Source organism: Phragmites australis, chromosome 11, assembly GCF_958298935.1.
Source record: "Phragmites australis chromosome 11, lpPhrAust1.1, whole genome shotgun sequence".
Classification (NCBI taxonomy): Eukaryota; Viridiplantae; Streptophyta; class Magnoliopsida; order Poales; family Poaceae; genus Phragmites; species Phragmites australis.
The window spans coordinates 28,319,292-28,456,933 of record NC_084931.1 but is presented as its reverse complement, the minus strand read 5'-3'; the positions used below and the strand labels follow the sequence as shown (position 1 = coordinate 28,456,933).

Genomic DNA, 137,642 nt, shown 5'->3' with positions numbered 1-137,642 from the left:
AAAATTGAGAAGATAGTTAAGATAAATTTTTCTACTTTTTATATGTTAAAAAAGTAAAAATTTATTATAAAAACTAATAATAAAAAGACATAAATCAAAAACCAAAACACAGAAAAACCAAAAATCTCAATCTAACCAAAAGACACTTAGTCTGCTTGACGACCGTGGCGTACGGCAGCGGCAGGAGGAGGAGAGAGCGCTACAAACTAGGGTAGACTGTAAAATAGCAGGGGGTAAAGTGCTAAAAACCGAATTGATTATTAATCGCCATCCAAATCAGAGGACAAAGTGTAAAATATTGGATCCAAACCGGACGCAAAGTGCAAAATATCGGATCCCGATCATTCATCGCAATCCACCGGGGGGGTGAAGTGCAAAATATTGGATCATAATTCGCGATCCAAAATAGGGGCCTATATGAAAGATATTGATCCAATTATGGGCCACATCGAAAACAATTCTGATCGCGTAGCGCTATTATCCGTTGGATGAAGCCGAGCGGACCCGATGGACGGGTGGCGAGGCAGGCAGTAGATGGATATTTGCAGATACACCCTTTCATTTATTGAGTTCTGTACTAGACTGGCATTTGGCATTTTCACCTTCCTTCTCCCCTGCCCTCGACGCGGCGGCGGAGCTCCGGCGAGCTTTCGCCTCTGTGGACATTGGGTTGGAGGTTTTCCTGAACGAGGTATGGCGAGTAAGAGTCCCATCTTTCCAGATCTAAACGGCCTGCCGTGACGAGCACGCCAGGCGCCGCGCCGCCCGCACATCGCGCCGTCGCGAGCATCAGCCGGGGCAGCGACCGAGCGCGCGTGCAGTCTAGGTGGCGCGGCGATGGAGATGGTGGTGCTGCCCATCGCCGAGGTGTTCACGTCTGCTTCATTGGATTCCACACGAGTACACGACCACACGGCTTCCAGGGGCGCCAACCTGCTTTGCATAGCAGCAGTGAGACCGTGCCATATTCCCGAAGAGAATGAGCATCCAGCACGGGGTGAAAGCACCCGGGAAATTGACGATCCATACACAAGGTGATCGAAGAACTCAGATAAATTGGATTTAATCAACTCACATCAGTACAATATACTTTTCGATTGCAAGGGAAACAGAAATGGAAAAGGAAAAGGAATCTAGTCTCGATTCACGCCTAATGATTCACAAAAATAGACTAAAAGGAACTCCTGACCCAGGATTCAACTCTCTTCCTGCTGAAAAGAAATGGCAAAAGCTGCAATTTTACATGCAGAAGCGCAGAGCAACACAACACTAGTTCCAACGGAGTCCAACAAAACAGATGTGTTTCGCATGATAGTCGTGGTTGGTCAGCTATCTGTTGACTCGAGTGCGTGCACATATTACACACAGATCAATGAATCAGAGTCTCAGAGATACAGCTTTCCTGGTCTTCTCAGCCCAAGGTGAATCTCGAAAATCTTTTCATGCACTGCTAAAAGAGAAACCGGAGAAGTGTATTCCGCTCTCTGAATGCGTATCAGCAACCTGCAGCAATGATGTTCCATTCGCGTCTATAGATTCTCTCTACCTGAGATCATTGCATTGTCTTCCTAGTAATCATGTTTTCAGAGATACGTTCTCTGAAACATTTCAACTTATCCTGGAATCTCTGGCAGTATAGGACTATGGATCTGCACATGGCGCTCGTAGACGAATCAATCAGGTATCAAATATCACTCAGGGGCTTCTTACCTTTTGTTCTCGGTTCTTCTCCCCTTGAACTTTTGCTTAAAATCTTCAGGGCTTAATAAATCCGAAGCACTTGAATTCATCTCTTCAGAGAGCTTTTGTGCTAGTTCAAACTGTCCAGCCTTTTTCAAGTCACTGATTAGTGCACGATAGACATAAATTGAAGGTTTATGTGATTTCTTCATCTGGTCAAACATTTTCAAGGCATCGGCAATATGGCCAGCCCGTCCAAAACTATCAATTAGTGCAGTATAAGTTCTCAAATCTGGAGTGATGCCTCTCCCAGACATTTCTCCTGCGAATATTTTGCACTGATCTAACCTGCCGAGCCTTCGCAGGCAGTTTATTACCGTATTGTATGTCACAATGTCAGGAGGATGGCCATGTTCTTCCATTACCCTCACCTCAAGAAGTATTTGGTCCACACGACCAGCTTTCCCTAGCACATCCAAGATAGTGTTGAATGTGACAACACCCAAGCTACTCCGATCTTTCTTCAACTCTTCAAATATGATCAAACTTTTATCGATCTCTCCGTATTTAGCTGCAGCAAAAATAATGCGATTCATCACTGTAGGATCTCTACCTTGTGTGATTTCCAAAATTTCTCTTACAAACTTGAATACCTGAATATATGAAGTCAGTTCAGGAGGAAGTTTTGAAAGCATCAAGTACCTGAATACCTTTGAAAAAAGAACGAAATCGTTTGCTTCAGCTGTGTGTTGCAGTAACATGTTAAATGTGTGCAGGCTGACATGAATCTGCTCATCACGCAGATGCCGCAGAACCCGAACAGCATCAGGGAGGTTGCCAGATCTGCAGAGCTTCTCAACATGAGCAGTACACGCTGAATCATCTGAGTCAATGCTAGCTGTGGCGGTCGAGCAATCTTGACTAAAAGGCTCAATAGCCTCATCTTCATCACTGTCAGCTGAACCACAGTTATGGAGGTATCGCACAGTCATGGAACTCGCGTGTGTAGTGGGCCGCTCCTCGATGAGCAGGGCACGCATCAAGCACCTCTGGAGATAAAATGAAAAGAAACTTACATGATCGATTCACCCATCTGTAGACAAGACACGCCACACAACAACAAAGGTCAAGAAAGAACAGGTTCAAAGGTTCATCTGCTCCTACAATTAGGTCCTGAATTGAGCAAAACTTTCTAATGAACCAAGACTAGGTAATAAAATCTACTAATTCTCCGCCAAAAGGATCTCAGTTCGTGCCGAACCCAAATCGCATACAATCAACCAAACCCTCTATCGCAGTTGGCGGTCTGGACGTCACCAACTCTAAAGAAAACAAGGCGGATTCCTGAAAATACGCAACTGTAACTTGCCCGCAAAGTTGATGAAGACGACACTGCTCAGTTGACGTGTGCATGCGAGAGTTGGAGTCATGTTTGGGTTGTATACCGGGAGTATGGGCCATGTTGGCCAGTGAGGGGTGAAGACAGGGCCGGTCCTGATATTCTAGTGGTCCGGGGCGAGATTAAAAATGGGGCCTATTAAATATAAATTTTAAAATATTTACATACCACAGTGACTCAAAGTAATAGTTGTATTTTTTTATATCAAGCAAATAGCAGTTGTATGTATCATATGGAAAAACTAGCATGTTCCAGTACATAATAACATAAACATAGAAAACAAGATATAGACGAGACATATGACTATATAATAGGGTAAAATAAAGACATACTTCTCAGTCAAGTCTCTGTATTTATCAGCACCAAAATTAGCAATCACGACTCCATCACCCAACTTGAAAACAGAAGCCAGCTTATCATAAATCTAAAACAAATATAAGAATATGATTATACATGTTAGACACAATGAATGTAGCTAAGCTTACAAAGTAAAATTGCATATAAATATAATTTTACCTGTGGAGATCATCTGAAACAATTTCTTCTAACATTTACAGAAGCGAAGTCACTAATGATGGTATCAACATCAATCTCATCTAGTAAATTTTTCTCAATGCATAAGGTCGCCAAACCAGTTAGCCTTTCTTGAGACATTACTGACCTCAAATAGTTCTTCAATAACTTCAACTTTGAAAAGCTTCTTTCAGCCGATGCCACAGTCACAGGTACAGTAAATAAGATTCGATAAGCAATAGAAATATTAGGATAGCAGTCCACTTCTCTAACAAATTCAAAAATCTCCATAGCAGACATTCTTCTATCTGGCAAAGTCAATTGCATAACCCTTAATTCAGATATTAGATCATTTAACTCCACATCAGATGAACCATGCAGATTGAAAGTTTTTGCAAATTTAGTACAGCAATCTATTAGTTCAATATTATTCAGTGACTTCAAGGCGTTTGAACTCAGTAAAAACCCGAATATACCTTGAAACATTGAAATATATGCTCATGATCACTCACATTGTTATCATCCTCATTGGTATCTATATTTTCTTCTGTAGGACATTGGTCTTCTGAATTATCATTAGGTTGTTCCTCCATAACAGCTATCGCCAACTCATCCGGGTTCTTTGAACTGCTCGTATTACTCTTAAAAAATTTGTCAATGGCTCCCTTTTGTGATTCCACCAACTCATCTACTCGTTTCCTTTTTTTCCTTTTTTCGCTGCCAGATGCATACTTTCTAGAAGACATAATTCAAGAACATGCTGAAATTAAAAAGAAAATACATTAGTGGTTGAAATACTACAAGGATCACCAACTAGATGATTAAGACAAGTTATTATCTCAATGATTAGGCCAAATTGCCGTCTCACCGTTGTCCTCAATCACCAATCCGTCGACTAAAACTACTAGACGAGCGCGAGCCACCGTCTCGACGTCTTCCCGCTGAAAATTAAAACAAATTAACAATTAATATGCATATTTTGAGAATTGATCACCAAAACAAAACCATGTAATTAACTGATTGAGTGATTGTACAGTACAATGGCCTCAATCTAGATACAATCCAGTATATCTCTTGCATGAAGTTAGAAGGTCAAGTTAATTAGAATAATAGAAGGTCAACTGATTATTGGCCTTCATGCAGGGATATTTAGTACCGTGCCTTCCCAGAGAGGATCACTGCAAGCGCGTCCGGCGTCGTACGCAGCAGATCGTCTGGCTCATGAACAAAAGGCACCACCTACTGCATGTCTGCATCTGCCGGTACATGTACATAGCAAGCAAAATTGTCTCCTTTATATAAGGAAAAGAAAATAAGTATCACTGGTGCGAGCGATCGATTTCAATTGACGTACGGGTGTCCGGCGTCGGCGGTCGGCCGTCTGCGTCGCGATTCGGTGTGGGCGACTGGACGGGCGACTCGGCGTGGGCGACTGGGCGGCTGCCGGCTGGGCGCGTCCGCGCGTGCCGCACGGCGCGTCCGCGCGTCGCAGGCCGCCAGGCGGCAGGCAGCACTGCAGGTCTGCTGCGTCTGCAGCAGGCAGGGCGCAGCCGCGCAGGCGCAGGCAGGGCAGTCCGCACTCGGGGTCTCGCGCTCGTCGACTCGCCGTAGGCCGTAGCGTCGGCGCGTGCGCGTCATGGCGTCAGAACGACAGAATACCTAATGGAGTAATGGGCCGTGGGATTTGGGGGCCCGGGGCGGCTGCCCCGCTCGCCCCCCCCCCCCCAAGGGCCGGGCCTGGGTGAAGAGTATAAATACTGGGAGTATTGTTCGAATTGATTTTATGCAATGAACATATATCTGATCCACGCCAACCACTTCTATGTTCTTCCTGTTCTTCTTCTTCTTCCTATGCAAATCTCTCTCTCTCTCTCTCTCTCTCTCTCTCTCTCTCTCCAGTGAAATTCATCTGCTTCCCGCAGTGGCTACACTGGTATCAGAGGTTCCAGGTCATGCCGCATCTTCCTCTATATTCTCTCGGTTTGGAGCGGTAAAATCCCAGAGGGAAGGTTGTTAATTGCTGCAGTGATCACTATAAATCCGATACCTCGGTTTGGTCAACTTGGAGTAGGAAACAATGGCGCCACCAAAGAAAGGAGTTCAAGTACGTCAAGTGGTCAACGCCATGGATGAGTTTGAGAAGCGTCTCATGGACTGGCTTCAGCAGAAGCTTGATTGTATCGAGTTGAAGGCCGATGGTGTCAATGTGCTGAAGGAACGCCTTGAGAATCTCGATTCCAAGGTCTCTGCACAAGTTGATCGTTTGGATCAGCTTCAGGCAAAAGTTGATCTATCCATGGTATCCATCGGATGGATTCCACAGGATCAAGCGGTATCTATCAATGTGCTCAGGCCTCAAGCACCAACTCACCTGACGATTCCGGTCAAAGATGGTGTCCTCGGTGAGTTTTCATTTGTCCCACCTGCACCACCACCTCCACCTTCCACCACACAGGTATATCATACCATACCAGTCCCTTCCACCCTTCCTGCTCAACAATGCACCACATCTCCACAGCAACATCACTTTGGTCGTATTGGATGCCCAAAATGGACTTCCCTAAGTTTGATGGTTTCGATGTGTGAATTTGGATCGATAAATGTGAATCATTATTTGGATTGTACCAGATTCTTGTACATTTTCAGGTTCCTGCTGCTACATTGTATATGACTGACAGTGCCGCACATTGGTACCAATCCTTCAAATCGAGCACCCCAATTGCCACATGGGATCATTTCAAACATGCAATGTTGGCTGAATTTGAAGTGAATACACATCGAAACAAGGTTACCAAATTGTTGTTGCTCAAACAAATTAGCTTAGTGGAGGATTATAAAAGGAAGTTTGAGGCATTAGTTTATCACATCAAATTATTTGGCAAGACAATTAGTGAAACTGTCTTAGTCTCACAATCTGTATTGGGCCTCAAGGATGAATTGAGACTAGTGATGGAAGTTCAATTACCAGATTCAATAGCTAGAGTAGCACTATTGGCACAAATTCAGGAGTCTATATTGGCTAGATCCAAACATGTGTTTGTCTAAACATATACACCAAAACACACTTATGTTATTCAATCAACAAAGTCTGAACCCAAGCAGTCATGGGGTGCTGGAGACGTTTGAAAGGCAAAACAACTCAAGGAGTATCGTAGAACTCATGGGCTTTGCTACAAATGTGGTGAATAATACTATCCTACACACAAATGTAGTACTACTTCAGAAAGCCATCATATTGCCTTAAATTCTGACACTGGTGATGGAGGCATAATTCTGCCTGAAGCATTGTTAGATGCTTTGGAACTTCAGGAGATACCTGGTACAGATTCTGAAGCCTTCCTTTGACTCAATGCTTTGGCTGGTACTGATCATCCTAGATCCATTCTGTTGCGAGCACTGGTTGCAAATCAGGTACTCCTCATTCTCGTTGATTCGGGTAGCAGCCATTACTTTCTAAATGCCTCAATTTTGCCTAGAACACGATATACACCTACACATATATCATCTCTGTCGGTTAAGGTTGCCAATGGTCAGTCTATATCTTGTGACACTGAGATCAAAGGTTTTAGTTGGTGGTTACAAAGGCACACATTCACTCAAGATGTCAAGATACTACCTTTGGCTGGGTATGATTTAGTATTGGGGATGGATTGGCATGAAAAATATAGTCCCATGACTTGTGATTGGTCTTCTAAATGGATTGAGATCCAGCATCTAGGCACCATTATTAGGTTACAAGGTGTTCTTTCTAATGCATCATCTCAATTCCTAGAAGTATCTATTGAAAAATTATCCAAGTGGTACAGTGGCAATGAGATATGGGCTACTGTCATTCTAAAACCTGAAGATTCAGCTTCCTCTTCAGATTATGGCAACAATTCTATACTTCCATCTATACAGGATGTCCTGCAGAAATACCAGACTGTGTTTCAAGAACCTACAGGTCTTCCACCCAAACGTGCTTATGATCATGCTATCTCACGAATACCTGGTTCTACTCTAATGAACTGCAGGCCTTATAGATACACACCACTTCAAAAAGATGAAACTGAGAGACAAGTTCATGACATGTTGAAATCTGGCCTCAATACTACAAGTGTAAGTCCATTTGCCTCACCAATTCTCTTAGTGAAGAAAAAGGATGGCTCTTGGAGATTTTGTGTGATTTCAGGTAACTCAATGCCTTTACTATTAAAAATAAGTTTCCTATGCATGTGGCTGATGAGCTATTTGATGAAATTGCTAATGCATAATTTTTCACTAAGTTGGATTTGTATTCAGGATTTCATCAAATTAGAATGGTGGAGGAGGATGAACATAAGACAGCTTTCAAAACCCACCATAGCCATTTTCAATTTAATGTCATGCCTTTTGGTCTCACTAATGTTCCTGCCACATTTCAGTGTCTCATGAACAATTTTTTTGTTGTATATTTAAGGAAATTTGTTCTTGTCTTCATGGATGATATTCTAGTATACAACAGATCCTTAGAGGAGCGTGTCCAACACTTGGATAAGGTCTTTCAAGTTCTTATGCAACACAAACTTTTTGTGAAAATCAGTAAATGCTCGTTTGCTCAGAGGCAGTTGGAATATTTGGACCACATTGTTTCAGATAAGGGTGTATCAACTGACCCTGAGAAAACAACTGCAATTACCAAGTGGCCCACCCCAACCACCTTTAATAAACTCAAAGGATTTCTAGACCTTATAGGTTATTACAGAAAGTTTGTGAAACATTATGCTCTTATTACAAAACCCCTCACAGATATACTCAAGAAAAAGTCATTTGAATGGTCTGCTCAAGCTCAAGAGGCATTTCTGCAACTCAAAGCAGCAATGTGTTCCACTCCAGTGTTGATTGTTCCTAATTTTCACAAGCAATTTACCCTTGAAACCGATGCTTGTGACTCTAGAATTGGAGCAGTATTAACCCAAGAAGGACAACCAGTGGCTTATTTCAGCAAAGCACTAGGTGCAGCTAACAAGCAATTACCTACTTATGAGAAAGAATTTCTTACTATTATGATGACTGTTGATAAGTGGAAATCATATCTTATAAGAGAACATTTTATCATTAAGACTAACCATAAGAGTTTGTGTCACTTCAATGATCAACACCTCTCTACTGATCTGCAAAAGAAGGCTATGAAAAAACTCATGTGTTTTCAGTTCAGCTTCCAATACAAAAAGGGATTGAGAACAAAGTGGTTGATGCTTTATCTAGGATATGCCATTTCTTCAACATTCAAGCTATATCTATTTGCCAATCTAAGTGGATACAAGAAGTCCTTCATTCATATCACAATGATCCTCAAGCTATGCAGCTGTTAGCTGAACTGTCTGTTTCAGACAATGATAAGGGGTTCACGCTAGAAGGGGGTCATATTAAAAGAAATGGTAAAGTCTAGATAGGAGCCAATTCAACATTTCAAACCAAAATTATTGATGCATTTCATTCCACAGCAGTGGGCGGCCATTCGGGGATTCAAGCTATATATCAAAGACTTAAGAAGCTTTTTACTTGGATTGGCCTCAAATCTGCTGTAGATATTTTTGTCAAACAATGTGCCATATGTCAGCAAGCAAAACATGAGAATTGCAAGTCTCCATGTCTTCTTCAACCCTTGCTCATCCCTGTTGGTGCTTGGCAAGACTTGTCAATGGACTTCATTGAGGGATTACCTAAATCAGATGTGTTTCACGGATTCAAAACACGACGTTCAAATTGGTGTATTGTATTAACTCTGAATATATCAACTGCGGGTGTGCCAATATACACAAAATATACAAAGTAAAGAGACAATAACTAAATTGAAACATTGTTACTTTATTAATCCATTTTAATCCATAAAGTACAAGTTTCCGATTACATCTCACTATCACATATGCTGTACACATGCACACGTGTATCTGACTAAACATTTGGTGACTGTGTCCTCCTGGTTCCTGTGGCCTCGTGAAGCCTCCGGTTAATTACGTCCGTCTCTTGGGCTACCTCCGATTAAGCTGCGCTGGCGGTCGTCATATAGATATCGTCTCCAAATCTGCAAGACTGTAGTCACATACAACAAAGACCAAGCAAAGTGACTGCATTAAAAAAATAGAGAGGCGGGATGACTGTCTAGCATAAGCTTTTTGGACTGCTTATATATCGCGTGTCATCATTGGCTAAATAGCCTCAGCATGTATGTATGATCGAGGTGAGCTAGGAGCACGGCACCCAGTGTGGCAATTGGGACGCAACTAGGAGCCTGGTGTCGTTCCTAGCTCACTAAACCTCCTCAGGCCTCGGACTTATCCTCATCGGCCAACTCTGAAGGCAACAGGCAACCCAGCCACACAGGCGACAAGCCATGGAGGTGGTAAAGTGCCACAAAGGCAAAAGGCCACAAATGCATCATAATCATGAGCCCCAATACTCATCATACATATATGATACGACCAGCATCACCAAGCCACCAGGCATCAAATAGCTAGGCAATGGAAACAATAGGCAATAAGTACCCTTATTTGGCAACAAAGCTCACTGTCAGTAGAGCCACTTCATCTAACAACAAGGCCAACCATAACTAACATCATTAGGTGAAAAATAGCAAAGGGCAGTCAAGCACCAGCAACCAGGAATACTCCATCTGGCAACAACATCATCACACGGCCAGGAATACCATCATCCGGCAACACAAGCACTCAAAAGGCAAATATCATCACCCTGCCACGGTGAGGCTACCCAGAAACCAGGGAGCTCAACAGAACCTCATAGCAATAGCCTGACCATCCATGGCACAAAGCTCCCTATTTGACACCCACAATTGGGAGCACCAAGAGAAGATAGCAAGTACGACGATAAACCAGCAGCTCCTAAATAGAAAGGGGGCTATGCCAACACAGCCGACGCAACGGCTACATACGACCAGCTCTGGCGCATGGGCGATGTGGCGCGGGGAGAGCAGGTGGGATAGACAGCACAGGGAGAGCAGAAGAAGCACAGGGCGCGCTCCCAGGGAGAGAGGCGAAGAAGAAGCACAGGGGCGGCCCCTCTCTTGAGCTGGCTCGGTGAAGGAGAGGATAAGGAGAGAGGAGCGCTCGGGCTGGGTCGGCCTGGCCGGGAAAAGGAGAAAAAGCTGGGCCAGCTTGGGCCAGGAGAAAAGGGTTGGGCCGGCCAAACTTCCCCTCTTTTTTTATGCGAATGTATATGCTATGCAAATATACGACAAAATAACATCGTACAAGATGGTTATTCAGTTATTCTAGTTATTGTGGACAGATTCACTAAATATGCCCATTTTCTACCTCTGCAACACCCATTTACAGCTCAACATGTGGCCAAGGTATTCCTCAATAACATCTTCAAGCTTCATGGAGTCCCATTGTCTATTGTTTTAGACAGAGATAAAGTCTTTACCAGCAGTTTCTGACAAGAGTTATTTAGACTTATGGATACTAAATTGCAGTTAAGCACGGTTTACCATCCACAAACCGATGGTCAAATTGAGCGTGTCAATCAATCGCTAGAAATGTTCTTAAGGTGTGTTGTTCATAATTCACCAACTAAATGGTCCAAATGGCTAGCACTTGTAGAATTTTGATACAACACTAGCCACCACTCCTCTCTCAGTTGTTCTACTTTCAAAGCTCTATATGGTGTTAAGCCAAATTTTGGCACCATACCCAATCTTCAAACTTCAGCTAATTCTGATGTGTCAGTCATGTTGCAGTAAAGACACTTATATTCTGAATTTTTGAAGAATCAATTGGCTCGGGCACAAAAAAAAGATCAAATTGTAAGCAGACAAACATTGCACACCGAGGTAGTTCCCAATTGGTGATAAGGTGTTACTTAAGTTGCAACCTTATGCTCAATCCTCTCTGGTCAATAGACCTTGTTTGAAACTTTCTTTCAAGTATTTTGGTTCATTTCTCATCACATATTGCATTAGCTCAGCTACATACCGTCTTGCATTGCTCGATACTTGTAAGATACACATGGTCTTTCATGTTTCACAATTGAAGCCATTTGTAGATAATCATACACCGGTGTTTGCTGAGATACCTGACTACCAGGAATGGGATTTAGCAAACCTTCAGCCCGAGCTCATATTGGATCGCCGATTGGTAAAGAAAGGGAATACGGCAATGACACAAATTCTAGTCAAATGGTCTTCTCTTCCGGAATCAATGGCAACTTGGGAAGACTACTATGTTGTATGTTAGTGCTATCCCACTGCACCAACTTAGGGACAAGCTGTTTCTCAAGGGGGGAGTATTGTTGCAGCTGATGGTCTGGACATCTCCGGCTCTACAGAATAGATGACGGATTCCTAAAAATACGCAACGGTAGCTTGCCCGACAAGTTGATGAAGACGACGCTGCCTAGCTGGTATGTGCATGCGAGAGTTGGAGTCGTGTCCAGGTTGTATACTAGGAGTGTGGGCCATGTTGGCCAGTGAGAGGTGAAGAGTGTGTGTGTGTGTGTGTGTGTGTGTGTGTGTGTGTGTGTGTGTGTGTGTGTGTGTGTGTGTGTGTACATGTGAAATCCGTCCCTTCCCGCAGCGGCTACACCCTCACAGTAATGGCCACCAAAGAAAGTGCCAAAGCGCAGCCACGACTCAAGTATGATTGTGCTCAGATTCCCAAATTTGTTACGAGCTGACACCAACCAAGCACCGCAATAGAATTTCTTTCGGGTAAAACCAAAAAAAAGGGGGAGCTGGGAAGTTTGATACCGGAGCGAGGAGCACAAACGAGGCGAGCGAGCGTTGGAGGAGGAGGAGCACCACGGCCGGAGGGAATTGCCACATCTGAATAGAAGAAGACTAGAAGAGTCGCACATGCCCTCTCTACCTCGCGCCGCTAAGGCCATCCGACGAGCAGCGGGAGGGCATACGTGCCGTTATGGTGTTTTGGGGGTTTAGGCGAGGGGGAGGTGGGTTTTGGGGCGCACGGGCATGACAGGTGTTTTTGGAAATGCTTTAGACGGTTGCTGAGCGCGAGCGGTGTGAGACAACAGGGCCGCAACGTGAGGGGAACCGTGGCTAAAGATGGCAACGGGTAGAGATTACTCATGTACCTGTGGGTAAGAAATCTGACGGGTGTGAGTTTTGAGTTTCAATGTTTATTTATAGGTACGGGTGCAGATTTGATCCTAAATTTAATGAGCAAAATGTCATGGGCAAGATAAAGATATACCCGTGCCTATAAACCCGTAACCCGCTCCAATCATCTTACATGTGGACTCAAATCATTATTAGATATATAAAATTAGAGCTTAGGTATATAAATCTGCTCTAATTACCTGTAAACTCGTGTTGTGGACTGGCATACGGACGCACCCGTGGATATAAGATATCCGCGGGTATGGGTAGCATTTCTTACTCGTGATGGATAACGGGTATGAGTACATGTTTAGCTATAAGCTCACGAATACAGGTCTGGGTAACCTCTACTTGTGGGTATTTTATCCGTTGACTTCTTTAACCGTGGCCAGGGGTTTTAATTTTATTTTATAATTTTTTTGTGCACCGGCGACGAAGAGACTAAAATTTACAAAATTTTGGTCATTTTTCTTCTACTTTGTAAGTCCTATAAATCGGTGAAAGAAAATTTAATAATTAGATATTTAGTTTCATCAAAATTTTAACGAGATTTTTTATCCTAACTGTGACTAGGTCACTAAAGGCACAGGTGCGCGTCCTATGGAGTGTTCGAGTGACACGAACACATGATGGGTGTGTGTCGGAGGATTAATTTCAGTCGCAGGGATCCCGAGAGACTCCTTTTTAGAGATTCGGCCGGGGGATGATCCTGAGTCTGTTCGTCGGAGAAATAAATGGGAATGAATGCAACAGCCAGTGGCGGTGGTGTGGCCTAGTGCAAAAAGAAGTAAATGCACCGGAATTTAGACAGGTTCGGGCCATACGGGGGCGTAACACCCTACTCTTGTATGGATACTATAAATGCCCTGAGAAAGTCCCTCAAGGATGTCGCTGGTTACAAGAATCTTGATCTATCTAAGAGTCTGGGGCTCCTTGTTCTTCAGTCTGTCTCGTGCTGCTCGCCTCTCAGCCGTGTTTCTCTTGCGCTGTGTTCTTCTGAGCTTAAGGATCTATTCCAAATGCATTCAGCTATATGTTCCGCTCTCTTTTTTTCTCTCTCTTTTGTGCGGCCGGCTGCTTTAAGTACCCGCCGGCCGCAACGTGCCCCGAACGGGAGGGGGGCACGAGTTCCGAGACACCATAAATGGAAAAGGCGTCATCATTTCCTCTAAGCGAAGTGACCGGGGGTGGAAAATACGTCGCACGTCCGGTCATCCGTCACAATAAATGCCTTGGCAACGGACGCCGTGGAGAGGGCCCACCGGGCAGCCGCAGAGCGACCCGGCTTGCCCGCCCTGTCTTGTTCCCTGCCACAGCAGCGCGGCAGACGGAACGCCTTGGTCCTTATGACGCTATCCTGAGACGGGCCGGATGGCACGGGACGGGACCCGTACAATTAATAACCCCACGCCTCTCTGCTAGAACGTGGCAGGAACTGACGCTGAGCGCGGCGGGAGCAGTTGGAGGTGACAGGCCACGCACGCTCTTTAAATGCGGTCTTGAGCCTTTGACTGGCTGACACCTCATCGGTGGGCCCCTCGGGGGCCTCCAACAGAGGGCTTTCTGGGTCGTCGGGGTACCGAGTGCTCGGGGGTACTGTTCACCTCCCCGAGCACTCTTTCCCGAGAACGCCCTTTATTGTCCTCGGGGGACCGAGTGCTCGGGGGTACTGTTCACCCCCCCAGCACTCTCTCCCGGGCACACTTGTACGGATCCTGGGGAACCGAGTGCTCGGGGACCGCTGCCCGCAGCCCCGAGCACTCTCTCCCGGAACTTCCTTTGGTGGGCCCTTGGGATACTTGGGTGCCCAGGAGCTACCGCCGGCGGCCCCGGGCACTTTTCTCCCGGTACTTAGCTCTTCTGGTCGCCGGGGGACTAGGGTGCTCGGGGGTCGCCGTACACCTCCCCGAGCACTTTCTTCCCGGTACTTGGATTCTGTGGATCATCGGGGAACTGGGGTACTCGGGGGCCACCGACCGTGGCCCCAAGCGCCTTCTCTTGGGACTCGCTCTTTCTCACCTCGCGGGAGAGACTCCGCGAGATGGCGCCATGTGGCGGATGGCTGGCCTGGCCTCGGGATTCGGGGACCCCCGGTTCCTAATACACCGACAGTGTGTTGCGCGGTTTCCACTTAAATTGCACCGTGAGCTCGACTAGTATTGACGATTTGACTTCAAAATTCGATATTTAGATTGTCACTTAAAAAAAAAAGACGGAGAGGGGTCGACCGGGGGGTCGAGACAAGTCAAGGCTTCGCATAACTTGTAGTAGGGATTTAATTTTGATGACTATGTAGGTTTCGTAGTGTTCCACTGATTGAAGTAGAGTCTAAGGTTTTGGTATCATGATGGCTCTGAATGTCACAATTTTGAGATACGACGATAAAATGTTACTCTAATCGGCAATGGTGGATTCATGGGGTTAGGGGCTCGAGCTCCTATCCCTGAGCGTACTTGTGAGTCTAAACTTTTTTTAATTTTTAGTATGAAAGATAAAGAGGAAGCGAAAGAAGAATAAGGAAGAAATATAAGAAGAGAAAAAGAAAAGAAAGATAGGAAAAAGGAATGGAGATCCTCTGATTTTACGTAGAGTAGAGCCAATTTATTTTACTCCATTGTAGTATCATTACAATAATATTGGTACAATAAAATTGATATAGTATCCTTATAAATAGTACATTTGCTATGGTCTAGCATCATGTCACGGTACTCGCTCACAAACTACTGTTCCTCTGACTTAGAGGAATTGGATCTGGGAAAAGAGTAAGGGCCTCTAGTTTATTTTCTGGATCACCGCTGCAAATTGGTGAGATTTTCGTAACGGACTAGATTCCGCAGCACTATCAACAACAAGCTATGTTTAAATCATTTAGGATATCGGGCCGTCATCAGCGGCCGTAGGAAACGGGAATAGAACCGTAGCCAAAATGAGAAAAAGCTCGAGCTGGGGGGATGGAATAGATGGCTCCGTCCGATGCGATCCAACGGGAAGCCCACGCCGCGCGCGGCCCCCGTCTCCGCTGCCTCAAGAGGCGGGCAAATAACGGCCATGGCACGCCCACCGCTCCACGCCCGCGGAACGGGAGGAGACACGGGAGAGCTCGTCGCCTAGCTCGGTTCCATCAAAGAACGGCAACGGCCTCGCGATCGCGCCTCCTCCCCCGCCGCTCCGCTCGCGAGCGCGTTCCCCCCGCCGAAGATGGCGTACCGGAGGAAGCAGGGCATCCAGCGGTCGGCCACCTTCGTGGAGGACCACCGCCAGGCGTCGTCGGGCGGCTCCGCGTCTCCGGCCATCGCGTCACCGCGCGCCACGCGGTTCGCCGATGACAGCCGCCGCCCCGAACGGTCGTCCCTGGCCGCGCAGGCCGTGGTGGCGTCGTCCACCGCTCTTGGCGGCCAGCTGCCAGCCTTCGCCGCCGAGCTGTCGTCCCAAGGTGACGGCCGGCCGAGTGATCTTGCGCAGGTGTGCTCCTTCCGCCCTCCTCCTCAGTGAATCTCTGTTATACAATCTCCGGTTTCTTCCGAACTGATCAATAATGGCCAATGTCAGCGTGTTGATCCGATCAAAAGCTTTAAAAGATACGCGCTTATCGATTGCGAAAGTCATGCCATTTACATTGATCATATTCGTATTGAACGAAAATAACAAAAAACAATTTTTTTGTGAAATTTATGCTGCATCGTATGGTATGAAGATGAATATAGGAACATGCTGCAATTGTTCTTGAGAGAAACTGTGGAAACAAAGATTCTGAACGATCTGTTTCGAACATCGCAGGACCCCGTCACCCAGCTGTACACATCGACGACAAGCTTAAACGACGATGGGCCAACGTACGACCTCGAGCTATCCAGAAAAGACGACGCCAAGCATGGATTATGGGGAGTTGTGGCACAGAAAGCCAAAGTAATGCTCGACGAAAATGGCACACCACGAGACAGCCAGGTAAGAATTCTGAAACTTCCCGAAGAGAGAGTAACCTGCGCCTCTTACACAATGTTCAATGTACGAAAACGTTCATCCGTATTGAGCTGTATGCAATGACCAACTTACCCAAAAACTTAAACTGACGAGAAAAGATGAGTAATTCACTTGTACTTTTAACAATCCGTTTGAACGAATGTTTCACGATGACATCTTCAGATTTCGTTTGCCAATTGCCATCCATTTCTCCTCATGTGATCTATATGTAAGTATGCATGCTGCGCGTTCACTTCAGCTTAACCTCTGTTTTTCTGCGCTTCCCACGCGCGATTTCAGCCTTCTCAATCTCGCTGGTCCTACGACCGAGTCCGAAGCTCGGAGAGCCCTGCGTCGCAGAAAGTATCAGAAGGGAGGCTGGACATCGGAGGGAAGATCAAGAATGTGCTGGAAGTAAGTCCTCCGCTCCTCCGGTTTCATAGTTTCAGGCTCCCCCCTCCGCCCTCCCCCCCCCCCCCCCCCCCGCCGCCGCTTTTAGCCCGTTTCAGCATGACAGCATTCAGAGGCTGATGAACCTCGAGTCTTGACGCCGTGGTTTGCTTGCAGAAGGAGGGCCTGGCGGTGGCCGAGAGCCCAACGGGAAGCGGCAGCGGCAACATGGTCGTTGCCCGGAAGCTGCAGATCAGGCGGAAGGCCTGCAGCATGGACCTGCGGGGCACGAGCCTGAGCCTGGCCAGCCCCGACATGTCGCCGATGCTGTCTGACTCGGAGTCGCCTCAGATCAAGGCTTCTCGCGACGTAAGGTGCCTCCTTTTTTTTGTGCGTTGGGACCTGTGGCCGCTAGCTCTCAGCTGCTACACCGTTAGGACGCGAAATTGCGAGTGCAAGTAACCCAGACTCTTTTTTCTCGTTACAAATGAAAAAACTTGATAGTAGTGGGCACTCCTTTGTAGGAAAATGCAACTTCGCATACCTATCCTTGTGTATGCACAGCTTATCTTGATCATCCATTCCTCTCACTTAATACCTATCTACCTGTTGATTTTCTCACCTACTTGGAGTAGCACTTACTTAGCACTGGCTTATGAACGAGAGAAGCCTTTTTCATTGTATTTGTTTTTGGTTCATTCTGGGCGATGAAAGAACAGCTTCCGGTCTGTGCCCCTCAGGTAGCGAACGCCATGGCCGCCAAGGTGAAGCTGCTCCAGCGGGAGCTGAAGACGGTGAAGGCCGACCTGGCCTTCTCCAAGGAGCGGTGCGCGCAGCTGGAGGAGGAGAACCGGCTGCTCCGGGACGGCAACCACGACGCCGACGAGGACCTGGTACAGTACGCGATCACCCACTAGCCCGCATCCATCATATCCCTGCATGCATGCTGCCCGCCAATAATGGTAGCACGAAATCACTCTTGCTGCCCGCGTGTTTCACCTTCAGATACGGCAGCAGCTGGAGACACTGCTCGCGGAGAAGGCGCGGCTGGCGCACGAGAACACGGTGTACGCCCGCGAGAACCGGTTCCTGCGGGAGATCGTCGAGTACCACCAGCTCAACATGCAGGACGTCGTCAACCTCGACGACCACATTGAGGAAGAAGACGAGGAAGACGCCGACGCCGACGATGTCGCGGAACCAGAGGCTGAGCAGTACGCTGATCTCCGCTTGTCCTCACCGTCCCGCCGTGTGCAGGAGGAAGCGGAGCACTTGCAATGGCCGGCCGGCACGGACACCGCTCCGCAGTCGCCCTCTCGGCACACTGACGAGGCGCGGATGCTGAACACGAACAGCGGTGCCACCATTGACAGCGAGTCGCCACGGATGCTGAGTACGAACAGTGGCGGCACCATTGACAACGTGTCGCCCGAGCTTCAAGGATGATGGCTCGTCACCAGAGGCGACCAGCGACGGTTGACGAGAGGCATTTTGTGTTGTGGAAACTGTAGTGCAAGGATGTAGATGATACATTTTGTGTCACTGATTTGTTATTGTGGTTTTGTTGCATGTAATTCTCAGTTCATCTGATCAGGGTGAAAATAAAGAAACTCTTGCTTTGAGCATCACATCAACACGATCTGTGACTCTTCGTTCTGACGGGTGAATTGTGGTGATTCTGCCCCAGTAAAATGTTCTCATTCTTTGGGTTCTCATGCAACCACGATATTGGTTCAGCATTCCCAGAAAACACATACCAAAAGGCACACCTGATGACTCAACAATAGAACACCACAATTTTATAGTCAGGCGGCTCCACTCAGAGATCAGAACAAAACGTCCTTGACCCGCCACACTTATTTTCTTGTCATTACAGCTGCACAAGCTTGAAAATCCGTCTGAACCCACCATTGATACATTAGAACGTACTTGTGAAAGGCCATTGCGACCTAAGACAGTATCTTCTTCTCCATGAGTCAACTCCTTGGAAGGAGATAAATGGGTACAACAATTTACAACGGATACCAACTTTGTTCAGCTAAGCAGATTCAAGATACACATTATTCTCCCAATTGTTTGAGATTTCAAGCAAAAACATAAGCCTTGGTTCCCATTATACAAGGAAACTGAAGAGCAGCAGTTCTAGGCTTCTGAAAGAGCTTCGTGTCAACATCTGGAAAAGTTCAAGGCAGAGCCATACCCTGCACTCAGAAACATGCATTACCATTTCAGTGGACTTGTATCACATTATTGGCAGAGCTAACAAGCAGCTGCAGTGAGCATCATTCCAATAATCCGGCGCGGGCTGTGCGTGCAGGCGGCAGGGCAGGCAGCACGCTGGAGGGCAGCGCGGGCGGCACAGGCTTCCTCTCTGATTTGCTTCGCCCGAGCTCCCTCCTCGCGCGAACCGGGCACGCTGCTACTGCCTTTCTAATCCAGTGCTCGAGCTCAACCCCACCGCCTCGCCACCGCTGCCCTCTCTCTCTCTCTCTCCCTCGTTCCCGCGCTGCCCTTGGCCTCCTTCTGCACCCGATAGCAAGTGGGAGTGGCTCGCTGCATGTAGCGAGTGAGGGAGGAGGAATAGCGAGCGAAAAAATTTAGCGAGGAGGGTAGCAAGCGGGTTGGAGACTGGTTTCGTGTGCTTTTCCCAAAATAATAGGGTAGCGAGCCAGATGTGGGCTGGGTTGGAGTTGCTCTTACTGGTAGTTTGGCAACAACAATTGTGGTTTATGATGTGGTACAGGATCCGTATAGGATCAGTAGGGCTATTGGAATGCAAAGCGATCAAGGAAAAACCATTTCGAACAGAGATCGGTAAAAAGCAGAAAATAATATGACATTGAACAATGCCAAGGCAAATGAACGTTAAAAACAAAGAACTATTATCAGTAGCTCAGAAAGAAGATAAAGTTTGAACTTGGAGGCAGTCGCAAGATGACGAAAGGGAAGCGTGGAACGCTATAACATGATGACCATGTGATGAGTTTGCTGCTTGTTATGAAAAATTGTAGTTTTGAAAATGCATCGGAGTGTGTTGGGTATAAGGGTTCTCTCTAATCTGAAAAAAAGTTAGCAAAAGGTAGACTCCTGGAACAGAGATAGCTTGAGGCTTTTCAATTTTCATCATAGTGATTATAATGAATGACGATTAAATCAGAGCAAGCCTACCATATTGCAATCCAATTTAGTCAAGCAAAACAGCAGTTCAACAGCACCACAGAGTCTCAAACGAACACACAAACGCAACTTGCTAACAACGATCAACCATGACAGGCCACTATGGATCGACAATCCCCACGGGAAATGCCCAAATTTCATCCAGAAGGACCAAATCCGCCTATTCGGGGGCACAAACAGGAACAGCCTAGCCCCAGCCGCAAATCAGGGCCAAGCCCTAGAACCAGAATCCCAAACCGCACCACGAATTCCACCAGAGACACGCATCCCCGGAGGTGACAAGAGGGACCCCGTACGGGCCACGGAGAGAGCAGGGGCATGGGATCTGATCCGCACCTAGTTGCCGGAGGACTGCTCCACGAGCTTCTTGTCGCGGCGCTCCATGGCGACGTCCCACATGTCGTTCCCGATGTGCTTCGGCTGCATACACACACACAACGAGAGAGGCGAGGAGCTCGCGCGTCAGCACGGGAGGGATCCGGGGGGCGGAGCAGACGGATCGGGAGAGGGAGGAGAACGCGTACCCTGCGTGCGCGGCCTTGTGGATGAAGTACTGGGCGTTGCCCATGATGCAGAGCATGCCGCCGATGATGCCCAGCGGCAGGATGGCCTCCAGCCAGTGCAGCCGCGCCATCGGGAGAGCCGGGCGGGGAGGCGATGACGATGGGTCGAGGCGGATCGACGACGAGATCTCCGAGCGGTTGGGGACTTCGGGATGGCTCAGGACCTTTCCGGTGGAGGAAGAGATGCTGGGCCAGTGGGCCGCAGCTTTCCGGGTTCTCGGAGTAAGTGGGCCCCCCTTCGTGGCTTGCTATTTGGGCCACGGTTTTCGTCTTTGCCGGATGAGTTGGGCCGTTTCCCTGATGCAACATTTGGGGGCCCACTGTAACCGAATTTCCTATCTGGTCGCTCGGCTACCGGAGCCTGTTAAGGTCTGCCTCGGCGATTTTTTATATATTTAGAAAATAATTTTTTTATAAAAATAGACGTTCATTTGAAAAAAGTACAAAAATATGCAAAACACTATCAAAGCAGAGTGACAGGTTAAAAAACATAAAAATACAATATTTTAATACTCTAAAAAAATTAAAATACTATCGAAATAGTCATGAAAAATCTGAAAAATCTATAATGTAGATAATACTATAATATATATTAAAAAATAACTCAAACAATTACTTTTATAATCAGAAAAAGATAAGTTTGATTGTACATAGTAGTTTTTTTGGAGAATTAGATCATAGTATCCTTAAAAAAATTCAGAAATTTCATGATTATATCGATAGTGTTTTGAATTATGAAAGCAACATAACACACTTTTTATACTTTTAACCTCTTGTCGGATGCAAAGGTGACAAATTATTTTTTAAAATCTATTGCCCGTTGGATAGGTGACAGGTGTTTGTAGCCCTTTCAACCAGCGATAGTAACCATGTTATATTTTTTTTTCACAAAAACGTCTATTTTGTAATTTTTATTTTCGAAATATAAAAATAAAAAAGCTCCTGCCTAGGCTACACCTACGCGAAGCCGCCTGCCGCCCATCCCCTCCAACTCGCCAATTCGGCCCGCGTTGGCCGCCAGGTCAAACACTCTTGTTCACGGCCCAAGGTCCTCAACGTGATGGCCCACGGTTGCCAGCGAAGTGGCCTGTAGCCCCTCTCCTAAACAGGTCGGCCCACGAGGACATCTAACTCTATTGGGCCTTTAAGATGCCGACAAGTACCGAAGATGTATTTTTTTTCCCATGCTATTTTAGTTGCTTCAAAAGTATACCACATATATCTGAACTAATATCACATGAACAATCCAAAAGTATACTATAGGAGAATTTCAAATTATACATGAAAACATTTTAAAAATATAACATGGAACATTTCAAAAGAGCTGGAGGAACAATCGAATTGTACTATCGGAACAATAAAAGTTCACTGCCGGAACAATTCCTTCAAAATACCACAATATCTGAATTAATATCATCAATTTAAAAGTTATACTATAGGAGAATTTTAAATTATATATGGAAACAATTTAAAAATATAACATGGAATATTAAAAAAATCTGGAGGAACAATCGAATTGTACTATCGGAACAACATTTTCAAAGTGCACCACTGAACATCCCTCGGATTCTGTGATTCTGTGGGAACAATTAGTTATGTTATAGAACGATAAACAGTATGGGCGCGTGGGTAGGCCGCGGGCTACTACCATGCGAGTAGGTGGGCCGTCAAGTGTGAAAAACCGGCGGCGGCAGTTGGCTCGGTTCCGACTGAGAAGACCGTAATTAGAAATTGCGTTTGCAAAAGAAGAAATAGGGTGTGTTTGGACGTCGGATGAGGTTTTATAGAAGAAATAGGGTATGTTTGTTTATTAGATGAGTTTCTATAGGATTATATTATATAAGTAGATTGAGTTTATTTATATTTATTAAAAAAATATTTGATTTGTTATATTTGTATAAATAGATTGAGCTAAGTTTCAGTTTAGTTAATTTAATTTGAGATATATGAACAGATATAAAGGTTAAGATTATGATTAGTTACTCGTACAAAGATGATTATATCTCTGATAAATAGATTTAAATGTATAAACGGATACGTATCATATATCTACGGAGCCAAACTACAGAATTTCACTCCTAAACTAAAATTATGTTGTATATTTATACATATTAAACTAGACTACAATAATAAATACACGTAACCAAACAAGATTTTTTACAAATTCTTGGCATCCGCTAGCCAAGACGGAGAAGATGCGGAAACAAAACACACCCATCGGATCCAAAAGAAACTTGGCTCGTGTCGCAGCGAGACAAACGTGGCTGCGTCGGTCGTGGAATGGAATCTTGTGGGCCCGGGGCTCCAGTATGCTAAGGACAGGGGAGGGGACTCCGGTGGCGGTGGGTGACAAGGGCGCCTGCCGCCTGGATTTGTGCCAAAAGCCTCAAAATATTGCGGCTTTCCACGGGACGGGGGCATGGAAAGCGAGCGCGAATGCGCGATCACAGACGGGCATGGCGCTTTTGTCTCGGGTCAGGCGCCCTTTTCCCCCGGCCGTGACAACAAGGCTCGTGGCCGTCGCAGGCACCGTATGGCGCCAGTGCTGGCTCCTACGCTTTTCCTTTTCTTCTGCTCAATATTTTTTCCTAGATTGTAGGATAGTACGTACGCCAGTATAACAGTTTAAAATAAGCAAGGAGTTGTGCGTGTAATACTTCCCTGGAAAGAGAAAGTGTTTACAGGCATAGAATTCTTCAGGAGCGCTGAGCCCTTGCTGTGTTTTTCTAGAATATACAGTTTTTTTTTCGTTCCGGATTTACAAGTGCCTTTATTATTATTTCTAAAAATAGGTTTTTGATGGCATACGCATATCTATCTTCTTCGTTGCAGGACAGCAGTCATAAATTAGCTCTGATCCATGTTGCGATGACACTTGAGGAAATGATATGCCCGGGCTTGCGGTCAACTCTTTACCAGAGGTTACTTGGACGAAGTCACTCTCCAGACTCCACAGATGCATCATTTCTGATCTTTTTTCTTGCACGGCTGCCGGCATGTGCCTCCACAGTAAGCTCAGCATCGAGCACTCTCTTCCCTACCATCCATCACCGCTCATGCCCTGCACGGCCGCACCTGCCACCCAACATGCACTCGCTCGTGATGCTCACCCATCTCAACGAACCCGCGCGGGCGCGAGCGGCGGCACGCACGCACGCACGACGCACCTGCGGAAAGGTGAGCACGTGGGACGACACGATCACCGCGCGAGCGTGCACGAACGTGTCGCCGGGAAAGAAATCCCAGCAGCAGCGCATGTGCGTGCCCCCCGTTTCCGATGTACGGCCGCCGTTTTAGAAATCGCGGGGTGGCAGGCGCTTGTCACGGCGCGATCGATATTGATCGCCGCCGCACGTGTGCGCCCGGTGCCGCGGTTCCCCCCCCCCCCCCCCCCCCCGGCGACCGTGGATTCGTGACGAATTGTGGAAAAGGGAGAGGGTCAACCGACAAACTCGATGAACAAAACTCTGGGTTTCGGAAGGGGAGCGAACCAAATTTACACGGTTAAAAGGGCGGAAAAACTAGTTATCAGTCGACTGGATTTTTCAAGTGGACCAAACGATGGCAATCTCTAGCAGCCATATGACAAGGTGGGGGGGGGGGGGGGGGTTGGTGTTACCGCTCGCAATTCACTGATGACCCCACATGGTTAGAGGCAAGTCAGAGCTGAGGTGGGTGATGGTGCGAGCAAGGCGGCGGAGGTGCCATCGGATCCGCGGGCGAGATAGCCTAGTGTTGGGTAGGGTTAGTGGTGAGGATGACGATATCTAGTGCTTAGTGGAAGCAACCGTCCGACGTGTGAGTCGATAGAGATAACGTAGGTGAGGCAAGAAGAGAAGGAAAGGTAAGTTAGCTTGCTAGAAACAGTAGAGAAGAAGACACATGTGTAACATATGAATGAGGAAGATTTCTCGATCATTGGGTCATTGTCTAATGACCGAAAGAGAGTCGACTAAGAATTTAAAGTATTTTAGTCACTTGACATAAAGTCAGTCCTTTAGAAATATATAGTGCTCGAAAATCATTGAACTAGTCACTCAAATAGCGTTTTCACTTTAACCTTCTGCGCTTCGATCCCCATAATCAATGCAACATGATGACATGCTAGTATTCATGGCTTTAAGTTGTGGTGTCGAATTGTAAAACAACACATCATATATGTAACCAGATTATGTACAATGAAAAGTTATGTAGAAAATAAGCTAATTAGTATGGCGCTAAGATATCTCGAGTTATGATCAATTTAACAACACTAGTCATAAGATATTGGATAATAAAGTGTGACACACATCTGGCTGGATTTATTATCAATTTTGGTAGCACTAAACCCATTAGATATCGACTAGCCAGTGTGACATGGGCATATCTATAGCCATCTCAATCATAGCAACATGACATGGTATGTTACCTAGCTAGCATGGTGTGGACATGTCACTAGCTATCGTGGACTTTAGTAACATAGCACCACCAAATATCAATAAGATGTTGTGACATATATATCTTTAGTTATCATCACTGTAGCAGCATCAGGCCATTAGTTTTTATTTTATAGTGTGCCACAAACACAATATTTAACTTGACTCTTATGGTGTCAAAGCATTAGTGATGTACAGGACAACGACACTTATTACTAGCAAAATAATCATAGGCTAGGATAAAAAAATAAACTATATCTGTTATAATCTTATTGATGTAAAAGATTGTTGTATTGTCTATTTAGACATAACTTCATGCTACAGAAATAAAAATTACCCATTTTATAATTTAATCCTTACGTAAACTATAACTATAGTATTTTATAAACTTCTAACATAACACCTGAATATGGTTTCTACCCATGTTAACCCATCCAATCCAGCAAGAAGCATGCTAACTTTCTAAGAAGATATGTATATCTTAAAAAAAAGAGAGGGATAGAAATACCAATGCATATGGTATAGGTAATGCAGAATATGGTAAGTAGGTCGATGCGTATCCTACGGTTACCCCTGTGGGGCGCAGGGGGTTCATAAACCCTGCGGGGCAAAGCGCGCAGGAGGCCGGATTTGGTGCGACGCAACACGGCGTGCGCAGCGCAGGGTTTTGCCGAGATTTTCCCAAAAAAGGGTATTGCCACAATGCCACCGCACCGAGAAAAGAAAACGATACACGGCGATAAAAACACACATCCTCCTCCTCCTCCCGTCCGGCTCTCCCGATTGGCACCCGGGCGGCCACATCCGACCCGGCCGCCGTGCGCCGCCATGGACGGCCTGGACGGTACGGACGCCTGCTTCTCCCCTGGGAGGGCCATGTCGCCGCAGGTGAGGCTCCCCGGGCCACCGGATATATGCAGGTAAGTACTGGAGCTGAGATTGGGTTTGTTGCGATTTTTTTTTGGTTCTTTGACATCCTCCGGCGGCCCTCTGAATCGGGCCTTGATTTCTTTTCTTTTTGTGTCTGGGTCGGATGGTGGCGGGATTGGATTTCGGTGGCGCAGTCAGTACCTGGCGGAGTTGTTGCAGGAGCACCAGAAGCTGGGGCCGTTCATGCAGGTGCTCCCAATCTGCAGCAGGCTGCTATATCAAGGTGAGAGTTTTGATCCATCTTTTATCTCTAGATGCTCTCGTTGCTCTGTTTCTTGAGTAGATAGCATTGTTGCGTTGAATATCTCGTGCTGTTCGTCGTGGGTTACTCGCTGTGACTTTCCTTTAGACAATGTTTTGGTTTCAGGCGCAACCCTTTAGTGTCGTAGGATTTGACAGGATGATGAAAAAACTTAACCGTTCTTAAGAAAGACAGTGTCTTTTCTTCAGTGGCAGGATTCTTTTTATGTTAATTTTATGTGCTAATGTTTGCTTATGGACGCATGCTACCAGAGATAATTCGGGTGTCAAATATGCGTCGTCAACATGGTGTTGGGGACTTTGAGAGGTTGCCGGTCGCAAGCCCGAACCAGATGCATGCGTCGCCCCCCATGCCAAATTTTTGCGGAAATGGTTTTAGTCCATGGAGTGGGATGAATCCAGAGGTAATTGCACTGGTTATCTACCACTACATTTCAGTCATCTAGGATATTTAATCGTTCTGCGTCATTGGCTGTAAATTTTTTTCTAGAAAACTAGGTTCTATATAAGAGATATAAAGGTAATGAGATAAGTTGCTAGATAATCTCTAAAGTGCAATCCAAGCAGGGAAGTAAACAAAGTAATATGATAATGATGGCATTTTGTTAAGATCCATGCCATTTAATATGTCTGCGATCATCAAATTTATCCATCAAGGTTCTCTCGAAATAAAATTGACTTTTAAAGAGTACATGTATGTAGGCTCCTATACAGATATAAACCGACAGGTGGTAAATGGCCTCCATGAAGCTTTTCTGTTTTGATATCCTTTCAAGGGATATAAGCAATAGTTCAATCTTTTTAAGTTGGAAGCGGCATTAACATCAAATTCTCTTTAGTTTTATGCTTCTAATTCACTTCTTCCCCTCCCTTTTTAACATTTATGCTTTGAATAAACAATCACCACACGAACTTGTATCATAATATCAATGTAATACACATATTCAATGTTCCTACCCCTCTTCACTATCAATTTTCATACCGTTATTCCTAAAAGAGGCATACTCTATCACAACTCACATCTGTTCCATTGATCACGTGAGAGAAAAGGGATGTTACCTTTCAAGAAAGGGTGCAAAACTGCAAATGTAATTGACACTCTAATTATCAAAGACACACTACTAGAACTTAAAACTATAGAACTTAAAGTCCGGTGCTTAAGCCACAATACTCCTTGAAAGTGAAAACAGTTTGACGTAAACCAACAATTAAAATTTATGGTATCTTCTCTTTCCATTTTCTTCCTTTTCCCTATTACATTGTTTCCATTCTCTCCAAATTTCCCAAACCGCCAAGGCAGTATTCTTGTCGATTCCTATCTTAATAGTTTCAATTCTCTCAATCATGTTAGAGACCACCATAATTCATAACCTGATCTGAACCTGTCATCCCACAACACTTACATCTGCACCCAAATTATCTAAATCATCTGAGTATTCGTTGAACTATACACTTGCCATTAAGAGAGCCTAGAGCTATTAGATGACTTGGTTGAGAGTTTTCTCTCTCTCAGTCGAACCGGCAGGAGAGCTGCCCGTCATTATATGAACAAGGAATAAAAAAACAAGATGCGAACTGCACCTCGTAGCCAAAGCAAAAAGAAGAAAACCAATGCTATAGACAAAACAGAAGAAAAAAAAGGAAAAAACGAGAAAGGAAGGTTGGGGGTGCGAACACAAAAACAACCAGACCAACACCACTCTGGAGGTTACAACAACAAAGAAGATAACCCTCTTGCTCCCGCAGCACATGACCTCATCCCAAAGAGCGTGCTCCAGCCTAGGAAGGCTTAGGGCAAGACCATCGAAGACACAAGAGTTTCTATGCTTCCAGAGCAACCATGAAACCAGCATAACTAGGGAATTGAAACCCGGATGGCTGGCAGCAGGCACTCGAGCAAAGGCACATCTCCACCAGTCCGCAAAGGAAATTTCATGCAACTGAGGAGTTACATGCGACAACCCCACTCAGTTTAACATGGAAAACCAAGCCTGACGAGAGAAGATACACTCCATAAGAAGATGGTGCATCGTCTGCTCCACCTGATCATAAAGAAGACACTGCTGCGGGTGTGGAAGGTTATGTCGAGCCAATCTATCGGTCGTCCAACATCGGTTGAGCATCGCAAGCCATAGAAAGAATTTGCATCGGGGAGGGGTCTATGATTTCCAAATATGCTTCCAAGGCTCAAAGCCCATGCATCCCGTAAAGAACCTTCTGTAGGCCGAAGAAGCCGAGTAAGAACCCGAAGATGAGGGAGTCCAAAGATGCAAGTCTTGTACACTCGACTGAAGGGAAACTCCTTGCAGTAGGTTCCAAAGCTTGAGGTACTTGGTAACCACCAGAATGTTAAGAGATCCCTTGATATCTCTTAGCCACCGCTGCTCATTGAGAGCAGCAGCTACAGTCCGCCGAGAAAAGAGGCGTTTTACCAACCAGCTTTACAAGATTGGGCATCAATTCTAACAATGATTGACCATGTAGCCAACGATCACACCAGAAAAGGGTTTGCTGCTCGTCTTCGACCACAGAAACAATTGAAATGGAGAACATAGCCTTAACATTGTGATGTACCTGTAGATCAAAGTATGCCCAAGGACTCATCGAATCCGTCTTCTTGAGCCACAACCATCTCATGCGGAGTGCCATCCAAAAATTTCGAGATCATGAATACCAAGGCCTCCACTATCAATAGATCGACACACTTTTGCCCATGCTGCAACACAATGTCCGCCCTGAACAACAGCCCTTCCTTTCAAGAGAAAAGCCCTTCGAATCTTGTCAATTGCTTTGACTACCCATTTTGGGATATCGAGAGCCATAAGCTGATAAATAGGGATGGCAGTCAACACAGTGTTGACTAAAACCATTCTCCTTGCCGGGTGTAAGAGGCCAGCCAGCCAACCTGGCAAGCTGCCCGCCACTTTATCAATCAGAGGTTGCAACTGTGCTTTAGTGAGTTTTTTGACTGAAATGGGCATTCCTAAATAAGTGCACGGCAATTCCTTAACAACACAGGGAAGGGCAGCAATCACCATATCGATATCCCCTTGCTGACATTGAATGGGAGAGACCGAACTTTTTGTAATATTTGTCCTCAATCCCGACGCATCCCCAAAAAGCTCCAAAATGGATTTAATCATGTGCAGATCTGATTCAATAGACCGAATGAAAAGAGCAACATCGTCCTCATATAGAGAAGCTCTATGGCCAAAACGCCGCCGAGAGAGAGGGTGCAAAAGGCCATCTTCGAAAGCCCGGTTGACCAGAACATTAAAATAGTCCATAACCAGAATGAAAAGCATATGAGAGAGAGGATCACCGTGAAGCCCTCGTTGATGTTTAATGGAGGCACCTGGTTCACCATTAACCAACACCCGAGTAGAAGCTGAAGCGAGCAATCCACATATCATGTTCTTCCACTTTGGCTTGAAACCCTATGAGAAAGAATATCCAAGAGAAATGGCTAGGCAACTGAATCAAAAGCCTTGGATATATCTAGTTTGAGCAACAGTCTCGGCTCCTTTTGTTGGTGCCTTGGTGGAAGTGACACACCATTTGTTGCACAAGGAGAAAATTATCCTGAATACATGTACCCCGGACAAAAGCACTTTGATTATGAGAGACCAAAGAAGAGAGTCTCGGGGCCAACCGATTAGCCAAAAGTTTTGCTAGCAATTTAGCGAAGCTATGGATAAGGCTAATAGGCGATAATCACGGAGCTGAACCGCATCAACCTTCTTAGGAAGAAAGGTAATAAAGGCCGAGTTGAGCAACCCAAATTTTCTGAAATCACCTCTATGGACAGCCGAAAGTGCAGCGAGCAAATCATCTTTAATTATGGACTAGCAAACCTTATAAAACCTCCCTGTGAACCCATCTGGTCTGGGAGCTTTGTCGGACGGTAGATTTCTCACCGTCTCCCAAACTTCCTCCTCCAAGAATGGAGCATCGGGGGCAACGAGATCATGGGACAGTAGCTGCAACTCATGAAGATCAAGGGTTCGTATACGGTCCTCCGATGAGCCAATCAGCTGGTCATAGAAACAAACACCACCTGTTGCTTGTCGGCTTGGCTTGTAACCATCCTATCCTCCACTTGAAGCTTACCAATGAAATTTTTTTGCTTGCGGTGTTGGGCATGCAGGTGAAAGAAAGAGGTGTTAGCATCACCCTCTTTCATCCAAACAATCCTAGAGCGAAGCCTGACGATGGTGCGCTCAAGAGAGGCTAACCCAAGACATCTTTGCTTAAGACTTCTTCGCAGCCAAGCCTCAACATCCGAGAGAGGCCGGGATTCTCAGGCGATCTCCAAACGATGGATGATTTCCTTTGCCATAATGAGTTGCTGTTTTATGTTCCCAATTCTCTGGTGGCCCCACCTTTGCGAATTTCTGCTCAGTCGACTGAGTTTGATGGCCAAAACTTCGAGTGGATAAAGGGACACCACAGGCTCTGACCAAGACTGCTGTACTGTATTAAGAAACTTGCATGTCTGTGTCATATTGAATTCCGTTTGCAACAAAATGTTCGGAAAGAAGTTGCAGTACATCCAAATAAATGCTTGAAAAGAAGTAGGCATATATATTTTTATACTGAAAGAAGGTTTGTGCTTAATGTTATATATACTTGCTATTCAAGGCTGAAATATAAAAGCTGATCTCTTGCTTCTGTACTTGAAGTGTATAATTCATATTACGTGCTTGCACAAAAGGAGCAATATCGTTCTTCGTATTTGCTTTTGCTGAGAGCTAGCAGCTAAATAATCCATCCTGAATGGGGGTTGAAATGTTTAAACAATGAGGTTTGTAGTTTTTAGAAGAGAATTTTGATGCTTGCAACTATAGTAGAACACATGTAAGTTGTAGCTGAATCTTGAACATACTAAGAAAGCATTTGGAAGCCCGAGGTTGTTTATAAAATTGATCTATTCGTTTATGTTTGGCCTTCTTGTTCATTGCTATAATGTCGCCCATTTCTTTTGACGGAACAAAGAACAATGGTACCCACTTCTTACATTCTCCATATTAAATCCAAACAAGTACATCACCTTAACACTATTATCATTGATCAGAGAGTAGGTGTTCCGCAAGGAGCTATGGGTTGGCAAGGACCCCCGCAAAGCCCCTCTTCTTACATTGTCAAGAAGATTTTGCGACTGGAAGTACCAACAGATACGTACCCTAATGTATGTTTTTATCTTTAATATTTGCAAGGGTTACTGGTAGAGCAGTATGGCACCATTAATTATACTGCTTGCCGTTTTTGTTCAGTTCAATTTCATTGGCCGTCTTCTTGGGCCAAGGGGAAACTCTTTGAAGAGGATTGAAGCCTCTACAGGTTGTCGCGTTTTCATAAGAGGGAAGGGTTCAATTAAAGATTCCGGAAAGGTAAGCATTATTCTGGAATTAGCACACGTAGCTTAAAAAGACAGTTTGATCGTTTTAAGGTTTTGTTTTTGGTAGGCACTGATATCTGATTACATCCAGCAAGCCTACAGTGATAACATGCTGCTCATTTCATTTCATAAAGGAGGAACAACTCAAGGGAAAACCTGGCTATGAACACTTGAGTGATCCCCTCCATATCTTGATTGAAGCTGAGTTACCTGCTAATGTCATCGATGCAAGGCTTGCAAAAGCACAAGAGATCCTTGAAGAGTTGTTGAAGCCGGTGGTATGCATACGTTCTCAACTTATCTTCCTTTACGCTTTTGGTCCACAGGTATTGAACGTGGAACAAGCCAAAGCATCCAAACATGGCAAATAAAGAGCTTTGTATAGCTGAGGCAAGAGTCACCGAGAGTTTAGGATTGGCGATAATGAACTGATTTTTATCTCAATTACTCTTTTCTCCCACGGTTGTTATAAGCAGACTACTAAGTGCTGACTCACTAGACTAGTGCAATGGTTTTTGCCAGCACAGAGTATCTTCTTCAGAGAAGGATTCACAACCAACTTCTGTGCCTTCTGTTCCTAAATCCTAATCCTTCCATACTTGCTGTACAGGACGAATCACAAGACTACTACAAGAGACAGCAACTCCGAGAACTCGCCATGTTGAATTCGCCGATCCGAGAGGAGAGCCCACATCCAGGTGGCGCTCCTCCTAGTCCCTTCAGTAACGGCGGCATGAAACGAGTGAAACAATGACCACAGAGGCTCGGTCCTCCCTCTTCTTGACTCTCTTCAGAAACCCCGATCAGTCCATGCCTTCACAACCTAATTTTTCATGAGCAAGCTTTCATGACGGTGTTGGCAGCGTGTGACATCATCCTTTACTGTAATAGCAGGAGAATTTTGATCTCCCATGTGACACGAATGACAGATGAATGTGAGTAGTGTATCCTCTGTGGCTGTATAATTAGAACATTTTATTTATTTGTTACTGGTAACGCTGAGATATAGTACTGTGCAGAATTCTGAGTTAACAGTGAGCTAGTGTACCGGGATTTATCTCGCTTTGGTGCCTTATCTGTGCAACATATTTGTGAGCTCTTCTCAGATAGTACTTGGTAAGCAGAAATATATACCTTATCTCGACAACCGTGGCTATCAGCAGCCATGGATTTGAGTTCAGTAGTCCAGATTTCACTTGATACTGTAGTGGGTTATGTAGCGCGTGCACTGTGCGGGCTAATATTAGCCATCCAGAATTTGACCATTTTGATAGGGTGTATCGAATATCATGCATCTATTTTACTGGAACTTAGTACATGTTTGGTTCACGTCTAAATTTGTTACGTTTAATATTAGTCAAGTATGATTTACTTAAAAAATATAGATAATAAATCTTTAGCCACAAGTAAGACTATAAAAAAGCATGAGGTTGACGAGCTAGCTCGGGCTTATGGAGGCTCGGCTCGTTGTCTAAGCGAGTCCAACCTCAGCCTCCTCGTTGGCTTGTTTCTGAATGAGCCGAGCTCAAGCTAGCTTACGAGCGGCTTGCGAGCCAAACCAAGCCTATGGTGTCTTCTGCGGAGAAAGCAAGGGAGGGAGTGCTTCGCGCGGTTCCACTAACGCCATCACCAGCGAGGGACGTGGTGGCAATGGTCGTGCTGCGGTGGGCGATGTGGGAGGGCGAGATGAGCCAACACGCTCTCTGCGGGCGTCGTAGCTCGCGACGCTCAAGTGTGTGCTGCTGTCCTCGTGCTACACCGCCTCTATGCAACCGCACCGCCATCGGAAGGCGGCCTCAACGGCGAGAGCCAGCGTGCGACGGACAAGGGAGTAGCGTTGGTGGAGGGTGGGCTAGCGTCAGGCTTTGGCATGGCGTGGTGCGTGCATGCGTTGGCACGATGACTGGCGGACGACAGCAACACGGTAGATGGTGGGGTCTGTCGTCAGGGGTTGGTGACGCGGTGGATGGCAGGGTCTGACATCGAGCGTCGGTGACATAACAAAAGGCAGGGTTTGGTGGCACGGTGGACGGCAGGGGCCGGCATTGGGTGGTGGAGTGGTGAATAGCGGATGCCGGTGTCGAGCGGTGGAGAGATGGACGGTGGGGGCCGGCGGTGGTGGCAGCTTTTGTCGCGAGAAAACCCTAGCCGCCGATTAAATAGGTTGGGTGAGTGGGCTGGGTCGGCCATGGGCTGATGGCCTGGTAAGCTATGGCTCGCGAGTTTTGCTGAGCCAACTTGAGCCTGAACCGAGCCCCTTTCTAGCTCGTTTAATTTACCGAACCGAGCTAGGCTCGGCTCGTCATTCCGCGAGCTCGAGCTAGGCTTGACTTGGCTCGTTTCCACCCCTAGCCACAAGTGTGACAAAGTTAGAAAAAACTGAGTGTATGACATGTGAACCAGAAACTAACAAAGTTGTGACAGTCAATTAAATGGTTGTCTAAAAATCTATGATGTAACTAACCATAAGCGTAATAAACTTAGGTGCGAATCAAACAGGTCCTTAAGCTACCGAGAAGAAGGTCAACAATACCTGTTTACCTCATGCTGCGATTCCACTAGAACTGCAACATGGCCTCAAGATGGTCAAAGTGGCCAAGTTTCAGTAAAATTTGGCTTCCGCGGTTTGAACCAAATAGCTCGAAAGTTCCAAACTTCCAAAGCCCATGTGCATTGGCAATGTGCCATGTGCATCTGGAGTTGGGAATATCTATATGAGCAACTGAGCTAAAACAACATGTATATGAGCAATTTGGATGACCTATTTGGTGGCGCCAAGTCATTTTGTTGCTTCTTTGCATTTATTTAAATTTAAATATGGTTGGTTTTAGTGACTCGCGGCCTAAGGATGCGACACATTCTACAATATAGTCATGCCTAGATGTTAGTACGAAACTGCTAAGAAACTATACTTTGTGCAAACCATGTCTCTAGGTTATTTCTTTTGTTTTTCATAACTTGTCGTTTCTTATACGCCCCTCAATACACATCTTTGACCATTGTTTTCCTAATCATTTGTTGTTAAACACTATTGAAACTATAATCATTTGAAAATAGTTTTATTGCAAATTTACTAGTATCATAATTATGCGATTGGTGGTCAAAGTTCTTAATTTGACTGTATGTATTTTTAAACAACATCTATTAAAAAAATGAAAGAGTACTATCCAATGCAAAAGCTTAAAGTTCAAGTACCACTTTTCAAGAATTATGTGCTAAGCCTTACATTCAAACGGCACCCGTTTCCGAAGGGAAGCACGAAACATACATGAAGGGACACATATCTACTCCTTTTTTTAATAATGGAAAATAGTTTCCAGCATCTGTACTACTTGGTGCATACAGTCTGGTTCCTTATTATAAAAGTGTTGCAAACTTCGAGCATTCTGAATGGGACCAAAATATAGTTCACAAACTCCATAAAAACCAATCAACTACCAGCAAGTCTATTACTAAAGCGCCCCATATTCTTGACGAAGATATCCATTATCACGATCTCTAAAGCTCAGCACGCCTTGTAGATGACACCCTTGTCATATTCTGCAACAGACTCCAATGCCTTAGCTAGTATGTGCCCTGAAAAGTGTCTGCATAAAAGTTGTGATTAGTTTTTTCTCAAAAGTAATCTCATTATGACATAGCCAAATAGCTCAACATAAGGCTGCTACACCGATAAAGATCTTATTCTTATTAATTTGCCCAACACTCTAACTCATCCACCTAGCATATGATCGATGTTTCTTGGTGTGTCAACCTCAAGGGCAATTTTAGTAACACGTTAATTTGATTTAGCAAAATGACAACCAAAGAACAAGTGATGTATACTTTCATTTTGATTACAAAAGCTACACTTAAGATCCCCATTCTAGTTGTATTTTGCTAAATTATTTTTAGTCAATATGACCCCTCGTCCTGCATACCACATAAAGATCTTTATCTTCAAAGGGAGTTTTAAACGCCACAAAAAAATTACTGGAGAAGGAAAGATCTCTGTTTGTCATATGCCTATACATGGACTGGACAATAAATTGTCTGCTTTTATCAAGGTTCAATCTAAAAGTATCTCTTTCCTGTGTCAGTTGTATGTTAACTAGCTTGAGCTGTAAGTTATGCCAAACTGTTAATCTGTCTCTAATAATTGATCCACTGAATGGTATATTGAGCGGTATATTACTCATCACCTCTGCCACCGTAGTATTTCTATGCCTCAGAATACCAAAGAGTGACAAATATTGTTCGCTAAAAGATGTATTACCTAGCCACCTATCTTCCCAAAATCTTATCTAGATGACATCCTGTATATTGAATGCGCCCCCTTTGAGAAATTTCTGTTTGACTTTCATCAGTCCATTCCAGAAATGTGAATCTCCAGGTTTTCCTTCGACTTGTGTGAGGGCTTTACTCCCAAGGTAGTTGTTTTTGAGCAACTGTTGCCATACTCCACCCTCACTCAGAAGCTTAAATAACAATTTACAAAGGAGACATTTATTTTGGATTGAAAGGTCCAGAATCCTTAAACTTCCTTGATCTCTAGGTTGACATAAGATTTTCCACTTAGTAAGTCTATTTTTTTTGTTACTATCATATTTCCAAAAGAACTTGGATCGTAAATAATCCAGTCTTTTGAGTACGCATCGTAGAATTTCAAAGAAAACCATTATGAACATTGGTAGACTAGAAAGAACCGAATTAATCAATACTAATCGGCCTCCTGCTGATAAGTGTTTGCCCTTCCAACTACTCAGTCGTCGCTCAAATCTGTCATCAACCTTTCTCCAATCACTATTGCGAAGCTTTTGATGATGCATGGGAATGCCAAGATATCTGAAACGACATGATCCAATATCACATCCAAATAGCTGTGTATACTAATCTTCCATCTCCATTGCTCTCCCATAACAAAATATTTCATTTTTATGAAAATTGATACCATAAAAGAAGCTTGATATTGTAGGCTTGCTTCAATTGTATGTTAACCCACGTTAGCTCTACGGTGTACATATCTACTCCTATCAGTAGGATAACTGAAAACTCAAAGAATTGACCATGATCCAAGCAACTTTTATTTCTCTTCCCCCTACCCCTACAACGCCTATGTGAAACCGGTTGAAATATGTATTTTTTTAAATTCTTCTCAGAAATGAACTATTTCCGGAGAATATTCAACATTCCAAACATCGTGTAGATTCTTTGAGCTAGATGATTCTTGCAAAAAGACAATGTTCAAAGTGCTGGCAATGGTCATTGTATTGAGGACTTGCCATTTGTAATGGTTCAAAGTGTTACCACCTAGAGTTGATTGCAAGTGATTTGCCTATCTCCTCATTGCTCCTTACCATGGAAAGTGCAGCAGTTTCTCCCAATTCATGCAAAAGCTGAACTGTTTACTGTGGAAATCCCTAGTTCCAAATGTTGCCCTAAGGTATAAGAAGTAGATGGGCACAAGAACGAGGAGATAAGCTTCAGGAGAAAGAAAAAAAGCATGAGGCTGACTTGAATCCTCTCCTTTGGTTGGCTTCGAACAGTGCAGACTCAAGACTGCATGTACCGTAGAGGTTGCAATTATATGTGAAGTTATCGTGCAACCATGTAAGAAATTAAGTTGAAATGTATCTTGGTTTATAGGTGATGAGTGATTAACAAGTTTGCCAATTTGGTTTGTCGAGTTTTGGATTGCTTGAGCTTGGTTTGAGCATTTTAATTATAGACTAACTGGAGTTGGAGAAATGTGTTTGCTATCTTATGGTGTGCAGGTAATAGATGCAACTTGGCGGTCACCGGTGGGTGATCGGGGCTAAGCGGGTGCTTGAAATCGGACGATCAAGGAGGCTGGACGGAGTTAAGAGTGATCCTAGCTGTATATGTGGAGGTCAAGCAAACCATTAAACGGAGGATAAATACAACGTTTTAGAGGAGAGCCTAGTGCTAGAGTTTTAGAGGAGATGAAGATGATTGCTTAGCCTATGTAATAGGTGAGAATTTTTGAGAGAATATTCTTGTAATCCGCCTAAAATAGGGCTGACCTTTTGAGTAATGAAATTTATATTTTTGCATATGCTTGAATTCCACTCTTTCTAATCTCTCTATTGGTTCCCTTATAAGTTTACAAGTTTTCCTTTTTAGGTTATGATTTTCTTGTTGATTTTCATTTTTGTCTTTGAGTTGTGATTTTTCAACCTTGGGAAGTTATTCTTCTTATTGCTAGAGGCATAAATGTTCATATACTCATGTATTTGAGAGGGTCTTGAATTCATTTGTCTCTAGATCATCAACTTAGAGAATTGCTTCTTTCAGTGACTGTCTTTTTGCTTTGTTCTTCGTTCAAGTTTCAAGTTTTTATACTCAAAGACATATAGAATGGTCTTAAATAGAGCAAATAGTTCATATTCCATCTGTGGAGTCATGTTGCCTTAGAAACTTTCTCACTTAGTCTCTCTAGAGTTTATGCTTTCGTTTGTGCGTTGTTGAGGAGCGTTGGGTGAATAAGGAGTAGACCATCTATTTTGTAAGAAATTTCTAAGGCACCTATTCACCCTCCTCTAGTCGTCGTTCTCGATCCTACAATTGGTATCAGAGCTAGTTTGATCACTTGTTGATCTTAACTGGCTTTGTGATCCTTAGACGATAATGGAGAAAAGTGAGAAAAATCTGTTACTCGATGGTCAAGATTTTTCGTATTGGAATGTGCGCATGGAGGCTTATCTGCTAAGCCAAAGAAGTGCAATATGGGAGATTATGGACTCCAACTATGTGATTCCTGTTGCTCATCCTTCTCTAGCTCAGATTGAACAATATGAGGCCAACAACAAGGCTCGCAATACATTATTCATTAGCATGAGTTGTAATGAGTTTGACAGAGTTTAACACCTACATACTGCTCATGAGATCTGATCCACTCTTAATATCTTTCATGAGGGCACTAATTAGATCAAGGTTAGACGCCAGAGCACGTACAACCCGGAATACCAGATGTAACAAAACCCTAGAGTCTTTGGATACTATGGTTGATCATTTTGATGTAATTATTAGCAACCTTAGATCCACTGGTGTTTTGTCCTATTCTGACCATGAGAGTGATCAAGTTTCTCTATGCTCTTGACCGTAGCATATGAGAAGTTAAGATATCGAGCATTGAAGAGTCACCAAGTTACGACACATTAACTTATGATGAACTCTTCAGCATATTCAAGTCCACCGAGATAGCCAATGTGGCTCAGATCGATCTCAGAAACCCCCTGTCTCAGAACATAGCATTGATTTCTGGATTTAGTGGTGGCAATCAGGTTGTAACTAGTTTTTCTTGTGCTAACACTTTATAAAGTGGATTTGCTTTATCTTACTTGGTTTCTATCACAGAGGAGCAGTTAGACACACTAGATGATGAGGACCTTACGCTCATTGTGAAGAAGTTCACCCGTTTCTACAACAATAGAAGAGACCAGAGGAGAGGGGGTTCTCACACTTGTTTTGAGTGTAGTGAAATTGCTCACTTTAAGACGGATTGCCCCAAGCTCAAGAATAAAGAGGACAATGACCACGATTATAACAAGCACAAGAAGAAGAATAAGAATCCCTTCTTCAAAAAGAACCGCGATAAGATGACCAAGAAGGCGACCAAGGCCGCTTCTAGTGCATTCATGGTGGCTCTCAGCGACATCGACACCTCTTCAAGTGAGGAGGAGAGTTCGAAGGAGGAGGAACCGCAAGTGAAGAGCAAGAAGAAGGACACTGACTTCACCAGCCTTTGCTTCATGGCGGATGACAACGACAGTGACCTCGAGCTTGAATCTTCTAAGGTATTGCCTTCTTACGTCCAGCTTTTCATCCAAGTCGATACCTTGAATGATGCTCTTGTTAGCCAGGATAGGTTACTTAAGAAAAGTATGCGTGAGTTGAAAGATCTTAGGCCTAAGTATGAGTCTGTGTCTATTGAACTTGCATTGCTTAGGTCTAGGTCTAATGTTGAGGAGTGTGAGAGTTGTTTGATTGTCATGGTTGAACTTGTCGAGCTTCAGAATATGCATGCTCAAGTCGTCAGTTGGCTTGAGAGTGCTGAGAAAAAGCTCCTTAAGAAGGAGTCTAGGTCTACTCTTTTAGCTGCTTGCAAGAATTGATCTTTGCTTGTAAAGTATATTGAACTGAAAGACAAGCGTATTAAGTAGCTAGAATCTAGATTAAAGAGTGCTAGGTGCTCAAATGATGTGCAACCGAACTGTTCCACTTGCATAGTCTTTCAGGACAAGCTCAGTTAGATTAAATGGCAAGTTTAAAAGCTTTTAACAGAGAATAAGTACATCCTTTCTCTAGTAGAGAAGTGCTCATAGGGCAAGTGAAAAATAAATTTGATCTTGGCCAAGACCAAGATATGTGCTGACAAAGTGGATTTTGCTCTTAGGTTGGATTTTAAGAGGATGGCTTACAATGGGGAGAGTAAGACTGTGTTCATCACACATACTACCTAGAAGCCAAAAAAAAAAAAATCAAAGATTGATGGTACTCCATCACCCATCAAGAAGAAACTCACTTCACAATCCATCAAGAAAAAACCCGCATCACAACCCAAGAAAGCTCCACAACCTAATGTTAGAGCTCATGTGAGAGAGCCCAGAGTGACTGACGGTCGAGCTCTCGAGAGACTTTACCATTGCACCTACTGTCAGAGGAAGGGTCACTTAGTTGGATTTTGCTTTCGCTGTAGGAGAGATGAGCGACGTGAGTGGGAGTGGAGTACTCGTGACATGTACCACCCTTCTGTTGGTGTGCATGAGTCTTTTTCCCGCTCATATTCATGAGTCTCTAGCATTTTTTAGTCTCTTCCTAAGGTGTTACCCGGTGTGAATTTTTACCATGACTCGTAGTTTTGATCCATGTGTAAGAGGCTCCCATGCTTAGGTGAACCACGCTTTCCTCATCCTGGTACTCGCCCTCAGCTTGTTGATGTTAAGTTGTATGCACCTACTGTTTCTGCTTTAGGGTGGATGACCCGGTACTAGATTCTCAAGAGGTTTTTGACTAACCATAGCACCGAGCCATCCACCTTCTATTCTTCTCATATGTAGGTGGCAGGTGGAGGCTGGGAGAACAAGTGGTTCATCGACTCTGGTTGTTCACATCACATGACCGGAGATTATCATGGTTTTCTAGCCTCACCCTAACGAAGTATCATGAGTATATCACATTCAGGAATGATCGGAAAGGTAGAGTGAAGGTTAAAGGAATGGTAAAGGTAAATGAAACTTTCACTCTTAAAGATGTTGCTTTAGTTGAGCATCTGGGATATAACTTGCTTTATGTAGCTCAGTTGCTTGATGAGGACATGGAAGTGCGCTTCAAGCGCAATACCTCTCGAATTCTTGATTGTTTGGAAGCTTTGATTTGCAAGATTTTTTGAGTTGAGAGAGTTTTTGGAGCCGATTTTTCTGAGTCTTCTGGTTCTTCTCGGTATTTAATTGCCCAACCTTCTTCTGAGCTTTGGATGTGGCATAGGAGATTAGGGCACATTAGCTTTGATTTTCTTACTCATTTGAGTGCCCTAGGTTTGATCCGAGGATTGCCCAAGTACAAGTTTGAGAAGAATCTTATTTGTGCACCTTGTCGATATGGCAAGATGGTTGTCGTTCCTCACCCACCAGTCAATTTGGTGATAACCGAACGACCGGGAGAACTTCTCTATATGGACACTGTTAGTCCTTTCCGGGTTCGTTCAGCAAGTGAGAAGTGATATGTACTTGTTATTGTTGACGATTACTCTTGCTATTCTTGAGTCTTCTTTCTTATAAGTACGGATGAAGTGTTCTCACACTTTCGCAGTTTAGCTTTGAGATTGTTCAAAAAAACTCCTAGGTGCATTGAAAGCAATTCATAGTGATAATGGCACCGAATTCAAGAACTATCTTTTTGATACTTTCTGCCTTGAACATGATATTGAACATCAATTTTTTGCTCCACGTGTTCCTAAACAGAATGACATGGTTAAAAGAAAGAACACGACTTTGGTGAAGATGGCTAGGACGATGCTCGATGAGTGTAGACACCTAGGAAGTTTTGGGTTGAGACCATTAGCGCAACGTTCTACATCTCACATCGGATTTTCTTGCGCTCGATCTTGAATTTGACTTCTTATGAGTTGCACTTTGTGAGGAAGCCAAAGGCTTCACATTTGAGATTTAGTTGTCGGTGCTTTATCCTAAAGCATGGCAATCTTGAAAAGTTCGAATCGTGTTCTTTCGATGGTATTTTCTTGGGTATTCTCTTCATAGCCATGCTTATAGAGTTTATAATCTTGATACTAACACCATCATAGAATCCTGCGATGTGACTTTTGATGAAACAACCCCCTGTGCTAGTTCTACCCTTGAGTGTGCAGGAGATCAGGAGATGAGCAAAAGCATCTTTGTAGATGGTGACTTTCCAGCTCTTGGTGATGACGAGAATGATCTACTACTTACCTCAATCACACCGTTCCAGAGCTGGCTCCTGCTTCTATTTCAGCAGAGGATCATGCAGCCTCTCCATCCGCTTCAGCTACTCTCGAGCCTGCACTACCTGTGTTTGAGGGAGAGGTTCTCTCACGGCGTGAGACCCCTCAACACATTCAGTGGCAACATCCCCCATACATGATGATCGGAGATCTTGATGAGAGGGTAACTATGTCTAAGTCCGCTTTGCATGCTTATTTTACTAATTCTGCATTCGTTGTCTTTTTTTGAACCCCATGATGTTGGACGTGCTTTATCTGATTTAAATTGGGTCAATGTCGTACATGAAGAGTTAGAAAACTTTAAGAGAAATAAAGTTTGAGTCCTTATAGAGTCATCTCATAATGTTTATACTATAGGAACAAAATGAATTTTCAAAAACAAACAGAGAAGGATGGGTCTATGGTGAGAAATAAGCCTATACTAGCGGCTCATGGTGTGTAGATGATAGATGAAGTTTGACAATTGCAGTCAGGTGATCGCAGCTAAGCGGGTGCTTGGTGTCGGACGATCAAAGAGGTCAAACAGAGTCAAAGGTGATCCTAACTATACAGATAGAGGTTAAGCAAAGCATGAAACAGATGATGAAGATGACGTGTTGACAAAGTCAAGTGAAAGAGATAACGGTGCAAGTGACAAGGTGGTTCGAGGGATCGAGAGCGGGAAAGACTTGCTGACGGTTAGGATCGTAAGACGGAGTACACGTGTTGACATCAAAGTGCTTGTTTAAGGTGCAAGCAAGTGGTGAGTCACACTTTGAGAAGTGTGCAGATGGTTTAACGGTTGTGCCTCAAAACTATAGGAGGTTTGAAGGAGTATGTGATACCATCATGAAGCTTTTTCGAGGCGAAGCTAAGTTGTGAAGGTGTTGTGATCGTTTGATGGACGAAGCAAGAAATAGACTAAAATATGCTCAGTGGTAGGTAGGAGTGTACTACAAGAAAGATGTATTTTGGTAACAAGTTAGGAAACTTAGAGGTCAAATTTTCTATGCCTATAAATAGAGGAGTATGACTATGGGAGAGTGGGAACCAACCACATGAGCCTCTTGTGCCACCCATTTGAGAATCTAGTGCTATGATTTTAGAGGAGAGAAAGATGAATACTTAGCCTATGTAATATGTGAGAGTTTTTTAGAGAAAAATTCTTGTAATCCGCTTAAAATAGGATTATCCTCTTTGAGTAATAAAATTTATATTTTTGCCTATGTTTGAATTCCCCTCATTCTAGTCTCTCTATTGATTCCCTTGCAAGGTTACATATTTTCCTTTTTCGGTTGTGGTTTTCCTGTTGATTTTCGTTTTTTCCTTTGAGCTACGATTTTTTAACCTTGAAAAGTTATTTTTCTTTTGTTAGAGGCATAAACATTCATATAATTATGTATTTAAGAGGATTTTAAATTCTCTTGTCTTTAGACCATCAACTTAGAGAATTGTTTCTTTTAGTGATTATCTTTTTACTTTGTATTTTGTTCAAGTTTCAAGTTTTTGTGCTCAAAGATATATAGAATGGTCTTAAATAGAACCTATAATTCATATTCCATCCGTAAAGTTATATTGGCTTAGAACTTTTCCCCGCTTTATCTGTATAAAGTTTATGCTTTTATTTATACGTTTTTTATGAGCATTAGATAATAAAAAATTAGACCATCTATTTAAAAAAAATTATGAGACACCTATTAACCTACTCTAGTTTCTATTCTCAGTCCTATACTGTGATACTTTGTCTAACGTGTGTTTATAAATTGCTACATTGTACGACAACACTTCTCCAAGCTAGGCAAGAAATTCCTATAAGGCTATAACCAGGTGAAATTGAAAAGTTCTAAAATTCATATTAAAAGGATCGAGCTGGACAAATCAAACCACTGTTTATGAGACGTTGTGCACGTGTCTCGCTCACAGGGATAATATAGTAGCCAATACTGCAAACAAACCTAACTCAATACATTATTTATCTAGCGTGCGGCTCGTAGTTTACGTTACCGATCGGAGTTCGGTTTTCGAGTTCCGACGGTAACCAAAAAATCATGATTATTATTATAATCGTTTAAATTTTCAAAAAAATTAGATAAAATTTATTTGAATAAATTTAAAATTTAGGGAAAAAATCGCGATTTTACCCGCTCGGTAACCGGTCGAATTGGATTGGTTACCGAACGGTTTTTGCGATTTATCGAGCGGTTTTCTTGAATTTTCCGTATTATCGGTAACTGCTTGGTTTTCTCGGTAATCACTTGATTTTTTCGATTTATCGAGCGGTTTTCTCGATTTTCAGTGAAGTTTAACAAAAAACCCAAAATTATCTCAATTTTGTAAAATCAATAACTAATTTATCTGAGCTTCAAATCCAGTGAAACAAATTTTGTTGGTTTCCTTGTAACATGATCTACAAGATAAAAGTATTTATACTCATAAAAAAGTTCAAAATTTTCTATAAGAAAATGTATTTTTTAAACCAAGTTAAATGCATAGTTTACTCTTTGCTAATCCAAAAATCATGAAACTAATTTTTTTAGTCTTCTTACATGATCCTATGTCTTTTAAAAATACATGAACTCATGAATTAGTTATTGTAACATACAGGATTGTGTAAATGTGTTGTGACTAGATTAATTCATAACTAACCCATCACACCTCAAAAATTAGTGAAACCACTTTTATTAGTTTATTTATACTATTATTTACGTAGAAAAAATAATAGTAGATATGAAAAAGTTAATTACAGTGCTGTTTCTTAACATATTCACTTTATACTTGTGAACTTTGTAAAAATCATAGAGAAATTAATAAAACTCTAAATAAAGTGAAATCAATTTTAAAGATCCTCTTAAGATACTTCTACACAATAAAAATATGTGTTTAAATGTTAAATTTTTTCCTTAACATGAGTTAATAACTGAGCCGCACGCTTCAACTTTTTTCTTTTTTTTAAAAAAACTTCCTCCCTATAGAATATAATGCAAACGATATTATTTTTGAAAAAAAAATTCACAGAAGGTCTTAGAATTGTGTCTAGTTTTTTAAAAGATTTTTTTGATTTTTTTGATTTTTTTGAATATTTTGAATTTAAATTCGGTTACTGTTCGGTTTCTGAAACCGATCCGGACCGATATGGTCGGTTATCACGATTTTTTTTTTGGTAACCATCGAATTTTGGAACCCTGCTTGTAGCCTGGGTGGCGGGAGCATCCGTTCTCAAAGTTGATGTCCCGGACTCGAGCTTTAGGGAATCCGGGGTGTGCAAGTGTTTAGTGGTAGGGTGTGCGTGTGCGCGCGTGTGTATGTACTTAAAAAAAATACATTACTTATCCACAGATGAAAGGATGGCATTGCAATAAAACGGGAAATACTCCTTATGTTTGAACTATATAGAAGACAGCTAATTGGAACTAGCTGATTTTATATAACTTTAACCTATTGATTTTTTTAAAAAATTCAAGTACAATACACAAACTCACGCATATACTCACACCGCTACATATATACCATCAGTATAAAACTTTAACCTACTGATATCTTATTTAATAATATTCTTTAGTCAAAAACAGTGCCACATATATAGAGCTAGATTTATATATCTATATTTATACTTCTATATTATTATAAAATAGACGAGTTGTTGCAGATTCGAACAATCTTCACCGTATATCTTACACGATCAAATAGTCCAAAATCAAAACTGGCTATCCATCTTCTCTCCTTTTAATTGTTTGGAAACTTCCAATCAATTTGAAAAAAAAAACATGTAATTAAAAGTCACTATGAGCATTAAAAAACATTAATACACAATTATTTTCTTCCATGCATCCTCAATTTTTTATTTTTCAATTATTTTCTCATGATTTTTTAGTCCCTGTCATAATATTATAGATTTCACGTATATAGAACACATGCATGATTCCTAATTTTGTAAAACAAATAAAAAAATTAAAATTGTCCCAAATCATCCAATCAAACACAGCCGTCAGCGGGCCAAGTCAGAGTTAACTGGAGGCTGCTATTTAGCGCGCGCGAGTCGGCAACTTGCGCTTCCTCCCCGATAGCTCAATTTTTTTTCTTTTTTGGAAAGTTTTTTTCCCTCCGCAACTTTCTGTTTTCAAAAAAATTAAAAAAAACTTTTTTGTCAAAACTGAGACAAAAGTTTAGCCAAAAACTTTAAGAAAACAGTTTTGAGAAAAGTTTAGCAAGAAAAATTTAGCTCAAAAACTTTTTTTTAAAAAATTACTACGATTTGGGCTATTGTGGGCCGTCACGCTCTCTCATATGGGCTGTTGTTGGTGGGCTGCGGCCCACCACTCATTTCTTTTCTTTTTGGAATTTTTTCCCCTCCGTAACTTTTTTTAAAACTTTTTTTAAAAACTTTTCTCGCTTAAAATTTTTGAGATAAAATTTACCAAAAAAATATTTAGAAAAATTACCAAGCTAAAAGTTTTAGGAGAAAATCTACCGAAATATTAATAACTGTCTCGAGTGGGCCGCAATAAGTGAACCGCGACTTGGAAGTCACTCACGCTTGTGGATCAGAAATTCGGATTTAACTACGCCAACCACGCAGAAGCGAAGGGGCCCTCATAGCATGAGTCAGCAGCTTTCTGGCAGGATCCACGTGCCCGGGCAATTGGCCCGCGCGTCAGCCACCCTGAACCCAGCTTGTCGAACCGCCACGTGTCCGTCGGTGGCTACGCCGTACGACCCGTCGGATTCTCCCGGCCCACGAGGAATCTCTCGGCTCATTTCAAATTCGAAATTTCAAAACCCGTGGGTGCTCCCAACTAGGAAAGTGGCCCTTCTCTCTCTATCTCCACCTGGCTTTCTCTCTCTAGAAAAAGAACTCGAAAACTCGAGAGAGAGAGAGAGAGAGAGAGAGAGAAGAGGGGGAAGGGGAGGAGAGCGTCTACCGCGGCGGGGACATGGCGACGAAGGCGAGCAGCGCCGCTTCCGGCGCGGCCTACGAGGAGGAGCGCAGGAAGCGGGTGCTTGAGAACCTCAAGCACCTCGAGGTAACTTGCGCTTCTTCCTCCCTTCTCGAGACGGATGACGGATCATTCCGTGGATCCCCTTCTCTCTTCTTTCTTCCCTTCCCTCCCCTTCATCCGTTGCGACGAGTGGGTTCGTGTGGGTTCTTTGATCGATCTGTTGGTCTCGCTGAGCCTCGCGCCTTCCCCTTTGCGCAGGATTTGGGCATATCGGAGGCGTCGAAGAGCTTGCTCCAGGCCGCGAGGCTGCAGAAGAACAAGGTGCTCGGGGCAAGCACGTGGCGTGCTGCGCCTGCGCGCTGGGTGCGCGCGCAACGGGCGGAGTCGATTCGTGGCCACGTGGGTTGACTTGTTGGGACGCTTTTTTTGCAGGGCGGCGCTCGCGCAAGCCCGAAGGCGATGAAGAAGTTCGAGGTCACCGAGGTGCGGCGTTCCTCGAGGGCGAGAACCACGGTTTCCTACAAGGATGATGTGAGTTTTGTCCTGTGTGCTAGTTTGGTTGCTTATGGTCAGATAAGCCGTGTTTTTTTTTTTTTTGGAAGGGAAAGATAAGCCGTGTTCGTCGACTTGGTATTTGTTGGTGTCCTCTGTCTCGAAACCCCTGTCGAATGCTGTTCCTGCCATTCTTGTGATATGGTGTATTGATTGTGTGGGCGTGGACGTCTCATGTCCTGAATGTGACCATTCATAGTCTCGTTTTGCGCTGCAATATGCTGTGCTGACACAATTACTGAAGGTTTTTGAGATGAGATAGATATTTGTGTTGCGTTTCAAAACAGGTATTTAGTTATTGTATATTTCTCAAAGATGGTTCAGCGTTTGCTAATCCAGACTTTTTGAAGAGCACTGCAGCCCCAGATAGACCCTTAAGACCATGATCTATGGGGTATTTGATTTGAGGTGAGGAATGAACTCGTTCTAGAAGGGGTTGGTTCACTGTGGATCATTCCTTGATTTTTGTGGGATTACATTATGATCTCATCATTTTATTGGTAATGGAGTAACCATTTCTTTTCTTGGAGGAATAAGTGAACTATGTCCGTAGCTAGGATTCCATTACATCTGGGTTAGATTTGGGATGTGGCGCATGAGCCCCCTTATGGTCTTTGTACTTTCCCCCTGAGGCTGTGATGTGGCATGAAATCTAGTGCTTGCTGAAATTTGGAGTGCAAGGAAGTGTTTTTGTTCTTGAAATGCTGAAATATTTTGTGCTTTGCAATGCTAATGTTGATACTGAGATGCATTTTGTATGTTGCCAGTTTGGTGAGCTGGATACTTTTCTGCGTCGCAAAAGGTAATGTTTTCGTTTAGTTTGTTAATGTATATTAGATGGTGTTGTGTCCGGGCTCAACTAATTGGCTACCTTCTTGTGCTGAACAGGCGCAGTAGTAAGGGTACAGAGCAGGGAAGGGAATACACTGGAAGAGTTGCTTCTTATGAACAGCAACAGCGTGCTTTTAGAAGAGCCGAGAAACTTCAAGATAGTCTAGACCCTGAGAACCCGTCGTTTGTTAAGACCATGGTTCGATCACATGTGTCCAGCTGCTTTTGGCTTGTAAGGTCTAAGATGCTATACAATCTGTTTGACTAATTTTGGCGCAAAAATATAGAATCAACTAATAATCAAGGATATATATATTTTTTTTACATCATGCAAGGGTCTTCCTACCAGCTTCTGCAAAAAGAATCTGCCTGCCAGAGAGTTTAGGATGGTGTTGGAGGATGAGGAGGGTGTTGAATTTGACGCTGTCTACATTGGAAACCGAACTGGTCTAAGTGGTGGATGGAGGGGCTTTGCGATGCACCACAACTTGGAGGATGGGGATTCCTTGGTATTTGAATTGGCCGAGCCTGACAGATTTAAGGTATATTGCGTTTAAGTTTAGTACCATATTCCACACTAATATAGACCTGATAGATTTTCTTATCATGACTGTTTAAACTTGCAAACGTTTTTTATCCTCTACCAATTCCACATCTGACATAGAAGTGAAATCCAAATCCAAAGTTTCTGACATGAATACACTGGAAGAGAACACGTAAGCAAAAGAGCCCCCTCAAGTAAGTATGGCAAGTAAGGAATTAGCTCTGCCATGTTCTTATGCTGTTGCGCTTGTTACAATTGTATTATTAAACTGAGGCCCTAATACTGATCTGTCTCCTGTGTGTTCGTGCACACATTGTGCTGTACTTACTCTATATTCATAGATATGGAGCTCCATGAATATCTTATCAATAATTCTGTCATTTTACTTTTTTGGCGCTCTGGGCTAAATATTTGTTCTTATGTATATTCAGTTGCCTTTTTTTGGGTGTACTTATGTAGCCTTCACATGCAATTCTTTATCTGTTGCAGATTTATATCATCAAAGCCATAGATGATGATGTAGAAGAGGCTGAGACTTATGACAAGAATGCTGCTGGGGATACAAAAGACAAGAATCCAACAAAGGAAGAACCTGACGAGGAAGATTCACCTGTGGCTGAGCAGTCTTCCCCTGAACCTCCAAAAGGTGCCAAAAGAAGAAAACTCCGTGGAAGGCGGTAGTTTGCATATTAGTTTACATCAAACTTGAAATGTAGGTACTCTTCAGTGAAAGAATGTTGCCGTAATAGCGATGCGCTATTCGTCAGGTCATCCATTTTGCTTCTTTTTGTTGGCCTGTTCTTTTCTTAAATTATGGGTGTCCAATTACCACCCATGTATTGCGGCAACAGCTACTTTTACCAACATAGGCAGTCCTAGATTGAATGTAAAGAAATAGTTTGACAGTCAAGCACTTATGTTCTGAAATCGCCGCTGCTAATCTAGAGTCTGTTTACCAATGCTTCTGTGTACGTGAAGTGAGAATCATTTCTTGGAAGACTATAAAGTGACAATCATTTCTTGGAAGACTATGAAGTGAGAATCATTGCTAATGCCATTATGTGTGTAGCGAAACCTTGTTAACTTCCTCAATACCTAAGATGCCCCGAACATGTTTAAAGAAAAGCTGAATGGAAATGTCAGCAATGTTCCTGTGTCGCACATCATTTTCTACTCTACATCCGGCTGAATAATTTACAAACCAGGGGACCTAGAGTGGTAAGTCTACAATGTTACAGAACATTGCATATTCACAAGAATTACACAATGAAAATACCAAGATCACTTCACCGAGGAATCAGCTTTCCAGAAAGCATGCCACTGCTTGCATCAAGACTACCAGAGGTTTGCGAAGAGACGAAGAGAGTCCCGGATGCTGAAGCTGACAATGATTTACTCCCTTCAGTTGAGTCTGTCTCGGAAGTTTCCAGCAGAACAAGGTCCTCTTCAGGAGTCATCCTCAAGATGACCTCAAGTTCTCTGACGATCTCCCACATGGAAGGCCTAGCATCAGTCTCATCCTGACAGCACTTGGTTGCTAGGGAGAGGAACCTCCCGATGCATTCTGGAGGGCACCAGCCCATCCGACTGTCGATGATTTCAGAAATATTGCCTGATTGGCAAGCTGAGTTTACCTACGGCAATAGTAAAATGCACTTCTTTCAGTACATAACTACATACTCCTATGTGCTTAGCCATGTGTGGTTTTTTATTCAAAGCTATTAGAGAATATTGTATAGCCATGCATATTTGTAACCTGCCTAGATTAGCCCCTCTAATTGAGGATCCTGTAAACTTCCTAATCTGGGCTCTTGGCTGACTATATATGAAAAGCCATCCCAGCCTATTGGTGGTGTGGTGATTGTGCCATATACTTTCCATTCTACAAAAGCAAGCACAAAACAAATTTCATGATAATACTAGACGGTCTAGGCGTATGGATTTTCAACCTGTTTTGGTCTGTCATTTTTTTATGAGAATAGGACTGTCATTTAAAAGCAGTATGTATCCAAAGTTTAAGATTGTGTACCTCTCTCACTATGTTTTTACCATGCTCAATTGGTTTCATCCCAGTCAACATTTCAAGAAACACAACCCCAAGGCTATAGACATCACTCTTGTCCGTCAATTTATGAGTTAGGAAGTACTCTGGATCAAGATAGCCCTGCCAAAATTGTAATGATATATAGTACAGCTGCATAAGAAAGCATGATAACAGTAATATTGCCGATGTGACTAACACTTACCGGAGTGCCCTTAACAACAGTGGACACATGAGCAGGTAATGTCCCTTCAACATCTGGCACTGGAGCAAGCCTTGAGAGACCAAAATCAGCTACCTTCGCAACGAATTTGGAGTCCAACAAAATATTGCTGGCCTTCACATCGCGGTGAAATATAGGGGGATCTGCTTCAGTATGTAGATACAAAATTCCCTTTGCGGCACCCAATGCAATTTGCAATCTCAAACCAAAACTGAGAGATCTTTTGGACTTGGCTGTGATTGACAAATGTTGTAAAATAAGGAGAGGTGCTTAATGTAGATTAACAATATTGATAACAGGTCCAAGCATTACACAATACACTTTCAACAGTTCCAACCATAAGTCACTAATGAAAACGTATCAAATTATAGTATTGAGAAAACTGCTTGCGGAATAGCTGATCTTGATTTCAAAGTCCATAACACCCAGTTTGGGTAGGCCAGGATTGTGGTATACTGGCGCACAGACCTAATATAATAGCTAGATATATATTTTGAAATGGGATGCACCAAGTACTTACCAGAAAGATGATTACGTAAAGTACCATTTGGCATGAATTCATAAACCAGCATCTGTAAAACACAATTTCGAATGAGCAGTAAAATACCATTATGGATATTCTAGATTATAGAATCATGCACATCTGCTTATCAGGATGATACTGACAAAATATCATTTCTAAATAAATAATTCAAATCAAAATTTTGCACCTGTTCGTCGTCTTCATCACAATAGCCAACCAATGAAACCAAATTGCGATGGTGCAATCTTGATAATAACTCTATTTCTGTGCAGAACTCCCTTGAACCTTGAAGAGAATCCTCATGTGCCCGTTTGATCGCTACAATTGCTCCATCGGCTATAAGACCTTTGTAGACTTTCCCATAACCTCCTTGGCCAACTTGGGCTGATAGGTCAAAATTATTTGTGGCTGTAGCCATTTCTTCAAATGTGAAGCATCTTACACCATCAATTTTGACAGAAAACCTCGACACTGCAAAAGGTGTGATATGTATCTTCAGGTGCTATCTCTTGAGCGAGCTGTCTGCTAGCGAGGCTAAAAGTTCACTCACACAACCGGATGTGCAATGATCTTAAAGCGAAGCAACAATCATGTGCACGGCTAGAGCATGTATCTTATTTCTAATAAAAGTGCCAAGAACGGTAGAGCCAATTAAATATGCCTAAAACTGTATATGGTGTGGAAGTTTTTTCTCACAAAAGTATGATAGCTTACATGATCGCTTTGAGACTGTTTTATATCTTGAACGCCGTCGCAATATAAGGGTGGTAACTACCACAGAAAGTGCAATAGCGCCAGCCATTGTGCCTGCCAAGATACTGCCCAGTGCCACCTTGCTTAAACCTACTGAAGCTGTATTTGGAAGTTCTGCAATAGTACAACACATAAAATATTTGTTAGCACTAATAGACTAAAGTAATTGGGAAAAGCTAGTGTGGTGGAAATAAAATTCAATGAAACACAAGTCAAGGAAAAAATGAATTGCTACTCAATTTTTGCCTCTAAAAATGAAACATTATAACCTTTCCTTTTTCTTCTAACCTTTCTCTCTGTTCTTTTTGTTTTTGTTTTTCTGCTTGTAAATACTCTTTTTTTTTAAATCTATAAAATGGCTTGCACTATGGGGAACTCACAGTTTTTCGGTCAAAAGAAAACAACCTTTTCTTTTACCTTCTACAACAATCTTCAGCAGTATTTATGAAAGTGGGCAATATATTTTTTGCGAGGAAATATTATAGGCTATTTTGTTTCATGCAGTCGTTAACCACAACATGCTGCTAATCAAGCTAACAGAAAGGCTGTAAAAACTTGACATCGTGTACTCTGAAGAACAAATAAGTCTCACGCCAATATAATATCACAAGAAAAATACACAGAAGCTCCCCTCAAGTCCTGCTATCCTATTTTTTTGTTCTGGCTGGAAAACTAAACAAAAGCTAAAAGCAACTCATATCAACTGAAAGTTTTGAATACTAGAATTAATAGCTTTAAAGTGAGCATACCATCTGCATAGGAACCTAGTGTGAAGTTGAGAAGCTCATATGGACCGAACACATCTGAAAGGGTAATTTCCCAACCAGCAAGTACGTGTCTGAGTCGCATAACCTCTGACATATTGAATAAACTTGTATTACTTGGAAATAACTTCATATGCATATTGAGCCTTGGACCAACCTCCCATATGTAGTACTCAATATTTAGCTGGTAAGGAAACAGTTGCAACAAATAGGTTAAGTTGATCTCAAAGGCGTCTTCATAGGGACGGAAGTCTGTGATTCCTGGACTCTTCAGCCGAAGTCCAACTCCAAGCGGAACGGCACAAAAGCAAGGTATAGGAGATGATGGATTGTACTCGTAATTTTTATCTGTTGGGCAAGGTGCACAATTTAAGTTGGAGCCTTGTTCATGTTTCGATGTTTGCTGGTTTACTGACAGGGGTTGGCAAAGGTTGGTTATCAGAGCTGCATTAGTATTCCCACACAGAGGATTTCCATATAGCCTGCACAAAATGAAAACAGTGGTGATTACTATCCATTAAATGAGAAATTCAGTCAAAAGAGAAACGAAGTATTTCCTTTGTCCCTGAGGAAAGTGCAATCTTCAGTTCTGATTCTGATTTTCACACATGCAACATAATACAAGTGCCGTTTCCCTCAACAAAATAGTACAAGTGTAGGATGTGAAAAATATTGTCAAGTTCTAACAATGCAGTCTCAACTGTTACATAGATCAGTAAAAGCTAGGTCTCAAAAGGAGAAAGGAGTTAAGTACCAGCTCGAACTTGACAGATGAGACAGTGTTAACCATCAAATGCCCAATTCAGCTATTAATATTGCACGCATTCTTGAAAAAATGGCTATTAAACTTGCATAATCGCAATTAAGCATGCAACTGAACATAGGCTATGGATATGCTTATGTAGAATACAAATTTGCAATCAATTGCATGTATGCATGAGAACATACATGACTGTAACATTTTGGGGAGGATCAAATGCAGCTGGAATTGTCTTGAGAGAGTTATTTTGGAAGTCCCTGCATTATTAAAAATATATATTACATATCTATAGTTAGAAGCAGCTGAAAATAAATACTTCTGAAAAAAAGGGTCGTACAGAACAAGGCTTCTATTTCCAGTAAGAATGATATCATTCCAGATTGTCGAGGGAACAGAGCCATTGAGATGATTGTCTTCAAGTGACCTGTAAAATGAAGTTCTCTCGTGATACAAGAAGAATAAAACATAACAAATTATATGATGGCTTGAAAACTTTAGCATATGTACTCCTATTTGCAAATGCAATTTTTTAATGCAAGTCGTACCTATTGTGATTTTGAATTGATCAAGATAAAATGAGCACAGACTTTAAACTAATTATGAGCAGATTAAAAGGTGCACCGTCAGATATCAATGTAACGTCTTCACTAAATGAGATGCATTGAAAATTCCACATTTAAATTTCAAATAAACAGAATCATATACAAAATCATATTCATATTCAACACAAAGCTATTTGGAGCTATATTTAGCAAGCTACACTTACAATATCTGAAGATTAGGAAGCCTTGAGAAGTTCAAAGGGATAGTTCCATTAAGCATGTTGTGCGACAAATCACTGCAATGTAACTCAAAATTAGCCCGATAATGGAAGGAAAATAGAGAAAATTATCGTAGCTACATACATTGTAGTGATATTTGAAGCAAGCTTATTAGTTGGTATCGATCCTGTCAGTTGGTTCCAGCTGAGGTCCCTGAAAAATGCACGTGAGAATTAGTTAAGACATGTGCAGTTATTTCCTGAACTGCACGAACTGAAAATTTGGTCGCCCATTGACCATCGTAAAGGCAAAACTACTCTAATCTTATTCTCTGACCTTAACATTCCCAAGAGCCACGTTCAAAGTAGCAGTCAGTAGTCACAATGCTAAAGACATTTATTGGAGAACTAATACAAGGATGTAGTTCAGTAGGTCCAATGTACTCACAAATAGCCAAGCTGAAGTATGCCACTCAGATCAGGAACAGTTCCTTGCAAGCTGCAGTTCCTAAGACTCCTGATAACACAAGAAATACTCTCCTCAGCTTTGACTAATTTATTATGTGTAAGCATTATGGACATTGGATGTTGGCATGACGGATACTTGTAGTTACCTTCTGAACCGAAACTAACTTACAATATGATGTATGAAAGGTATTTGCAGTTTTTTACTATTATATAGTAAGTGGGAAAGGCAGAAAAATAACAAGAATAACAGAATAGGTCATTCTTACAGTTTTAGTAGTGTGGATATGTTGTCATATGTCATAGGGATGGAACTTCCGCTGAAGTTATTGTTGTCAGCCTGACTAGAAACCAAAAGATATGAATGTAAGAAACAAGTATATGTTGCTATTATAAGCAACTTTCCTCTGAGTATCACAGTTAGATAAATATGAATCTCTTGCAAGAAAATTGGAGTTCATACAATATTTTCAAAGCAGGTGCCTCGGCTAATTCTGGAGGAAGAGGTCCAGACAGATTGTTATTGTCAACAAGACTGCAAAGTTTAGATACAGTATCAGAACGAAAATAATTCCATATTTCATACTATAGTTTGCATAAGAAGAAAAATTCAGAAATAAGTGGACCTCCACATACAGGTGAAGAAGTGCAGGCAATCTGGACAGTTCGGATGGGAGGTGCCCACTTAATGAATTATTGTTCATGTGACTAAAATGAACAAGACAATTAAGGTTAGAAATACGTTCAAATTAAATGGAAAAGCGCAGAAAATAGAAATAACAATTCTTACATATGTTTTACACTTCTTAAGTTGACAAATGATTTAGGTATTGGGCCACATATTTGGTTTTGGTCAACCTGTAATCTGTTTAAGTTTTGAAGGTTGCCGATCTCATCTGGTAAAGTACCAGAGAGCTGATTGCCATTCAATAGTCTGCAAAAGGCATGAAAAATTAACCAAATTAATGTTGTTAAATAGATTTGCATTCAGATGTTGGTGTGAATGTTTATAAATAAGGAACAAAACTGTCGTACTGATGTTCTTTTATGTACACAGTAAGATTAAGACATGCTGAACGATTAAATGAAAGGCAAGAAAAATAATAGAAAAAAAACTTACATAAGTTTCAGTTTAGTAATGTTGCCTATCTCCTTTGGTATGCTACCAGTCAAGTTGTTCCACATAAAATCCCTTCAAGAAAAACAACAGTGAGTTAATATATGATACAATAGCTTGAAAATCGAGAATAAACATTAGTATGGCACCATGCACTTATGCACGCATTGAAATTTGAAGAGATAGTGAAGTGAAGCTAGTACAAATTAATATTTATGAAATGCAGAACTTAAGAAAATGAGCAAGTTTGAAAATCGGAACTTACAATGTTTTCAGCTGAGATAAAAGACTGACCTCTGGTGCCAAAGAACCTGTGAGATTCCTCTTAAACAACTGTCTGCATGGAGTAAAATATAATGCCATTAGGAACAACTTGAATATTACAGGAATGAAAATGACTTTCTGAGATACTGGATTATTATTTTCCATATTATATTGAGATAAAAAGGTAAATAAATATTACAAAATACCTTTTATGTCAAAATAAACAAAAGCCTTAGGAAAGAAGCCTAAGCAATGACTAGGAGTTGTGAACTTAGGCCGAAAGGAGTAACATGTTGGATTCGATCCTGCGAGAGGTGGGTTGGAATCACACAAACGTGAGCACACACTAGACACAGGAGTTTTTTTGCTACCAGCAGCTTCTGATGTTTATTCAAACATCCAAAAGCCTATAGATGCTAACGGTTTCTAACGGGTGAAGCTCATCCAAAGCTTCCGAAGCTCTACTAGGCCCGGGGGGGGGGTGCAGCCCATTATATAGGGTCCAAACCGACCTACTGTAGCTGCAGTAACCGACTTACTGCTACAAACCGGCATACTATTGCTACAGTACCAACACACCGTTGCAAATTGGCATACTGTTGCTACAGTAACAAAAGCAAAAAAAAAGATTAAACTACACAAGGATTATACTAACAATATTCTCCCTAAGCATTGTGTCGTTGTTGCTGTAGCCAGGCAGCCGTTCCTCCTCTGCTTTTTCGTAGTGACAGTCGCAGGATGTAGAGCGTCTTCCACAGCCGTAAGACCTTGTACTCTTCTCTGGGGACAACAAACCCTGGTGACTGTGCAACATACACTTCCTCCTCTGATTCGTCGTTGAGAAATGTCGATTTCACATCCATGTGATGGAGTGGCCATTCCTCTTTGGCAGCTAGCGCACGAACTCCATACGGGCAACAGGTGCGAATACCTCATCGAAGTCCACGTCCGACTGCTGCACATAGCCCTTAGCGATGAGGCTGGTTTGTGCTTGATCACAGCCCTAGCTTCATCTTTCTTGAGCTTGAACACCCATTTGAACCCGATCGAGCAATATCCACGCGGTAGCTCCACCAACGTCCATGTCCCATTCTCCTCAACGTCGTCGACGCCGTGTTCGACTGCGTCCCACAGACCTCGCGCCTGCAACATGACCTTCATCATGAGGGACCAGTCAGCATAATTGGTCCGCGTCAGCGTCGAGTACGCAGTCGATCAGTCAATCTCCTTCACCACTCGCCGTACCACCAGGTCGCCGCCATCGCCAACACCACTTCCGCTAGCGCCGCTATCACGGGCCCTAGGACGCGGTGGCGATTCCTATTACGAACCGACGGATGTTCGTCCTCCGACTGAGGTGGGCCCGTCAGTCGCCGGGAGATGGACTTAACTCACCATGAACTACATGGTAAAGTCGCTTGACGAAGCCACGCTCACAGCTGCATTCGCCTCCCAGCTCCATCCGGTGTCCTCGTTGAAGATCACATCTCATGACACGCGGACGCACTTAGTGCTCGGGTCATAAAGGTGGTACGCCTTCGCGCCACGCTCGTACCTGATGAAGACACAGGGCATGCTCGTATCATCAAGCTTCTGCAGATGCAGTCACACCTCTTTGACATATGCCAGACAGCCGAAGGTGCGCAAAAAGTTCACCGCCAGCTTCCGTCGTGCCACACCTCGAATGGCGTCATGCCATCCAGGCTCTTCGTCGATGTACGATTGAGCAGGAAGACAGCGGTGTTTACCGCCTCTCCCCAAAACTCCGCTGGCATGGCCCTCTGTTTCAGGAGCGCGCGCACCGTGGTGACGATCGACTGATTGCGCCTCTCCACCACACCGTTCTGTTGTGGGCTATACGGCGTGGAGAAGTGTCGTTGGATGCTACAATCCGCGCGGTGGCGCGTGAATTCAATGGACATGAATTCGCCGCCATTGTCTATGCATAGGACATGAAGCTTCTAACCGCTCTCCACCTCCGCCTGGATCGCCACCGCCGTCTCGCTCTTCGTAGCCAGGAGCGCCTAGCGTCGTCCACCATCAGCAGGAAGAATCGATGTCCACCTGGTGTCGTCGGCGTGATGGGACCGCAAAGATCTCCATGGACGAGGTCGAGGTGTTCTTTCCCCCGATACTTGACCTGTGACGAGAACGAAGCTCGGCAGTGCTTAGTGGTGACGCATGTGTCGCACAGCTGCTCGACATGCTCTAGCTGCGGCAGGCCTCACACTATCTCATGGCGCGCCAGTCGCCGAAGTGCATCGAAGCTTATGTGGCCATAGCGCGTGTGCCATCGCCAGGCATTCTCGTCGTGGCGTGTCACGAGACAGATGGGACGAGCACCGTCGAGGCGCTAGATATACAGCCGATTGCGCTCGCGACGAACTTAGGCAAGCAGGCAGCGCTGGTGGTTCTAAATCCGCAAGATGCCGTCCTCGATCAGCACCTTAGAGCTCCCCTCGTCCAGTTGGCCCACGTTGATGATATTGTTCTTCAGCCGTGGGATAAAGTAGACTCCAGCGAATGCCTTGTGCTCTCCGTTCTTTCCAGCGAACATGATGGTGCCACGGCCGTGGATGTCGACCATCGAGCCATCTTCGAAACGGACGGAGCCCACCACACCTCAATCAAGCTTCACGAAGCCATCATGGCGACCCATCATGTGGTTGGTGCCCTGGTGTCGAAGTACCATCCCTCCAGGTGTTCGCCGTCATCGCTGGTACCAAGGTGCACTTGCGCGTGAGGCTTGTCGAGGTGGACGTGGCTTGGCGGTGGCTCCTGCGCATCACTGAGAGCGCACACCTGCGCCATCAGGAACGCAGGCTCGTCTTCTTTCTCGTCCTGGGCCAAATAAGCCTACACCTTCTTGAGCGATCGGCGGTCCTTAGCCTAATGGTCATAGCGCTCGCAATTGCAGCACTTGTCGTGAGAGAGATTACGCGCGACCTCCTTACCATCGGAGCCGCTGCCTCCCCCTTTCATCTGCGATGCGCGCATATGGCGACGGGCATTGCCGTTGCCTGAGAACCCTTCGCTCTACTTCCGCTCCTTCATGCGCGTGAGCCATTGCTCCTTGGAGGAGGAGCTTTCCGCCGATAGCAAGGGATTCTTTCGGATCGAGACGACCCTTCACCGCCTTTAGCCTCTGAGTCACTTCCTCCAGCGTGAGTGTCGAGAGATCGAGAAGAGTCTCAATGGACAGAGCAGTCTGTGAAAATCTCTTAGGGACAACTCGTAGATATTTTTCTATCACTTTTTGTTCTTCCATCGTTTCTCCGTGCGTGGCGAGGTTGGTGACGAGGCCGGAGAGACACATCATGAAATCGTCAATCGTCTCCCCGTCACAGAAGAAAATTGCCTCGAATTGTTGCCGCAGTTGTTGCCCCGAGGCCTTGCAGACACGATTGTCGCTGATGCGCATCAATGTGATGGCGTTCGAGGCCTGCTTGGCGCTTGTTTTGACAGCGAGTGTGCAAATCAACTCTTGGGGCACGGCATGGAGGATGGCTTCCAGCTAGGCCTGCTCATGGGCAGCTCCGCCCGGTAAGCCCGACCCAACCCGGCCAGAAAAAGTCTGACCCGACCTAGCCCAACCAGTGCATAGGGCCAGATTTAACTTCCTAGCCTACAGATTTTTCTGGCCAGGGCTTAGGATTAAACATAGGCCCAAAACCCAAAAAACCCAGAAAAACCGGAGAAAACTCGAAAAAGTCCGAGCCCTGTCCAAAAAAAACCCCAAAAAACCTGAAAAAGTCCGAGACCGGCCCAAAAAAACCCAAGAAACCCCAAAAAGTCGAAGTCCGACCCGGCCTTTGAACAGGTGTACCTCTAACACCATGCGATCTTCCTGGAAATTCGCATCGCCAAACTCCACTGCGTCCTAGAGACCACGAGCCTACAGCATGACCTTCATAAGCAGGCTCTATTCAGCCTAGTTGCTCCGTGTGAGGATTGGGTACGATGCGCCAACAATCTCCTTAACCACACGCTGGATGACCACATCGCGTCCACCGACGCCCTGGCATCGCAATCATCATGGCGATGGCGATGGCGATGGGGAGCTACGGCAATTGAATAGCCTCCGGGGACTCAAAGTCGCACCACTCGTAGGAGCCGACATCGTCGGGATCGATCAACCCTGGCTCTGATACCAATTGTTGGATTCAATCTTGCGATAAGTGGGTTGGAATCACATACACACGAGTACATACTGGACACAGGAGTTTTCTCGTTGCCAGCAACTTTTGATGTTTATTCAAATATCCAAAAACCTATAGCTGCTAACAGCTTTTAATAGGTGGAACTCATCCAGAACTTCCGAAGCTCTTCCCTAAGCTCTATTACGGGGGGAGGGGGTGCAGCCCATTATATAGGCTCCAAACCGACATACTGTTGCAAACCGACATATTGTTGCTACAGTAACCGACTTACTGTTGCAAGACAGAAAAAAAGATTAAAACACAAGGATTATACTAAACACAACAGAATAGAGGTTCTATGTTATATTAGTATGTCAACTAAAAAAATCTTGACCAACCTAGAGGAACTAGATGATACTATAAATAAGAAAAAATAGGCACCTAAATTCACATCAAAGAGGACTAAAACCTGGATGGTCTAGATGTACATCCACACTATTAACCAACTGAGCTAGCCTCAGTTCCTTAGTATGTCAACTATAACAATGAAAACTAGAGTTACATGATTGGACACATTATTCACACCAAGGGAGATAGGCAGTTAGTTACCAGTAAAGGTAGCTCTTATTTAAGTTGAATATGGATACATGAACAAAATATGATTTTTCTCAATAAGCCACATAAAAATAGACCTTAGCATTTAAATGTAAAAATTGTTTTTTCTTCAATAGAGATCTCATTACAGAAATATGACAACCAAGACTGACAGAGAGAAAAAATGGAAGTGTAGATATGATGAATAAATAAGATAGAAGTACTGATCATACAATTCGGTTACATGAAGATATGCATCATCATTCACTTTGTGGCAGAAGACTCCTGTCCAATTTGATCTGCAAGGATCTCCCCTATTCCAATTTTTAAGGTTATTCATAGGATCAATTAAGCTTCCCTTGATAGCCTTGAGCGCATTGACTGCATCATGAAAAGAAACCATTTAATTGCAGCAAGGTTTTAAAAATTCGCGCAAAAGAACCTAATATAACAGTGAGAAAATACTGTTTGAACTTTGAACTAAACATCTCATATTTTCTGCAGACAAACTGCTAGCTAGCATAAGAGATACAATTGCTTGTTATGTGCTTTCAAGAGAACTTTTTTGCTTCACTGCGATATGGTATGGGATCACAAATTATTGTCCTCTTTATTGTGATTGTTTAGAAAGATCCATCTGTAATTACCCTCTCGCGTAGATAGACGGACCTACAAACTGGCAAGGTGTTATCCACAATATCTAAAAATCTTGTTTACCGTGAATACTGGCATGGCTCACTATTGCTGTGACAATGGCTTACTTCAGTTGTATGAAAGATCGTGATCAGTTACGATTCATTCACAAATATATCCAATCATACAGAAAAACCAAAACTGATTGTTCAGTTATTTCTAATAGTACAACAAATCAGGCACTTCACGGAGCTTTTTCAGACAACCCTTCAAATCTGCCCACATATATAGAAGACCGAGTAACTAATTATCACTGACTAAACTTGCACATGTAACGAAACAATACTAAGGAAGCATAGTTTTATTTACATCCACCAGAGATTTCAGAACTAAGAATAAAGACCCAAAAATTAAAGCTCATACTATGAATATTCTAGCTCCAAAATAATCATCAGTAGGAGGCCAAGACATATCAGATAATATGGAACGACAAAATTTTTCGTTGGTGCTTGGTACAGAAATCCTCAATGGAGCAGTGGTCGCTGCCTCACGGCTTTGCTAGGCAGAGCTAACTCAGAACTGCCTAGCTTAAAATCCAAAGAAATGAATGGCAAATGGAGTATCAAATTAATATGAGAGCCAGAAATTACCCTCTGAAGGGTCAGTACTTTGCCCCAATGTAACATCCAAGCAGGGGAGCAGCACAACCAGGATAACTGCACAGAGGACACCTCCAAACCTGGCCATCCCTCCGAGACAATCAGCAGCGACTCGTCATATCCCCAACAGCACACTTTCTTCCGAAACTTCGGTTCCTATCCAAGAAAAGAGAACACTGCTTAAATCCATGTAATATGTAATGATTTGTACAACCTTACTTCTTCATGATGCGGATGGTACGAATGTACGATCAGGAAAAAAAAATACTTATCCTTGCATGATTTTTTTAATGGAAGGGACAAATATGATACTAGCCACATGCATCACAGCATCAGTGCACCTATCCAGTTCTAACAGACTGTCTGGACCAACTGTCCTCTACACGAAAATCGAAATTAAATAACCGGGGAGCAAGTATGGCTCGGATCGATCAAATCAAAACTTTTTCTTTTTGGAACTGAAGAAAGGCCGATGAGCTTGCATATGTTACTCAGCTTCACTAACAATTAATTCAACTACACTGATGATAACACCTTCCTACTTTTGCAATCACGACATGCCAACTAACTACTGTACAAGATGCAACAGATGCTTGCATATGACGATGATTTTAGTAGTACTGACAAAGCCACAGGCGTTTCCCCTTAGGATAGAACCGTGTCTATCCTAAAAGGGAACTTGGAAAAATAGAATCTTTTTACAATTATCGAAACGAACGAACAGAAACGTCTAGACTTCAAACCAAACCAAACTTAAACAAGATTATACCAAGGGAAACAGCCAAAGAGACGCTGAGAAAGAACACCAGAAAACCCAATGATTGCCCGAGACAATGAGGCGGAGAAGAATCCAATGATTGAGTCAAGAACAAGAACCGCAAAAACTTACATCGACGACGCGAGCAGACCGTAACCGAAGGGAGGAATTATGGGAAGAACGCACGCACCTCGAGCCCAAAAGATCTCCCTTCCAAGAAACCAAGAAAGTGGCGGCGGAGAAGACGGTTCAGGGTGAGAAGGAGAGGGGGAGCGAGTGAGAACGCGGCGTTGCTCCTCCGGCCTCCTCTCGCTCTCGATGCCCGATCCTGTCCGCTTGCTTACTTCCCGCCTGCTCTGCGGTTCTTGCGGAGTTGGGCGACCTGCGCCGTGCTGCGCTGCTACTACTGAACTCTGAAGAGAGCGGAGTCCCCGCCGTCGCGACGCGCGTTTTATAGGGTAGTGGAACCTGCCTAGCGGATGCAGTGGTGGGGCTTTCCGTGTTGCAGACTTTTCCTCCCGAGTGACAACGTGTGAACAATTGAACTATTCCTCATTAGATAATTGCATTTGAACAAAACAAATGAAAAACAAAATCAACCAGAGCGAACCTCTTCGGCGAAAACAGATGGAGCTTCGCGAAATCTATACTATTCCTCTAAATCTAAAATCCACTGGAGAATACTCATTCCTGGGACCCATATACCCAAATTTTAGTACTGTACCCAATTCACAACTTTTTGTCGTTGACAATTTTCCACACATAGGCATTCAGACAACTACAGCTTGAGGAACACAGTGGCTGTGCTTGCACCCCACATCGTATTTGCATCGACATCACTCTTGCGGAACTTAAACGCATTAAAAGTCAGCTCCATATAGAGTATGATATATATCGTAATCGTTCATTCTTTATATTGATACTTATCTATCATATAATTTTTTTATTTATCTTTTTAACATAATCTCAACACAAATAAATAATAAATCATTCAACCTACGACCTAATAGAATTTTTCTTTCGCTTGTAGTGATACTGCACCGAAACCGACAGTGCAGGTAGCCAGAAAAAAGAGGGCTGAAGTCAACAAGTCGAGCGCCAAGCTCCATTTCAGCTACAGCCGACAAGCTAGAGCTCATACCTCATAGACGTCGTTGCATGTTCCTCTCCGTTGGCAAATTTGGGAATTTAGACAACATACGTAATCGTATTTGCGAAATTAGACAACATATCGACGTATTTGTAAATTTAGCACTCGTATTCGGTAACTCAAATTCTAAAATTTGGATTTCGGAAACTCAAATTCCGAAAACACCCCGGGCCCACTGAATTCGGCAACTGAGGTGCCGAATACGGCACTGTGGGCCGTATTCGGCAACTCTGTATTCGGCTGTATTCGGCAACTGAGGTGCCGAATACGGCCCACAGTGCCGTATTCGGTACCTCAGTTGCCGAATTCAGTGCATCATGTCGCTTTCACGTCGTGTCGATGCTTTCGGTGTGTGCGTGCCAGCGGGATGCTGCTTTTGCGCTTAATAAAAAGCCCTGGCTCGCAGAAGAGAGAAGGGAGAAGGGAGAAGAGAGCAGCAAAGGAGAGAAGTGAGAAGAGAAGAGAGCAGCAGTGGAGAGAAGAGAGCAGCAGCGGAGCAACGCTAGGAGAAGCAGCTCGAGCAGAGGGGGCAGCCGGAGAGGATCAACGCGAGCAGCAGCCGCGCTCAATTTCCTTAAGGTAAGTTCTTAGATTACGTAGTTAATTAGTAATTGCAATTAGATTTTTCTTAGTTCGTTCAGAAGTATATTAGTCCTTTCGTCAGTATATTGTTAAATTCATTCAAGTACATTTGATTAATTATATTATTTTGATAAATTAGAGTATTTAAATTATTGATTTAGTTGGGTTATATAATTTTTATTAGTAAGTGTGATTAGATTCTTTACTTAATATAGTAACATGAATTTACGTGATTTAATCTAGGTAATTAGTTTTATTAAAGTAATATAATTAATCAATTTAATTGATTAGTTTAATCACTTAGGTTTGGTAGAACCGTAGAAGATAGTGTCCAGTAGCAACAAAGATGCATATTAGTTGTATATTGCACTATTTAATTAGTATTATTTTTGTACTTATTATTTATTACATGTACATTTATTTAGGAGATACGGTATGATTTTCCATATTTATTATGGAGAACTTTCCACAGTTTTGCACGGGAGACTTGTAACAATTCAGAACTGCCAACATATAGAGAGTTCGGTTGAGGTACCTATTGATCTAGATGGCCTGAAATCACATATTATGCGCCTTTTGCGTGTGAACCAGCAGTTCCATACTGTTGTCCTAGAGGGTGTACGGCCGCGGCTTGTTCCAAATAGCTCGGTCGTTGTCCATACGTTGTTCGAGATGAGTAGGAACAACGCATGGGCTTTGTACTCACGCAAGGCATTGGAGGAGAACTTTGATATGGCAGTGTACGTAAACATAGTGTCACGACTGGTGCAAGGTGATGCAGTGACCACTGTGGAAGGCTCAGGCCAGCAGGTGATGCATGAAGAGGATGGAGGGCATGTCGGGGAGGGCAGTTCCAGTAGAGAGGGAGGTAGAGTGGACCCTTGTGAGGTCGATGCAGGATGCATGGATAATGAAGACGGTGGTAGCGGGGATGAAGAAGCTGCTGACAATGATGACCCGGTCCCGGCGATCCAGTACTTTCGTGGTACTGGGCTCCTGGAGTGTGTCGTCGTTGAGTATAACACCTTATCTAACTGGGGATACCAGAATAGCGACATTCAGGTCGGGCAATAATTTCGTAACAGAGGGGAGGTCGTCTACTTTATTAGCAACTATGCTGTAATAACAAGAAGGGACCACAAGTGCGCCCGGTCTAACCCTACGGAGTATGAGGTTAGGTGTACCAAGCACCTGAATTACCCTTACTTCGTACGAGCACATCAGCTGAAATATGAGAACTATTTTGTGATCAGTAGACACACCCCACATACATGCAGCGAAGAGGCTATTAGGAATGTGAGCCATGGCGTTGATGCGAGGTTCGTAGCCCAACTCCTCATCACGCTTATTGGCACGGAAATTTGTTTATCGCCAAAATCGATTATGGGGGAGGTGCACACTAAGACTGGCATGCTTATCAATTACCACACCACGTGGCGAGCGAAGCAGAAGGCGTTGAAGATGCTATTTGGAAGCTTCGAAGAGTCATACAACAATGCTCCGAGACTGCTGCAGAAGATTGCCATGACGAATCCAGGGACTCAGTGGGCCATGGCGGATGAGCCGATCAGGCTAGATGATGGGTCATATAGCACCACTGACCGATACCTCATTAGGTTATTCTGGTCCTTTGGACAATGCATCGAAGCATTTAGGCATTGCAGGCCGGTTGTATGCGTGGATGCCACATTTCTGAGCGGCAAGTTCCATAGTACCCTTATGACAGCAATGGCGGCGGATGCAAATAATCAGATCATTCCTCTCGCCTTTGCAATGGTTGAGAGTGAAAACAATGATAGTTGGCTGTGGTTCCTCACCTTGGTGAGGACACGTGTCGTGGGAAATAGGGAACGAGTTTGTGTCATCTCAGACCGCAACAAGGGTCTTCTGCATGCGTTAGACGTGCTGCATGATAGCACAAACTGCTCCATTGCATGGCCTGATGTGGAGAGAAGATGGTGCATGCGACACTTGGGCGCGAACATGTACACAAGGTACCGCAGCAAGTCGCTTGTAAAGAGATTCAAAGGGCTATGTCTTCAGAACCAGCAGGCGAAGTTCAACGAGATATGGAGAGAGTTAAATGAGACCACTTGCAAGATGATGGCAGACCAGCAAGCAGGGGAGGATCAACTGCGGGCGCAAATGGTTGGGGCCAAACTATCGTTAGTCGTTCATGTGGTACATTTAGCCAGTGGATAGCGGGGAAGCCGGCGGAGCGTTGGACCCTTATCCATGACACTCATAGTGCCAGGTTAGCGCATAGAATTGTAATGATCATATTGTACCGATTCTTATGCAAATAGCCATTCTAAAATTATTGTATCCCATGTTAGATACTCCATCATGACAACGAACATAGCGGAGGCGTTCAACAATGTCCTAAAGGGAGTACGGGGCCTCCCGTTGTGTGCCATTATTGAGCTCACATTCTACAGAACGGCGGACTACTTTCGAGACCGTGGTAATGCTGATATGAAGTGCAGCACACGGTTTGCACCTAAGGTGGAGCAAATCATATCAAGAAGGAGGAGCAAGGCACACTTTCATCGGTCGAGGATCTACGACTTGGCCAACAATGACTTTGAGGTCATGTGCCACCGTAGGTATGCTTCAGGGTATAGTGCCGGGGACACCGTGCAGCAATGTCAACTTGGACCTAACGAGGTGAAGTGCACATGCAATAAGCCAAAACTGCACCATATCCCGTGCTCGCATGTCTTAGCCGCTTGCAGGGACATAGGTGGCAATGACGGATCACAGTACGTATCACCGTACTTCACGATCGATGCATTGAGGAGCACATAGCTTCCAAAGATGCGGTCCTTTAACATCGGAACCAACTACAAATCGATCGAGGGCCCTAAGTGGGTACCTTATCCACGAGCACGACGCACAGATCCTGGAAGTCCTAGATCTACAAGGCTGCAAGGTGACATGGATGAAGCAGATGCTGTTGATGGCCTACGCAGGTGCAAACTTTGCAAATAACCTGGCCATGACAGGAGGACTTGCCCGACCCGTCAGTAAACTATCAGCCCACTGTCGAACTGAACTGTCTTAGAGACTTTGTATTGTAAAATGTTATTCACCTGTTAGTTGTACTACTTGTTGTGCATTATGTGGTTTGCACTGTACCCCTTTAGACAAGAAGTGACCATTGTATTGTAAATGTAATATTATTTATTTATTTCGTGTTTCTTAAATATTCATGGATCCGTGTTTTGATGCAGAGACAGAGCGTAGGTAGTCAGTGAGCAAGAAATCTATGGCGGGATCCTCTAGTACAGGCTTTCCATGGACACCTTCAACGATCACTATAGCACTTAATGCCTCCTTACAGGTTGTGCGTGAAGGAAACGATGATCCCTTAAAGGAGAACAACATAATCCAAGCCGTGGCGAAATTGCATGCAAGACCCATATGTTCTAGGTTAACCGCGCCGCTCCAATGTGTAACCACCGAGGACCTTAGGGCCCTCTTGTATCACCGGCGTCAAATGTATCTGAGGGTCCGCGAACTGGCCGACCATCCTTCTGTGATAGGTTTCTCTAGGAGGCAAAGAACGATAGTAATGTCGCCGGACCAGTATGCATCCCATATTCAGGTATGTCATATAAACATTTGGTCACCCTACTTATCTTATTTCCATTGATTCGAACGGTCCTCTTCTGCGTCAGGCTTTCCCGGAAGACGAACAGTTGATCAACAAAGAAATCTCACACTTCTTGGCGATGTATATGCTCTTCGGCGGGGGTGTGATGCCTGGTTCGCGTAGAAGACGATGACAGTCAGCGAACCAAAGGGGTACAGAGGCGACCTCTATGAATCATCTAGATAATGACGAGGACGAAGACGATGACGATTTCATGCCCCCCATGCCTAGACGTTCGAACAATATACTTCCACCTGTCGTCGTGGTGGTACTGGTGCGCCCATCCGGCGTCTCGTGGTGGTGGTACTGGCACCACCTGTCGATACCCGAACTGCCTCTGTACACGTTCTGGAGAATATACTTCCACGCAGTTCATGTACAACAAGAAGCATGTGGTCAACCATAAGTCTGCGTCACGGCTACAAGAGGATGCGATGAGTCCACCATCTGCAATTTCGTCTACTCGTGCCATACGCCATGGATCCCACTCCACTAGATCAGCGCTGAGGACGTCCAGGTCACTGATCACCCTGGAGTAGTTACCATGGTCTTGCTGCTGACTCCATCTTAGCCTGGCATGAATCCACCGATACCACATCGTTGGCCTTATGTCATCGGCAATGCCATCGGAGATGTGGACTGGGTAGTAGCACTTGAGCACCTAAGGTCTGGAAACCGGGAGGTATTCCCAACTCCATAGCTGTAAGAGGTGTAGGCACCCTATAATAGTTGCCTTCCTCTTTATTCGCTGGGTTGCATCACACAAACCTCTGTAGGTTGCAGCCAACACTGCAGATCCCCAACTGTAAGATGTAGGCTCATAAGGATGTGACGCGATGTGGGCTGCTAACCATACAATATGGGGGACGACATAATCGCCTGTCGTATTGCAGAACATGATGCCTCCGAGCAGGACGTACAAGTACACCTCATAGTGCTGCATAAGTGTAGCCTCGTTCGCATCCAGTGGGCATGGACCGAACTGTGGGAGCCCATGAACCCAGGACATGAAGAGGCCAGCATCCTTCCCGTCGTATTGCACACCAAACCTATAAGATGCAGATGGTCAGATGAAGCTTTAATAGCACTATAATATTTGAAGTGCATTACATAACAAATAATTACCTATCCGCAACATAACCCTTCCACTCCTCCCTTGCGGGTCGCGAAACTATTAACGGGGCACCCCTGATTGGTAGCCCGGTCAGCATGGCCATGTCCCTCAATGTTACAACCATCTCGCCAAAAGGAAAGTGGAACGTGTGCGTCTCAGGACGCCACCGGTCGACGAGACCTGTGAGCAGTGCCTCATCAATCGCCGGCAGAGGTGTCCTACCACCGACCTCCATGGGAGCTCCGGCCATCATGAGAGCGAAAGGTAGTAGTCCCGCCCGTGCGAGTGGCTCGTGGAATCGAGAGTCCAACTCCTTAATCTTGTGCACACTCCGGGCTCGTAACGGACCCAACTGCATGAGTTATCCAATACATGTACAGAGTTAGTTCGAAATTATCGTGGCAATAAAATAGCACATATAAACGTGGTACCTGCTGTCCTGTGAATATCATCCTTCCCCTATGGTTCTCGTCGTACCGCTGCTGAAGAAGCTCGGGAAGACCACCATGAGCCATGATAATGATTTAAGGCTTCATGGTTCAACAAATAGGTGAACAACAGATTAGATAAATAAACTAAGTACTCTAATTAAATAATCTAAGTAATATAATAACGTAATTAAATAATCTAATTTGTATAATCTAAGTACTCTAATTAAATAAACTAATATAATTAAATAAATGTAATTGAACGGATTAAACAATCTACTTCCGAAAGAACTAATCTATTTCGAAACTGACTAACCAAATAAGCTAATTACTCTAAATATTATTACTAACCTAAGTATTAAATAGGTAATCTAATAACTAACCGGTACGAAAGTGAGTGATTTCGAAGTATTAAACTGCCGCGGCTGCTGCTCGCGTTGCTCCTCTTCTGCTGCTTTCTCTACTCGAGATGCTGCTCCTCTGCCGCTCCTCGCATTCCTTGCTCCCTTCTCTGCTCTGTTGCTGCTCTCTTCTTCGCGACCTCAATTTATTTAGCTCTTCGCAGGCCAACATGCATGCATCCTGCATCAATAATTCACCGGCCGGCCGAACTCACGGGATGGAAAAAACGAATGACGTGACGTGACAATGATTGATGTGACGCGGCAAAAAGAAAGATGGGATGCCGGCCGGCTGTATTCGGTAACTGAGGTGCCAAATACGGCACTGTGGGCCGTATTCGGCACCTCAGTTGCCGAATACAGCCGAATACTGGGTGTATTCGGCAACTGAGGTGCCGAACAGTGCCGTATTCGGCACCTCAATTGCCGAATTCAGTGGGCCCGGGGTGTTTTCGGAATTTGAGTTACCGAAATCCAAATTTCGGATTTTGAGATACCGAATACGAGTGCTAGATTTGCAAATACGTCAACATGTTGTCTAATTTCGCAAATACGGTCGCGTATATTGTCTAAATTTCCAAATTCGCCCTCTCCGTTGGCACTGTGCCAGGTTTTTTTTTTTTTTTTGAAAAGGAAACGCACTGTGCCAGATGACTTGAAGTCTCTTCTCGGTTCTCACACCACCGCGGAGTCTGCACAGTGATCTGCCTTGGAAGCACAGACACCATGCACGCCAGAAAATCAGGCACCTCCAACAACTTTTGCAGCGGCCGACGACGGCGACCGGCAGAAACTTTGTGGGACTGGTGAGGTCGGCAGGTATGCATGCGAGCGAGGCATCGAAAGTCAAGAGCACAACTTAGTGGAGCATATCAGAACAGCCACTGGTAGGTTAACGGCTCAGTTAAGAAATTCGATTAATTTTTTTACCTTTTGCTTTTCGATCATGTTGCTAATTGCACATGCGTACGATTAATTAGCGTATGTGTTCGCAAACTGACGGTGCTGCTGTTGCATCAAGTAAAAAATGGCGAACTCATGCACCCTAGTGCCCCTGCATTCATGGCAGTATTCTTCTCGAGGAGAGGTCTGTATATCCTGTTTACTACTATCTCCGATCCTAAATATATAAGTCTATTTAAGTTTGTATTAAGTCAAGCATCTTCACTTTTGACCATCAATAACTACAAGATCTATAAATTAACAATATAAGATTGATGTTATTGGATTTATTATGAAAAAACTTTCATAATATATAACTCTCTCTACCTAAAATAATATATTTTTATAGATACTATTAGTCAAATATGTAGGAAGGCGATATTTTCCACCTAGAGCGCAGCATGCATGCGTGGCTAAGTTTGGAACGACAAGAAGCAACACCGGAAAAGCTGGAAAACCTTGCTCTTTTTCTCTTGTCCCTTGGTCAAACCTGTGAGGCTTGAAAGCTACTGATCTTGGCCACTAAGAACGCTGCTCGCTGCTCGCTGCCGCTAACGTTCATGCACGTACATGAGCCATGCTAACAAGTAGCTTTAAGATAGTGGTAGTGCCGAACGAGCCTACCTGTCCAAGATCGATGTCGACACTCATGGACTAGTTTTGATGTGGGGTTTGACTACGGTGGCAGCATGTTGATTAGTACTCACTGTCTTTTTTTTAACTGTAGCAAATTTAATCGTATGTTTTTTAAAAAAATTATAGATATTTAAAACTTTTATATTATTAGATGATTTATTATGAAATAAATTTCACTAGTATTATATATTTTCAAATATTTATAAATCTTTTTAGGTAAAATACATTGTTAAATTTGCTATAGTAAAAAAATATGTGATAAGTATTTATAAACTGAGGGAGTATATTGCAGCCAGTGTTGCAGGAACAGGGTGACAGTACTATCAACTATGACATAGCTGTGACTGTGCACAAGCCCGGCAGGAGGCACATATATGCGTGACAGGTTGATTTGTATGGTTCGGTGTGTATAAACCTTCTAGCCCGTTCGAAACACAGGAATTTCATATTAATCGGTTCAATCATATTCCTGAAGTATTGAAGGGAAATCCGACGTTCCAAAATGGGTCTCAGATTTGTTCATTTACAAATTAAAGCTCCTCTGGAGTCTCGTACTCTCGTCTGGTGCTCTCAGTCAAATCTATTACTCCCTTTATTTAAGAGTGTAAGACATATTTTGTTTTTAAAAATTCATCAAAAGTAAACTGTAACTGCTAAGTTCTATTATAATATGTTATCAATTACTATAAAATCAATATTATATTAAAAAATATATTGACATATATATCTATTAAAATAAATTTTATATACTAAACATGTATATAATCTGACTAATTGTCGATCAAAACTTATAAATTTGATTTTTTTTTTTTTTGAAACAAAATATGTCTTATTCTTCAATTGAGAGAGTACTAATCATCAATGGTCACTGGTCAGTACTACTTCATCTGGATGGTCTAGGTCTAGCTTAACCGCTTGCAGCTGCATCACTATCTTGGGTTGGGTAGGATTCTCCAGCAAGCTAGGCAACAAAGCTAACGACTTGACCATGGAAAACACAAGGAGTCAAGGAGGAATTATAACCTCTAGTTTCTTTTTTTTTTATTAGAGATCCAAAGCAAAAGCGAAACGGGGATGGAACTCCGCCGGGCTCGTTCCAATCAAGGGAGATAAACATAATCGTGTTCGTTCCAATCGTTAACTACTCGCAGACGAGTCCATCCCGTCCGTGACACGCTACGCTAACATCTCCGATCGCAACGCATAGCCAACCATTGCTGTTACTGCTACAAAGAAGTACTGAACACATTTCTACTGTTACGAAAAACACAAGAAAACACTAGAAAAAGGTTTCACTGAGCCCTATAAATCCTTGCAGAATAAAAAACGGCATCGTGCCTCGTGCTTAATACCATTTCGTACTGAAATGGATTTTTTGCAGTGGACGGCACACATGCGTATGCGTCATGCTATTCTAGTCTTCAAATCATAGCAATGCATCCGAATGGACGGAAAGGAAATTTTCACCGCGCACACATGGATTAGTAAAACCATTTATTTATATTAAGATTCATATTAAAAAATAGGTGAAAAATCGTAAAATAGATGAAAAGAATCCAGACATGAATTGGTATAAGTAAAAGGATAAACAGCTAAAATAAATCCTATGTGCACATTTGCGTTTGGCCCGGATGGATAGCCACAGGCTGAACCAACCGCTTGAGATCAGAGGAACGCACGTGCTGACCGAAATCAACAGCTTGTCACAGACGATACGGAGCGACACTGACAGAACCGACGGTGACACCATCACTCGGTGGCTTTGCCGATCTACAGGAGAGCTTCGGCGACCGACGAGATGAGCTGATTCCTGCAAGGAAAGTCGTTCCCCTTGCGTCACGCGAGGCCACGGACAGGAACAGACTCACGGGCAAAATCAGTTATTCGGGCAACCGGGCATGGGTACTGATCTGAAGGTAAACGGAGACTCCTGTTCAAGTAGTCAAGTTGCAGGTCGAGCAAGTAGGTCCTGGGATGTTGATGGAGAGCAATTTCTTTCGTACATACAGACTGATGATGTGCACATGGACAGCTGGATACTGACGGAGGATAAATTCTACAAACGGGGATCTAAAGAGATCTCTTTTGAAATTTAGTCGGGAGATGATTCTGAATCTATCTCGAATGTAAAATAAACGAGAGTAAATAGGATGTAGTGGTATGGATGATCGGATGCTAGTAGAAATAAATACTCAGAGGATTTTAGACAAGTTCGGATCGCACGGAACGTAATACCCTACTCCTATGTGTATGCTATAAATACTCTGAAAATGTCTCTCTGAGAACCTCTTGTATTACAAGAATTTATATCTAAGTCTAGAGCTTCATGTGTCTTGTTCTTTGTTAGCTTGTCTCAGTATTCTTCAACTCGTGAAATTTGGTCGACTTCCAGAACTTGTCCGGCTTGCCAAGCTCTGAAGCACTTGTCCTCGTCGTCAGGATGCACCCCTCCTTTTATACCGCCAGGGGGGGTTGGCATGCTCAGAAAGGAAAGCACGAGTCCCAAAACGTCATAAATGAAAAAATAACCATCATAGGCTGCAGCTTAACGTTACGGGGGGTTGAAAATACGCCTCTGTCCGATCCTATCGTCATCATTCCGCTTTTCAACAGATGCAGCAGGGAGGGTCCACTGAGCAGCCACCGAGCAACCCCGCACACCCGTCCGGTCAGAACAAGTCTGACACAGCAGAACGACAGGCGATATGCCTAGAGCCTTGCGACGATATCCCGAGATGCGCCGAATAATGCGTGATAGAACCCGCCACATTAAATATCCCCACGCCTCCCTACCAGGCAGTAGCAGGGAGTGACAACAGGCATGAGGGAGTGGTTAGAAATAACATACCACACTCCCTCTTAAATGCAGCATCAGACGTCTCACCAATTGACATATCACCGCTGAGCTCTTGTAGGGTCCACCGACAAAAAGCTTCTCAGGTCCTTAGAAAACTCTGAGTGCTCAGAGACTACTGTTCATAACACTGAGCACTCTCTCACGGATATGCCATTTCTTGATCCTCGAGAAACTCGAACACTCGAAGACCACTGTTCATAGCCTCAAGCATCCTCTCCTGAAACTATGTCTGCTCAGGTCATCAGGAAACTCGGATACTCAATAACCACTGTTTATGACCCCGAATACCCTCTCTCAAAACTTGTAATTCTCAAATCCTCGAGAAACCGAGTACTCAGAGACCACTGTTTATAGCCTCAAACACCCTCTCTCGAAACTTGATCTTCTCAAAACTCGAGGAAAAATCCCTAAAAAAAAGATACCATGTGATACTCTACTGTCCTGACCTTGAGACCCCTGGTTCCTATGTCACCGACAGATACAGAGTTACACATTCATGTGGGGCATATAAACAAGGATACATACAGATGAACAGAGCTCTGAGTGCACATATCTAAACCGATACTGCGGATAGTATTGTTCGCTTCGGTTATAGTTACATCGCATCGGTGAGATGAGGTGAGCCGTGCACCTCATCATTTGAGAATCAGAGAAAATGGTTGCTTTTGCACAGCATGAACTGTGAAGAACGATCCATTTGGCCTGGAGTAGCAAGTCGTGATTCCAACCTGACATACCCTTTGAGAACAAGAGGGTACTAGGCCGCTGGCGCTAAAATCTGGGGTACCAGAACATGCCCTTGATGCCTTGGGGATCAGCCTCGAATCCCATGTTCTTGTAGAAATCTACAACTGCAATTAACAAAACCGAAGGAGCAGAAAGTTGAGCAATCCGTCAGTTCATTGAAATACTGTTGTTGGGTTGCACTTTCTGGCTTTCATGATCTTCAATTTTCCATCCACTTAAGTATGAACAGGAATTTTATTTTCCAGACTTCAAATGTATCAGTGTTTTGATCAAAACAAGGTGCTACAGAAATATTGAGCACTTGAGTTAACTAACACACAAAAATAAAGCAGCCAGTACACCCTTTAGTAAAATGAGGTTGGTGCACCTCTCCCTCTCTCCCAAAATTGACAGATTCAGATAAGGTGTTATAGGAAGTTAGTACAAAAGCAAATTACCCAGAGGCACCGGCTCCCAAATCCACCTTTGCAAAACCATATTATGGAACCTTAGTGACTTTTGTCCTCTTTTATGATTTCCAAATTATGTTTTTCTGCACATGAATAAAAGGGCATGTGGTGCCCACAAAAACCAATAATAGCCAATTAACCATGCTTGTTTTCTCCTTCCTCCTTTTCCATGGTTCTTGCATTATTCATATGGCTTTACTAAAGGACAAGCCAAAATCATAAATAGGACAAATACAATTATAGCCAGATATTCTTATTAGACATAGCCTGTAAATTTGCTTTGCTTTTATCACAAAAAAGGGCTGCAGAAGAGCTCGAAAATTGTACCTTTATTGTCTGCAAACAATGTAATGTTGCTGATGTCTCTCTGGAGCAAAGTACGAATTACTTTCTCCATAAGTGCTTTACCAAGACCTTGACCCTGAAATAGTTGAAATCTAAGTTATTTAAATATAAACCCTTTCATTAACATACATAATAGATGTGGTGTGCAAAGATTGTCAAAATACAAACAGCAAATCTTACCAACTCACCTGATATGAAGGATCAACAAGAACATCCCAAATTGTAGCATTGAAGGCATGGTCTGAAGTTGCGCGCGCCATACCAATCAGTTGTTTCCTGTCTTCTCCCTCTGTCAAATAACTTCTACAAGTACACTGAGATGTTCATCATCTAGAAAAATGAATTTCTGCAAATAACCTTCAGATTAGGACACATGCTTCAACTAATCCATAGGATCACAGAGCACATGTAGTAATCAAACTATGAGGCAAATACCTGTTTCTGAAGACCTAATTATCGAATGTAGTGTAGCAACCAAGTAGCTGTTTCTTAAGGATGCTGCTATCTTCGATAGAGGTCTGCGTGGCCATCCTACCTATGAGATCGGCATTTCATCAACAGGTTGATAAATCATTACTTATATAAGCTGAATCATTGGCTATACAACCTATAAATGTGATAAATATCAGACTTCGGTGAACTCACCTTATCACATAAGGCTTGGAGATCATATACATCAACATCTCCAGCCGAAGAAAATATAATCTGTTCTGTGCTACCATCAGGTAGTGTCCTTTCAAGGAGAATTAGTTCCTCGGGCACAGGTTCTTCCTCTTCAAGTGGTTTTGATGGTGGCTCTATTGTCTGTGTACTGTTATTATTTTTCAAAAAGCTGCAAAACAAATACATTGCATTCTTTTTCCCATAAGATTCAAATTTGAAGGAGCATCATGCAAGACTATTAAGTATTACATAGAAGGGTGTATAACATGCAATAAAGCGAGTTCAGGCTCTATGTTCACCACAAGGTTGAGAGATTACCTTGCTTACTGCAGAAATGGGAAATAACCAGATAGTTCCATGCTAGTAGGGAGAAAAGGAACAAATTTATCAAATAACTTTCTCCACAAGATCTACATTCAGGCAGATGAATTTTCTTTCTTCCAACACAATTTGGTCCCACTACATCTTTATATGGCTCTCCATTAGTAAGATGTGAACTCCTAGCTGTTGAACTTTCTGTTTCTCCTCTTTTGTTCCACATATGTGGCCATGTGGGAATTTTTTGTGTACTCGGTTAAGGTGGGAACTTTATGTAATGAGATGGTACAATTTTTACATTAATAAATACATGTCGTAGTATATGAAAACGTAAAACCCAACGGAGTCGTATAAATGACGTGTTACGAAGGGCACATAATACACTTTACCCAGATTTGAGGGAGTCCCACAAACCAGCCTTCAAGGACCAAGCTGCAGCAGCCCGTCTTTTTTCTGCAATGATAGTGCGGTTAGTGTTTAGCAAACAAACAGCCCACGAAAAAGTCGTGGAACACACAACGAACAATAAATCAGCCTAAGAGCAACTAGCAAATGTAAAAACAAAAATAAAAGTTTGCAAGTTTAACTTGTTGTCGAGCTTAAGAATCTAATCACTTAGCTAGTTTCTTTTCGATTTCAGCACAAGTCTAGATAAGAATTCACAGACACAGCACAATTTTAGCCAAGAGCGAATGCTGTGGAGGTACAGTGGCAAGGGCGACAGATCGAATGCAGCCTTCCAAACATCACGAGGAAAGGGAAGAACCGAAAACGGGAGCTTTGACTTGAAACAATCATTCCTAGTCTCATTCAAGTAAACAAACTGCCAGATTGGCACAGTGGCGCCCAGGTACTTAGCTCGCTGTTAGCTTAAACATGGGGCTCCTGTGCCCAACAAGTAAACCAACTAACGGCTGCACTAGTTCATGGGGTCTCATCCAACCACTATCACTTTCTGGCAATGCGCTGCAACGCGGGGAACTGGGAAGGGGAACATTGTACCTTGCATCCGATTACGGAGAAATCTGGACGCGGGAACCGTACTCCGCGCTTCGAGACGGCAAGCCTTGGGGATGCAAACACCGCATCTGAAAAAACAAAAAGAAAAGGAGAATTGTTGAGAACCTGCTTCGCAGAATGCCATATGCAAATGGACACGAAGGGGAGCAAAGCCCCCGAGAAAGGAGAGGGCGGAGGCACCGCACTTCAAATCCTTACATGGAGGAGGAAGGGGCAGCGGCGAAGGTGGGAGACATCTTCAGGGGGAGCGAGCTCACGCGTATCAGGGAGGAGGGCGGGCGGCGGGGCTGGCGGAGGAGAGGAGAGAGAGGCGTGGGCGTTCCCCGAGAGAGAGAGAGAGAGAGAGAGAGGCCAGTCGTCGGGCTAGTGGATAAGGTCGGGTGAGAGGCAGCGGAGGCAGCCGTTTTCGATGAGTAATATTTTGTCACAATAATTTTTAAGTAATTATATTTTATATAGATTTTTATATAAATATTTTATTTACATAATAATATGATTTTTTTTGAAAATTATATTGATTTGATTTTATTTGGATTCTTTATTTAAATATTTTTCTTTCTAAACCATATGAAAATCCAACTTGCTAATTTTTCATATTTTTTAATTCTAAATTTAACAATTTATTAATTATATTTTATTTGAAATATTTGATAGATCATTAGATATTCATAATAATAAGTATTTTAAATTTTTTGTTATTACTTGATAATTTCGTAACTTTAATCATTCAAACAATAATATAATAGAGGATTGGACCCAAAGATAGTGTTGGGCCACACGCAGCCCGCCCAGATTCCGCGGTCGCCATTTCAGCGCGGGCGGCGTCGGGCTGTCGGCCCGGAAATGATCAGGAATGCAAGGCCGAGTGGACATCAGATGACCGAAAAACCCAGCCCCGTCAGAGTTCAGAACGGAGGACTAAATACATTTCACTGGAAACAAAACATCAGAAATCTTAATTCACTGGAAACAAAACATCAGAAATCTTAATTCACTGGAAACAATCATGCATGAAAATTCCGCATCCTGGTGGTGATTCAATGTTCTTATGAATTGCCACTTTTCTGAATGAAACATTACGCAGACATTTGTTTTGACTACTCTTCTCAATCGTTCAGACGAAACAAACAGATACTAGCACCAATCTTTGAGTGGTTTCCTTGGCTGCAAACGTGACCCTCATTACATGGGTCACTGGGAGTGAATGTCTGGCCAAGAAATATCGTAGAGTATCAATTTATCAGGAAACAAAAAAAAAAAGAAAGAAAAATTATAGGGAGCCGCTTCTGATTTATTCCAGGAGAAAAGAACCCAAAAAAACGTATTACGACATTTGCTGACCGAAGAGCTTCTTCCTGATCTGCAAGAGAACACAAGAACGTTTTAAATCACTGCGTAGCCGAGAGTAAGAAGATAAAACATTGCACCACATGCAACAAACGTTGCTCTACCTCAGGGAGCTTTTGCCTGAAGGAGACGTCCAGCCTCGCGTCCAGCGTGTTGTCGCAGACGATCTTGCCGTCCTGCGACGCGAGCACGACGCCTCCGGAGCTGTTCGTCATCCGAAGCAAAGACACGACGCAAGCCATCAAACGCAAGCCATCAAGCACATTCACATGAAATTAGCATGTATCCCTCGTCGCCCTCCCCATTCTTCAATGAAGGTTTAGCAATGGAGGCGGTGAGTAAGTACCAAAACGGTCCGTGCGCATCGCGGCTGGTCCTCTGCGGCGGCAGGTACACCTTGCCGTCGATGATGACCTTGGGCAGGTTAACTTTGGCCTTCTCGGCGTACTCCTTCTTGGCCGCCTCCAGCACGGCCTCCACCAGGCTCCGGTCTGCCTCACGGCACCGCAGCACCAGCGACGGCTCCCTCAGGCGAAGCAAGCTCTGACGATGACACCGTGTGTTGCTGAATCTCCGATCCAGTAAACGGAACAGCAATGCAAATTAAACAAACCAGCTAACCTGCACGATGAGGCCTTTGAGGACCTTCTTGTAGGCGTTGGCGTCCTTGGTGACGCGGAGCAGCGCCTCGCCGGCGCTCTCCTTCATCCCCGCGACGACGTTGTCCTGCGCCTGAAGCACCTCGATGCGCGCCGCGTTCAGCTCCGTCGAGTACTCGCTGCGCACCAAGCAGAACCAGCGCACTTAGGGGTTGATTCGGTGCATGAGTGAACGAGATGTTAAAATGGATTAATCTGCTCACATCTTCCTGCGGACGTCGACCTGCTTCTCCTTGCGCTCGTAGTCCTGTCTGACCCTCCTCTTCTCGGACTCCACGAGCTGCAGCTTCTCTATGTTGAACTCCTGCAGAAGCACATCCAGCGTGATGTGATCGCAACATTGTGTCGGACTACATAGGAAACTAGTCTAATCTCGAGAGTACATACTTCTATAATATATACGGGTTGCAAAGATTTCTTTTAGAACATCTGTTTACCGTTTGTAGCATCCCTGCCGATCAAACTCGGTGTGCCTATTATTCTCGAAATAGAATGGTGCTCCGATTATCTTTTGATATTTAGCGTGGTTTTTAATTAGTTTCGTGTGAACATTACAGACAGAAAAGCTATATTAATTGCATCCAAGTGACTGAAAACACAAAAAACGAATCCAGAAAGAAAAAAAAAGCGAAATATTTGAGATCTCGGGATGTGGTAAGATGTAGAGGTATGCAGCATGTACCTCCTCTGCGGCAACCGTGATCTCGCTGGCTTTCTCATCTGCCTCCTGCAGGATGAACCGGACCATCTGCTGGACCTGCTTCCCGACGTCGGCGTCGTTCATCTTGGCAGATCAACCTGATCGATCGGCTCGTCCGAGTGCTTGATTCCTCGACCTCCACTTCGCGAGCGAGATCGAATTCGTTCCAAGGTTCGTGCGCGCGTGTGCCTCTTTCTCCTTGGACGGAGGAGACGAGGGAATGGCAGGGAGTGGGAGGCCTGCGCAGAGTTCGGATCTATGCATGCATGGGAGCACGGCACTGAGAGAATATGAGGTGAGGTCCGAACTGGTCGTTGCCTTCCGCGCCAAATTTGGCCTTCGATCGAGTTATCAGTTATGTATCTGGACCATGCAGTCCTCAGCTAGAAATCACTAACCTTTTCTTTAGGGCCCGTCTAACAATGATCGAGCGTTTCAGCTCCTTCCTCGCTCGATTTTTTGTAGCAATTGGATCATGATCCGACACCTCGTCTCTTTCTTCTTCCTCCCACTGCCTCCTCTTCTTCTTCCCTGAGCTTCCTCGCCCCGCCTCTGCCCACACGTGCCGGACTGCTGCTACCCTGCCACGGCGGGTACGATTTCGCCCGGCACTCTGACAAGACCCTACCTCACCGCAACAACTTCCTCACTGTCACCTAGTCCGTCGTTCAGTGGTAGACCCAGAAATTTTCTCGAGCCTAAGCGAACATAACAACTGATAACACGTTCACACAAACATATCGACCATTAACATAAGTATAGTTGACAGCCTCGATAGTTTTGGAACTAAAATCATCGTTCAATACACATACGAATATGCATACATTAAGAAAAAGAAGATATCACAGCAATTATCTCATTACGACACTAAAATTAATTGTGCGTTAACAATTTGCCACCAAAAGTCCAATAGTATATCTCCAAAGGAGACACTATGCAAGCTTATGGGTACGAGGCAGCTGCATTTTTCGAGTCTTAATGATCTGAAACCGTCGAAGAATGGTAGCTTCATCAAGTGATTTGAATAGTTCCCGCTCAATGTAGCAAATCATCAAGTTGTTGAACCAATCGGCGATCTTGTTGCGCAATTTAGACTTGATAATTTTCATTGTCGAGAAGGATCTTTCAACTGCTGCTGTTGACACCGGCACTAACAATGCCAATTCAATGAGCTTGTAGACCAATGAAAAAACCAAATGATTTTCAGTTTCAATCATCTTTGTGGCCAAACTTGCAATATTTGTACAAGAAGCAAAGGCAGCATGCCTCCTCACATGAACAATGTAGGTCTCAAGCTGTTCCCTTATTATTGCACGATGATGATCACAGAAATCCCCATCATAAATTTCAACAGGGCGAGCAAGCTTGTTGACATCAAACTTAGAGAAAGAGTTCTTTGGATCAAGACAAGAGAAGCATATCAATAATTCCGTAGTCGCTTCACCAAACCGATGATTCATTTCAGCACATATTTTATCAACAATGACATAGAAAATCTCGGCACAATAATAATGAAGATTAGTAATAGTAAATCCATCACGCCTTGAACGACCCCTCACTGGTATCTCTTCAGACATATTTGGAATAGGAATACCCTTCACTCCACAAAATTGCCTCACCTCATCAAATAAATCACCCCAACCACTTTCTCTCATGGTGTTCAGGCGAGCTTTTACATCATGAATAAACTGTATATGCAATAAACAAAAAGAGTTGGATTAAAAGGAATAATGGGATAATGAAAAATGGAACGATGGACTTAGTACTAACCTCAAGAGCATTAACAATGTTAAGATCCTTTCTCTGTAGGAGATGTGAGAGCTCATTTGTGATACCAAGCAACCTTAGCATAAGCTTCAAAACGAAAACAAACTGATAACACTCCATTTTCTCTATCAAATCAACCGCTTGACTTGGCACTCGTGCATCTTCATGAATCATACGAAGCACCACTATCACTGAGTCCCACATTTGAGACAAATGAACCAAAGTAGTATGATGTGAACCCCATCTAGTATCCCTAGGTCTGGCAATGATGGTTTCTTGATTCAATCCCCTTCCTGTAGATGCCTCACCATTTCCAAACCTACCCAAAATATTTTGATGATGGCTTTCAATTAGTGCGTCCCTTCTCTTACAAGATGCACTTGTTGTGGTCACAATTAATGAGACATACTCGAAGAAATCATGAACAGAAGAGCAACAATTTGCGGTAGAAACAACAACCAGTTGCAACTGATGGGCAAAGCAATGGATATAGAACGCATATGGGTTTTCATTTAGAATATTTTTTTAGGCCATTAAATTCACCTCTCATATTCGAAGCTCCGCCATATCCTTGCCCTCTTATCCTAGAAATAGATAACTTGTGCCTATCAAGAACACCAAATAATGCTTCCTTCAACGCATCAGATGTAGTGTTGGTGACATATATGAGAGCAAGAAATCGTTCAACAACATTCCCTTGAGAGTTCACATACCTACAACGGTATAACAAGAAAACAGAACAAGAAAAAAATAAATAGGGTACCAATGGTAATGACAAAGGACACAATGAACTGGCTACTAACCTTATAATTATTGCTATTTGCTCTTTTACCGATATATCGCGTGATTCATCAATAAGCACGGAGAATTATCTATCACCAATCTCTCCCATAATCACTTCAGTTATTTCTTCTGCACAACATCTTGCAAGATCCTTTTGAACCTTATGCGAAGTCATTTTGCAATTTAACCCACCACGATCATAGGCATCTCTCACTTCTTCATTGTTATCTTTGAGAAAATCTATTAACTACAGAAGATTACCTTTGTTCAAAGAGGTAGAAGACTCATAATGCCCACGAAAAGCCATGCCTTGCTTTAAGGGATATCTTGAACAACGTAGAGTAGAAGCCAAACGAATTTGGTACAATTCTTATGAATGTTGACTAGCTTTAAAGAATACATTTGACACATTTTGTCTCTGATTTTTAAAACCATCACATTTCTTAACACACATGTTATGAGCACTACCTACACCACCAACGTGATCAGGTAGTGATTTATATGCATGCTTCCAATCAATCCACCCTGTTCTACTGAAAATATTATAGCCAAAGTGTTTCGGCCTTCCTGGCTGTTTAAAAAGGAAGCAATAAAAGCAAAATCCAGCATTTTTGGACTCACTATATTCTAACCAATTATATTTCTTATACCACGATGTCAAAAAGGCTCTTGAATCACCAAACCCATATTGTGTGCGAGGAAAAATCAGATTAGTTGGTTGTGTTGGACCCTTCAGAATATATGCGCTCCTAACTTGTTCTTGAATTTCAGGGGCATACTCATAGATTTGCTTCCTAAGAGCTGGGTCACATAGGATTTCATTCGGATTAAACTCAGTCACGGCATTACCCAAATTTGGTTGTGTCTCTGGATGATCTGGTACTTCCCATGGCTCATCTCCATTTGAGTTTCTTTGAGTTCCGTGACTTCCACCAGGGTCACCATACTGATTCCTTGTGCCAACCAAGAAACGCCTCATTCCTGAAAGAACTATGGATAATTAAATACTAAATAGGGCACCGATGAAGTGATGATCCATCAATCAAACTATAAAGTTTAACTATTGAGTAAAAATCAAGAGAAAAAATCAATTATTCAATTACCTGTTTGGTTGAGTTTCCGCTTCCTGTCTGCCATTCCGTGAGATTTGAGAACCAGTGAATCAAGTGATCGATTTGTTAGAGCCCAGATGCTGCAGAGTGCAGATTGCGCAACGCCGGCGACAAGATGTCGATCAGTCGCACACCTGGCGCCCTCGCTTCTGCGCAAGCTGCAAGGGGATTTTTGGAATTGGGAACGTAGCTGATCGATGTCTCTGGCTCGTGGCTGATCGATGTCTCTGGCTCTACGTATTGCCGTATTTGGGCTGTGAGTTTCGGAGTTTGTGAGTTGGGCTTGCTCACAAGGAGCCCGGGCAGGCGCCCAAGGTCGCCGGGCCCTAGGTCCGCCCCTGCCATCGTTGTTGTAGTAGTCATCGTCACCTCCACCTTGATCATATCCACCGGCTGCGCTCTGCCTACCTGGGCAGAGATGTCACTACCACATCGTTGCCCTAGCCCTGCACCGCCACCACCGGGCGGGCCGCCCTGCTATCGGCGAGCTTCCCTCTAAGTCTGCCACTATCCTCCGCAAAAACCCCACCCCCAAACTGTGAAACTCTAACCCTAAGCTCGTTGGAGACTCGCAGGAGTTGGAGACGAAGCACTTCCCGCGTGAAATCGTAGAGTTTGTACCATGGCTAGAAAATCGAGCGCTGGATGAGGCTAAAACACTCGAGTGTGCTTTAGTTTTCCTATTTCTTTAAATAAAAAGAATTACATGACCTAATGAACGCTCCACCTATAGTTTCATCACACCATTAACCAGTGATGGATCCAGCAAGAGGCTGAAGCTGCTCAAGCCCCCTTACCCGCTGGTGCTATACGGAGAGGAAGGAGAGATATGAACGAGAAGAAGAGGAAGAGGAAGAGAAATAATAAGAAGAGAGAGGTTTGGGGAGGAAGAGGGAGATGAACCCCTAACAATCCATCATGTGTCCGCCAGTGCTATTAACATTTGTTAACATTTGTATTATACCTGTTGAAAGGGCGAGCTTTGAAAAGCCTGACGGAAAAACCACAAACCTGAGCCCGATGCCAGGACAGGCTTCTAGGCCTAAACCTGACCCAACAACGGTTTTTTTTTGTCCGAGCATGAGCTTTTTGGGTTTCAAGCCTATTTTTGAAGCCCAAGTTTAACCCGAAAAATCTATGGACTGATAAGTTAAGCCTGAGCCCGACCCTGTGCATTGGTCGGGCAGGCAAAGTTGTCCATGAATAGGTATAATTTGTATGGTCCTTTACATTTCATGGAGTTGCTCTCCAAAAAAAAATGTGAAATCATCATCTTGCAGTGCAGGATCAAGGGGCCGAACTGGACTGAATTCTAAAGGCTCAACTCCCAAACGAGAGCTTTTTTATTTTTATATTTTTTTATTAAAAATTTAAATAAATAGATTTTTCGTGAAAAAAATTGCAAAACTAGACGTCTACCGCCTTCTCATAGCGCTGAAAATTAGAGGACGGTATGAGTCTAGTTTTGTAATTTTTTCTACAAGGAATCTATTTATTTAAATTTTTAATAAAAAATATTAAAAAAACTCCCCAAACGAGGCCATCCGAGGCCCAACAGCGAGCGGATCCAATAATTTTAGCTTCGGAATCATCTGGGCCATGATCGCGATAATGACCCACGATCCAATTTCGGGAGGCTCGGCCCGTTCTCTGGGCGATGCACGGCCCAGCACGTATCTCGTCGGTCCCAAATATCCCTCTCCAGTCGCCAGCGATCCAGCCAGCGCCGGCGGCGCGGTGGGAAATCAGAACTGGAGGCATTGCGCGCGGCGGAGCTGATGGCACATTTATCCCCGTCGAGCTTCTCCGCCGTGACGGCCGAGTCTCGCCAAGCGCGCCGCGCGGAGTAACGTGTGTGCTGTGGAGGTACGTGCCCTGGCCGTTTCTGTTGCTTGGCCCGCGATGCGGGCCATTTTTTTTTCCTGTACTAGCCTGCGACAAGGGGGGTTGCTGTAGGATTTTCATGGTCCGGGATCCGGTTTGGTCGTGCGGACATCTTATGCGCGCTAGGTGTTCGGGAAAATTCCTGTGCGCCAACGGCTGGTTGGTTGATCATGCTAGGCGCGGACATCGTAATGCGTGTGAGGCCAGTCGCCCGCACGATCGTTGGCTCCGATATTTGTTTCTGGAACTGAAAGTGTCATATAAGTTACCTTTGATGTTTTGATGCTGCCTGCTTCTTTTTATTTTGTTCCTGGGAGATTATTTCATTTCCCACATCTTCCATTAATGTCCTTGTCAATTTAGAGTTTAGACTTTAGAACCGGTAATACATTTTAGCAGAGGTGCCTGCTTGCAGTGCATAGTAAAATTTACGCTTCAGTACAGAGACGCTATAGTTTAGTTATATTATTTTAGGAGAGGTGCCCACTTGTTATATATTGTACTGCAAGGATAATTCGAGGTACTGTGTATTGAAATTATTCTCGGTTGGCAATAATAACTGCTTTGCTGACTTTGACCTTGTATAAAAGAAGAGTTACTTAACTTATCAGCTGACATCAGATCAAGAAAAAAAAACGCTTGTCAGCTCACCGATGAAGCCAGTTATTTTTTCCTGGATTCAAGGTTATTGAATTTAGCCTGTAAATCATTCCGTGCTCTTGACAAATAAAGTAGCTGAAATCTATCTGTAATTTCAATACTTCAAATCTGCCCATTTTCTCCTCGGGTTACTTGAAAGAAGCCGATTGCCTTTATTGCTGAAGCCTGGATCCAACTCTGCTGTAAAAGACCAGTTGTGGTTGGAGCAGAAGCAACATCCGGGATGGAGCTGCAGGGAGGCCAACAAGCTTCTGAAAATGGCACCAACATCATACATAACTTGCTTCATGACCCAAGGGGCCGTGTGGTCAGTGTTGAGGCCCTGATGGTTGTGGGAATAGCCCTCCTATGCTTCATCTCTGCTCTTGGATCCTACCGTCGCCGATCAAGCAGCTGGTGCATCAGAACCCTTGTGTGGGCTGTGTACACAGTATTGTTTTCATTTTCACATACACAATTGGGTTCATACAATCATCATCCAACAATATTGAGCTGTATCCAGTATGGGCCGTCTGTTTCTTTGCAGTCTAGATGTGATCCCATTAGCTTGGAGGGCTACAATTACCACCTATGCTGGTCTGGTGCCAAGATCAGGTCGGAACCTCCTTACTATGGAAAGCAGTTTATTACAAATGAAAATGTTATCACCATTGAGCAGGTCTGGCATTGTGATGGGAGGCTGATGAAGTCCGCTGAGGGTGAGCAACTGAAAGATGTATGTCTTTCGTTTGCCTTGTACCATTTGCTCAGGCGACACTATTTTGGGTTTTCTTGTTCTGAATCTGGCCTTCAAAAGACTCATGACTTCATTTTTGGAGGGCTGTTAGCCAGGGATGAGGATCATAGTAGGGCTTTCAAGGTGGTAGAAGTAGAGTTAAGATTCCTATACGATTTTTTCTTCACCAAATATGCCCTCATGTATTACCAAGAATGCAAAATAATCTACGCTGCAATTATCTCAGTCACATTGATCTCTTTGGTTATATTGGCTGTTATTCGTGTGCGTGGAGTGGACTATTCATTAATTTACGTGACCATAATAGACTCGAAGAATGTGGCTATTGTTTTTACAGTGCTGACTTTAGCGTCACTCGCTTTGCTAGAAATTCTGCAGCTTATATTGTATTGGTTCTCGGACTGGGGTAAAGTTTCATTAACATGTAGGTATGTCAGTCACCTCCGGTGGAGAAAAAACAAATTCATTCAGAGGGTACTTGCTTTTCTCTGCAAGATTAGCTTGTATCCAAATTGGCAGAATAAGATTGGTCAGTATTCTTTACTTGAGGATTTTCAAGGAAATATTTGTATGAGAAGGTTAAACAATTTCATTAGATGGAGTAATATCGTGTATCCTAGAGATCAAGAGAAGATGGGCATCAACATGGGTGACATGGTAAATGATCGCAAAGCAGGAATTCCTACCAGCGTGCACACTGAAGTCAAGAAATCAATTGTGCAGTCTCTGAAAGGTAGCAATGGCCAGCTATCTAATGAATTATCCTCATTAGCAAGAAATTATCTGGTCGAGCAATTCTCCTGGGCATGCAGCCAAGAGACCCGAACACATACAATCTTGATTTGTTCTTAGGAAGAACACAACGGTAGCGGTAGTATTCCACTAAATGCTTCCTTTCTTAGGGCACTAGTTGGAAATAACTTGGTACAATGGCATCATCTTATATCTCAAATGGTGCATGTGCAGTTAAATAGTGGCAAATATGTGTTTAGATGGAATCTACATCATAATGGCCGATTTTCGGTCCATTCGATGTGTAAACCTCTTATAAACAATCGTAACATAAATACGAATAGGGTGCTTTGGAATTTCAAATTCCCTTTAAAGATCAAGATTTTTATGTGGTGCCTAAAAAAATGTGTAATCCTAACCAAATATAACCTAGCTAGACGAAATTGGAATGGTAGTAAGAAATGTAGTTTTTGATTTTTTTTAAGCAGCAATGAGATTATCCAACACTCATTTTTTGATTGTCATTTTGCTAAGTTCATTTAGAGATCATTTCATATTGCTTTTGATTTGGACCCACATAATAGCATACATGATATATTTGGGGATTGGCTTGTTGAGTTGGGAATAAAATTAAAAGGCCAAATGCTGGTGGGCGCTGCTGCTCTATGCTGGACTATATGACTAAGCAGGAATGACATGATTTTTTTATAAGACACCTATTGAATCCTATATGCAGGTACTCTACAGAGGAACGTATTTGCTCCGGTTCTGGGTGCAACTACAACAGTGTGAGGAGTACAAGGACATGATGCAACTTGCATGCCGTACTCTGGAGACTACAATAATGCAAATTTTCGCCAAGCATGGATACAGATTCAACAATCGGATATGTGCTCAATAATATTTTTTCATCCAAAACTTTATTGGCGTTTAGTTCCTTTAGTGTTTTTTTTCATCATAATGTGTGATGTGGTCAGCCTAAGTGCTGAAAACTTTGTAATAATTAAAGGCTTGGTGCTTCCTTTGAAGCAGAGTCCGGGATATTCTTTTCATTATCTAAAAAAAAGGTACTGCAAAATTACACCACCTGAGTTGGAGTTGAGTAGGAGCCAAGAACAAGAGGATGTTCTAATCCACCGTGATGTTGGTACCAAACTATCAAGATATTGTGCATACTTAGTTGTGTTTGTTCGAGAGTTGCTACCAGATCACCAATGGGATACAAAAACCATATTTGATGAGGTGGAAAAGGAAACATGAGAATTCCTGGGAGGTGAAAAAATGTTGCAAGACAAGTACTGGATAATGAAAAATCTGGGAGAACTAGAGGAGACGATTTTTGTGAAAGGAGCAAAGCTTGGAAAGCAGTTGGAAAGCATAACAGATTATTCAGCACAGTGGAACGTGATTGCGGACTTTCTGATCTGAAATGATACTATTTGTCGCACCATCAGATAATGTAAGAGGACACATAGAGTGCCTTAGCCCTTACGCATTGTGGGGAATTTATCACTCATCTATGGGCTTTGCTCACTCACGCAGGCTGTGGAGCAACAAAAAGAGAAGCAGAATGTGTAAAAATTCAGTGACCCTCCAAGCAAAGGTGCATTGTTGTTAGTTTTAGTGAATTGAACAAAGTTAAGAACAGTCTTGATATGATTGAACGGTCAAGTTTGCTGTTAGTGCTGTTGTAATCTTTGCAGTACTCTTGATTCCTTCTTGTCAAGTGAAATGTACTGTTTGTCAAAGTCAGCAGTATGTTGCCTAAAAAAAGAGGAAAATTGGTATGTTTCAATGATCCATATTAAATTTATTTGTAATTATATGTATTGCATTATGGTTAACAATTTCACCTTTTTTTGTCTTTCAATATGTACTAGATGAAGACTAATTGCCAATCTTTATAATTGTCGGTTGTTTGAGTTTAATTGAATGGTTCTTTGTTAGGTAGAAAAGATGAACTTGTGCGGTTGTGCCCCTCATGAAATGCTCGAGGTAGTTCACCAGTGAGCTGGCTGTATGGTGGTGAAATAGCACGCAAGCACAAATGATTTATGTCTCATCTCAGGGCGAATGTTACGTGCAGGTGCCATCATTCTTCATCCAAATCATCCATCGATCTACAGCTAAGGTGTCGCTTTTGCTTTTGCTTTCTGGTGAAAAAATAGCGCTTAAAATCTTATTGCCTTTGACAACTTTTAAGTTAGGTAAAGTACTATCTTTAAGCCAATTATTGAGGTTGTGGTTAAGTAGAGTTGTAAATCTCTTCTAAGACTTGCAAGTACAATTTAGAATGCATCAATTGTTAATCAACTCAGCTATCTGGAAACTGATCATCCAAAGAACATCTGGATTCTGGAATCAAATACAGGCACCAAGGCAAGCGCTAAACAAATAAAGTACTAATCTGATTGCGCCTTGGATTAAGAAGGATTGATCTTATGTATTCATCTCATATTTAAGCAGAATTCATTTGCAAGTGCACTGGTTTTGACGACTCATAAGAAGAACCATCAAGCCCCTGGACCTTATCCACTCGTTGTAGCTGAAATTCCAGGTTCCACTGACAACTTGAAAAATGCAGGCCCCTCCACAGCTTGCTACTGTCGGTCCTTAGTATTTGAGGTTGGAGGACAAACAATGCGTTTGATTGCATTGTCCTTCAGTACAGACAGTTTGTAGGACCAGGACCATGGAGCACTATAAATGGGGTAGGATGGGGATCAGGGAATGCATGGCATGTGCAGACTGCATGTTACATGTATCCTCCCCAGAAGTTTGACATGAGGAGCCAGCGGTTCTCGCCACTGATTACTGATGAGGATTCCCATCATCTACACCAGCAGGTATCTAATTCTACTTTTTATAATACAATCATTTTTTTGTAGACTATACAACCTGCAGACACTATTTAACTCATTGTAGCTCATCTCCTGACTCTAAAATTTAACAGGACCACTGCTACACTAATGCATCTTCACTACAAAAACTCCAAGTCTTTTCTCTTTTTTTTCCTACTACCTATGAATCACGTACAATGCCTTAAACAAGATGAACTGATTCTTGGGAGCCTTGCAACAGACGAACCAAGCGGTGAGTTTCGGATGGAGGTGCTGAGTAGCTGAGGGTTACATCTGGGCCAGTTGCCGCTTCTGAACACATCTCTTTTACCCTTCTTGAAGGACCATCTGCACCTAACAGAGATGGGACGAGCAGACCCCCCGGCGTGACCAGCAGGCATCCTGCACAGTGCAGCTCCTGGCGATATGGGAATGAGACGGAGGAGCACACTGAGGGCACAGTGCCCCCCCGTGTCGGTCCCTGGCGATGCAGCAACTACCTACCGGTCGCCATCGCACAACCAACCGTCGCCAGTGCCCTCCCGCCTCAACCCGCAGGGCGTGCCTGGAAGCGATCGCCATGGATTGCTCTGGATGGGTGGAGCTCCCCTGCCTTCCTTTAATCAATCATGCATGAATCCTCCCATCCAGCTCTTTTTATTTGATGAAACGTGGAATTTCTTTCTCGATTCCTAGAAAAACTGAAGGCCTTAGAGCACGGGCGTTCATGTGTCACAGACAAGCACGGGCGTTCATGTGTCACAGACAAGGACATACGACTAACCAAAAAAACAATCACATTAGCATTTCCTTTCTCTCATGTTTTAACTCTGGACAGTGAACTTGGACTATGGGCGATAAACACAATATTAATTCTGTGTATCTGCCAGGAAATATGCTATGGTTCAGAGCAAAAATTGAGTGGAGACCGAGACAGATTCTTTTCAAGAAAACCAAGCTACAGAATGTCCGATGAAACTTCCCAGCAGCAAGGAAGAATACAACCTAACATTTCAGTAAAAATTCGATCTTGCCTGATGAAATTGCTTGTGTCAGGGTAGACCAGGCACATTACATACACCACAGTCCATCACGCAGCTGGGGTAGCCGGCCACATGTGTTACATGCATTATTGCAGCGTCGCACAGCACCCTCCTCGCAGGTCGCAACTGTTGTACGTCACTGGTGGCCAAGATCTGAGGACCTGCGCACCTCATCATTTCGACAACAGTGCGCCCTTTCCAGATCATTGCAATTCGTGCAGAAACACGGACCGTAGAACGGAACGTACCGGATCCAGATCTAACGCGGACGACGAGACCGTATCACCGTGCGGTGAAGTAACTTGGGTTTGATTGGTTGTCCGCGTGGTCTGATAGATACATATAATTAAAAAAAAATGTTTAGTTACCGATATATACTGTTTTTGATGAATATATATATATGTATATGGTACGTCCGCAACATGGTTCAACTGATGTAATTTTCTGTATCTACTCATGTAAACTATTTTACTTGTCAGTATCACAGATCATTTTGTACAAGCAAATAATCATAATGGATTCAACCAAATATAAATTCAGCTCAGTCTATTCAAACAGATATAACTAATTAAATATTCAACCAATTAAATATTTTTATTTTCAATAAATATAACTTCATTTAGCTTTGATTCTACTCAGTCTATATATACGGTCAGGCCCGTAAATATCGAACGTCTGTTCCTGATCGGACGGCCCCCAAAACGCGATGCGGCTGCACGTGCACCGTCTGGGTCTGGGATCCAGCTCCCCCGGCGCGGGGTGGTGCACGTTGCCCGCATTTGACCGCGGCATGGGCTTGATCCGCCAGTCTGCCGCTTTACGCTGCACCAAGTGGCGAATGGCCGAGAACGGGCTCGTAGCCCGGTGGAAGCTTGCTCCGGTGGAGTGCTCCTCGCCCGAGTTCGATCCCTGGGATCGGACTCGAGTGTCTCACCGGGATTTATTCCCAAAAATAAATTTACAGGTATCCTCAGGCGTCTATGGACCACAAGGGGAGGCGACGCGCCCGTCGCTAGCGGAGCTGGAATCTTCGTGAATCTCTGTTAGACGTGGGTTGGTATAGGTTCTAGTTCTAGCGTGCGCTCTAGGGTGTGTTGGTGTGTGTAGTGTGTGTTATGTTCGGGCGTTCGTTCATATACTACAACTTGTCCCCTAGATCTGAGGAATAAAAAAAAAAAAAGTGGCGAATGGCCCCCTGACCAACCACTCGATTACTCCGACCGCAGCAATAATTACTGCAGCCTCTGACAGTCATTAGCATAACCTAATCCACGGCTGCACATGGGCCCGCGGCTACCCTGGCCCCACATGTCACCCAGCGCCTCCCGCTACACCTATCCCCGCCCAAAGGCGCCGACTTCTCCTGGCGACCTGGCCCCAGCGGCCGTGCAGAAACCGTCGCTGACACGCGGGGCCCTTGGGGTGGGGCCATCGTCCCCACGGAGCACGGCGAGGGTCGCGGGGGCATTTGCGGCTAAACAAAACAAAAAGGCTTCGCATCACAGCGCAGAGGCGCAGAGCTCACGCTCCCCTCCACCACCACCGTCTCCCTCCTCTCTCTCCTCGCCATCTCTCGCGCAGCAGCCCATCTCGTCCGTCGCAGCGGAGGAAGAGGAGAGAGGCTAGCGCGTAGCGGAGTAGCACCTCGCCCGAGCAGCGGCACCAGAGGAAGGAATCTGCATTGGCTGCGGGAAGGAAACAAGGCGTTGAGCCGGGGCTCCTGGAAGCTCCCGGATCCGGCGCATCCGGCCGCCCAGCCGGATCTCCACCCACCTGCTGGTCGCTTGAGGTAGTGGTAGCGGCATCGGATCAGCTAATGATTTGGTGGCTTTTGTGGTTTTTTGCTGAGTTTTTTTTTGGGGTGGGGGGTGGGGGCGGATTTGTTGCAGATTGAGACAAGGTAGCTTGGTCTGAGATGGAGGACCTGTTGGGTTCGGAGATCGGGAAGAACGACTACGACTGGTGATTATCAACTTACTTCCCTGCTCTTTTCCCCCCTATTTGGTGGATGCGGCTTTTGGTTAGTTTTCTGCGTGTTCTTGATCTCACCGTGTTAATTGATGAGGGGATTAATGCGGTACAATAGCTGTATTTCCTCCCTTGGATTAACCTGAATTGCCCTGCTTTGGAGGTGCATTCTGTACGGTTCACTACTTGATCGCGTTAACTAAAGAGGGGATGAATTCAGTAGGAGAGCTGTATTTTCATTGGCATCAGTTGGCCTGCTCTGGGGATAGATTTGTATACATCGCTGTATTGAAAGAGTGAGGAAGCTTGATCTTGGAGAGCACCGTATTGCCAAAATCATGTCGGGTTTTATTTTTTAGGTGGTGGTTGTTGTGAATTGTGACTCTGATGGATGTGATCGTTTCTCTCTAAAGATGGCCTTGGTGGTGGTGGTTGTTGGGAGGAAACGAGTCGCTGTGCAAAGCAAAGTTGAAACACCAGATATGCAGTTGAGTTGATTGTCCTGTGTAGGCTCTTCCCTTGGAAGGCCAACTTGGAGCTTGGTAATTGGCGTTTCATACATATTTACACAACTTTATAGAAGAAACGCAATTGTGAAAGTGATGTATTATACCTTTAGATTGAGAATCCTTTTGTTGGTGAGCATGCTTCAAAAAGAGGACAATGTGTTGCATGTCAAATATACCATTTCCATGTTTTTCTCACAATAATGATAAAAATTTATGACCCCTTTTACGGTGAAGAACAGTCATTGAGTTGTTCAATTGTTTTTCTTTTTGCAACGAGCTAGTAACTGGTTTCTTGCTTCATTAACGGTTTGTTTCCTATTAGTAATACATGTTACCATGCATTTCTATTCTAACTTAGTGTAATTTGTGTTGTACTCCTAGGCTTCTAACTCCACCAGGGACGCCACGTGTTCCTGCACTGGAGGTTGCTGAGAAAACACCAGCCACCAATATATTGCCAAAGCGCACCGTCACTAGATCATCCTCAACGACTAGAGCATCAAGGGTATGTTCCATGTCGGTGTTTAAAAATCAAACGTGTTAATCTTTGAATATTTATCTTGCAAACTGGTCAAATATTCCTATTCCGAGCAATATTTTTCTTGGGATCATGCTCTTTAGATGTGTGGTAGAGGTGAGAAGTTTGAAGCATTTGGACCTACTATGACCTGTTTATTCGGTGGAATTCTTGAACTAATGAGATATAACATCAGCAAAAAGAATTTATAAGATGTAGCAGACATTCAGATGCGTGTGATTTGCAGTGCTTTGCACTCTTGTTCAGTTCATTTCTTTGGGGAAGAAAGGTTCTTAATCTCAATTAGTCAATGGAATTTTCACCTTAGAAATTTATCATATACTATCGTTGTGGCATGTCTCAAATATATTGCAAAGGAAATTACTATTGAGACAGTACAGACAAAAATCATTTACTTAGCAAGTTTAATATTGAGTTTCAATACTAGTTAATTATGACACTTGATAATAACATAGGTCTCGCTTCTTTTTTCTACTTCAAATATATAGGCAATAGCTGCACAATTTTTTCTTGGAACTAATTATGTTATCAGCTAAACTCTGCTCATGATATTAACTGTTTCGTTTGCAGCTTTCAGCATCTCAAACGGAAAATGGGCATTCCACAGTTCCCACTAGACCAGCAAGAAGTAACTCTGTCAACCGACCTTCTATTCAATCCACTCTCATGTCTGGTAACAACAGGACATCAGTTCTCAATACAAGCATTTCATCAGTTAGTTCAAGACCTACAACCCCAAGTAGGCGAAGCAGCACTATTGTTGCACCAAAACAATCAATTCCAGCCTCACGTCCAGTGCCTGCAAGATCCTCTACTCCCGCTAAAACTCGTCCATCTACACCAGTCAAAACGCGCCCATCTACTCCCACGAGAACTCGTCAAATAGCCCCCAACTCTTCAACTGACTCAGCTGCTGCAAAGACCACATCCACACAAAGTTCAAGGCCATCAACTCCAAATTCTCGGTCTCGTATCATGCCCAATCCATCTTCTGGTCCAACTAATGCGATTAACCGCCCGAGTGCATCCGTAGGTACAACAAGCCGGCCAGGGTCATCCTCAGGTAATATTCCTGGGATAAGCCGTGCCACCTCATTGTCCTCAAGTTTGGTTCCTTCAATGAGCCGTTCCAGCTCACGATCATCTACACCGACACGCCAGCCTGCAACCCGTTCATCAGCCCCAGCTATTGGTCGCTCACCTTCAGTTGGACGGAGTTCTAGCATCAGTAACTTTACATCTGTTAGCCGACCTGCAGCCAGTGGGCGGAATTCAGCACCTTCATCGGCTCCATCATCTCGTCCAAGTTCCCCAAATCCACGACCCCGAGCTCCAGTGCGGCCACTTGATATCCCTGATTTCCCAAGTGAAACTCCGCGAAATCTAAGGACGAAATTGCCTGAAAGACCACTATCTGCTGGCAGATCACGGCCGGGAATGGCTTTAGGAATAAGATCAACCCAGAATACTGAACCTTCAGCTGCCTCAGCTCCTGTTAAGAAGATGTCTGTGCCTGCTGTGAGTCGAAGTAAATTTTCTGATGCTTCATCAAAGACGTCTACTCTCACAAATGGACACCAAAATAGACAGGCTGAAAGGTCCATTATTGACAGTCAACCTAATAGACTCTCGCGGCCAGTCACAGGCACAGATAATGGATTTGGGAGGACAATATCAAAGAAGTCACTTGACATGGCAATCAAGCACATGGTACAGTCCCTGTTTTTACATCAGCTAACATCCTGCATTTTTAGCTTCAGTGTTGCATTTCAGTTATTGACTAAGTTCCTTAATTTGTTACCTTCTGAAATCGTTGGCCTATTCTTGATCTGTCAATACTCAACCTTTTGCATTTAGTCAAAATTGTCATGTTTGTGGTTCAAGAAATGTTGCAAGTTTGTGCCTTTCAATTTACAAGACGAAATACAGGTAGCCTAAAGTATAAAATGTGTCACTGTGCATAGCAAGGCTCTCTCTAGTGATATAAAACCAAAACAGGAATAAAGATACAAACATTGATTGAAAGCAGCACTGCCCATCTGTGCATAGCAAAATGTTCTTTGGTGATATTAGACAAAAATGTTCCGATATTATGTATGGAAAACTGCATTTTGCATCTGTAACTGTGTTACTGTAAGTAACAAAGCCCTCTCAAGTGATGTAAAACTCAAAGATTGTTAAACGAGTTATTTTAAGAGATTACCAATTTTTGTTGGAAGTTGGAACACGGCATGGATGATAGATAAATCGGGGTGATGCAGATGGCTTCATGCTCATAGTCTCATAGATGGATTAGCGTCGGGGTGTCTCAAAATTGCTATTTTCAAATCCTGTTGAAAGAAGCTAACTTACCCCTACTTGTGACAGGACATTCGGCAGAACTTGGGTGGCATTCGTGGCGCATCCCTCTTTCCCCAGAGCATCCGCTCGGCTGCTGCCAAGGTAGGGCCAGCTCGAGTGTCAGACCCCGGGCACACGATCTCAAATGGCGACCGATACTACACTGACAATGGAAGCAGCGTTAACGGACACCTCTCTGGGGATTCAAACGGAGCTCTTTCACGCAACGGTGGTAGCTCAACCGATTCGCCGGACAGGGGAAACATTGGAGCCAAGGATACCCTGAGCGAACTGGACATCTACAGCAGCTCGCGCTACGAGGCGATGCTGCTGAGGGAGGACGCGAAGAACATGAGCTGGTTGCACGGCTTCGACGACAAGCCCGACCAGAGCCCGCTGTTCGACCACCGGTTCGAGCCGCCGCCGGAGCCGTTCAGCCCGCTATGACAGCTGCTGTTTGTAAAGTTCTAGTGATCCTCACTTGCTCTTTCTGTTCCTTTTGTGTTGCAAGATGTGTATGTTTTGGTCTGCTTTCTACGAGACTACAATTGGTTGGCTCTGCACGTCCCCCCATCCTTTTTTCTGAAACTCAAGACTGAAGAGACGGAGAGATTGCGGAGTCTGGGACCCTTAGTTTATCCCTGGAGGTTGGGTTTTCCACTTTCCACAAAATTGTTGTACTGAAAGAAAATCTTAAAGTACAGGAACAGTAAAGATTTGTAATTTATTGTGATGGCCTTGGATTCGTATGTGATCAGACCAGACCGTGTTATGTGCTGAACTCGCAATCCATGCTTCTACCTCCAGTTGGGAGTCGGAGGCTCGGAGCGATCTACTGATGCGGCGTAGGGATCTTCATTACATCATCAAGCCATCAAGGGCGTGAGTGCCACTGATTCGGTTTCGCAGGCAATTCTGGCAGGGCAGCGGCAACGGGAGACGCGCGGCGGCAGAGATTGTTGCCGCCTGAGCTCTCCTATAGTTGGCAGCGCGGCATCACGGGCGCGGGCTGCGGCGGCGCGGCACATCCGAACTAGGAAACGAGGGGCAAGCGAGCGCGATTGGCTCGCAGACGATTGACGGAGTGGCAACCGAACCGAGTCCGGCGATCGATCGGCCGCGCGGCACGGAGCACCGGACTCTACAGCCCGCGCGGCCGGCCGGCACGGCGAAGGCCGAAGGGGCGAAGGAAGTTGATGCGAGACCGCAAGGCTGCCGTGCCCCACGCCCGTTGGCTCCCGTCTCGGTTTATTTTTATATTTTTAAATTCGAAAATTCTAAATATATGCATCTAATTTGAAATTTCAACACAAATAATTATTTGTACAATGAGAAATCATAAAATTTATCTTTTTTTCTCATCTTACAGGTTATATTTTTATCTAACTTTTTTTAAGAACTAGATGATAGCATTCTCTACGCTACAAATTATTTAGATTTTTTCATGACTATTTCGACCATGTTTTGAATTTGGAGAGCGTTGTAGTGTTGTTGTTTTTTGTTAAACTTATCGTCTGTTGGAAGAGTGATAAGAGTATAGAGTTACAAAATTTTGAAACATACACATATATTTACAATTTTCGGATTTAAAATATAAAAATAAAAAATCCCCATCTTGGTGCAGAGTGGTGTGTGACAGCTAGTCCCATGAGCGGAGGCGACGCTGCGTTTCTGGCGATCATGTTCTTGCAGGTTGCAACCCATGCCCTCAACTACGCACCTAGGTAGCGCAAGAGGCGAGAGGTCTTGGCCTGGAGATTAGGGACGAAGTAAGAACTTAAATGATGATGGTGCTAAATATATAATCTAAAGTAATATTGGTCTTAGAGTTCAATTTACACTGGTGTATATATAGTTAAAATAAAATAATTACTACTAAAATTTTGATTTACTCTGTGCCAGTGCACCACCCTACCCCTATCTAGCTTCACCCTTGCTGGAGATCCATTTCAGAACATGGAAGGCCGGCTCCATGGACACCCAAGAAGAATAGAAGCTGTACACGCTGCCTCTGTCTTTTCCCACTGAAGAGCGAAAATCAGCCATCCCACTGAAGGAAACACGCACATAGCATGGCGATAGCGCCTCTAATAGTGGGGAGACTGGCCAAGCCTCGAAGCCTGGCTCTCACAAAAAGTCCCCCCTCACTTGTGCGCTTGGTAGCACACGCTCCCGCCGTTAGTTGAGCGTGCAAGTCGCAGCGCCACGTTCGAAGGTTTCTCGACCTTAAAGAAATGCCTCTGGAACATCTCTCCGCGGGTCGAGTTGTAACTACCGTAAAACTCCACGTATAGTACCCCAGTTTTCAATTTTTTGGGGGGCGGGGCAGGGGTTTACGTGCAATTCCAAACATTAAGTTGATGATTACATGCAACCTAATAAATAAATGGTGATATATACAATAGGCATGCGTGATGCATGTTGCAACATTGTCACCGTCAAAATATCTCATGGACCTTTGTTGGAGGAAGGAGTTTTCGTCTTATCGAGGCCACAACGCGCGGGGGAGAGAGAGAGGCGTCTTTCGAAGAGAGCTCCGAGGCATCGCTAGGGCTGACAACGGGACGGGCCGAATCAGTTCCCATGGGTTTTGCACCTGACGGGTCAGGGGCAAAATTTGCCTTACAGGGGTCACGGGTCGGGGGTCTGAATTGAGTTTGGATCAAGAGTGAGGGTAAAAATTCACCTGTGAGCCTAAAAAATCTCGCTGCCCGCACCCAGTCCATGCCGCCGCCCGTTGCATTGCTGCAGCTCCTGTTGCACATGCCACTCCCGCTGCCCTTGCCACAATCCGCGCCACTCCCAACTGAGGCCGTCGCTGCCACCCGCGGGATCCCTATCGGGTTTCGAGTCTTCACCGAGTTCAGGGTGAAGGTGGTTTTTCCCTGTTAAGTGTTTTGGGGACAGATCGAGTTTTTTATTCGAGTTTCAGATTAGGTGCGTTCTTGTTGCACCCAAACTCACCCCGTTGCTAGGCCTAAGCATCGCTTAGGGGGACCACGACATACCATGTGTGGTCCCGGGAGGGGATGCACCACGGATACAACTAAAGTCCATTGGCCCTTGGTACGGGCCTCTAGGCAGCAGGGCGAGGCTTCGTCAGAGCATCAGGGTTTGAAAAATCATTGAAAAATGCTCAATATTCATAAAAACCGGTCAATTCGGTCCGCACCAAATTTTGAATTCGACCTGTTTTTGAATTTGAATTAAAAAACATTTTTTAAAAAAATATCAAAAAAATTAAATACCGGAGACAATTCTAAGACCTTCTTTGAATTTTGTTTTTTTTCAAAAATAATGTAGTTTGTATCATATTTTATATGGATGAAGTTTGAAAACAAGAAAGAAAAATACTAAAATAGGTCGTATGAACATGATAATTTGGCGCATCACGTTAAGTAAAATATTAACATGAAAACACATATTTTTTTTAGGCATATGTTAAAAGGATCTTTAAAATTTGTTTCACTTCATTTAGAGTTTTATTAATTTCTACATGATTTTTACAAAGTTCACAAGTATAAAATGAACATGTTAAGAAATAGTACTGTAATTAACTTTTTCATATCTATCATTATTTTTCCTACATAAAGCATAGTATAAGTAAACTAATAAAAGCGAGTTCACTAATTTGAGAGGTGTGATGAGTTAGTTATAAATTAATGTAGTTGCAACACATTTACACAATAACCATTTCATGAGTTAATGTATTTTTAAAAGATATGGGATCATGTAAGAAGATTAAAAAAATTAGTTTCATGATTTTTAGATTAACAAAGAATTAACTATGCATTTAACTAGGTTTAAAAATATATTTTTCCACAGATAATATACAACATTTTCATGATTATAAATACTTTTATCATGTAGATCATGTTACAAGGAAGCTAAAAAAATTTGTTTTACTTGATTTGAAGCTCATATGAATTAGTTGTCGATTTTACAAAGTTAAGCTATTTTTTGGTTTTTCTTCAACTTCACTGAAATTCGATAAAACCGAACGATTTTCAATGAAATTCGAGCGATTTTTTATCACAAACAAAATGTGAAAATGCGGTCGGTTTTTGATAAAATTCGAGCTGTTACCAAATGGTTGGTTCGTCCAGATTTTGTCTCCGATTTATAAATTTGACCGAGTGAAGTTGTCCAAATTATCGTTGAACTTTGATAGAATTTTTCGGTTTTCACGAATATCAGAAAATCGCTAGAGACGGTTTTCGGATCTCAAACAAATTTTGAAACCTTACGGATCATCAGGAGGAAGCCTAAGGTCGCCAAGCTCCAACAGGTCCGGGGGCTCCGACCGGGGATGGCTCCCCAGTGAAGCTCCTACGAGGGACTGCCTCCGTTCGGGCCTGAGGATCGGCTAGGCCTCGGTCCCTTCCTCCCGGAGCTGGGCACGTATCCAGGCGTAGGCACGCGGATCCAAGGCAGCGACTCTGGAATCCGAATGTCAGAACTGGAGGCCATGCTGGCGGGCCAAAGCGTTGACCTTATGGTAGGACATGTAACATGTACAGTAGATAGTAAGTGTATCGGTAGGTAGCTGACCAGGAGAAATGTATTATTCTACCCTCGGTTTGCTTGCCCACGATGGTAGTCTTGTAAAATCAGCCTCAAAGGCACGAATGTAATCCGAGTATCCGACACACTGAGAATGATATAAAGAGCTCCTCTTCCGGCTTGGAAGAGGGTAGAGACTTAGATTTGTTTGGCTGGTCCCCTGTCGGAGCTGCCTGGTCAGGAAGCAGTTTTAGATGTTCGATGTTCGATTCAGGGGAGCTGCCTGGATGCGCTGTTTGATGCCAAAACTGCCTGTCAGAGCTCTAACCAAACACGTTCTTAGTTTTTTCCACACGCGCGCCATTCGTCACCTCTTTCCATCTTCCAAGCTTGAAGCTCCCCTCAAGCGTGAGTTCCTCTCCTCTCAACCCTCAAACGTGATCTCTTAGCAAACGCATTCGATGATCGGGTGGCTGGTGCGTGTTGCAGAGTTGGTCTCGTCATCTCGTGAGCGACCTCGTCGATCAGCACATGCCAGTTACGCACAGGCACCTTGCGCGTTGCACTGTTGTTACTGACGCACACTAGTCACGTAGGTGGGCACCGGTACAGTGAGCCAGTGCCTTTTTCCGGGGTTCAGATGTGCGCTGCAAGGCTGCAGCGTTGCAACCCACTCTGATTAGGATCATCTCTATCTCTATAAAGCACAAAAGCGAAAAGAGACCAAAAACAAAGGGCCAGGATTTGGTCACTTCTGGGCATCTTCTGATTTGGTACGGTAGACAGGCACATCTACTCGTCTAAAAGCTAGCAAAGTAGCAAGCAGCCAACATGACCAAGCTGCTGGCAGGAAAGTCGAAGAAGTGGTGTCATGGAGCCCGTCGTCAGTCGTCCATGTTCCGACCACCAGTGTGCATGATTGTATCTCTCATGTTTGCACAGAGTTGTCTGTCGCTTCAGGATCTCGAGGCAGCGAGTACATCCCCATGATGGATGCTTGGTGCTCGGACCTTCCTGTGCACGCATAGCAGCGAAATAACTCGTGTCCATTAGATTTTCATTCCATATGAGTGCCCTTTTGGATGGTAGGATTGGTGCAAAGGAGTTTATAGGATAGGAAGCTTTTCTCCACATTTTAGATGAGTTCTAGCATAAGCTCTAACCTCATGTGTTACTATTCATTTGAAAGCTCCAATGCATCTTCTCTCTTTCTCTCTTGCTAATAAGCATCTAACTCCTAAATTCTTGTACTTTTTCTTAAAACATCTAAACATTTCATGTAAATAATTCATGCGGTTTTCCATTCCATAGGAATCAAATGCTAGATAACTTTAATCTTGTATTTTTTTATTCCTACATTTTGAGAATACCGCGTTTCAAAAAGGGCCTAAGTATGAGGCCCCGAGGTCCACTGGGCACTGCTAATTGGGATGGTGAACTGTGGTTACCATCAAATCCATTCCATCATGGTAGACTAAGAATGTAAGTACATTTTCTTCTTTTATTTGAATGGCAACTAAGAATGTATGGTTGACTAGTATCCCCATTAGATAACATAATTAAAACAATTCAGGAGCCCACGATTGCGACAAGCCAACAATACCTGGTAGAGAGTAGTAGATGCGCATTGTTTACCTTCCAGACACCTGATTGCTTAATCACCAACTAAACACTGTTATTAAGTACTATTAAGTATATAATTGTGGTAGAAGTACTGTTGTAGTACAATTAGTGTTATAAATGCAGTACAGTTATCTCTACTACTTAAAAAAATACGTAATGGTCGTTTCAGGACAGGTAGAACGTCTTGCCTCCATGTCTTGCAAGCTACTCCTAAACTACGTAGAAATTACTTACCTCATGTCGCTCGATAAATAGTTGATTTTCTTCCCTCTTCACCCATTCTGCCTCTCCCCGACTCGAACATCGCCCTTCTCCCCACCCATAACCTCGCTCTTACGATTCTAGGGTTAGGGATGCCCGCAACCTCCGCTCCCTCGTGGCCTCCCTCTCTCCAACCCCCTAACAAATCCGTCGCTCCAGTCTCCACCCTCTCTCTCTCTCTCTGGCCATCGATGCCGCCAGAAGCCCTGACGCACGTCTGCTCCGCCTTGCACTCCTAGGCAAGCCCCTGCGCCGTTGCTACGACACTTGGGTTGTCGTCACCGGCGCCACTGATGGCATCAACTGCGCCATCCCGTTCCGCCTCACCACGACTGGGCTCGAGCTCGTCCTCGTCGGCCACAACACGGACAAGCTTGCTGCTGTGGCTGCCGAGATCAAGGCCAAGGTCCCCGAGGTGCGCACCTTCGTGCTTGACTTCGCTAGCGAGGGGCTCACAGTGGGTGTAGAAGCGCTGAAGGAGGCCATCCGGGGCCTTGACGTCGGCGTGCTTGTCAACAATGCTTGGGTGTCATACCCGTACGCGCGCTACTTCCACGAGGTGGACGAGGAGCTGATGGGCAGCCTGATCCGGGTCAACATCAAGGGCGTCACACGGGTCATGCACGCTGTGCTGCCTGGCATGGTCGAGAGGAAGCGTGACACCATCGTCAACATTGGCTATAGCGTCGCTTCCATCGTGCCCTCCGATTTGCTCTACTCCATCTACGCCGCCACCAAAGCGTGAGTTCCTCGCGTCGCTACTCTCAAATTAGTGCTTTGCTTCGTCTCTTTTGATGTTTACTGCAGCAGTTCTACATGTTCATGCTTATATTGACTTGAATTTAGGATACATGGTGGTAGTGGTAGTAAGATTGAGAACAAAGGAACACGTCTTTGTTACCTGCCTGTACTTGATTTAGCTTTTTAAAGTGTTTGTTAGGATATGTGACTATTCTAGGAAGATTGGATAGGAAATCACAGGAAACACTTTAGTACGAGATTTTAGTTCTCATGTCATAGTCATACTAGATTCCGATGCAAGCAGAGAGGCACTAGATGTGCTATATTGTAAGGATAGGAATAGTTGGAGAGTGGAATTGCGTTAGTTTAGGATTGTTTGAAATGTTCAGCTTGTTCAGGTCTAATGTGGATTGCATTAGTTACTAAAATTTCATAGTAATTATCTTGCACTATTTCAAAGAATTAGGAATATCTTTGACTTTTTATTTATTTCTGCTGATGTTCTGATGTAGACGGGGGTTCCCGATCTTTCGATGAGAGCTGGGATAACTTTGATTTTGGGAGGAGTCGACGTTGGCAGTCTAACTACAACGACTATAGGGGCATTGCGCCTTAGCAACCAGTACACCAACTCTGGATTGTTACTATTCTTGCCATGCCAAGAACAACCTTGAACCTGCTAGCAATCGAAGAACAAAATGAACAAGCAGATAACTCACAAATCTAGCCATGGGGTTTAATCTGTTACACCAAGGTAGGGTTCTGAATCGAGTAAATCGGGTGGTCTAGCCGACACACACATTTACAAGTAAGAAGCAGAAGCTATCTTAGTTCTAAAACAAAACCCAAGTTCAAAGTAGTGGCTGTTGGTGGTATTTATAGGTAGGAAACCGCCAAGAGGTGCAAATCCTAACTTGAGATGCACCCACATGGGCTCTACTGGATACAAGGCTCAAGACCCATAGCTAGAGGGTCCGAACATATGATCCAAATATTCTTTGGCCGATTCTGAACAACTTCTGTGGAACTTGATGGTGAGGTCATTTCCATCTGAAAGTAGACGAGGAGATCTTTTCATCAAATACTCATGATCCTTCACCACCCTCCAGAGTCAAGAGTTATGGTCGAGTCAAAATGACAATAGCTGGAGGGTCCGAACATTCTTTGCCCAATTCTGAACAACTTATGTGGAATTTCATGGTGAGGTCAGATCCATCTGAAAGTAGACGAGGAGATCTTTCCATCAAATACTCATGAGCCCCCCCCCCACCCGCCGGAGTCAAGAGTTATGGCCGATTCAAAATAGCGATGTCTAGTGGTCTGAACCAGCGGTCCGAACTTGCTCTTGGCTACTCCTGCTCCCATCTGGTTCTTCTCCCAAGTTTTGAAGCACAATAAAAACATCATAGGACTTTAGTAGCATCCAATTCGAAGAAGAACTTGTATGGACAGCTAGAAACAACTTTACTTGATAATTAAGTCGACGTGCTCGAGCTCGAGTCATTGGTCCATGCTATGCAATAGGTGTGGCTGTTCTATTGGAAGGGATGTCCTCATCATGTTCAGTTATGCTGAATAATGATATTTTTTTTTTTTACTTTTTACTTCTTAGGTATGTTGAACAATTCTCAAGATGCCTTCATGTTGAGTTCAAGAGCAGGGGTATTGATGTGTAGTGTCAGGTAACAACTGATCTCTCTTTGCAACAAATGTATCTCATCTCAAATTATTCAATCTTTTATGCAGTCATCTACTCAACAAAAGATTGTTACGTTGTTCAGATAAATCATTGGTTCTCGTTGAAGTTCCAATTTTTTGCTGCCATAGTTTCCACACAAATATCTCAGTGAACAACGAAAAATGAATGCTTATGAAACAATCCGATTGTTATTTTAAGCTTCCTATGTATGCTTTGACAGGAAATGTCATAATGTGATTTTTTTTAGATAATGGAAAATTGTCATAATGTGATAGTGCTCAAAAACTAAAGTAATCCTGAAAATTGCAGATTGCTTAAACTAACTCACAAAAATTATGATTTCTCATGTTCTACTAAAATTACTTAAGTTTGTTCCTCTGTTCAACCGAGGTATACCTATTTTTCACCTCTTATTGTTGACCACTCCATTTAGGCCTTTTACATTGCTATATCTATGTTGTTAGGAATACATTTTTTTCATATGTATGAACTTTTGCACTCTAACTTGACTTATTTGATCTATTTATGTGCCCTTGTATGTGGCGACAAAGACGACATCCATCAGGAAATCTTCCTTCATGGTCCCATCTGCTGACACCTATGCCTACGCTGCTGTTCGCCACATTGGATATGAACCTAGGTGCATGCCATACTAGCCACACTCTGTTGTGTGGTTCTTGATATCCATGCTTCCTGAGTCCCTGGTAGACAACGTGTGCCTGAACATGTGCATCAAGATCCGCAAGAAGGGGCAAACTAAGGATGCCAAGAAGAAAGCACAGTGACGTCTGATACTTGCTTTATGCATTTGAAATTTGCAATGCTTCTCTTGGACAATTATCTCTAGCATTGTTGTAGGCACTTTATGCAGTAGTTAAATTGCCTTCTGAGTCTATTAAAGTTGAGGATGATGTTGTTCCCTCTATGGTTATGAAGCAGATACCTGTAATTTTTCTCATTTCAGAACACTAGATGCACTTAAAGTGGAATGGAATTGACTGAAGTTGTGCAACTTTGTTTAGCTGCGTTCTAATGCGGTTTGATTGCCCTTCGAAAATCCGAGATGACTTTTCTTCTGTTTACTTAGGTACGAACTTGCAGACAATTGCTAGGTTTAGCCTTTTACTAGGACTGATCATCCATGAAGACTTGAGGGCCCAGATTTGTGGTCGTAATCACAACACTAAAAGTAACTATTGCTACAGTGATTCTTGGCAGAATTCCACTTTGTAGCGATCATTTGGCGAACGATTTTGAACTATATTTCTAGCCGTGTCTGACCATTTAGCGAACGATGGTTTGGATGTCCTTATGGAAGCATTAATATTTTCAACTGAGGCGTGACACTGGAAGGAAGCAACACAGGTCATTTTCAAACAAAAATCTCAAGTGCCATGGTTGGATTATGAAGTAAAGCTAAACTTGCATATAGGCCTTGATTTCCCAACATGTTTACACTTCTTATGACTTCAATTGTAGATTGCTATATCTGTGAAACCACTTAAGGTCCGCAACTGGATTCTACCAGAAATGCCATGATTGATAACTGACTTTGTTATCTCTCTTGCTGATTACTGATATATGGATCTAAGGCCATAGATTCAGTAACAGGCAGCTAGAGATCCATGTTGTCATAGTATTCCTCCGCTTCGGATGCCGCATCGTACGCCCCCTCCCCCTCCCCCAATAACCATGATTTGATGCTGTGCGCCTCTTTGGTCGGGACGAATCTCCGCTGTGATTTCTCGCTAGGTGTCTTGAGAATCAGGTTAGTTTTAGATGAGTCAATAATATTATCATGTACAAATTTTCAGTTTCCGTTGCAAAGCAAGGTTATTTAACTAGTAATGAATAAATTGCAGATTGAGTACAACTGCTACGACTATTGTGATCATAAACGGGAGGGAGATACAATGTCTGTTTAGTAGAGCTCGCCTATACAAATTCTCTATGAAAGTGATTCACTGAGAAAAGTAATTATGAGACAGAAAGTGATTTTCTACGGTAAATTTTATTAAGAAAATAATTTTATAGAAAAAATAAATAAAAAAACTAAATTTTCAGCTCTCAACATTAATTCATTTAAAAAAACTCCTCCCACCCACCGCGCCGCCGGGCCCACGGCCACGCCCGCCGCGGGTGACCACTCTGTCTCCACTCCCCAGCTCACACCAGGGGCAAATCCGTCACTTGCCAGCTCCCCGAGAAACCCATCGCACCGGGCTCGCACGCGCTCTCTCTTAAACGCACAGCGAGTTTGCACACAGGCGCGCGCACCCGCACACTCCCGCGGCACCAGCATCACAGCGCCCGCTGGCAACTGCAAGGAGAGGGAGTGCGGACAGGTAGGGAGATCCTAGCTGCTCGGTGCGCGCTCGCCGGCCGTGAGTGGGAGGAGGAGGCGGAGGGCGGTGGTGGGCGGCGAGGTCTGGGGCGGCGCGGGGGACGAATGCCGGCCGTCCCCGCGGCGGATCGGGCTGTTTCCTTGGAGCGATTCCTGGTGCGGTAAGCCCTAGGCGGTGACTGCAAAGTCCGATCCTAAGGTGGACGGCGACTCCGGGAGGGCCGCTAATTTCTTCGTTGCTGACGCCACGAAGGTCGGAATTCTCCTCCCGGCGCCACCCGCGTTGGCTCTCGGTCCTGGGCTGCGAACGGGGAGGCCCACGGCGCGAATGGAGCTCACCTCTGGCCGCAAGATTCCAACCTGGGGCGCTTTTCCTGCGAGGTATGGCGTAATTCGTTTTTTTTTTCAGTTTCTCCGCACTGTGAAAACGTTTTTTTTTTTTTTTTTTTTTTTTTTTTGTCGAACACACTGTGGAAAGAAACGATTTCGAGGTGTAATGTAGTATAGTATGTTCTTGCGGTCACTACACTACTTTTGTAGCAAAGCAAATCGTGCTTTCTTAAAACACGTCTTGGTTGGTCGACGAGTTCGTGCTTTTGTCTTTAGAAAAGGGAAAAGAGAATGCAATGGAACTGTGCTTTTGTTAGTAAGGCTAGAGGAGTTGAGCAGTTGGAATCTACAGGTCTGCTGTTACCTTCCATTTGTTGATTGGGTAATGATTTAATTCTTCTAAACCAATGTGGTAGTGATTATTCATGTGAACAACCTGGAACTGTGAATAAACAAACAGCAACTTGAGAATAATGCGACGGAGTAGGTCAGATATATAGTACTGAACTGCAACTTGTAGCAACTCTTACATGTGCAGTTCGGGAAATGCAACTCACATGCACTTGTGGACGTATGACCTATATTTTCCGTCCATTCCAGCCACCTGATATTCATCTACCCTAGCACAAATCTCAACGCGCAAATAAACGATCTTGATAAGACATGCACCCAGGCTAGTGGAAATTTCCCTTCCACGTGCAGTTCCCAAGCTTGATGCACCAGGGGTAGGGGAACATGGAAGTGTTAACCCTTAATAATCTTACTGACTGGTACATCTAGTGTTGCAAGTTGCAACTGTCCTTTGGGGTGTTGAGACAGTGATAGCTCTTGCTTTGCATTTGTCCTATGGTGTGGAGCCTGAGATGTCGGCCTTGGTGTGCCGTGCTGCCCATGATCGCGTCCATCAATGAGCAGAGAGCCCCACCCTGCCTGCAAACCCTCTTCCCTTTGGTTTCTTGCATCTGAGACCGCATGGTTTATGTGCTGGACTTTTGACCTCGTGCTGATGCCTTTTTCCAAAGCATTTGATCCTTGAAAACAACTGCATTAGGTGTAGTAATTGAGTCTAATTTAGGTGCCCTGCAGCTTCTTTTGTGTAAGTTACACATGTGCAAGGCAGTCCACCAACGTGATGTGCCTCATTCTGTTTTTGTTTCATTTTACTATTTTAGAGAGGAGGTCGCTATGTGGCAGTTGAGGATGGTCCACTTTGTCATTATCTCATGAATTTATGATTTATTCCAAGAGTGTGCTTACACCGCTTTCTGTGCCAGTGATGAGAACTAGTTATGATGAAAAGTACAGGTTCCTCGTTATGATTGGAGATAGCTAAGGGCAGTGGCTATTAAATATGTTGGAATTTCCAAATAAAGCTGATTTTTTTATATGTACTGTTTGTAAGCTGCTCATCCTAACTACATAAATTGTGCGTCAAAATCCTATTAGTCTCACAATAGATGCCATTCTTGTACAGCATGTTTACTATTATTCTTTAGGAGGACCAGGAATCTGATATTTAATAATTGAAAACCATACTTGGTTTTGACTTTTAAAAACTTAAGCAGTGGGAATGCTTCTTGTAAGCTGTTAATTGACGAAAGCATATATTTTGCATTCAATTCTACAACTTTCTTGGTAGTTTTGTGTGATTGCATTCTATATGGATCATCTTAATGATGAAAAGAGTTTATCCTCTTTTACCTTTTCAAGATCTCTCAGACATATATATTCAGCAGCTGCTTACTTGCTTAGTTACAGAGCATATAAATGTCCATTGGGGAACTTTATTGCGTTATGTTTGTTATCTGAATTCCCTTGCCTTTCTACTTGTTTTTCCACTTACAAAACTGAATTTTTATACTGTTATCCTGACTCTTGAGATTATGAACCACTATCACTTACTGTTGACTCTTGTAGTCTTGTTTCCCTTTTATGTGGCAGGAATGATGCACTGATGGGAACTCCTGTATTATAACTGTGGTTTCTCCTTATTCTTCCAGCCGATCCCAACAATGTGGCATCTCAGGCTTATAGCTTTTCTTTCTGCTTCTCTTTTATTTATGCTCCTTCCTTGTGCTAGAGGTGCTGACTTGAACTCCGATAAGCAAGCCCTTTTAGCATTTGCTGCTTCACTGCCCCATGTCAGAAAGCTCAACTGGACCCGCACAACACAAGTTTGTACATCTTGGGTTGGGGTTACATGCACAACTGACGGGAAGCGCGTACGTCAAGTGCGGCTACCCGCAATAGGTCTCTTTGGTCCTATCCCCATCGGCATACTTGGCAAGCTTGATGCATTAGAGGTGTTGAGCCTTAGGTCAAATCGTCTTACGATTGATCTCCCTCCTGATGTAGCATCCATTCCTTCTCTGCGCTCTCTTTATCTTCAGCACAACAACTTGTCTGGAATTATACCAAGTTCACTATCTTCCAATCTAACATTCTTAGACCTGTCATACAACTCATTCGATGGAGAAATCCCATTGAAAATACAAAATATCACTGAACTGACTGCACTGCTTCTCCAGAACAACTCTCTTTCTGGACCCATCCCTGACCTTCATCTCCCCAAATTGAGACATTTGGATTTGAGCAATAATAACTTGAGTGGGCCTATACCACCTTCCCTGCAGAAGTTCCCAGCCAGTTCTTTCTTGGGAAATACTTTTCTATGTGGATTGCCATTGGAACCATGTCCAGGAACCGGACCTTCTCCTTCTCCAATATCACCATCGCCCCAAAATCCCAAAAGAAGCTTCTGGAAAAAGCTTAGCCGTGGTGTCATAATTGCAATAGCTGCTGGAGGAGGGGCATTATTATTGATTTTGATTATCATCCTCTTGGTATGCATCTTCAAAAGAAAGGGAGATGCGGAGCCTGGCGCAGCATCATCTTCGTCCAAAGGAAAGGCTATTGCAGGTGGAAGAGCAGAAAAATCCAAGGGAGAGTACAGCAGCGGTATTCAAGAAGCAGAGAGGAATAGATTATTTTTCTTTGAGGGATGTTCATTTAATTTTGACTTGGAGGATCTGTTAAGGGCTTCGGCTGAAGTCCTTGGAAAAGGAAGTTATGGAACTACCTACAAAGCTGTTCTTGAGGATGGCACTACAGTGGTGGTCAAGAGACTGAAGGAAGTGGCGGCGGGAAAGAGGGAGTTCGAACAGCAGATGGAGCTAATTGGCAAGGTTGGCCAGCATCAGAATGTTGCCCCGTTACGTGCTTACTATTACTCCAAGGATGAGAAGCTCTTGGTGTATGACTATGTCCCGCTGGGTAGCCTTTATGCTGCTTTGCACGGTATGTTCTTTATTTCGAATCATCTATTTGAATCATTAAACATTTTACTGCCTGTCCGAAGCTAGTTTAAACTTCTTTATGGAACTTGAAGCTGTTAGCTGACATAAACTTGGAAATGTAGATATCTGAATACTTTGACCTTGACAGTTTCATTGCAAGTCAGTCATGAAGGACCAAATACCAATAGTGTTGTAGCATAACCTTTTCTTTTATTCCGTTGTCTTTAGAAATCAAAATTAAAGTCTAAATTTGGCAGTTGCATACTTGCACTGACATACTGAGGACGCTTTATGTAGGACTCTTGAAATTCTGTGTTCTGTGGCTTATATGAAATTATGTCTTCTATCTCTTATAAGAAGCTACTGCATTTAGATTGGTTTTTTGCTGAATAAGATGTTTTGAAGATATATATAAACTTCCAATGTACTGCCTTTTGGGCCTTGGTTTTTATCCTTCTGGAGACAAAATATATCAAATGTGACGTCAACACATACCTCCCTCACTAATTTGTTTGTTGTTTTTTAGGATTTCTATAACTGTTCTGGAGTTCCCTAGAACAGTCTAATAGAACTACTTGTAGCTACAAAAGTTAGGCTTTTGTGCTACTGGCATTTTCTGGCCGTTGCAGTGTATGCAAAAGAATAAGTTGTCATTCCGTAGTGTCTTGCGTTTTCAGTTACCTGCTAGATGTATCACACCAATACTGACGTGCAATCTGCCAGCACAAACTGGGGGCTACAAGTAGTGTGGTTGGTGGTGCTGTTGCATACTATGATTCAAGTTTGATTTGCCTGTGATCTGAACCTAGTGATGACCTGCAAAGTGTGTAAATGGAACAGGAGGACTATAGGACTTTGACATATTTAGGATGTAACGGCGTAACGCTGTAACCGACACAGTTTATTGTTATATCTGTTTCATCCAATTTGTCGCAAGTATGGATATGTCCTGATTTGCTTGGTTACCACAAATTTAGTTGGCCAGTTAGGATTTCAGGGACTGGATCAGCAGCATGCAATTAACTAGATGCATTTCAAGCCTGGCCTTTGTAGCATTTCCATGGTTCTTTTCCCTTTTCACCCGTTTTGCTAACTTATTATCTAAAAGTATGACTAACATACTAATAATATGTATTTGCATTGAAAGGGTGTTATATGATAACGGACTTATGGTTGATTGTAAATACTCAGGGAATAAAGCTGCTGGAAGAACTCCATTGGACTGGGAGAAAAGAGTAAAAAATGCTCTGGGTGCTGCACGCGGAATGGCTTATCTTCATGCTGAGGGCGGCGGGAAGTTCATCCATGGAAACATCAAGTCAAGTAACGTCCTTATATCACAGGAGCTCAGTGTTTCCATCACCGAGTTTGGCCTTGCCCAGCTCATGGCCACGCCTCATGTTCACCCAAGACTCATCGGATACCGCGCGCCTGAGGTCCTGGAGACCAAGAGACCAACACAGAAATCCGACGTCTACAGCTTTGGTGTACTGCTCCTTGAGATGTTAACAGGTAAAGCTCCTCTTGGGTCCCCCAGTCGCGAGGATTACATCGAACACCTCCCCCGGTGGGTTCAATATGTGGTTCGAGAAGAATGGACATCAGAGGTTTTTGATGCCGACTTGCTGAGGCACCCGAACATCGAGGACGAGATGGTCCAGATGCTCCAGTTGGCAATGGCATGCGTTGCTGCTCTTCCTGACCAGCGGCCTCGGATGGAGGAGGTGGTCAGGAGGATCGAGGAGATCCGTAACTCCTACTCGGAGACAAGGACGTCCCCTGAGGCCTGAGGCAAGGAACATCACAGCAGTAAAATATGCCATCTAGACAAAATAGGTTTGACAGTCCCTGCCTGCAAAGTTGACAGCTCTGTGTTTAGTGTGCCCAGTGAAGCTTTGCTGTTGATTTCTGATCGTTCTTTAGTAAATCTATTTCCCGTTCTTGGTTTCATGATGTTAACCCTGGTGATTGTTTCATTTCATTAGCTCTGCTGATCATCGTAGGGTGTTAATTTATCATCGTGCTGTGACTCGATTTGAGACAACTCTTTTGAAGTTTGGTTTGCGGAATGCGCATTCTATTTTCGCCATCTGCTTTCTGGCCTATATATCCTCGTGGGCGAGCATCAATATTTTGTGTAACGAGAATGATCTTATTAGGTTATGATTTTGATCTTAGTGATTAATGGTAATATAGTTATTGGTATTAACATGTTTGTTAAGAATATATGTTAGTAGATCTTATAGATATAATACATGAAGAAGCCACCGTAGTTGGATAAAGTTTGATTGAATTGAAAAGGTTTCAGAGAAATTGTTCTCACTGGATAGTCCGGTGTAGAGAAGTTTATATTCACCGAAGCATTTTGTGATAAAATCTTTGGTAACATCAGAGTATTCTGTTAGTGGAGTTCAGTGAAGTTGCACTCACTGGAAGATCCGGTGATGCCTTGGTGAACACACCGGAATATTTATGACGGAGGATGAGGATTACCTCACCGTATGGTCCGGTGTTAGAAGAGTAAGAACACCAGAATATTTAACAGAACATTGAATTTTTTCAAGGGAGTTGAAGATTAACACACTGGAAGATCCAACGCTTTGAGTTGAACACACCGGAGTATTTCTAACGGAGGGTGAGGATCACCTCACCGGATGGTCCGGTGTTAGAAAAGTAAGAACATCAAAGCATTTAACATAACATTAGATTTTTTAAGGGAGTTGAAGATCAACACACCGGAAGGTACGACGCTTTGAGTTGAACACACCACAATATTTCTTGAAGAGAAGAAGAGAAGTGACTCAGTTGGCTCAAGATAACTCTCTGGATAGTCCGGTGATAGAGTTGCAGTTACACCAAAATGTTCGGTGTTCACAATGGTTCTGAGTGGGGTTTTAACATCTAGTTTCTTATGGTGTACACACCGGATATTCCGGTACTTGTACCACTGTCAACATCGGATCATCCGGTGTTCACAGTAAAGTTGAGCCATTGGAGCAACAATTAGTTGGCGGGTTTGATGCTATAAATACCTACTCACTCAGTTATTTGAAGGTGCTGGAGTTCAGAGAAGCCCATATACATATGAGAAGACATCCAAACCATCAAAGTGCTTAAAGTATTCATCTAAGGCGATTAAGTACATTATTAGAGAATGATTAGTGTTTATATGCCTAGAGAGAAGTATTGCTAGGTGCTGCAACCTAAATAGTGGATTAAAGAGTGATCCAACTGTATACCGAGAGGTATATCGATGCCTTGGAATCTTGGTAACTTGCCGGTAATTTATTAACCCTTCGACTTGGTGTGGAGTGGCGGCAAGAAGATTGTGCAAGGACGCGAATGCCTTTGTCTTCGTGACTAAAGCTCTGAAGTGAAGACGACGCATAAGTGAATGAAACAGAGGTTAATGGTGAGACCTTAGCTTGATGGCTTGGTGACTCATCGTGCTTGAGGTCTTGTCTTGGTGACTTGGTAGCTTAAGAGACGTGACCGAAAGAGACTTTACGACCGGGAGCATATTCTTTGTGGAGCTCCAATGTGAACTAGGAGTGACTTGTGTGCCACCGATGCCATAGGATAAAAATCCCTTGCCGAGTTTGTCTCTCTACCTTACTTACGTTTTCGCATTTACTTACTTGCAATTTATCTTGCTAGAGTAGGTTGCAATCCTTTTGAGTGGTAGAGTAAACACACCAGATAAACCTAGAGCACATTTAGATAAAAAGTGAGATATGTTTATCTTGTGATGTTTTGGAGCCATTATTTTCTAAGTATCCTAATTCACCACCTTGAATGTACGAGATGTCGCGTAGAGGGGGGGGTGGTGAATAGGCGTTTTCTGAAATTTAAAATTTTGCAGCAAATTAAACTATCCGGATACTCCGGGTTTGGAGGTTTCAGGTTCTGTCCGGATAGTCTGGATGAAACAGAAAAACGAAGCCTATGAAATTCTAAGTAAATCTATTTGATGTCACGTGGTACCACAGGTTCCTAAGGATGTATGAAGGCTTTTCAAAGAATCACCTGCAGCTAAAAACACAAACACGTAAATCGGGGAAGATCGCCCAAAAACAACTAGAACAACAAAGAAATCAAATGAGACACGAATTTATTTCCCTAAGTTCGGATCAAATGATCATACATCTCCACTAAGGTGCTCACAAAGAGCTGGGTCTCTCTCAACCTTTATCCTCATCGAGCGACCACGAAGATCAAGCTCTGCGCTTACTCAACTTTCCTTTTTCCTTACGGAGGCGAGGATGATCTTCACAAACTTCTCGAGGCACTCCACCTTGAACTTCTCGCTGGAGGAGGTGCTTCAACAAGGAAAACACTTGAGTAGACATCAATAAATACGATTAGATAGGTTAGGTATGGACGTCTCGAGACCATATTATATCATAAAGAGGCTAATCGTGCAAGCCTCACGCTGGTCGCGCGAGCCAAGGACTGATCACTTGATGGGCCAGGGTTCAGGAAATATCCCTCACTGGTCGCCACATCCCTCATTGAGTTCAAGCGCCCATTGGGCAATTCGTCCAGTAGCCTCCCTATTATGTATGACATCCTTCAGTGGATACGTCATCATGACAATGGCCCTCTGAGCTTGGAAATAGTGTCATAACTTCCTAGAAGACATCAAGACTGTATAAAATAATTTTTGCACTTGCGGGTATCATAGTTTCACATCATGTAGGACTTCTCTCATGTAGTAAACAAGTTTCTGGACCTTGGCCTTTTTATCGGGGCATTCCCGTTTGACCACTAGAATCGTGCTTATTAACTTGCATGGTAGCTACAACGTACAAAAAGAGCTCCTCTTTTTTATTAGGTGGGGTAAGAATTAATGGAGACAATAAGTACATTTTTAGGTCCTTGAAGGCATTCTACACTTCTTCCGTCCACTCGAATCGATCGTGTTTCTTCAATGGCTTGAAGAATGTCATCTCTCATTCGCATATCTTAGAAATGAATTGATTAAGGGTTGCTATGCATCCTATCTGTTTTTGAACCTCCTTTAGTGTTTGAGGTGACCGCATCTGGTCGAGTGCCTCGATTTTGCGTGGATTAGCCTCAATACCTTGACTTGACACCAGGAAGTTGAGAAACTTACCAGACGGCACACCGAACGTTCACTTTTTAGGGTTGAGCATCATGCGATACTTCTTGAGGTTGTCGAAGGTTTCCTTCAGGTCGATGATCAATGCATCTTTGGCCCTAGACTTGACTACAATATCATCAACATAAGCTTCTACATTGCGTCCAATTTGGGGTTGTAGACAATTCTGGATAAATCTTTGATACGTAACATCGGTATTCTTCAAACCAAAAGGCATCTTTACATAACAAAATACACCGAAGGAAGTAGTAAAAATAGTTTTCTCCCCGTCCTCAATTCCCAAGCTAATTTAGTGATACTCCGAATAGACATTGAGAAAACACAGCAACGTACAACCTGCCGTGGAGTCGACTATCTGGTCGATGCGCGGGAGAGGAAAAGGATCCTTAGGGCAGGCTTTGTTGAGGTTGGTGAAGTCGATACACATTCTCCACCTTCCATTAGCCTTCTTGACGAGGATAGGATTCGCGAGCCACGTAGGATGACGAACTTCTCGAATAAAGCTCGTCTTTAGGAGTTTATCGACCTCCTCCTGAATGCCTAGCTTCCTATTCTTAGCATATCTTCGTTGCTTCGGTAACACAGGTTTGGCATCATATTTAACAGGTAGTCGATGCTTGATTACTTCCCTAGGAAGCCCTGACATATCAGACGGTTGCCATGCAAACACATCTTGGTTCGCCCGGAGGAAAGCAACGAGCTCGAGTTCCTATTTGGGGTCATGACCAGCCTCAACCTTGACCGGTTCCGACGGGTCGGGGCTCACTGTCTTGAATCACCATTAGTTCTTTTGTCCTTAGTGCCGTCGTAGGTCTCTTCCTTTGTGGCATCATCAGACTGGGATGTGTCAGCAAGGCTTACGAGCTTGGAGTCACTGGTGTCTTGATGCTTCTAGCGCTTGGACTCTGCACCTTTTGAAGTAATTGACGATCGACTGAAGTGTTCGACCATATCTAAGCTCTGTTTGTCGCACTTGACTGTTGCTTATTGATATCCTTTGATAGTTATGACCCCTTTAGAGCCTGGGATTTTGAGTGTCTGGTACGCATAGTGCACGACAACCATAAACTTACCCAGCATTAGGTGGCCTAGATCACATTGTATGTCGTCTCCAAATCCACGACGTCGAAGGTAAGCTTCTCTGTGCGGAAGTTGTCAGGCGTGCCAAATGTGACTAACAACTCGATCTGGCCAAGGGGGATTGTCGATGAATTGGGAGTTATGCCATTGAAAGGCTCGATTCCTTTCTTGATCTCCGACCTCTTGATACCCATCTTATCTAAAGTCTTAGCGAAGATGAGGTTAAGCGAACTACCCCCATCAATCAGTGTTCGAGAAACTTTGATGTTGAAAATAGTCGGTTGTACCACAATTGGTATCGGCCAGGATGTGGGACCACGGGAGGGTAATGGACTTAGTTGAAGGTAATCAGAACTTCCAACCACCTGAGGTACCGAGTAGGCCCGGTGAGAGCTAGGTTGACCTCTCGTTCGACTACCTTGTATTGTCTTTTTAACTCGTACGTGGCGGATCCTCCAACGATGTGTGCCAAACTTTGTTCAGGCTCGTGGAATTCGGGCTCATCGCCTTTAACGTCTGGCTTAGTCTGTTTGTCATGGTGCTCGATAGTGGCGGCTTTGAGCTTCTCTTTGACCTTGTTTTTCAGGACATAGCATTTGTAGAAGTCATGCTGATTGGTCCGATGAATGACGTACCACTACTTGCCACCTCGACTCAGGCCTTTACTATCCCCGATGTTGCACGAATTACTCCTATCTACCGAGGCTACGGCGTATCCGGACCCTTGCGCTTGTCACCAGGCTTTCCCTTCTTCCCATCGTTCTTCGAGGACTCTGGATTGTTTTTGCTAGGATGAGAGTTTTTGGCATGTGCTTGAGCTTCGGTTTTCTTTGAAGATTTATCGACCAACTCAAAGAGCTCCTTGACCGTCTGGATCTTCGAGGTAGCAAGATTCTCGACCAGATCTGTGTTCTGACGCCTCTCTTGAAGGGATGATAACCGATTTGTCAGAAATATTTGGGATCGTGTTTTGCTGGTCATTGAATCATTGGATGAAGTCTCGGAGGGACTCATCCTTTCCTTGGTTCAGTTGATGAAGATCATTCTCTGTTCCTAGGCATCCAAAAGTACTATGGAAGTTGGCTATGAATTGAACCTTCAACTCGACCCATGATCAGATCGAGTTGGGAGGCAGGTTCAACAACCAAGATCTTGCTGGTCCATCAAGCGCAGTTAGCAGGTAATTAGCCATTATCTTGTTATTTTCACCTGCTGCTCGGATAATTATGGTATAGATCTGTAACCACTCATTGGGGTTGACTTCTTGTCGTACTTCTGGATCGGGCTCATCTTGAACTTATCGGGCCACCGCATCGAGCGGAGCTCTGGGACAAAGGCTTCGCAACCTTTGTCAAATTCCTCAGAAGGCAGAGGAGAAGGACTGTCACAGCCATCCCTTCGATCAGGGGAGTCACATCGATCATTCTGTCCTAGAGATCTGCGATCATTGTAGTGTTAATCATCCTCACGGTGCTCCTCACTATTGTTGTTGTTAACCTCCCATAAGTCATGTCTATTGCGGGGGATGAGGTTCCTTAGGTCTCCTTAATTCATGCGCTCGTGGATGGGGCAGTAGCAGTTCGACCTGTAGAGCTGTACTCGGGGTTGACCTCCCGAGCTGCCTACTTGCGACCCTTCTACTCAAGAGCATCCGCGTCTGTGGCTTCTCGAACCAGCACCTTACTGGCTAGGGGGGCCTAGGGCGCTATGATTATTTGCTTGAGCAATTTGGATCTGAGCCGCATTGAGTAGGGTTCTGGCCTGATTAACCATAGGGGTTAAGAGATTTCAGCGGATCCAACTTCGGAAGGGTTAGAATCAGATGGGCTCCCTGGACATTAGCATATGGAGTGCTAACAATGCCACTACCGAGGCTCGACTGCGGTCGAACTGATGAAGCCTCATGATGGCCACCCTAAGGGAGTTCGTCCCTCGATCTCAGGACCGGTACTGGTGGAGACGTGTCCACTGGAAGCCGTCATTGAACAGTAGGAAGCATCGGTCCTCCTGTGATTCGTTGATGATCGATGGTAGTAGGAGCGTATAGAGCTCCGGCTGCAGATGTCCCCGACTGTATTTCTCCAGCATTGCCAGCGTTGGTGGCCACTGCCGCTAAATCCTCGAGGATTTCCGTACCATTATTCACCATGGCGTTGGATCTACTGTCATCAGATCGACAGGTGGGACCCTGGTTCCTCCAGTTATAAACATGAATCAATCTGTTGAGATGCTCTGGCTATTGACGGAGCCGTCATCACCACTCATGTCACTGTCGGTGTCCATGAACTGCAGAACATTGGGCTCCTTGGGATCCCATTCAAGGTGTCCCACCTCGCGGTATGCGTCCAATGGGCTAGACTCGAGAATACCGGTGTGGATTAGTCCACCCTGATCATCCCAACGGAAAACCATAGTTCCGAGCGTGATCTCTGATCCAGCTGGGGCAACTCAAAAGTGATCGTATAAGCCGACGTCGGAGAATCCGGTGCGATTGTGCACTCGAGTAGTCGATCCTAAAAAATAGAAGACCCCTACCTGATGTGCCAACTGTCGAGGGTTTTTTCTTGACAATATGTTTGTAAGAATAACGGGTTTGTCTTCGTGATTCAGCAATCGAACAGGAGACACGACACACGCGAATACAGGTTTGACCCCCTAATTGGAGTAATACCTTACATCCTGTGTGGTCGATGATGTATCTGTATTCACTTGAGTACAAGAAGTGTGTCTAGATCTATTACAATAAGTAGTTGGGATCTAAACTAGACTAATGACGAAGTCTTTGAGTATCTCCTATAGCTCTAGTACCTGCGTCGAGTTGGGGGTCTAGGTTCCCGCCTTATATAAGGGTCTTGTACTGCCTCCTATCTTACCGTAATCGATAGGGAGTCCTTTATCTTGTCCATAAAAAAAGATCAGATAAATCCTGTTAGGATGCTAGTTGTTCTCGAGTTGGGTAACCAATCAAGATATTCTTAGTATGTGCCTACTAGATCTCCGAGAGTATAAGGTATCGCAGATTCGGTTCCATAATATCCGGTGTTGTTAAGCATGCGCACGTCATACCTTATCCGTATATGGTATACTATTTATACATATATACCCCATAGTTAGATATTCGACACCACTATTATGCTTCTGTACAAAAACTGCTTTGAATCCTGCAGTGCTAGTCCTTGTTCTCTAGATAATTTTTCAGGAGACGCCATATGAGTTGAAATTGGCTTGCATTTCTCCATCTTGTCTCTTCTAAGCAAGTCAAGTGCATACCATTTCTATGACAGTAATATTCCATTTCTTTCCTTCTTGACTTCTATTCCCAAAAAAAAAATACTCAAGTGGACCAAGATCCTTGACAACAAACTTAGTCATCAATTTCTGAATTAGCTTGTCAGTGGCACTGGGTGAGGAGCTGACAATTATAATGTTAGCCACATATATGAGCATATAGATGGTGAAGCATCTACTTTTGATTGAAAACAAATAGTGAAGCATCAACTTTTGATGGGAGCCTATTTCAGACCATAGAGTGCTTTCTTGAGATGACAAACGTAGCCTGGTGGACTATTTGGATCTTCATACACTAGAGGTTGCCTCATATAGACTTCTCCCCGAAGAACTCCATGCAAAAAATGCATTCTGAATGTCGATCTGCCTCATTGCCCACCCTCGTGATACTGCAAGAGACAAGGTAACTCTCACAGTTGCTGGTTTGACCATAGGACAATAGGTGTCTAGGTAATCAACCCTATATCTCTGCTTGAACCCCTTGGCTACTAGCCGTGCTTTGAATATGTCCATTGAACCGGCAGCTTTTCTTTTAACTTTGTAAACCCATTGACTGTCAATAAAGTTAATCCCTTTCTTAGGGGCACTAGATCCCATGTTTCATTCTTCAACAAAGCAGAGTACTCAGTGTCTATAGCCTTGCGCCAATCTGAATTTTCCATAGCTTTCTGTAGACTGTCAGGTTAAAAAATGGCTGAAAATGTTGTTGTCAAAATTTTGATAGTCGCTGAACCTGAGAACCATCTCTGGTTTTCTGAATATCTGACAGTGCCATCTTTAAATTCTTTAGGTTGCACTATGTTGTCTCTCAATCTAGTGCGCACTGGATGTTGCCTAGCTATCTCTGGTGCTTGAATTGTTGCATGCTCTTCCCTTCCAATTTTTGAACTTTCTTCTGGACTGAGTTATGCATTTTCTGAACTTCTTGTATTGACTGTTCTGTCAGCAGAGACACCTGCAGGAGAAAGACCACCATCTAGAGGATCTGTGTCAGCAGCAGGGTTAGGTGAACTATTGCTCATGTTTGGACTACCTATTGCCGGTTCGCTGAGAGATGTATGGTCGTTAGTGAGATTGATGAGAGAATTTTCACTGTATTTGGTGGAGTTGACTAGCGTAGGCAAGATAGTAGGATGATGAAAAGCAATTGTCGGTGGATGAACACCACGAGTAGGGATCCTAAGGGATCCCCTTTAAGATTCGGCTGGGGAGGCTGGTCCTGGAACTACCTCGTGCGTGGGGTTAATACAAGTAGGACTTAGGTAGGATGGATCGTCGTCAGCTAGTAGAAATGAATGCACCAAAAATTTAGATAGGTTCAGGCCGCACGGAGGCGTAATACCCTACTCCTGTGTGTCTAGTATGTTATCAATGCTCTTCGGATGTCTCTTTTTTGATCTCTCCCTTCTACAAAGTGCTCCCCCTTTTATCTACCGGGGGGAGGCCCTTCAGGAAGTGCGCAGAACGAGGGCACAAGTTCCTGTAAATAATAAATGGAAAGTGACCATCATTGGTCTACAGTTGATGTTACAAAGGGTTGAAAATGCATCTCTCAGACGATTCCATTGGTCTTCGCGTTCCAGCTTTAGCAGGCGCAGGGGCGCCCACCGGCCAGCTTCAGATCCACCCTACTATCACAATACATAACATATCCAGGACCGTAAAAAACCCTGAACCCAACTACGATCAACATTCCTGATTCAACAACCATACTATACTCTATCAGGTTAAATAATTGGAATCAACATACAACAGTTAAGACCACAAATTCTATTTAACCTCGTCACTTGTATTCTATATAACTATCAAATATCATCACTAACATATTTTTTCTGTTGACACTATATCATTCTAAATGTATTGCTGCCAAAAATAATTACTCCATTTATATTCTAAATATCCTACAACTATAAAATATTTGTACTACGTATTCATAACAATTCGACTTCAACTACTAAAGATTGAAAATTTACAAACTATGTATGCTCAATGTTAAATTATCTATTCTACACTTATCTAATTTTTTTTCTTCTAAATTCTAAATGAATCATATTTTCCTCCTTCCATTCTAAATACAATACTAAAAAATCCACAACAATTATAATATACAATTCCTACATTGATAAAAAAAAATATGTCTAATAATATCAAATTTTTAAATCATATTAAATAGCATATTTTAACTCTATATTACCAAAATATTTGAACATTTCCAGCTACTCTACATTTCCTAACTAACTATACTATATTTTCTATATATAGCTAATTTCCAAACCATACCTACTCTACTCTAAATTTCATATCATTATTCTCCTAAATTATCTACTCTACTCGACATTTGTTTAACTATTTTTCTACTATTTTTCTAAGTATTTCTAATACTAAATTATCTAAATATTCAAACTTTTCTAAATATTCTACATTGTGAACTACCTCAAACTATCCTAACCTAAATTTTCAAACTATACTAAATTTTCTACCTAACTATACTAATTTTTCTAACTATTGCAAATTTTTGAGCTAGATCTACTTTATTCTAAATTTATTATCCTATTTTTTTATTTTTTTCTACTCTATTCTAGATTTTTCCTATTATATTCTAAATATTGTATACTAATTTTTTCTACTCTATTCTAACTATTTACTATTATTTCTTATAAAAAATGCAAGACCCTCACCTTCACCGTCGGGTTGCTCCCCGCCGGTCGAGGCCGCCACGCGTCGCCGGCCATTGAAGCCTGGCCGTCGCTTGTCGGTCTGCTTCCGCCCGTCGTCTTCTCGCTTTCACGTGCAATCACCGCTGCTCTCGCATGTCGCCTCCACTCTCTGCTCGACCGCGCGCGTGGAAGACGACAATCAGAAGAGGAATTGACGGTCGGGCTGATATTAAAGGCCTATCAGTATACGAAATACCGACAAGCCTATATGACACCTGTCACCATTTCGTGGGTCGACAGGTGACACATCATAACCTGTCAGCACACGAAATGTCAACATACTAGTATACTACACGAACATCCTACGTGGCATACCCCTTTAACTGGGCTTACAAACTGTCAGTGTTTCGTATGTCGACAGGCCTCAGACCCAGTGCCGCGTAGACTGTCGATATGCAGAATACCGATATCTATTTTTATAATTTTTAAATTTAACTATTGGTTTTACAATTTTTCAATAAAATAGTATTATTAAAAAAATTCGCAACCTACGTACCAGAACGTCCCCACCCCAGACGGACCCAGGCCCGACGTGCAAATTATAAATACCGACCCGGACCCGTTTCGAAACCCGCCTCGCACGCGCACCACAAGCGAGGGACCCGGGGCGGAAGAAGAAAAAAACAGGTCCCTCTCGTCTCTCGTCTCTCGCTGCAGAAGGTGGGAACCTCCCCCTTCATCGATTTTCCGCGTGGATTTTTCCGGCCTCCGCTCCGATCAGATCGGCGCGGGTGAGCTCCGGCCCCTCCCGATCCGGATCCGTCCCCATCGGCGCGTGGTTTTTTTTCTAGAGTTTTCGGTGTAGTTTTTTTGTTTTGTTTTTCCACTGTGGTTGGTGCGGCTGCGGCTGCGGCCTCCGCCGGTAGATCTGCGCTCTGGTTCGGTTTGGGGAGGCGGTTGGTCGGTGGATAGGTGGGGTTTTTAGGCCGGATTCGGTTCGGGCCGCGGTTGCGTGGTACGCGGGGCGATCGGTGCTAGGACCTGGCGGGTTCGATCTAACGCGCTCGTCGTTGGGACTTAACGGCTGTTCGCGCGAGATTGATTTTTTTGCTTTTGGTGGGGATTGTTCGTTCTTATGTTGTGTAGGGGCTTTCGCTGAGATTTGTAGGGCCGCTCGTGCAGGGTGTGACATATTCCAGTGATGATTGAGCCTTATTTCTGAGGTGTCTGAATTGCTGTAGTGATTTAACGTCAGTCGCAAATTTTGCAGTCGTTTCACGCCAGTACCAATCGCGAAATGATTTATCATGAGCGCTTGTGCAGGCTTGTTTTGATTTTACTTGTAGCTTACTTTGATCCCGTGGGCGTTTAGACCGCGCATTTCTGAAACATAGACTGACGTGTTACCGGGTAGAACGATGGGGTTGATAATTTAGAATTGCTAAGAGTTTGTCTCATCATTCTGCATTGTGGGCTGTATTTTTCCTCATCACTTAACTGTCTTATTTGGGTCCTGTTAAGAAAGCTATACATTGGAGTTTAGAATTACTTGTCGCGATTGCTTGATCTAAATACTTGTATTTGCATCGGCATCACATGGGTTAGAGCTTGTATATTGGGGCAGAGGCTTGACAGGAAATCAATCTATACATTGCCAGAGTTGTGGACTTCTCTTATGAAAATTAGGTTGTTTGCTTCCTAATCTTGGTAATATTTGCATGCTATGTGGTATTCTCACTTAACTATCAAAAGTATCCAATGTGAGGTCCAATCTGCATGAGGTGGCTATCCAATAATTAAGCTAGATCTGGCTTAACTAAAACTCCTAATCCACTTAGTGCATTAACAGCACGATCCCTCTTTTAATTTGACTGCTTGATTGAGCTGCATGAAGAACCGCTACTACACTGTGTTAGCAATGTCCTAAAAATTAACCTATTCAAGCAATGTTTTCTTTTTTGCTCCGGCTTACACTACTTGGTATGGAACTGCACACTAGATCGCATTCCTTCTGATCCAAATATAATGAAATATGATATGTTAGCTTTGATTGAGGCGATAGGTGGATTATGAGGTTTAACTAAGCCATATCCAGCTTCATTGTTGATCCCACTTCATGTTAATTGGACCTTGCATCGGATAATATTGATTGTTATGTGATGTTATGACCGAGCATGCATGTTTTTGCAAGTTAAGGAGTAGGCAACCTAATTTTGAAGTTTAAGGGGCTTGATGGACAACCCTGCAAGTCTATGGAGCTGTGGCAGAACTTTCTCTTTGTATAAAATAGTTCGTGTTGATCAGCATTCTAAACAGAAATAACAATGTTGGAGGGCTATGTGGGTTCACAGATGTTCAATATTAGGACCTGTGTTAAGCCAATTCAATTACCGGGCTTTATATGTTGAATTATTTCTTGTTTGTTGTGTTGACAATTTATTGAGTTCTCTGCAACACCTGACTAACATAATTTGAACTCTGTATTTGTAACTCTACTTCTCAATATGCAAGTATCTAGGATTGACTATATTTTTTAACTCTGTGTTCATTGACTAATCCTTTTAGTTAATGTATAAATAAACAGGAGCTCATTATGGCATCAAAACGTATCCTTAAGGAACTCAAGGACCTGCAGAAAGATCCCCCCACATCATGCAGTGCAGGTTCGAGTTTGTGTTATTAATGGAACTATGAATGCCTAGATATGATGTCTCTAGACATGTACATCCCCCCCCCCCCCCCCCCGGCACACCAGTCCTTACTCACTCACTTTTTTTCTAACAATTTAGCATTGCATCTCATGGACTGCATATTTCATCTGTACATTGTTCAGGTCCTGCTGGTGAGGACATGTTTCATTGGCAAGCAACTATTATGGGACCGCCTGACAGTCCCTATGCTGGTGGTGTTTTCTTAGTGAACATCCATTTCCCACCAGACTACCCCTTCAAACCTCCGAAGGTTGGGACCTGAGATGCACCTTATTTACAAACCCTCACTTTTTCCACTTTGGTTTTTATGTTTTATGCACTCTGTCTAGCTTTATAGTTCTGGAAGAATTTAATGCTGTTGCTCATCTGTAACAAATATTAGGTTTATTCTGGGCTATGGCAAGAAAGGCTAAGTTGCCTGCTGTTTCTTTTTTCTCCTGCTCACAATAATCTTTTAGGAAGATAGATCATTCAACATTATCCCTACTCATATGTGATGGACTCACCTTCCTGTTGCTACATTTATCCATGGTCAACTCTTGGTATCATTGTAGTCCTTTTATTTTGCTGTCTTAGAAAGCATATTTCAATTATTGCTGGTGTGTGCTGTTGTCTGCCTTTTCTCCTGGATGCAATATGACTGTTGATATATCCTTTCGGAGTTTGTATCTTGGAACTCTGTTAGTGATTTGGCAAACCTGAGGATTTAGTTTGCTTCGCCATCCAGCCTATCTTAAATTAAACATTTCACTAGATGAGCTAGAGGTTTGCATGACAAGGAAAAGGTTATGTTAATAGTATCATAAATGATAGTGTGTTTGGCATGTGCATCTAAAGCTCTTATTAGCAATCTTCTTTAGTGTACTTCTTTGAGGGTTGAACTCCTTCATACTTTAAGCCATTCATGTCAAAGTACTTTGCGAATTGAAGTACTTATGTGGGCCATATATTTGGTTCCATCATTCGTGTTAAGATTGTTTTACATAGATTTGGCTGTGTGTATTTAGTCCATGTTTATTGAATCTGTTTGCTCTCTTCTTTCTAGGTGTCCTTCAAGACAAAGGTCTTCCATCCTAATATCAATAGCAATGGAAGCATATGCCTTGATATTCTTAAAGAACAGTGGAGCCCTGCTTTGACAATCTCTAAGGTCATCCTGAATCACCATTATCGTTCTATTTGTGCATCAGGTTTTATTGGACGTTCATGCATTAATGTTGCGTTATCCCCTTGAAACCAACATGTTTCTTGCTCGGATGTTCCAGGTCTTGCTCTCCATCTGTTCCCTGCTGACTGATCCCAACCCGGACGATCCTCTTGTCCCTGAGATTGCCCATATGTACAAGTCTGACCGGCCAAAGTACGAATCGACAGCCCGCAGCTGGACACAGAAGTATGCCATGGGCTGACGAATACTTCTGCAGCTTGAACACCGACGACTCGTGTCGTCTCAAGAAATTGTTTATGGGCCATTGTTTCCTTTGATTTGTTGCCGGTTGTGTATCCCAGATCCATCTAGGATCATATTGTAGTCGGTGTCGGCCTATCGTCATTGCCATCGTTAGTGAGATGGTCGGACATGCATGCCTACTGATCAACTATGCTTGTTGGGGACCTTCCTTAGGGTCGCTGGTATTACTTCACTGCTAAACTGCTGTCACTGCTAAATGTTCGTCAAAAACACGTTTATTTCGTTGCCTCTGGCTGTCACGATGTCCCTGAGGGTCTTTTTGAATGTTGGAGCGATCAGGCTTGTTGGTCCAGAAGCGTACGAGCTCCCGCAGCAGAGCATGTTCAGCAGGCCTGTCGGTCTACTTGAAAAATGGCTGGTGCACTGAGCAGATGAACTGCAGTGATGAAATCTTCGCACTCCCACCGTGGTTTATCAAACCTTCATGCTGGTGTTATTTCACCGTGGTTTCGAGCCTGTTCTACGATTCCGGTTCGACAGATTTGTTTCCAGCCAGCGTTCTGCGTTCCATGCTAGAAACGCATTCCGCAGGTGGCAGCGGCGGCGAAACCGCGTTGGCTCGTTCCACTGTTGTGGCGCGGAGCAGCAGCCGGGCTCGACACGGTGACCGCTGGCCGGCGGCGTGCGTGCCGCGTTGCCTTGCTGCTTCGCCGGTTCGCCCTGCGATGGCCGCTGCCGGCCTGTCCGCGCGGCCATTGCCTGGGCAGCGCCGACGGTATGCCCATGCCTGCACGGCGTCCTAGTTTGAATCCTAAAACAGTCCGGGAGGCTGCATAATAGGCCTAAAATGGCAAAAGGGGTCTTGCTAATTTTGGTGGTACACGGTGGCCTTTTTCTTGCACTATCTGTCAGTCCCCATGGAATGGAACCCTTTCCCAGCCGCTCCCTTTCGATTGCAATTTGCACCCCTATTTTGGCGGTCTTAGCTGCTATTAACGAGAAGGGCATTTCTGTCCACGTGCTGTAACGGTTATCAGGGAGCTGCCCCGGTAATGGCGCTGGCTCGTTCCCTTCCCTAGCCCCCGGCGCCACCCACCTCTCTCCTGGGCCCCCGCCGGGGTGCCGTCCTCCACAGCCGCCGCCGCGCGGTAGCTGCTGCGTTTTGGGAACAGAACGTCGCCTGCATTTGCTGTCGGATTGGATCAGAGTGGGAGGTGAATCCAGCGTTTCTTGGCCTTGCAGAGGTATGTTCGTATAATCGTATCCTTGTACCTGTTTCTCTGCCAACGATGCATCCATGTTTCCTTGTACCATCATTCATGTTTTTCAGCGAGTACTTCAACTGAAATTCAAAGTCCATTGAAGTTTTGCCTTCTAGTTCTAATGATCCTATCTTATTTATTCTCTCTTTTTTCAAAATTTTCTCTTGGGATTAGTAATAGTTTTAGGATTATTGAATCCTTATTGGGACAATGTGTTGGGCATGATTCACTGTCGTCAATTCTAGTTTGTTAGAACGCTCGTATGTTCCTTCTCATCGGCCATTCTCTCTTCAGACCCCAATCGAAATGCTGATACGCTATTACTCATTTCTATATATCAGCCTATTTCTTGTGAGAGTGGCAATTGATTGCAAGCATCTATTAAGGGTAATGAAATTTTTGATGAATTATTACGTCTCATCCCTCATGCTATAAAATCAGCCTATTTCCTTCCGGTTTGGCCATTGACGGCAAACATCTTTAATCTATTAGGGCAGCATCCTCTTTTTCTCCCCTCTTGGTTAACTGCCATTGACACCAGCACTGAACTTTCTTTTCTCATCAGCAGAGTCCAGGGGTCCGGACATCCTGACGAATTACCTCGAACCGATGGGGTGCTGTGGAAGCGTAATTTTTCTCTTGCTACTCCAGTACATTTTTTTCTCGTCGCATCGTGCTAAAAAGAATAGTGGTCGTATGAACGAAATGCTAACCATGAGCAGCATTTTGGTTTCTGATTCGGAAAAATCGTATTATTCTTCTGTTTGCAGAGTGCTGTAGACGCTGAGGAACAGCTGGACTACAGCGCCGGCAATGTGACGATCATACCAGATCATAAGTGTTGGGAACGAAAATTGGAAGAAGCAGGCGAAGATGGCAAAACTGTAAGTAGCCTAGATAACAACTCATAATCAACATTGTGGTAGGTGTATTTGTATATGACAATTTCTTCAGCTGTTCAGGCCAACCATGTATGTTGATATGTCCATCTGTGCAGCTTGTTGTAAAATTCAGCGCAACCTGGTGCGGACCATGCAGGAATGCTGCTCCAGTATTCGCCGAGCTTTCTTTGAAGCATTCTGATCTTGTTTTCGTGTCGGTGGACGTAGACGAACTGCCGGTACATCAGCATTCAGAACGCTACCCATTGATTTTTTTTTCCCCATTTTGAGCACAGATTAAAAATGCTGAAATGAATTCCAATGATTCCTCAGGAACTGGTCACGCAATTCGACATACGCGCGACCCCGACGTTCATCTTCATGAGAGACAAGAAGGAGATCGACAAGCTGGTGGGGGGAAACCAGGCAGATCTCGAGAAGAAGTTCGATCCATACCGCGAGCCGTAGTGATGGCCCATTTTCTCTTGTCAGCTTCAGAATGAGGATGCTCGAAGATGTACCTGATTGGCTGAAGCAGCAGCTAGCAGCACAGAATTTTGCAACCAGTTGATGAGCTCTCTGGGGAGTCTACATCTGCGTAGGTTCGAGGAAGTGGCCAACGGAAGTAGGATTTCTGTATAGTATGTAAAGTTAGCTAGTGTCTGAAACTTCGCACCACATTGTTCAAGCAAATCCATACACCAAAAAGGAAAAAGAAAATCAATGTAACACCAGTCACCAGATGCCTCCCCTTTAATTTCCCTCCCTCTTGATCCCTGTCCCATGATTGGCCATAATCATCAGCAAAAATGCGAATGCAATTGTTGATCAGCAATGTACAATGTGTACACCGATTTATGCAGGATTCCAGTCATCCAATGTATATATAATCTGTGCGTGCCCAGCCATGAGCCATGGATATATCCTACTTGCTGAGCGAGAGCTTGGACAAGACGGCCGCAGCCTGATCGCCACCCAGGAGAAAATACGGGTGCCGCAGCGCGGCGGCGGCCGAGAGCCGGCCCCCGCCGTTGGCGCCCCTCTGCGAGATGAGCTTGGTGGCGAGGTCCCAGCCCCTCCCGGAGTCGAGGTCCAGTATCTGCAGGTCAGGCCTCCGGCGCGTGGTCTGCCGCCACTTGTTGAGGTCGTAGCCGGCGGACCTGAGCTCCGCGTTGAAGTTCTTGAGCCCCGACGCCGTCCTCAGCGTCGGTATGGCCATCTGCATCAGCACTATCCCCGCCGAGTACATGTCGAACAGGTCCGGGTTGTTCAGCTGCAAGAAACGCAGAGCTAGCTGTCAATGGCTGATCAGAGTGCAGGCATTGGGCAAAGAAAGAAGTGAAATGATGGCGACGACGATGACCTGCCAGAGGATGGGGGAGAGGATAGCGGCGATAGGCTCCGGCGGTGGCTGCGGTGTCTCCTCGGGGAGGACGTAGAGCTCGGGCGGGCAGTAGTCCGGGTCGAGGAGGGTGCGGTCTGGAACGTAGTTCTTGCCGATGCGGAGGTCGGTGGCCGCGCCGAAGTCGATGAGCTTCACCTGCCCGCGCCGGGTCACGACGAGGTTGGAGGGCTTGATGTCGCGGTGCACGATGCCCGTGCCGTGAATGCGCTTCAGCGACGTGACAAGCTGACGCATCACCTGCTTTACCACCAGCGCGCCGCGCTCCAGCGTGCCGAGCCCGCGCAGTGCGCGCCCGAACATGAGCGGCTCCAGGTTGGACGGGAAGCCCCGGTCACTTAGGTAGTTGGCCAGCGTCCGGTCGCCCTTTGCATTAGCATACATAAATAATAAATAGTTTACTACATTGCAATGATTCCGCAACGGCCTATTAGCTCAGTTGGTTAGAGCGTCGTGCTAATAACGCGAAGGTCGCAGGTTCGAGACCTGCATGGGCCAAATTGTTTCTGTTTCCATTTTGTATTTTTGGGGGTTTGAATTCAAAACCAGAAAGTTTGGGAAATTTTGGGTAAACAATTGAGTTCATCGCGATGCCAATAGGCCAAATGCATACCTCAAACTTCCAGACGAGCCACTTGCCGCCCTTGACGAACTCCGACTTGGTCTTGTCGGCGACGAAGGTCCCGAGGAACTCGGCGCACGACTCCGGCGCTGCCCTCGCCACGCGGTAGTTGAACCACTCCTCGTAGTCGCCGCACTCCTTCGCCCCCACCGTCCCAACCTTTATCTGAAATGATCAAACGAGCAATTTTCCATTGTCAATTTGTCATCACAGCAATTTTCGCAACCGAGCTGCACGCTGCTTACCTTCTTGAGTATGACCTTCTCCTTGTACCTGTCGTCGAGCTGGAGGCTCGTCCTGGCCCTGCCGGACCGCTCCTCCACGACGGCGCCGTTCCGCGGCACCACTGCGCCGGCGTACACCACCCCAAAGGATCCCTCCCCGATGCGCTCGCCGACCACAAAGTCACTCATCTTGAGGCTCCGCCGGCCAAGCGCGCTGTCCAGCGCAAGCTGCAGCGGCGCCAGCACGTACGCGTCCACGGCGCCGCTCAGCACCCCCGGACGCGCCGTCAGGTAGAGCCACGTCACGGCCAAGAAGCCGAACAGCGCCCACCGCTGCGAGTCCGACAGCCCCGCCGTGAGCTCGTTCAGACGGGAGAGCGCGCCGCCCGCAGCGCGCACCGCCGGGTTGTACGCGTCCAGGTGCAGCGCGCTCAGGAGCTCGTCCGGGATCACGGCCGTGCCCCCGCTGCTGACCAGAGGGCTGGACGCGCCGGCGGCGGCATTGGTCGTGTCACCGACCACCAGGCCGGTGGAGGGGTCCAGCTGCAGCGCGGTCACAAGGTCGTCTGGGGTGGCTCCCGCGCCGACACTGGCCACGTCGCTGGCCACCGGGTCGGATGGGTCCACCTGCAGCGCGCTCTTGAGCTCGTCCAGAATGGCTGCCCAGCCATCGTCCGCTCCGCCGCCGGTGGCGCCGCACCTGATGATCAGCCTCTGGGCATGGGACTTGGCGCCGAACGGGTGGAGGAGGGTGGAGTACTTGTTGGCGAGGGTGGCGGGGGTTAGGAGCGAGGCGGCCATGGCGAGGAGCAAGCTCTCATCCCATGGGAGTCGGAGCCGGCCGAGCAGGCGGGAACAGGACAGGAGGGTGCGTGTGGAGTAGGGAGCTGAGGTTGCGAGATGTGCTACGTGGCAAGCGGGGGCTTGTAACGTTTGTTATCCAGATGGGAGATGGGCCGCGACAATAACAGATGGGTAATGCGATATTTCTTGGACGTTTCTACTACGAATTTTAAGTGCTACTGGGCTGAATGATACTGGGCCTGACAGCACATAGACTATCTCTGCGCATGAATTTCTTCTGTACACGTTCGTGATAGAGGCGCATGTCCCATCCAAGCTCCAATAAAATTGTGAATTTTCCTGTATGGATCAAAGAATAGGACAACTATTCAAGGCCGTGAAAGAGAATGAGAGAAGCACTATCGCAACTTCTGAAAAAAAAAAAACACGGCCTCCTCGTTCCACTCTCCTCATCCCCTTGTTTCGCCCTCGTCTTATCCTACTTACGACTTGTTTGTCACCTTTGTAACACAAATTGAGGGAGAATAAAACAATTAGGGGATTGGGTTGATCCCCTCCCACCATCCAATCCCCTCTCAGCTCCCACCTCCTAGGGATTAATCTCTTGTTTGATTGCCCATTTGGCATTTGCTTGGATTACTCGGTTTGCTCGAGTTTGACATGTATCACCCCAGTCGATGTTGTGGTTGAGACTGTGAGGCATGCCATTGTCCTACTGCCATTTCGGTGTACATATGACCCAAAAAAAATGAAGAAAAACATATTAATTTTTTTTGATTTTTTTTACACTAAGCCTAGCTCTCTGAACTAATTGATTCATTAATAACTGCATTACGGTAGAAAACACATTGGATTGTCTCAACTTGCTAATAGTCACAAATATGAACTATTTTAGAGCTAAAAGCATGGCAGATCAAAACTGAATAGCCATTCAAATCCACCACTATTGGTTTCATTATTTTTTGAAAGTTGTATATAGCTTGTAGAGATTGAGCGATCAACTGATGATTTGTATTCATGTATGGATTGGTATTTAAACAAATGCAAGAGCTCAGTCGGGTAACTAATTTAGTAACTAAAGGCCTAGATGCTAGCAAGATTTGGTGGGATAACTAAGTCAGTCGGTGGACTCGGGAAGAACTAACAGAACTAGAACAAACCGTTATCGAACAGCAACAGTTGTTCTTCAGGATAATTCCTCCTATGCCACTGTAAACTCATTAATTCCCTTATATGTCACTTAATGTATCAATGACATGTGGGTCCACATAAAGGGAATTGATGAATTCTCAGTGGCAAATGAGGAATTTACTCTTGTTCTTCACCCCTCCCCTTGCGTAGTTCGTGCATCGGAATCACGGAGGCATAAACTGGATTTGAAGTCATAAAAAATCTTGTGTGGAAGACCTTTGGTCATGATATCTGTGAGTAGCATAGAAGCTGGCATGTGATGAACGCGTAGATGTCACGGTGCTACTTTTTCATGAATAAAGTGCACGTCAAGCTTGACAAGTTTAGTGCGGCCATGATGGACTAGGTTCTCGGTGAGGTAGACAACAAAGATGTTGTCACAGAACACCATCGTAGTTTTGCACAAGTCCACATGTAGCTCATAGAGTAGATTGCGGAGCTAGCAGCACTCAACAGTCACGTTGGCAGCGTCGCGGTTTCTGCCAAATTGCTCTGCAGATCAACGCCCCTGAAACCTGGCATTCCACCTCATGCTATTGCATTTTCTTGGGTAATTCACTTGTCTCCTGGTCTTCAAAGTGACAACCAACCGTATCCAAATCGCGACGCTACTAGGGAATTGTGTAGTCTAATGTGTAGGGAGGCAATTATTAGATTGATACATTTATGCAGTGCAGAAGCAGTACAAGAGGTGGATTAGCTGCCTCATGCATTGTTGGATCTTTTGGAGCAATTTGCTGATCTTTTTTGTGAACCTTAAGGCTTGCCACCTCATAGACCCTATGACCATATAATTCCTTTGGTGCTAAGGGCCAGCCCTGTAAACCTTAGGCCCTATAGGTACAACCCTACTCAAAAGAATGAAATTAAGAAGTAGGTGTCTGATATGTCAGAGCAAGGAACTATCCAGTTGAGATGTAGCCCCTTTGCATCACCAGTATTATTAGTGCAGAAAAAAGATGAGGCATAGAGGTTCTGTGTGGACTAAAAAAACTAAATGCCATAACTGTGAAAAATATGTTTCCATTGCCTACCATAGATGAATTGTCTAGAGCAAAATTGTTCCCTAGTTTGGATATGAGGGTTGGGTACATCAATTCAGAATGTGTCCAATTGATGAGCACAAAATTACTTTTAAGACTCATCATGGACACTACAAATTCAAAGCCATGCCTTATGGATGACAGGAGCTTCAGCCACTTTTTAGAGCATTATGAACAGAATCTTGGTTCCACTTCTTAGAAAAGTAGTTCTAGTGTTCATAGATAACATTTTGGTGCACAACAAATCTCTAAAAGAACATATCCAACTATTATACAAGGTTTTTCAGATACTATCAGAGAATAAATTGAAGCTTACGAGGTCCAAGTGTTCGTTTGCTAGAGATCACTTGACTTATCTGGGTCATATTATTAGTGATAAAATGTACAAACAGTGATGAAATGGCTAGTCCCAAAATCTGTTAAGGAAGTAAAGGGATTTTTAGGCTGGCTGGATATTACAGGAAATTTATGAGGCATTTTGGGATTATTAGTCTTCCACTTACTGATTTGCTCAAGAAAACATTGTTTTCCTATGGTCATAACCCCAAGAAGAAGCATTCCAGAAATTAAAGTAGACCCCCAATTCAGCCCAGTGTTGGCTTTGCTATATTTCTCTAAAACCTTCACAATGGAGACTGATGCTTCTGATAAGGGTATTGGAGCAGTG

At 43.9% G+C, this 137,642-nt stretch overlaps 14 protein-coding genes, 1 long non-coding RNA gene, 1 other non-coding gene and 2 pseudogenes across 27 annotated transcripts; 11 read left to right on the top strand and 7 right to left on the bottom strand.

Moving 5' to 3' along the window:
- Positions 1-558: 558 nt before the first annotated feature.
- On the bottom strand, positions 559-12,392 carry LOC133884124 (pentatricopeptide repeat-containing protein At1g11900-like). The gene is made up of 5 exons (XM_062323491.1): positions 12,318-12,392; positions 3,165-3,182; positions 1,711-2,729; positions 772-933; positions 559-682 (listed from the first exon to the last, which is right to left on the bottom strand). Exons 1-5 carry the CDS (start codon positions 12,390-12,392, stop codon positions 559-561), a joined length of 1,398 nt encoding a protein of 465 aa, XP_062179475.1.
- A 3,250-nt stretch (positions 12,393-15,642) lies between these two features.
- LOC133884123 (uncharacterized) lies at positions 15,643-18,482 on the top strand. The gene is made up of 6 exons (XM_062323490.1): positions 15,643-16,091; positions 16,464-16,631; positions 16,947-17,060; positions 17,217-17,405; positions 17,777-17,929; positions 18,042-18,482. Exons 1-6 carry the CDS (start codon positions 15,885-15,887, stop codon positions 18,480-18,482), a joined length of 1,272 nt encoding a protein of 423 aa, XP_062179474.1. The 5' UTR covers positions 15,643-15,884.
- A 447-nt stretch (positions 18,483-18,929) lies between these two features.
- On the bottom strand, positions 18,930-20,955 carry LOC133885549 (uncharacterized). The gene is made up of 2 exons (XM_062325278.1): positions 20,550-20,955; positions 18,930-19,237 (listed from the first exon to the last, which is right to left on the bottom strand). The coding sequence occupies exons 1-2, from the start codon at positions 20,845-20,847 to the stop codon at positions 19,203-19,205; spliced, it is 333 nt and encodes a 110-aa protein (XP_062181262.1). The 5' UTR covers positions 20,848-20,955; the 3' UTR covers positions 18,930-19,202.
- Positions 20,956-25,818: 4,863 nt separating this feature from the next.
- LOC133884686 (KH domain-containing protein SPIN1-like) lies at positions 25,819-32,853 on the top strand. 2 transcript variants are annotated; one of them, XM_062324198.1, is made up of 7 exons: positions 25,828-26,111; positions 26,256-26,344; positions 26,635-26,786; positions 31,457-31,570; positions 31,656-31,772; positions 31,915-32,058; positions 32,391-32,853. In XM_062324198.1, exons 1-7 carry the CDS (start codon positions 25,894-25,896, stop codon positions 32,532-32,534), a joined length of 978 nt encoding a protein of 325 aa, XP_062180182.1. In that variant the 5' UTR covers positions 25,828-25,893; the 3' UTR covers positions 32,535-32,853. The 2 variants fall into 2 exon arrangements, with proteins under 2 accessions (XP_062180183.1, XP_062180182.1); XM_062324199.1 differs by lacking the exon at positions 32,391-32,853 and having other exon boundaries at positions 25,819-26,111; positions 31,848-31,991.
- A 14,171-nt stretch (positions 32,854-47,024) lies between these two features.
- LOC133884521 (B3 domain-containing protein Os05g0481400) lies at positions 47,025-50,030 on the top strand. The gene is made up of 7 exons (XM_062323968.1): positions 47,025-47,260; positions 47,435-47,497; positions 47,609-47,707; positions 48,496-48,530; positions 48,617-48,791; positions 48,895-49,101; positions 49,593-50,030. The coding sequence occupies exons 1-7, from the start codon at positions 47,171-47,173 to the stop codon at positions 49,782-49,784; spliced, it is 861 nt and encodes a 286-aa protein (XP_062179952.1). The 5' UTR covers positions 47,025-47,170; the 3' UTR covers positions 49,785-50,030.
- A 185-nt stretch (positions 50,031-50,215) lies between these two features.
- LOC133884520 (probable LRR receptor-like serine/threonine-protein kinase At1g06840) lies at positions 50,216-63,993 on the bottom strand. 3 transcript variants are annotated; one of them, XM_062323965.1, is made up of 21 exons: positions 63,746-63,993; positions 62,790-62,954; positions 61,740-61,887; positions 56,775-56,846; positions 56,513-56,584; positions 56,183-56,326; positions 56,029-56,100; positions 55,856-55,927; positions 55,662-55,736; positions 55,376-55,444; positions 55,073-55,141; positions 54,934-55,005; positions 54,505-54,591; positions 54,356-54,424; positions 53,393-53,889; positions 52,605-52,757; positions 52,078-52,361; positions 51,888-51,939; positions 51,350-51,600; positions 51,133-51,267; positions 50,216-50,737 (listed from the first exon to the last, which is right to left on the bottom strand). In XM_062323965.1, the coding sequence occupies exons 2-21, from the start codon at positions 62,884-62,886 to the stop codon at positions 50,390-50,392; spliced, it is 2,838 nt and encodes a 945-aa protein (XP_062179949.1). In that variant the 5' UTR covers positions 62,887-62,954; positions 63,746-63,993; the 3' UTR covers positions 50,216-50,389. The 3 variants fall into 3 exon arrangements, with proteins under 3 accessions (XP_062179949.1, XP_062179950.1, XP_062179951.1); XM_062323966.1 differs by lacking the exon at positions 63,746-63,993 and adding an exon at positions 63,688-63,710; XM_062323967.1 differs by lacking the exons at positions 62,790-62,954; positions 63,746-63,993 and having other exon boundaries at positions 56,804-56,846; positions 61,740-61,840.
- Positions 63,994-75,819: 11,826 nt separating this feature from the next.
- On the bottom strand, positions 75,820-79,214 carry LOC133884517 (serotonin N-acetyltransferase 1, chloroplastic). Of its 2 annotated transcripts, none has more exons than XR_009903121.1 (8): positions 79,061-79,214; positions 78,845-78,930; positions 78,232-78,295; positions 77,507-77,693; positions 77,297-77,396; positions 77,042-77,150; positions 76,844-76,937; positions 75,820-76,171 (listed from the first exon to the last, which is right to left on the bottom strand). XR_009903121.1 is itself a non-coding variant. In XM_062323963.1 (8 exons), exons 1-8 carry the CDS (start codon positions 79,096-79,098, stop codon positions 76,092-76,094), a joined length of 750 nt encoding a protein of 249 aa, XP_062179947.1. In that variant the 5' UTR covers positions 79,099-79,214; the 3' UTR covers positions 75,820-76,091. The 2 variants fall into 2 exon arrangements, 1 of the variants encoding a protein (XP_062179947.1); XM_062323963.1 differs by having other exon boundaries at positions 77,050-77,150.
- A 972-nt stretch (positions 79,215-80,186) lies between these two features.
- On the bottom strand, positions 80,187-81,652 carry LOC133884516 (V-type proton ATPase subunit E-like). The gene is made up of 6 exons (XM_062323962.1): positions 81,551-81,652; positions 81,072-81,172; positions 80,831-80,987; positions 80,556-80,752; positions 80,314-80,413; positions 80,187-80,222 (listed from the first exon to the last, which is right to left on the bottom strand). Exons 1-6 carry the CDS (start codon positions 81,650-81,652, stop codon positions 80,187-80,189), a joined length of 693 nt encoding a protein of 230 aa, XP_062179946.1.
- An 848-nt stretch (positions 81,653-82,500) lies between these two features.
- On the bottom strand, positions 82,501-85,255 carry LOC133884122 (uncharacterized; annotated as a pseudogene).
- A 1,632-nt stretch (positions 85,256-86,887) lies between these two features.
- On the top strand, positions 86,888-90,417 carry LOC133884121 (uncharacterized). Its single transcript, XM_062323489.1, has 3 exons — positions 86,888-87,096; positions 88,939-89,243; positions 89,979-90,417. The coding sequence occupies exons 1-3, from the start codon at positions 86,888-86,890 to the stop codon at positions 90,032-90,034; spliced, it is 570 nt and encodes a 189-aa protein (XP_062179473.1). The 3' UTR covers positions 90,035-90,417.
- Positions 90,418-91,935: 1,518 nt separating this feature from the next.
- LOC133884515 (uncharacterized) lies at positions 91,936-93,170 on the top strand. The gene is made up of 3 exons (XR_009903120.1): positions 91,936-92,088; positions 92,196-92,335; positions 92,425-93,170. It is a non-coding gene; the product is annotated as an uncharacterized LOC133884515 (long non-coding RNA).
- Positions 93,171-94,771: 1,601 nt separating this feature from the next.
- LOC133884514 (uncharacterized) lies at positions 94,772-99,213 on the top strand. 4 transcript variants are annotated; one of them, XM_062323960.1, is made up of 5 exons: positions 94,772-94,914; positions 95,015-95,087; positions 95,984-96,107; positions 96,711-97,850; positions 98,508-99,213. In XM_062323960.1, the coding sequence occupies exons 2-5, from the start codon at positions 95,041-95,043 to the stop codon at positions 98,925-98,927; spliced, it is 1,731 nt and encodes a 576-aa protein (XP_062179944.1). In that variant the 5' UTR covers positions 94,772-94,914; positions 95,015-95,040; the 3' UTR covers positions 98,928-99,213. The 4 variants fall into 4 exon arrangements, with proteins under 4 accessions (XP_062179944.1, XP_062179943.1, XP_062179942.1 ...); XM_062323959.1 differs by lacking the exon at positions 94,772-94,914 and adding an exon at positions 95,507-95,580 and having other exon boundaries at positions 95,028-95,087; XM_062323958.1 differs by lacking the exons at positions 94,772-94,914; positions 95,015-95,087 and adding exons at positions 95,184-95,433; positions 95,507-95,580.
- Positions 99,214-101,204: 1,991 nt separating this feature from the next.
- On the top strand, positions 101,205-108,092 carry LOC133884120 (very-long-chain 3-oxoacyl-CoA reductase 1-like; annotated as a pseudogene).
- Positions 108,093-109,520: 1,428 nt separating this feature from the next.
- LOC133884513 (probable inactive receptor kinase At5g58300) lies at positions 109,521-115,432 on the top strand. 2 transcript variants are annotated; one of them, XM_062323956.1, is made up of 4 exons: positions 109,521-109,812; positions 109,905-110,032; positions 111,923-113,278; positions 114,469-115,432. In XM_062323956.1, exons 3-4 carry the CDS (start codon positions 111,994-111,996, stop codon positions 115,065-115,067), a joined length of 1,884 nt encoding a protein of 627 aa, XP_062179940.1. In that variant the 5' UTR covers positions 109,521-109,812; positions 109,905-110,032; positions 111,923-111,993; the 3' UTR covers positions 115,068-115,432. The 2 variants fall into 2 exon arrangements, with proteins under 2 accessions (XP_062179940.1, XP_062179939.1); XM_062323955.1 differs by having other exon boundaries at positions 109,521-110,032.
- A 10,592-nt stretch (positions 115,433-126,024) lies between these two features.
- LOC133884510 (ubiquitin-conjugating enzyme E2 11-like) lies at positions 126,025-129,834 on the top strand. Of its 3 annotated transcripts, none has more exons than XM_062323950.1 (5): positions 126,025-126,111; positions 128,009-128,087; positions 128,258-128,385; positions 129,181-129,285; positions 129,401-129,834. In XM_062323950.1, the coding sequence occupies exons 2-5, from the start codon at positions 128,018-128,020 to the stop codon at positions 129,542-129,544; spliced, it is 447 nt and encodes a 148-aa protein (XP_062179934.1). In that variant the 5' UTR covers positions 126,025-126,111; positions 128,009-128,017; the 3' UTR covers positions 129,545-129,834. The 3 variants fall into 3 exon arrangements, with proteins under 3 accessions (XP_062179934.1, XP_062179935.1, XP_062179936.1); XM_062323951.1 differs by having other exon boundaries at positions 126,061-126,144; XM_062323952.1 differs by having other exon boundaries at positions 126,068-126,215.
- A 141-nt stretch (positions 129,835-129,975) lies between these two features.
- On the top strand, positions 129,976-132,555 carry LOC133884512 (thioredoxin H5-like). Of its 2 annotated transcripts, none has more exons than XM_062323953.1 (5): positions 129,976-130,790; positions 131,377-131,435; positions 131,579-131,692; positions 131,806-131,928; positions 132,023-132,555. In XM_062323953.1, the coding sequence occupies exons 2-5, from the start codon at positions 131,418-131,420 to the stop codon at positions 132,155-132,157; spliced, it is 390 nt and encodes a 129-aa protein (XP_062179937.1). In that variant the 5' UTR covers positions 129,976-130,790; positions 131,377-131,417; the 3' UTR covers positions 132,158-132,555. The 2 variants fall into 2 exon arrangements, with proteins under 2 accessions (XP_062179937.1, XP_062179938.1); XM_062323954.1 differs by having other exon boundaries at positions 131,374-131,435.
- On the bottom strand, positions 132,490-134,852 carry LOC133884509 (serine/threonine-protein kinase STN8, chloroplastic-like). Its single transcript, XM_062323949.1, has 4 exons — positions 133,959-134,852; positions 133,705-133,878; positions 133,053-133,457; positions 132,490-132,962 (listed from the first exon to the last, which is right to left on the bottom strand). Exons 1-4 carry the CDS (start codon positions 134,736-134,738, stop codon positions 132,615-132,617), a joined length of 1,707 nt encoding a protein of 568 aa, XP_062179933.1. The 5' UTR covers positions 134,739-134,852; the 3' UTR covers positions 132,490-132,614.
- TRNAI-AAU (transfer RNA isoleucine (anticodon AAU)) lies at positions 133,516-133,589 on the top strand. The gene has a single exon. It is a non-coding gene; the product is annotated as a tRNA-Ile (tRNA).
- Positions 134,853-137,642: the final 2,790 nt, after the last annotated feature.

Bases quoted from the DNA above. Each gene is read 5' to 3' on its own strand.
- LOC133884124 (XM_062323491.1), bottom strand. From the start codon at position 12,392: ATGTGGCAATTCCCTCCGGCCGTGGTGCTCCTCCTCCTCCAACGCTCG. The intron at 934-1,710 runs GTAAGAAGCCCC...TATGCAAAGCAG, and splicing joins AGAAGAACCGAGAACAAAAG to GTTGGCGCCCCTGGAAGCCG. The intron at 683-771 runs GTGCGGGCGGCG...TACCTCGTTCAG, and splicing joins GATGCTCGCGACGGCGCGAT to GAAAACCTCCAACCCAATGT.
- LOC133884123 (XM_062323490.1), top strand. From the start codon at position 15,885: ATGGCGTACCGGAGGAAGCAGGGCATCCAGCGGTCGGCCACCTTCGTG. The intron at 16,632-16,946 runs GTAAGAATTCTG...GCGCGATTTCAG, and splicing joins GCACACCACGAGACAGCCAG to CCTTCTCAATCTCGCTGGTC. The intron at 17,406-17,776 runs GTAAGGTGCCTC...TGTGCCCCTCAG, and splicing joins AGATCAAGGCTTCTCGCGAC to GTAGCGAACGCCATGGCCGC.
- LOC133885549 (XM_062325278.1), bottom strand. From the start codon at position 20,847: ATGGCGCGGCTGCACTGGCTGGAGGCCATCCTGCCGCTGGGCATCATC. The intron at 19,238-20,549 runs GTGCGGATCAGA...TTCTGAGTGCAG, and splicing joins AGCAGTCCTCCGGCAACTAG to GGTATGGCTCTGCCTTGAAC.
- LOC133884686 (XM_062324198.1), top strand. From the start codon at position 25,894: ATGCCACCGCACCGAGAAAAGAAAACGATACACGGCGATAAAAACACA. The intron at 26,112-26,255 runs GTAAGTACTGGA...TCGGTGGCGCAG, and splicing joins GGGCCACCGGATATATGCAG to TCAGTACCTGGCGGAGTTGT. The intron at 32,059-32,390 runs GTATGCATACGT...CTTGCTGTACAG, and splicing joins AAGAGTTGTTGAAGCCGGTG to GACGAATCACAAGACTACTA.
- LOC133884521 (XM_062323968.1), top strand. From the start codon at position 47,171: ATGGCGACGAAGGCGAGCAGCGCCGCTTCCGGCGCGGCCTACGAGGAG. The intron at 47,261-47,434 runs GTAACTTGCGCT...CCCTTTGCGCAG, and splicing joins AGAACCTCAAGCACCTCGAG to GATTTGGGCATATCGGAGGC. The intron at 48,531-48,616 runs GTAATGTTTTCG...TGTGCTGAACAG, and splicing joins ACTTTTCTGCGTCGCAAAAG to GCGCAGTAGTAAGGGTACAG.
- LOC133884520 (XM_062323965.1), bottom strand. From the start codon at position 62,886: ATGGCCAGGTTTGGAGGTGTCCTCTGTGCAGTTATCCTGGTTGTGCTG. The intron at 56,847-61,739 runs GTATGATCAGTA...TACTCCATGCAG, and splicing joins TATCTTCATGTAACCGAATT to ACAGTTGTTTAAGAGGAATC. The intron at 51,940-52,077 runs GTGCAAAATTTT...TGTGTTTTACAG, and splicing joins GTGATGAAGACGACGAACAG to ATGCTGGTTTATGAATTCAT.
- LOC133884517 (XM_062323963.1), bottom strand. From the start codon at position 79,098: ATGTCTCCCACCTTCGCCGCTGCCCCTTCCTCCTCCAT. The intron at 77,397-77,506 runs GTGAGTTCACCG...CCGATCTCATAG, and splicing joins TCCAAGCCTTATGTGATAAG to GTAGGATGGCCACGCAGACC. The intron at 76,172-76,843 runs GTACAATTTTCG...TGTTAATTGCAG, and splicing joins ATTGTTTGCAGACAATAAAG to TTGTAGATTTCTACAAGAAC.
- LOC133884516 (XM_062323962.1), bottom strand. From the start codon at position 81,652: ATGAACGACGCCGACGTCGGGAAGCAGGTCCAGCAGATGGTCCGGTTC. The intron at 81,173-81,550 runs GTACATGCTGCA...GTGCTTCTGCAG, and splicing joins TCACGGTTGCCGCAGAGGAG to GAGTTCAACATAGAGAAGCT. The intron at 80,414-80,555 runs GTACTTACTCAC...GATGACGAACAG, and splicing joins GATGCGCACGGACCGTTTTG to CTCCGGAGGCGTCGTGCTCG.
- LOC133884121 (XM_062323489.1), top strand. From the start codon at position 86,888: ATGCACGGCCCAGCACGTATCTCGTCGGTCCCAAATATCCCTCTCCAG. The intron at 87,097-88,938 runs GTACGTGCCCTG...ATTAACATGTAG, and splicing joins GTAACGTGTGTGCTGTGGAG to GTATGTCAGTCACCTCCGGT. The intron at 89,244-89,978 runs GTAGCAATGGCC...TCCTATATGCAG, and splicing joins AATTGTGCAGTCTCTGAAAG to GTACTCTACAGAGGAACGTA.
- LOC133884514 (XM_062323959.1), top strand. From the start codon at position 95,507: ATGGCCTTGGTGGTGGTGGTTGTTGGGAGGAAACGAGTCGCTGTGCAA. The intron at 95,581-95,983 runs GTTGAGTTGATT...TTGTACTCCTAG, and splicing joins GTTGAAACACCAGATATGCA to GCTTCTAACTCCACCAGGGA. The intron at 96,108-96,710 runs GTATGTTCCATG...TTTCGTTTGCAG, and splicing joins CAACGACTAGAGCATCAAGG to CTTTCAGCATCTCAAACGGA.
- LOC133884513 (XM_062323956.1), top strand. From the start codon at position 111,994: ATGTGGCATCTCAGGCTTATAGCTTTTCTTTCTGCTTCTCTTTTATTT. The intron at 113,279-114,468 runs GTATGTTCTTTA...GTAAATACTCAG, and splicing joins CCTTTATGCTGCTTTGCACG to GGAATAAAGCTGCTGGAAGA.
- LOC133884510 (XM_062323950.1), top strand. From the start codon at position 128,018: ATGGCATCAAAACGTATCCTTAAGGAACTCAAGGACCTGCAGAAAGAT. The intron at 128,386-129,180 runs GTTGGGACCTGA...TCTTCTTTCTAG, and splicing joins ACCCCTTCAAACCTCCGAAG to GTGTCCTTCAAGACAAAGGT. The intron at 129,286-129,400 runs GTCATCCTGAAT...CGGATGTTCCAG, and splicing joins CTGCTTTGACAATCTCTAAG to GTCTTGCTCTCCATCTGTTC.
- LOC133884512 (XM_062323953.1), top strand. The intron at 131,693-131,805 runs GTAAGTAGCCTA...CCATCTGTGCAG, and splicing joins CAGGCGAAGATGGCAAAACT to CTTGTTGTAAAATTCAGCGC. The intron at 131,929-132,022 runs GTACATCAGCAT...ATGATTCCTCAG, and splicing joins TGGACGTAGACGAACTGCCG to GAACTGGTCACGCAATTCGA.
- LOC133884509 (XM_062323949.1), bottom strand. From the start codon at position 134,738: ATGGCCGCCTCGCTCCTAACCCCCGCCACCCTCGCCAACAAGTACTCC. The intron at 133,879-133,958 runs GTAAGCAGCGTG...TGATCATTTCAG, and splicing joins AGAAGGTCATACTCAAGAAG to ATAAAGGTTGGGACGGTGGG. The intron at 132,963-133,052 runs GTCATCGTCGTC...CGTTTCTTGCAG, and splicing joins TCTCCCCCATCCTCTGGCAG to CTGAACAACCCGGACCTGTT.